General features: G+C 38.7%; 2 protein-coding genes across 2 annotated transcripts; one reads left to right on the top strand and one right to left on the bottom strand.

Moving 5' to 3' along the window:
- Window positions 1-12,343: 12,343 nt before the first annotated feature.
- On the bottom strand, window positions 12,344-80,269 carry LOC124120205 (F-box/WD repeat-containing protein 7-like). Its single transcript, XM_046482972.2, has 12 exons — window positions 80,166-80,269; window positions 79,621-79,796; window positions 78,728-78,852; window positions 77,703-77,855; window positions 75,976-76,094; window positions 74,923-75,074; window positions 73,940-74,012; window positions 72,214-72,325; window positions 56,689-56,813; window positions 48,908-48,983; window positions 13,953-14,068; window positions 12,344-13,328 (listed from the first exon to the last, which is right to left on the bottom strand). The coding sequence occupies exons 1-12, from the start codon at window positions 80,178-80,180 to the stop codon at window positions 13,200-13,202; spliced, it is 1,371 nt and encodes a 456-aa protein (XP_046338928.2). The 5' UTR covers window positions 80,181-80,269; the 3' UTR covers window positions 12,344-13,199.
- Window positions 80,270-80,528: 259 nt separating this feature from the next.
- Window positions 80,529-115,400, top strand: LOC124120386 (UDP-GalNAc:beta-1,3-N-acetylgalactosaminyltransferase 2-like). Its single transcript, XM_046483199.2, has 7 exons — window positions 80,529-80,706; window positions 81,556-81,676; window positions 82,042-82,142; window positions 83,072-83,160; window positions 84,293-84,382; window positions 114,532-114,627; window positions 115,302-115,400. Exons 1-7 carry the CDS (start codon window positions 80,601-80,603, stop codon window positions 115,398-115,400), a joined length of 702 nt encoding a protein of 233 aa, XP_046339155.1. The 5' UTR covers window positions 80,529-80,600.
- Window positions 115,401-126,068: the final 10,668 nt, after the last annotated feature.

The following is a 126,068-nucleotide window of genomic DNA, read 5'->3' as shown; positions in this document are numbered from 1 at the left end:
TAATTTGAAAGCTATCTCTTGCGTGTGGCATTTACTCATGCACACAAGACTTAAGAACATTCGTCGAACAGTTCTGAAGGGCGGGTTGAGTGGAGAGCTGTTTTGGGGGAATAGGGACAGCAATGTTTATCGGTCATTGCTTCAAAATATGCATTTATTTTCTCATTTCCTCTTAGGAGGAACTGCATGTTATATTAATCATACAAAATATTTTCAGGACATCCAACATGTCCAGCGAAAATACATTTTATCTGTTTCCAAATTATCTTTGTTCAGATTCTTAGGAGCAACTCTTTAAGTGAGTGAGTTGTATTTAACGCCGAAATCGACAATATTTCAATTACACCATAGCGTGCCTGTTGGATGCGGGAGATAAGTCTGAAGTGATGCATTTCCTGGACGTTCATCCCACGAGCACGTGTGTAAGGTGTTGACAGATGAAGGATCACCGTAGAAGTGAACGCGGACATGTAACGCACGTGCATGTAGGTACGACGGAATTGGACAAAGCTTTCAAAACTATTTCAGGGCCCCACATGCAAGCACCTGACAGCTGTAGACACAATCTATTTATGGGAACCTCATGGACTCGTCGTGTTGCCCGGATGTGGAAACTGATTGGTGATATGGTATGGTATTTTGTTGAAAGGTAGTGGACATTTGACGTTTAACTGAATACGTGTTTGGAAATATGGTTGGTCTTGGGATTGTTTTACGTTACGCTGAAAGAAATGTTGCTTCTATATTTCAACAAATTGTGAGTGATTGTCGTCGTAAGCCACTGTGAGGACTGGTCCGCTTTATCGTTATCGGGCAAACCAGGGGCTGATGGCATGAACATCGCACTGAATTCCTGGTATTCAGTTATGTAGTTGAAAATACTGAGGATAGGTTCAAGATCAGTATTAATAGGTATTACCTGGCATTTGATTTTAAAGGAAAGATTGGAAATCTGGTGTAGTAAACTGTTTCTATAAAGAATTCAACAGTTAATTACGAGAGAAAAGACATGTTAAAGGGTGCGGAGATACATCAAAATACTAGTCAACATATTTCATTATAAGATTTTCCCATAAGTTCATGAAATACATGTTATATATCAATTTATGCAGCTATCGTTATAAAGATTGACAGTAAATAACTTTTTTTCAATGCGGATGCGACCCGTGAAGATCCGGGGTAGAATAGATCTTCAGCCAACCATGCTTGCTGTCAAAGGCGACTATGCTTGTCGTAAAAGGCGACTAACGGGATCGGATGGTCAGGCTCGCTGACTTGGTTGATGCATGTCATCGATCCCAATTGCGTGGATCAATGCTCATGATGTCAATATCACTGGATTGTCTGGTCCAGACTCGATTATTTACAGACCGCCGTCATAAAGCTGCGGCGTTAAACAACAAACCAACCAACCAACGAACCATTGACGGATGCATCATGGAAGTCTGCTATTAGACCTTCATTCTAACTACCACTCGAAAGAAGAATTTCTCTACCCAGCAGCACGATGGCAGCACAAGCTGTACAGTAAAACCCTCTGGTGCTGGACACGTTTCTTATATATTATCATATATACTTTTTATACTAGTATATACTACTACAAAAAAACTATTCGTTAATCCGGAACATTTACATAGTCAAATCCTGAATCAACTAGACCATCATGGGGATTCCGGATCTGTGAAATTCAATTTCTTGCAACAAATACATTGAATTGTTACTGAAGGATGAAGCCAATGATGACGTGCGGTCGCGTCTATCTGTCGTATCAAGTACTGCATAGTTTTATGCTTCGAACACCGCGACGAGAGAACGCACACAAACCTGTTACCCAGGTCTAAACGATGTCTGACACCGTGTTTACAAAATGTAGGCGATAGATGGCATTGTGAACTTTTGTTCTTACATTGTTTAACCTTTGATAATCAGGAAATAAATATGTAATTTCATGGGACTTGCAGATAGGTAAGAATGAATATCTGGTGGTTACGCAAATCGATGGCATACGCAGGCAGGCTCCTTTGGACGGCCATACGAGACTCTCGTTGTGGCACGAGAGTTGTACTTTCTCGTATTCAGTTTCCCTAACAAAATAAATCCCGTGATTCCGCTTTCACAACGAGTGCACAGTGCCCATCTGGGATTGTCAGGGAGGCGACGGGGGAATATCATTTGCACTGCCGGTGCTCATAATATGCCAGAATAAAATGCGGAATGACATAAGTTCTACTCAGTTTTTATGCACTAAGTCGTTATCGGGGTGATAGATAAGACATTTAGGGTGGTTTAAGACAACAATTATTCTTAGAAAATTACAGAGAAACAGCAATAAAATAAACTACACATTCCCGTGCACTCCCCCAAGGTCACGGAAAGGGCAAATGCCAGACAAGAAGACTAGCGTTGAAACAGACCGTTTGTTTTGGTGCACAAAAAACTTTCGCAGATTACAAAACAGTAAAATGTTAGTTGTGACACGTTCTGCAATTGCTAAATATCATGGAAATATCATCCGATGACCCTAACGCGCTTTCTTTTTAATACTCGGGTGTTCCGAGTCGAATTCCGGAAGGTTGACTCGACAATCCGGAATGCTGAAGCATATACGAACACTGCTACGTTGAGCTGGACGGATCAACACTGACTTCAGAATACACACATTTTGATAGTTCGTGTCAATCCTGTATTTTACAAGAACGGAAGCACATATTGAGAGAGTGAGATGCTTTCAGCAATATTCCAGCATCATCATCACGACCAGCGGAGACCAGAACTGGGCTTCAGACAACGTGTCCAAGAAGGGGGGAAGGACCATGTGTGACAAGGGAACGATTTAGCCACGAGGCTATACATGTACCTACCCCATGGTACCGTCCACCAAACGAATAAAAGTTTTTTGAAAAAATAATGGTAATGTCTTTGGAATAATATACAGGAGAGTTATAGTGCATGATTTTTCGTGACGTGACACGCATTATTCAGTCACATGACAGGCGTGATGTGTTTTTGGAAGCCAGTTCTCAGTTAAGGGTATCCTATATACTCCAGGTACTTTCTAACCTTCACACTCAAGGACCATCTGTGTCGTTTTATTGCCAGGACAAGACAGCTCCCTTGATCAATCCTGGCCGGGATCCCGAGAGAAACATGCTATTTTCCAAAACTATTTAAAACGATATAATTTCAATCCAAAATTTAAAATAGCAAATCTCACAACACTGATTTGTTCAGCTCGTTGATTATTTATATTAACTCCGAATAGAAAATTGTTTTTATCCCATTACGTAAATGTGGAATCGTGCCTCTGGTCTCAGAACGGACCTGCATATCCAATATGAAATCTTAACCTCCCTGTTTCAGCGTATCGAATCGCTACCGTCCATTAACTCTGAGATCCTCTATCGATACTCACCATGCCACAGGAACCGCATTAAACACCAATCCTTAAACCCCATATTGAAAACCAGAGAAGATATTTCATCATTCTTTGATCCTGGGTATTCGGCCGAATATTGCCTTCTGAATATCGCTTTGAATCCGCTCCACAAATGTAATATTCCGATAGATTTTGCAAGAAAAACAAATCCCAGACTTTGCTTTAGATATTGAGTTCATTAAATCAATGTTGATTCAAATCATAGCTGAAATTGTAAGATCCATCAATCTGAGCTCGGAATCTCAATGACAGGGAAAAGTGGAAATGCATTTCTTGAAGACACGGTGCTCATTTAACTGGACGTCCTATCGAATTAGGGGATCTTTGTTTCTCTAGTTTGTCGTCGAACGAAATAAACCGATGCAGACCGAAAATGGAACCGGGATTTAATTTCACGACATGTATAACATTTATTATTTAGGCTTCTTTGACAAAAATGTCGATTATTGTCAAATGTTTTCTAATAAAACATTATAACACTTTGTAACCGTGAATACCCCCAAGGGCTGTAAGTAGAAAATCAATAAACCCAAACACAAAATTATAATTTTATGAAATAATATACAATTCAGTTTGGATAGAGTTTTGCCAATTTCGAGCATGCATGGGTAATGACAAAATAACATAAAGTCTGTCAACATTTTAGAACAACCTTGTGTATTGATGAGAATAAACAATGGGCGCACGTGTACATTTACATAATTGGTAACAAGTGTGTGAATAATGTTTGCGAGCTGGCATTTGAGTTCCCCTTGTCTTGTTACTGGCAGATGCGTGTCTGATATACATATTTTTCCTATACGTCATCGCCATGCTTGTTAATTGCATCAAGTCATATATAGAGCATGTTATAAGTAGATACACATAAACATGACGATATTGATCTGTAAACAATTCACAAGATTGAATACAGGTGTGTAATTTCATCCAAACGTCATCATAGTTTTTAATAATATTGTCTGCTTCTTCTTACGTTTTTCCTTTCCATAATCAAAATATATAACGCCTCAATAAAACTACTTGTGATACTTCTGGTGATGACTATTATGTTAATGGCAGTGAAAATAACAATATGGATGAAATGTTGAACATGAAAACGATAACGACGATGATGCAGATAATGACGATGATGTTGATTCAGATGCTGATGCTGATGAGGCAGGTGATGATGATGATGATGATGATAGTAATGACATTAGTAATGATGGTAATGATGATAAAGATGGTGGTGATGATGCAGATGATGATGATGATGATGGCATTAGTTATGATGATAATAATGATGATAATGATGACGATGATGATGCAGATGATGATGATGATGATGATGATGATAGTAATGACATTAGTAATGATGGTAATGATGATGCTACTTCAGCATACAGAAAATTCAACAGACACAATACAATTACAATGACTGGACGCCAGGTGCCGCCACCTTCCATAATGACGTCACATCAGCGTTCCACTCAATCTATGTTTTCCCACAACCCTGAATAACAGTTTAGGATGTGTTCAGAAATGAAAATATTCCTTTTCCAGCTTCCCCTCCGTAGAAATATACAATTCACACAAGCATGCCCTCCTCCGCCCATCCCCGTCACTTTGTATTGCCGATTCCCAGTCACAGCCAGAACAGCTTATTTACACTGGTACCGTGGCATTGAATGGAACCAGCCGTTGTGTTTCTGTTGGCATTCTGGGCTAACCTCATCCTATGACTTTCCCAAATTATTCATTCCATATTTGAATCGCCTATTAGCGTGCCGGTTTCTCAAATAAGCTCCAAGATCTGGAACAATAAACCCATGCCGCTGTTTTCTTACGATGTTTGGAACATGGTGTTGCGTCCACCTCGGGTTGTTGGCTTGATATGATGGCTCCATGCTTGTGATGCTCGTTTCACGCATGATGCGTGAGAAAATTTTATATGCTTGATGATACACGACGACGACGACGACGAAGACAATGTTATTGGATTGACGAAACGCGTTGTTACGTAATTGATTGTCACAAAGGCACTGGGTTCTTTTCGACGAAGGGAATAAATTATTTCACGTCCCTTCTCTATCATGGCTGTCAGTGTCGCGTCTTGACCAGGCACCAGGTAAGCAACATCAATGCCGTAGAGGTACCACCACGCCAAAACAACAAGGCCTACCGTTCCTCGTTTTAGTCGGTTCTCACAAGCTTGCGGTCATTCGATATAGACTCCATGACGATAAATAGATATTTGTTTGTGTTACAGAGTACGATTATGTCAATCGTAAGACGTTTCAATTTAGAATACATCTCATTTGCCATTTTAAATACAAACCAATACCTAGTCTGTCTTACAGACCCTGATACATTTATATCAACTACAGCCCATGCAAGTCTATAATGTTTGGCAAGTCTAGATTACTGCAGTATCTGAAAATGAAGAGAATCACTGGGCTCCTTTTTTATTAGATTTTTATTAAGATAACTGAACAACTGTTTTTTTCTGTATGATATGTTCATTTCAGAGACTATATGTTAGTCTAACCAATACCTAATGAACGTTGTATTCCGAGAATATGTTTTACCTCAAGCAATATAGGTTTCGTAACTTGATAATATTTACGTTCTATGTGCTCGGAAGTGTCCCTCTCCCAGTCCAAATCTCCACATGGGTACGGGGGCACGGGTGGCCCTGTTGTCTAAGGCGCCGCGGTTCGCTGTGCAGAGTTGCGTCCCTTGGGCACGCCAGAAACCTATGGTTCGAATCCTGGTTCGCCCCGATTATGTTTCTAGGTTTGTCAGCATCATACCCGTGCTCGTGGATTTCACCGAAGTGGTAAACGTCTAAGACCTGCATCACATCGGGCTTTCCTCCCACATTAAGCTGACGCGCCATGATATAACTGGAATACTGTTAAAAGCAGGTTAAACCCAACTCACTCACTCTACATGGGTACAATATGTGAAGTCAGTTATCGACGTCCCCACCATAGTAGTGCAGGAATAGTCTAAAAGCGGCGTAAAACCATATTCAGTCACATGTCTTCAGACAGATTTAGCTACCCTATCTCTTGGGAAGTCAACTTCCGGGTCACGTGTTACCCAGGTGTCTCTGGTCAACTGCACGTGCAGTTCCTGTCTTCACAAATCATGCCCCGAGGCCTTCTTATTCAAACCATTCCGATAAACATATGAAACAGCGGTAACATGCGAATACGTGCCATATCACGAAACTGTTGGAATATTACAGGTTGAGATTACCCACATTCCATATTTCGCTGATCTTTAAATCTGACATTACTCAAACGAGCTCACCTATTCTTTCTCTGATGTTTTTCAACCCACAAATACCAACGTTTACATTCACGAGCCTGTAAATAACTTCAGTGCTGTGGTAAACAATTTATTCCTGTGTTAAGAACGCCAGAAATATACCCTATGAATGTTACTTCTTTATATTTATAACTTGAAAACTGCAGTGAAGCCCTCGTTAATCCAAACGATAACGTTCCAAGTGAAATTGTCACGATCAATAATTTTACGCATTAACGAACCATCGGTTCGAGGTAGATCGCCCTGAATGCGATATGTCCCCACAAACGAGGTTTCACTTTATTATTCTGTTCAGAACGTCACAAATGTATTATTATTTATCGGATTATTTTTTGTCTGTTGTTGTCTGTGGACATGACAATTCATCATAAAAATAAAATTAAAGGCTGGTACTAGTAGTAGCAGCAGCAGTAGTAGTAGTAGTAGTAGTAGTAGTAGTAGTAGTAGTAGTAGTAGTAGTAGATAGATAGATGGTGTTTGCATGTTCTGCTTATTGTCCCAGTCTGCATTCAAATGAGTAAGTATGGTTTTACACAGCTTTAGCAATAGCAATATTCCAGCAATATCACGGCGGAGACTGCATTGAAAAATACTCTGCCCTTTATAGGCAAGAAGGGTAAGGCACAAAAATGAAAATAAAATTTTCTTCTTGTCTAATGTCATGTGACTGACCATGGTGTGCATCTATTTTTTAACTTGACTGTAATGGCGGGCTCGAAATCATGTGACGGTAACAAGATGGCGCCAGGTCGAATCGTCTGGCTCGGCGTAGACTAAAATCTAGTCTCTGAAATGAACATATCGTACATAAAAAAAACAGTTGTTCAGTTATCTTAATAAAAATATAATAAAAAGGAGCCCAGTGACTCTCTTCATCTAGACTTGCCAAACATTATAGACTTGCATGGGCTGTATTTGATATATATTTGTATCAGGGTCTGTAAGACAGACTAGGCTCGGCGAGGCATTAGCGCTATAAAATTAACAAGACATGGTCATTTGACCATCCAAGTGTTAACAGAACTAAATGTTCTCAAAGGTAAGACTTAAAAAATTTTAGTATAAAGGGATTGTTATGAGACACGTAATAAGATATACGTCTTATGGGCTTCAAAACCCGTAACACAAGCATACACATATTACGGCAATCAGACATAGAAATGTGTTCTCATATCTGGGTATCTTCCATGTATCTTGTCGTGTGCCTCAGAGAATCAGATCAACACGTTAGTATTCTACAGCTTACAGTGCATAACATATGTTTCTAAATGTTAATCGTGTTGTCTCAGTCAGTTTTATGTTAAACTATGAAAAATTGAAAATGTATTGCTATCCGATGTTATAAACTTCACAATTTAAATTAATTTGGAACATATATTTTACCCATTTAAAAACAAGTTAGTTAAGAAAACCAACAACATTTTTTAATACTTTAACACACGTCAGACAGAATTTACAGGAGACAGATATCTTCCTGCTTCACAAACGCTCCGTGTTTTGATTGAGTTTTCTGTGATTTAACTTGACTCATCTTTCCAACCTCTTTAATAAACTCCAAAGCCACGAAGCCTAAGTTAGACGAAGAAAAAGGTTGCAGTTTTTAAGCAGATAACGTGTGGGACTCTTGCGTCTCTTCGTGTCTGGCAAGAAGACAATATTGGGGGAATACATCAAAATTCATAAGGCACAAAATCAATTAGATTTCCCGTGTTGGAAATATATCAATCACTTTGGCCGCAGGACAGAATCCAGGCGTGTTTTATAAGAGTTTTGAGTATTTACTTGTCTCATGTATGCTCTTACGTTAAACGCACATAAGATCATTCTAAATTGGTATCAGGTTACATCCATTTTGGCATTCAATGATCAATTCAATGATCAACAGGTGGGATTGTTTTACAGTATCCGTCTGAAGAACGGTTTCAATTGGAATAAAGTCTGGGTTGATTGATGGTACTAATGTACGAATAGGCTCTGTAGTGTTGAATCTCCTTGTTTAACTTGACACGAGGCAGTGTGTTTCTGATGTAGCTAAAAGTACACTCATCAATCAAAAACATGTCAGCAACGTGCCACGGGTCTTTTTATGGTTTCTTTTACCTTTTACTTGAAAAGGTTTTATACTGCAACATCTTAAGATGATCTGAACAGCATAGAAATAGTCACATGTTTACGTTTTCTTGAACTCACTTCATGTTTGGTAATGTGTGTTGACTTGAGGCAGGAGTAACCAAATATATTTGGTTATGGCGGCCAGTCTGCTATGCAGAGTTGCATCCTTTAGACACCCAAGGATTCTATGATCGCGGATTCGAATTCCAGATAACGAGGGTTTAATCTTCAATACATCACATATTCGAAAATGTATGAAAACGTTTCTAATGATGGCGTCTTATAACAGTATATTCATACTGTTTTATTGTACAGCAGATGATACAAAGGTAAAGAATAATATGCAAAATAAAGAATCTTTTCTACAAAACAGACATATATTTCCATCCTCTCGGGAATTCAATTTTCCTACACATCGGTACATGAATAACTGGCTATATAGACGACCAAACACAGACATGCATCATGTTTAACATGGCACGATTGGCAACCACAGTGGTACATTAGGTACAGAGGTAGAGCAGAACCTATGTCAAATATCACACTACACAGCAAAATATGAAATGGCCGAGAAATAGGCGATAATGACATTTTTTATTATTGCTGCCATGGCATTCGTATCAGAATTTTGTGAGCACATTAGAGGCACCGTTGCTTGGATCGTATATTTCTGCTACAAAAATAGAGATTCCAGAAGATATAACAGAAACCCCGGTTCGTCCCAATTATGTTTCTAGATTCGTCAGCACTATGCTCGTGGGTTTCACAAAAGCGGTAAACGTTTGATAAAACAACAATTGTTAGTTGAAATAATAATTTCTAGATTATGTTAATAATAAGAACAAGTTGTCCCTAGAGACTGGCGTCCTTAGTACTGTCCACATATCTAGACTTGCTTATTGGGAGGATAGAATTACTTTACACCCATGGACTTCTCTTTCAGTTCAGCGTTGGAGCAAGGATTGTCGGAGACCTGCATCATTTCGGGATTTTCTCCCACACTAAGCTGACACGCCGTGATATAACTGGAATATACTGCTCAAAGCTAGTCTGTCATACAGACCCTTAACAAATGTATCCAATACAGTCCATGCAACTCTATAATATTAAGCAAGTCTAGATTACTGCAGTATCGAAGAGAGGCCTCAGGGTTCCTTTTCATTATATTTCATAACTATAATTTAACAACTGTTTTTATCCGTAAAATATGTTGATTTCAGCGACTAGATCTTAGTCAAGTCAAGTTCAAACCCAACAAAAGTTGAGCTTAACATATTAAATTGTGTCTTGTTAATAAATCTTGTTAAAAGAGTGTTGCAATCTTTACAAACGTAAACCTCAATGAAAACCACGCATATATGTCCATTTTTACCCACTTTGTCGACTACATGACATTAAACATAACTGTGGATATAGGAAACTATCTTACATGCGTGATATATTGCAAGGGTTCATCTGATTCCCTTCTCAGTTAAAGTTCACAAACGGAAGATTGATGTATTCCTAGCAGCGATCGTAACGTGCACGGCCCGACGTTCAATGGATCATACCGGCATATGGAAATAGGGATATAGCATTTATACACTTCACCTGTCAAGCCGACAGACGTGAGTCACGACACTGCAGTGTACCACGCTAAGCAGTGTATAGTTGCCCTGACGCCAGTGGTGCCAATCATATCCAATATTTGGCGAGTTTCGTGTGGGCAATGATCAGTACAGCGCATCCCTGTGCTTGTCGTTGTATATGCTGAATTGGAAATACAAGGTTGGTCTAGCCGCTGGGCATGCGTCTAACACACACGTGTGTTTATGTGTGTGTGGGCGTGTGTGTTTCTGTATCCGACTGGGTGGCGGATGTAGGGAGAATGTATATTGACGTGTCATGGGTATTATGTATATGTCTGACATCCATGGGGTATTTCAGTGGGGCGTCACGAACGTCAGACTGCAACTGTGAGAAATTGAAAGGTGATGTTTTTAAAATTCCCTTTACCTTTCCTTACTAAAATAGAATAAATCAATAAAGCCTCCCCTCCCTCTTCAGTTAAAAACAAAATGTAAGAGACAAATTAGTTTGTTTTTATGCAGCCGAAATGTTTTTCATACTTATTTGGCTGTGTTGCGTGTAATGTTAGATGTGAGACAAAGTGGCTTCAATGTAATAGTCTTTAACATTTAAAGCGTTGGTGAGTGAGTATGGTTTTACGCCACTTTTAGCAATATTCCAGCAATATCACGGCGGGGGGCACTAGAAATGGGCTTCACACATTATGCCAATGAGGGGAATCGAACCCGGGTCTTCAGCGTGAGGAGCGAACGTTTTAACCGTTAGGCTACCCAACCGCCTCTAATCTGTAACGAACAATTCTATGGTAACAAGTCTTTATGTAGAGGGGTCACACATTACGTATAGCAGTTTCTAGGATTTTTCGCTTCACTGTGGTCACGGTTGAGAGTGCATGTGACAATGATGCTTGAACAAAATAGAAACTTCAAGTTTAAATAATTATCAAATACAAAGTTTCACCTCGATCGAACATCCATTTTGTTGTTCAATTTGAAATTTGATGAACCCTTTGGTCCTGGTGAACTAATACAAAACTCCCGAGATCCCAAGATTGAACAGATGTTTTGTTAATTTATTCAATTCTGTCAAATACCCCCAGGGTCCTGATCAGGTTGGTCTTCCAGTGTTGAGTCAAATCAAACCACGGGCTCCGCTCCTCATAGTTCCCTTTCGCCAACTTTCAGATTTGCAACAATACTTCAGCTGGAACCCGAAATCAAGATTCTTCAGTGAAACATAACAACGAATTACACAGTCTCAATTTTAATGTTTATTGTCACTGTTTTCTTTCACAGAACTGGAATTTAGTAAGTAGTCTCCAATGTAGTCTGTCTTACAGACCCTGATACAAATATATATCAAAAATAGCCCATGCAAGTCTATAATGTTTGGCAAGTCTAGATCACTGCAGTATCTGAAAATGAAGAGAGTCACTGGGCTCCTTTTTATTATATTTTTATTAAGATAACTGAACAACTGTTTTTTTATGTACGATATGTTCATTTCAGAGACTAAATGTTAGTCTATCTCCAATGATTTATCAGTGATTCACATGCCTATAAGATATCATACTCAAAAATAAACTTTTGTTAAACCTCTTGAACTCGACATCGCTGGGACACTTTATATCAGATTATCCCTCGGGACAAGCGGAGTGTCGACAGAGAGGCAGTCCACAGAGCTGATACAGTTGCCACAAAGTTACATCCATCATTTATTACTCGAGATCGCCCGTTTAATAAACATACAGCTGTATTACACATTGTGTAAAGCCGAAGCAAAGGAGCTCGTCTCCCTGAACGGCGTTAACCAATAAACAAACTAAACGTTTAACGTGAACGGCGTTAACCAATAAACAAAATGAAGATTGGGTGGTCAGTGTCGATACCCCGGAGTGAATCATTGATTATGCTAACCGCCACTGGTTTGCCTAACCAAGGTTGGATTATCATATTACTCGCGGCATGAACAACATTCATCTCAACAACAGAAGACTCCAAATAACACAAGAATCTGAAGTTCTGATCTAAAGCTCTCTCTCTTTCTTTTCTCTCTCTCAGGTACTTAACCGCTTATCATCAAAACAGAATATAGGGTGATGTATTATCATGCCATCCAACTGCCTCACAACCTCACCTCAAACAAATTCGTCCCATAATACCCGTTCTCTTATTTCTTGACAGGATTATATACTCCATACTTTCACTAGTTACACAAAACAGGCCTTAATCTACAGTCGTGGCAGACACGTATATCTTTCGGAGGCCTGACTTTGTGAAAAAGTCCGCATGTTAATCTGCCGTATATCCAGTTGACCTTAAAGTGTATCACGACATTAGCCGATCATACTTTGGCGTGTGGGAATACTGACTCGTGTATAAATCTTTCTTTAAAGAATGAGAAATATCTTTGGCTTCCAGGAAGCATAATCATATCGCAGCTATGACTACACATACACAACACGAAATTATTGTCTTTTTTCCCGACGATGGGGTCACAATGACATGGTGGTTTTTGTCTGCCATCCATTTTTCGGCTCTTTAAGCACATATATCTCCTTGAAGTTAAGTGTGCTATTTTAATTGCTGGGTGAGATCGTCCTCGTTCACAGCAGCAAACATCACGGCTAATCTGACACTAATTGTACGCACATTTCAATGAGAGCCGTTTCGCATACAAAGGCGTAAGGTCGCTTCTTTGCGTACCACATTCGACATCAGTAGTTTTTCAAGGCAACTGATGACAAGCTGCACACATAATGATGACGTCACCAGTAACTGAGTACAGTTATGGTCCCTGGTTTCTCTGGAGAAGCTGTCACGAGACGGAGATCGCAGACTTTTATCAGATGAAGCAGCGTGGGATGGCGATGGATGCAGTTTAAGACCTGTCCACTCTGAAATGAAACATGAGATAAATACTCTCTCGTACAGCCAATAAGATTCTAACGGTCAGGTAAAATACCCCACTTGGAATAACAAATTACAATGAAGAAGTGTCTTTCTGTCGTTCTGGATTGCCCCTCAATGTAAAAGTCAACAAATCTATTCTCACACACACACACACACACACACACACACACACACACACACACACTAACACTAACACACTAACACTAACACACACACTAACACACACACACACACACACTAACACTAACACTAACACTAACACTAACACTACATAACGTATAACGCATCCAATATAATGTCTGTCTATGAAATGGGGGAACTCAAAACTGTATATTTGAAATTAGTCTCTGGGGAGCAAAGTCCAGAGAGACCATTGCTGAGATCTTCCATGCACAGGTTTAGCTTCATGCGCCTTGTGGTTGCAGAAGTGTTAAGTCCCAAGGGTGGAGGGACGGATGGCTTCAGTTCAAAGCCGGGAAATATTGCTGTTTCTTTATTGATTAATGGTTCTTCTAAACCATTAGCGTCCTCATTGGACCGAACACAGCGAGGATCGTTCCTCAAATAATACAAAATCATGTTTGTTGAAATACAAAATTGCGGCTTACTCTGTAGTCCCAAACAACAAGTTTCTTCTGATCTCCCCCTGTGACCAGCCTGTCGTCATTCAGGTGGATACATCTCACGATGCCCAGGTGCTGCCGCTGCTTGTGTAACAGTTCGCCTGGAACAGGCAAAGAGCGACGTTGGAGGTATATTGTATCCTACAAAGACTTTCAACTGGTGACCCGTGAAGATCTGGGTTAGAATAGGTTTTCAGCAAAACATGCATGCTGTAAAAGGCGAGTATACTTGTCGTAAGAGGCAACTAATGGAATCTAATAATGACCGTTCATGTACTGTGATTGGGAGATGTGGATTATATATTTATATTGGGTGGACATTTCTGGATCCGCTTCTAAATGTGCACGTGCGGAAACACCTGCGCCTGATGTATGACCTTTGTCATAACGATAGCGACGGACAATTAGAGCAAATATTAATAACACACCTGGTTGAATAATTAACGAATCGAGCGTGGTTTAAATAAAGAAACTCGGCATGGTTGAAGGCAATTTCAGTCGATGATAACTTCCGGTAGGCCTCCAAATGATGCTAATATGATTGATATTACTATATTACTTACAAAATGACATAGTTTATGGAAAAAAGCCTAAATCTTAATCCTAAAAGTCTATTCTTGGGTTATACCTTGTTCAATACAGCATCGGACAATAAGGATAATATGCATGCACCATAAGGTAGAAATATAGATTTTTTTATAAGGATTTGGCATTTGTAAAGAATATTCGCCTCAAGTTTCTTCCTCATGTAAACAATACGACGGGCAAAAACAAAATGTATTGACAATAAAAGTTCTAAAACGTGGCTCAGGAGATGTTCGTATTGCACAAACGACACTCTCTTGGAAGATAACTATCAGCTTCCTTAAAAACACGATTTGTAAAGAGCCGTGTACAGCTGTGACAATGTAATATTTGATGACACATTCCTACACTAATCCTGATGAAACGGATCTTTCTACAACCCCTGTCCTCCCCATCACGGTTCACCAATTAGAAGACAGGGGAACAAAACAAAGTGACATTTGAAAAGAAGTGCCCGACCGTATCAAGCCTTGTCATTCCGCCAAAACAAGCTGCTCGAGTTGCCTCCCCGTTGCGCATGAGCGGATCTTTATTTCCGGTGCAGTAAAGCTGAACGTTAGGACGTATGAAAGACAGGCTACGACAAGGTCATAATAATATGTATGAGATCATGAAATGAAGCCATTATCAACGTCATTTAATAGCGACGTGCATGCATGCGTGCGTGCTTGTCCGGACTAATGCCGAATGTATAGTGTTAGCCCACTGAGATACCATGCCGCATCTTAACATGAATACCCCACTCAGACGCAGCAGACTGTCTCCGAGACGACCAGTGCTAGTTTAATCCCTTAATGTCGAGCTCGAGACAGGGTAACAACAAGTAGCATCTTATAACGTCAATTGGTATGACGAGGCCGGGGATCGATCCCCCGATTTTCCGCTCTCCAGGGAGACGCTCTACAGCTAGACCACGGAGGTGGTCTTACTCGCGGGTGAAAGCCGTTTCGGTAACCTTGTGGTTAAAGCGTTATCTCGTTACAATGAAGACCGGGGTTCGATTCCTCACATGAGTACAGTGTGTGAGCCCATTTTCGGCGCCCCATACTGCACTATGGCAGAAATATCTTAAAGCGGCGTAAAAAAAAACATCCTCTTGTTCACAAATCTAAGTTGAGTGATGCGATTCTTATCATAGTAATTTAAGTATTATAATGCAAGAATAGAATTGACTTCACACAGAATCGAACCCCGGACTTCTGCGGATTAACCGAAGGAAAAAACAAGAAGTTTACTCTTCCGCCACGTATCTACACTTATCTTGAAAACTAACTAATAATTAGATACTTGTCAGTTAGAAAATAATTGATAACCGTTTCTCAAAAGAACTAAGTGAAATGTGGACCGTCCAACATTTTAATGTTCATCAATAGTTGGACTACGGTAACAATTAATGTCCTTCAATCGAAGTATATATCTGAATTGATGCTATATTTATAATTAATAATACAGTGAGTATGTTATAAATTGGTCTGTTATATCACGGCGTGTCAGCCTAATGTTGGAGGAAAGCCCGAAGGTCTCAGACGTTTACCACTTTGGTGAAACCCCTTATGGCGTATGGGTGTGGTGCTGATAAACCTAGACCCATAACCGGGTCGAACCGGGATTCGAACACACGATCATAAGGTCCTGGCGTGCTCAAGGAACGCAACTCTGCATAGGGAAGTGCGACGCCTTGGACTTGTCCCAGTGCCTAGAGGGTAAAGCGATTACCCCCATGGGTGAACGCCGTTTCGGTTGACGGCGAAAAACCATACTCACTCACTGAAAGAACCCGTAATTGCGTTCACTAAACGCGGCATCCTAATCCAAACACAAAAAAAACATGCAAAATCCACACATAAGCACTCACAAACCTAACGTGAGACAACATGCAAAAACACTAACGCGAGACAGCCAATACATGTATCTCATTATTAATCTAAATTAATAACCGGATTGTCGGCGCATGTCCAGCACGCCACCAACTGAAGCCTTCCCGACAAGTAATGTTGGTTCTCCCCATCAGTATACCAAGTAATTTGTCCCGCGGCTACAGTAATATAATTGACGCAGTTGTGGCTATCGTCAAAATTAATCGACTATTGAGTGCTTCCATAGTGAAGATTATTATCTCGGATATGGGAACATTTAGCCATCATCGTAGCATCCCCTGAACCAAATAGCATTTGTAGATCCGGTCTTGTCGCATTCTTTTATTGCAGCTGTCTTTCTTTACTTGTTGTTAAGAGATACGCCTGAAGCAAACATGAACGTTTTTTTTACTTCTTCGGTGACACGCCTGGCGCAGGTGTAAGATGTGTAAATCATGCATACGTCTACTTATAGATACTGCCAAGCAGATGGAAATGGATGGATAAAAACAGCGATGAAGCAGTCATTGCAACGTGCTTTATTTCAATTGTGAAACAGTGAAGTCAGCAGTCATTGGGTTAGTCTGCCATACAGATCCTGAAACAAATATATCCAAAACAGCCCATGCAAGTCTACAATAGTGGGCAAGTCTAGATAACTGCAGTTTTTGAAAATGAAGGGAATGTCTGAGCTCCTTTTAATTGTTTTTCTTTACGATGATTTAACAACTGTTTTTTTTCTGAAAGATATGTCCATTTCAGGGACTAAATGTTAGTCTAACATTGGGCCTGCTCTATTGAAATGATCAAACAGCAATGAAGTCAGCAGTCATTCGGTCTAGTCCTATTGAAATGGTCAAACAGAAATGAAGTCAGCATTCATTTGGTCTAGCAGTATTGAAATGATCTGACAGCAATGAAGTCAGCAGTCATTCGGTCTAGTCCTATTGAAATGGTCAAACAGCAATGAAGTCAGCAGTCATTTGGTCTAGCAGTATTGAAATGATCTGACAGCAATGAAGTCAGCAGTCATTCGGTCTAGTCCTATTGAAATGGTCAAACAGCAATGAAGTCAGCAGTCATTTGGTCTAGCAGTATGGAAATGATCTGACAGCAATAAAGTCAGCAGTCATTCGGTCTAGTCCTATTGAAATGGTCAAACAGCAATGAAGTCAGCAGTCATTTGGTCTAGCAGTATGGACATGATTTGACAGCAATGAAGTCAGCAGTCATTTGGTCTAGCAGTATTGAAGTCTTGTCCTATTGAAGTCATAATGATGAAACCAGCAGTATTTGGGCAAGTTTGCACCATCTCTGATCACTGCAAATAGTTTAATTGAAATGATCAAGACAGTGACGAAGCAGTTCAACAAGATCTGGTAGAAGGATCAAGTTATGAAAATTGATTTAATACGGGTTCTGTAATTATCCTTGTAATGACATTTCTGTGTTAGGTTCTAATCAACAATACACGTGCACATTTAGACTTAACGAATTAATTAATCTTATATTTCTGTATTCTTAAACCAATCTTTTTAATTATGATTTTCCGGAAGGCGATTTTTTCATCATGAACTGGTATCTATATTTTATACCTAGGACATGAAGTACTGTTACCTTCACACTGGAGGGATACCCAACTATTGTTGTCTACCTGCTATCAAGTTGAAGATATACAGTCACTGATAATGATTGTCTAAGTCACAAAAGAATCGATAATTCGACGGAAGTCCATTGACACTTTGAAAATAGAAAGTTTTGGTTGGGAGTTTATAATGAGGCTCAAAACATATTTAGCTGAACAATTTACTCAGGGGGGATAAAAGCCTACCTACAAAGCAGCTAAACAACAAACTATAATAACCTTAAGTGCAAATTGGGTGTTTTGTTCCGCAGAGTAGGGACAACAAGTACAAGACGCTTTCAGGGGAAAATATTGACTTATTTCTATATTCTAATTGATTTAACAAAATTATAAAAAAGGTCACCATCTACTCACTTTCGTATAAAGAATGAGATGAACAAAACTATAGTCGTCGTGTCGAAGTTGAATGTACATAGTAAATATTTCGTGTTATACGAGGTTCGACACAACCGAAAATGATAAATAAAAAAGGAACATTTATCTTTTACTTCGAGACGACCATACGTTCGACACATCCAAGTTCGACACAACGGTGTTTGACTGTTAAAACTCGTACAAGTCTACAGCTGAAGAAGTGATGTGAGAGTATTTCTATTTTCAAACGCTGATTGTGAGACAGGAAACAGCAGATATTACCCATGCACCCAGCTACGTCCTCCCGCCCTGACAGAAATGAGGGTGCATGTTTGACACGACTTGTGCGCGCCCTACAACACAGAATGGGCCGAGCATGGGAACCTGTGCGATTTTGTTTATCAACAAATTGACAGTAATTGGGGAAGGCGCGGCGCTATCACTCGTGCTACGGTAATGGATTAGGGGTGACGCAGGGGGGAGGGAGGTGGTCGGGCCGAACTGACAACCCCGCAGCTGTTCAGGGAACAAGATTTTGGAGTCGACGTAAAATATGGAACACCGTATGGGGAATAATCTTGTGAAAATATGTTCGGAATGTCGAGCCGAGCAGAATTTTCAAGTCAGGTCTATTTTAAAAAGTGATTTCTCACCGTGACAATGTTGGGTTTGAAACCGTGTGTGGGGTTATGATAACTACACCATGACACCCAAGGATGGCGGTAGTTGATAGCAATACTAATGATAATGGTTATTATTGGAAGAATTGTAAGTACATTTTGTTAAAACTCTCTCGCGGTATTATTTCGATGGTATGCATTTAACCTCGCAAAAAATCATTCGCTTGGCTTCATACGAAAGGAATCAACGTCCAACACGTGTGGCAGAATGTTTGGGAAGTTGTTTCAGAGTCGAGCGAGGCAGTGAAGATCATGATCTGTAATATATGCATAGTTATGGATATTTTCTGATTGATATGCGCTGTTTTGAATTGCATTACGTCTCCCGAGACTATGGTGAGTCAATCGTTATACGGATGTAAGGTGTTGGTATTCTTACTTTTCGATGTATTGTAACAACACGAGACGAACACATAGTCTATGAAATCTTTTATTTCGCAATACATTTCTCTCTTCTTAATCTTTTTTTCCTGATGCTGATTTCATATGTGGAATAGAGCTGCTTAGACTTGCTTTTATATAAATCTAGATTGATTTTGTTTTCATAAAATACACATATTCCATACTCAATGTGCAAGACTATATTAGAAGACCAATGGTCTTTGCTTTCCCTGAAATATAACACGCCAACGCCAGGGTCTCAATTATCTGTCGACACAGATTCCATTCGACATACAAGGAAAAATTGTGATGAAAGAATTAAATGAATGGATTTACTGTAAATTAGTGATAAAAGAAATCACTGGTAGATATGAACTCCAAACAACCGAGATTCACCCAATATTTCGATATAATATACTTGTATTAGAAAGTGTCAAGGCTTAGGAGATTAGATTTCATCTGAGGTTTATCGTAGAGCGGAGATAAAACAACCATGAATACTTCAACGCACAGGTGCGGTGTATCCCCTGCACCATCAAGAAGATTACTAGACAGATGGTCAAGATGGGTGGCCGGCCTGCCGACCGGGAGGGAGGGAGGGTCAATGTACACCCCTACTCATGGGTAATCCAAAACAGAATTCACTGTTTATCGTCGAAAAAAACGTTCATCGAAACGTTTATGTGTGAAGCCCGTACGGTATTATACGAGCTCGTATATCCATACTAACATATATGTATCTCCACGCGGAATGGTTAGTGCTGTTCAGAGTGTTTTAGTTTTATCACGAACGTCGGCAATAATCGAGCTTTGCCATGGTGGTCTGTAAATAATCGAATTTACATGGCAAACCAATGGTCAATAGCATGATCAACGGTACGATGACACAATCAGTGAGGCGTAGACTAACACTTAGTCAATGAAAACATTTCTCTAAAATATATTTTTTCTTCTTCTAAAGAACCTTTCCTCTCTTGCTGTTTTCATAAGGAAACTAGACTTGGTTTAGTTTGATCTCGACTTGCCTAGGCTTTTAGTAAAAATAATAATATACATATAAATTGCACAGTCACGGCGCAGGACTAAGCGAGGCGTTATGTCAGATGTGGGTGAAGTGGAACGACTTGAGGAAGGGGTTTCACGGATTTATTTCAGTAGGAATGCGGGGTTAAGAAGCAATTTTATGTTTTGGCTTGTGGTCTGACATAACTATACCATAGTAAAATTAGCAGAACGTTGGTTTGCCACATCGAAGGTCCGGCCCCCGGGTTTCACTCTCAGCATGGATCCAACCATTTCAAATTGTCTATTCTGGCAATCATGCTAAGACACTCTGAACTGTAATATTCCAATATTTTCGCTTTACAACCAAGTATTCTAGGAACGCTTTGTAGAGTCCTTTGGTAAAGTTGAATTATGATAACTGTGTAATATTCTATATTAACGCCTTTCAAAGGCTTTGGTGTTTGGATGCGGCGCCAGTCAATAAATGGTCAATGGTCTAATTATTGAAAGTAGAACAATACATGAATCCAAATACCCTGCTAGGTTTTTAGTACTTTTTACCAATGAGTAACAATTTCCCATACACCAAATTCAACTCTACAATTAAGTATATAATACAGAATTAACCTTTCTTAAGTGTGTGCGTAATCTGTCAAGGCACCAACTTTTTAATTACACCATACAGTAGAGACATACATTTAAAGCTATCCGAGGCTATGCAGAAGCGGTTCTAGACAGTGTTGCATTGTATGACAGTTATACATATTAACATTCATCTTATAATGCCATCAGTGATCACTAACTGTTGTAATTACATTTCAGACGAAGGCCAGAGGCTGAACAGGCCGCTTTCTGTGTACATGCAGGCAATTTAAGACACTTCCCATTTATCTATTTTCTATAGGTGAGCAGTATGTGCAGTTCACCTGACCCATCCTGGCATATGAAGACTAAGAAGGTTATCAAACATGTAAACTGAAGTGCGCGTCTGTTCCGTCCAGACCTGGCGAACAGCGCCTGTGCTGTGAAGAAACAGCAAAGGGCGGACATCTTGTCGTGTTTATTTGTCACAAAAGGCGCGAGTGAAATATAAATATATTATTCACAAGACAGAGTTGAACCAGAGAGATGTAAACCAACCACCCCTATGCCGTTGAAAAGTGTTCGGGAGTGTCAATTATCCGGTGACATTTCGTATTAGGACAGAGAAAGTGTCAGGCGTCCCGTTCCCAAATGCTGCAGTGTGCGAAAAGGCCACAAGAGTAGTTCTCTCATTAATTTCCCCGACAAAAAGTGTCTCGTTTTGTTCATTTTGACATCCAGCTGGTGCGACAAAAAAGTAATGTAAATGTTGGCATTGTTATCTGAAACTTGGGCAGACGACCTTTACTTATCGTCTGCGCAAACAATTGTCGTCTGCGCTTTCCCGCGCAACTGCCGGCACGTGTTCGACAGGGTAAAGACAATCTGACAATTCTTCTGATTGTCTGCCATGTCCTTTTCAATGAATAAAGGAGAATAAAAACTCATGGGTCTGCATTTGTGTTTACACATTTCAAGATTATTCTCAAGCGGTTGGCATTTTAATTACTGTTGATCGCCAGTACGTGTGCTGAAAGAACGTCAAACTTACTTCTTGAACTGCGATATAACACTTAAAACTGAGTAATGTTTTCAGATATCATTGCGTGCATTGGATGTCATGAAAAACGAACTAAAATGGGAATTGTGTAAATTCCGAGGCGGATCCAGGCTTTTTATAGGAGAAGCTTCAAATTATATCAATTCTCGACTTCAGAGTATGAGAGTGTTAATTCTTACTTCAGTGGTGTGGGATGATTGTTTTTACATTTTGAATTCTATTGTCGACTGAAACAAAGATGTGAAGCTGAGCCAATCAGACGAAGTCGACTGAAATACGCACTGTGTGATAAGCCAATCACACGAAGGCACCTGATATAAGAACCCATGTTAAACATGGCAAACCAGACGACGTCTACTGCAAACACATAGCAAAGCAACTGCGAAACAGCAACAGAATTGGCATGTTACTAAATGCACTAATGTGTGCGTCACTTCACAAGGCGCATTACAGACAGAACAGAGCTACATTTGACTTGTACAATCTGGGTATGAACATAATCATTTTTTAAATTTGAGAAAGAGCATACTACGTTTTCATCTTATACTTATCAAATTAAGCAGATGTTTACCAAAATCTACTAAAGTTTTCCAACATTTACGTTGGAAAAGCTGCATTAGTACAAACCAATGATATTTCTTATGCACAATTTACGATAATTAACATACATTGGACATACAGGTAGAAAATGATATTCATCTCAGGCAATAATCACCATTTCTCTTGGTTTATTATTGTATCGTCCACTTTCAATTGTTTTCTTTATGTACAGACATTCTATATTTTGTAATTGCATTACATGAATACTTGTTATGTATTATATCTAAATATGATTCAAAATGGAACTCATCCTTTATATTTATAGACAGAAATAGTTTAACATTTTTTTGTACCTCAACATGCCATCTATAATTATCAACCTTTGTTTGAATAGTATACACAATGCCTTGCTGTCAATGCAATGAGGATTCTCCCAGACGCAGCCAAATCCATATTTGTACAAAATATTTGTAACTTTATTTGCCCCGGTTACATTATTTTCATTTGAATTTATTCTTGCTACGATATATATCCTGTGAAAAATAGTATCCTGTGAAAAAAACGGGCACTTAAAACTTTAAACCATTATTTTATGTCACGAACACATCTGCTTATATATAGGGGTATCTACCAAGTAAACGGCCGTAAACGGCCACTAAACAAGGGCACTTATAACGTTTCTGCAGAGTGTTAAACGGAGATCGCCTATTCCTGTGCCAAACCCCGTATTTCCGAACCGTAGGATACTGTTCGTGTTACAGATGAATCAACAACATCAAGTCTTAATGGTACTAACAGTAATACATGTGTTAACAGTTTTGAAAAACAACTGTTTTATGTGATATTTCTATAATTATTAACATAATTCCCATCACCATTTTAATAAATGGGTAGACAAAGATCATCCCGAAGAAATTTTGGGTTACATCAGCATAAGGTCTCAGCTTATTGATAAACAACAACTGAAGGATAAACATAAATAAGAGCATCACACATGTTACTGACATTAAATTTGCACTGGCGAATACATTGTCAACAATTAGTCATCCCAAAACTTCTTAGAAAACCTGGTACTAGCTGGTATGAATGAATTCCGGGCCCTGTTTGTTCTCAACATCGGCGGCGGATCATCACCGATTGTCGTAAGTCTAAGAGAGTTACGGTCTTAGTGCTAAGATTGTTTTATCGAACGGGGCTCAGACATCTTAATTATATTAATTAATATATATAGTATACATTCGGAGCGTAAGCTGAATACTCAAAGACGAAGCAAACTCTTGATGTTGTCTTTCACAAAACTGACAAATAAATACCACACAACGCACAGACTGGTGCATATGTCGTTTCTGGAAATTAAGTGCCTATCAAAGTCCAAAACATGTCATATCCATGGCCATATGCATGATAAAAGCTTCACGAAATCCCATTTCAACAAAAATCTGAAATACATCGGGGAAACAAGCAGAGCCAACGGCACAGGCTGGATGACCCTTATGAGCTAATATTAAACATACTGAAAGCAATAAGCGCCAACTTATGCCTCTGTGCCCATCTAGACATGGCTTCCAAACAATACTCCTTTCATAAAACATTATGGAATATGACACAAATAAATTCAACTCGTGCTCCACCTTGAGTGCCTCTATCCCTCCAAGGCACGTTGTATGCCGCTGCGCGGGTCTTGGAAATGGTAAAGGTGGACTTGGAGGGTAATCGTGCCTCCAGAAACATCTTGAGGAAATAGACGCTGGTTGGACAGAATACAGAAATTAGACCCGTGGCCAACTGGGGGAAGATGGCACCTGTGACCTTTCATACTTTTGTCGGTTGTGGCGTACGGATTGTTGAAGCAAAAGTAAACGGTAAACAATGAACACACACTACCACATAGATTTGATAGGTTACGTAGACGCCGCTTGGAAGAGTATATCAGTTTATTCAACTGTGGCATAGCGACTTGGAAGGAAAACCCAAATGTGACGCAGGTCATTGAGGCTTACCAACCAGTGATGTGTCAAGTGGCCTGACCAAATGGTGACTCAACAACTATCCCAGGGGCATGGGTTGTCCATTGGTCTGACTGCAATTATTTGTGAAGAATTGTGTCCCGGCAGCCGCGGATCGTTGGTTCGGATCCAGGTTTCTCCACGATTCTGATCATTTGTTTTGTTTTATCACTTTATGGTAAACGTCGACGACATGCCTGATTATTCTCCTTCCTGACACAATACGTTACATGAGATGCTGTGAGTCAGTGAAACAGCGTTCAGAAACGATAAACGCAGCTACTTACAATCTTAATGAAGGAAAGTTTCAAGGACTGTTTGATGCCCTAAATCCTTTTTCCACTACCAGCCACTGACACAAGCCAGGTGTGGCATAATTATGTGATCACAAGTCTGTCGAGGTTTACACGATACTTGTTCAATCACTGGGTTGTCTGGTCCAGTCTCAATTGTTTACAGACCGCCGTCGTATAGCTGGAATAATGCTGAGTGCGGCGTTTAACAACAAACAAACAAACCCAACAAAACTACTGCCCTTCACATTTAGTCTTGTTCTGAGTAGTCTTTGTGCTGCAACACCTTCAGCATCCTCCGACACTAAGCTGACACGTCGTCATATATGCTGTTGAAAGTGGCCTAAAACTCATTTCATCGACTCAAGAACGATCCTTATTTGGTACCTATTTCCCCTGACCCTCGCCTCCCACGGAAACACGGAGTTCCATGAAGGGCCTTCACCGAAATCCCATACTCCTTTATTGTCATCAGACTGGTGGAGAGGTGCAGTGTTGAGCTGAGTAGTCTTAGCATTAAAAGAAGTTAGTTGGTGGGGTATGATCTTTTCATAGCTAACTCCCTGAACTACAAGCTGTTAGCGATTGGAATGGTCTTAATCACCTCACACCAGCAGTTTGGGACCTACGTCAGATCACAACAAATGGATTTTTTGCTGAAAGTGTTTGCCACAAAGATCACGTGCACATACAACTTGTACGGTGACTCGGCTGTGTCTTTTAGCGGTACCAATGATAGATATCGATCACATTCCTGAAACCTACAAGCAAATAAAACCTGAATCTGATTAGGATTCGGTTCCACAACGCTGACTTGAATCAGTTGTTTGTTTGTTTGTTTGTTCTTTAACGCCTCATTCAGCAATATTCGAGCTATATGATGGCGGTCTGTAAATAATTGAGTCTGGACCAGACAATCCAGTGACTGACATCATGAGCATCGATCAACGCAATTGGGATACGATGACATGCACCAACCAAGTCACCGAGCCTGACCACCCGATCCCATTAGTCGCCTCTTACGACAAGCATAGTTGCCTTTTGTGGCAAGCATGGGTTGCTGAAGACCTATTCTACCCCGGATCTTCACGGGTGACTTGAGTGAGTTGGGTTAAAAGCTTTTAACAGTATTTCAGTTCTATCGTGAAAGCTTAATGCAGGAACGCCCAAAGCGATGCAGGTCTTAGACGTTAATGTCTTTTTTGAACTCCCAACACAGTGAGGCAAGAACAAACGAAGGTTCATAATCAGGGCGAACCATGGACATGATCATGTCCTGGCATGCCTACGGGACGCAACTTTGTGTATTGACGTGCGGTCTCTTGTGACATCCTGAATGTTACATAACACATGTGAAAGATCATAGATCATATTTGGAGGTGAGGTGAAATAGGGTTTAACGTCACGTCCAAGATTATTGCACTTATATAGCGACGTGCATGCACGTGTATGTGCATGTGTGGCTGCTTGTACTAGACCGGACTGATGTCGATTTATAGTGCTAGTTCACTGAGATACCATGCCGCTGTTTAACATGAATAACCCACTCAGACACAGTATACTGACTCCGAGCCGACCAGTCCTTGTTTTAGCCCCTAAATGCCGAGCGCCAGACAGGGTAACAACAAGTACCATCTTTTAACGTCTTTTGGTATGACGCGATCGAGGATCGAACCCCGGACATTTCGCTCTCCGGGCGGACGCTCTACCATTAGACCACGGAGGCGGTCTAGAGCATATTTGGAATGAAAAAGCCTTAAATATGTTCATGGCATCCAACTGACGGTTGTCGGGGTGTTTCTGGTTTCTGTAATTGTGTACGTCTATACCGCTGTAACACATTGCTCTCTTGTAACAAAAGTAGCAGACCCGGCTTAATGAATACCTTGTAATAATCCACATACTGTCAAAGACGTCTGGTAGTTTCTAAATGTTCATTGATTCGTTCATTCTGTTATACCTTCTGGATAATTCGGATCTTCTAATATCATTCATTTCCACCAAGTCTTACCGTACTAATAATAGGACCTATTTTCAGTTACTTTGATGTTGGACTGTAAATCCATTGATCTCCGACATCATTAAATTTAGTCTCATCTATAAGTTTCTGGCCGGGAATAGCTGCAAGATTGCTGATGGGGCGTAAAGTAATATTCACCAACTCACGCTCCAAAAACCCAACTCATCTGGCTGGAATGTTGCAAAAAGTGTGAAAGTCCATCCTTCGCTGTCACAGTCTAGGAAGGATAAATATTGTCAAATAGATGACGGCACCATGAAACGCCACAGAGCGGCTGGGTATGACCAAACCGCGACTCTTCATGAGGGTAACGAGGGCGGCGAATGTTTGTTTGATAAAGGAATCGTCTGACATGTGATTTCACAACTCTGCAATTAGCCTCCTGATAGTGGGAGACAGGTAACCGGAGAGGAGAGACACACAGATGGGGAATAGATGAGGACACTTCATCTTAACGGCGACATTTTGTAGACGAAACGAAGGCTAACAATTAAAGCGTCAAGTCTGGCTACACGTGAGATGTATAAGATCTAAGGTCAAGCTGTGTGGTAGTTGCAGACAATGGAATCAAACTATAGAGGGTGAAGACAGGGGGTGAAAAGAATGTGGGAGGATTTGACTGGGTTCCGTCTTTACTCAACGCACAGCTAGCCGCACGTATCAACAGTGGAACCAGTTTAAGCCTGGCTAGAGGTGAAAAGTGTCAATGAATTTGATCCGGATTACGGATGAAAACTTAACGATATTGGCGTCACTATACACATTTAAAAGGAAAATGTAGATATCAAGATCCATTAATACATTTATATATTAATACGTTGTCAAATACTGCATCGCCTTAGACGCAGATATGAAATTCATAAATAGTTTGATGACGAATCTTTGGTAATTGTATTCCCCAATATCTCAAAACCATTTTAAAGAAGAGATGAATTTCGATAGGTATATCCGATAAATGCCGAATGGATAAAAATAACGGGTGTTCGTCTAACTAGAGACTGTCCGAACAGGTTTTTAACAACTATTTTCAATTCCTTTTTATCTTATTTCAGATGCGAGTCCTGTTTTATGGAAAAATAAACTTTATTCATCAAAATTCAATTAGACGCCTGGGGTTTGTTCAGACAAGCTACGATGATAGACATCTCCGATGAAAGAATTTCTAAAACAGTTACATGAAACTAAATTAGTTATCTTGAAACATGCAAGTCAAACTCAGATTTCCCATATTCTTAAAAGTATACTGAATTATGTATAGGCGTATCGTTACCTTTGGGACACATCCCTGCTTTTAACCTCGCATAAACCACAGAAATGTCGTAAATTATATAATATATACGTTATTTATTGACTTGAATGCTAACCCATGGGGCCATGGTTGGGTAGTAAACTGGCACAGCCCTTAACACTGCCCTCAACCCCCACCCTCTTACCCCGAAAAAAAAAAAATTTTTTTTTTTAAATCCTCAGGAAGTAAAAAAGAATTATCCAACAACGAAGTTAATTGCATCTAAAAGCGCACAGTAAGTTGCGCATTACAGAAATGGAACTAGTTAACAAAAAAGCATTGGTGCCATTTCATTCGTGACCAATCGTCTCATTCCGGAAAGTGACGAATGATGATAAAAGCTTCATTTTCGACTTAACCTATACTGGCACCATCGGTCATGAGTGATCGAAACTTTTTGGATTATTGTCGATATAATACGACACGTCAGCATATCGGGATAACACGGTGAAGTCCATGTGAATGTAATTTTACAGAGGTCGAGATGGAGGCCAGTGAGACCAACACTTGTCAGGCTAGTTGACAAATGGAGGATGACTATGTCCGCACAGGGAACGAATGACATCGCAAGGTCACTCTACGAGTCAAACATGATTGATTACAAGGACAGAGTGATTTTTGAACACACATGAGTTATGGAATCTACAGAAAAGGACACTGCTGTGTCATCGGTTTAGACTGTTATGGAGAGAGAGAGAGAGAGAGAGAGAGAGAGAGAGAGAGAGAGAGAGAGAGAGAGAGAGAGAGAGAGTTTAGATTAGAACGTCTTCAGATATTGTGTTTATCTGTCACAGAGGAGACAAGAAATCAAGAATCGAGCAAGTGAATGTTGTTTTATGCCACGAGTAATAATCCAAAGGTGGTCAGGCAAACCAGTGATGGTGACCAGTGACCATGTGTATATATAGAGCGTTCTATTGAGAAGATTTTACTTAAGAAATATTAAAAATAAATAGATAAATAAGTAAATAAATAAATAAATAAATAAATAGATAGGAAGATGTAGCTGACGTACAGTTAACTATCTAAGCACGTGGACAGAAATCATTGACACTGACATTTTACACGAATCCTTTAGCAAAAACTGTTTAATATGCAAATACAGCATTGAGTTTAATTGAGTATTCAAACTGTTAACAAGAATCTTGTCCTTCCTTTAAACGGCCTGCTAATGGCACCGTCTGTCCGCAATGCGACGAGCTTTGTTTCAGGAACTCTGTCTCCAAATCACGACGCGCCACTAACACTGTGTTCTGACTAATTTCATTAACTAAGTTCCAACAATATGCCTTCAACAACATTCTGTTCAAGACAATCACTCAAGGCTAAAAGCAACTTCGCCCCTTTCCGGACATTTCCGGGTTAACGTGAGCCACGACCCCCCATCTCGACACTCGGCGCGTGTGTGTTAATATAAATCACCATGCACCAATGGATGACGACACTTTACATTGAAATTCTACAAACATTGCAAATGGCCGGCGACCTAACCCTCGACCTCATAGCCAGGCCATTACGATGGCACCAAGACAGCCCCAGGCCACCAGCCTCAAGGGACTGCCATTACCCACACAGCGGGAACATTAGGTGATTCAATTTGCGGATGTTGTCGAGAGGTTGAAGCAAGATCTAATGACCACTTTTAGCCCTCTTTCTAAATAGACAGTGGGGTGAATGCAGAGAGTTGTTAAAACGACACCCCAGGACACAGAATTTACAGACATGTTTTACTCATGCAGAAGAAGGTTGTTTTTGAAACATGACCAGTCACCGGCTGTTTCTAAGTGACCATGTTTCAAATTTGTAATATTATCTTTAGGATTATCAGATCTAGTACGTTCAGTGATTGCATGATGGTGTAAAATTAGATGTCCTCAGCATGATGCATATATTGAAAATTCGTCTATTCCCATTTCGCCGTCTAACTCGAAATTTCCCCAATCGAGCCCACACTATATTTCCATAACTTTACATTGAAACTTTCCGCAATCGTGTCTACTATTGTTTACTCCTGTAACCTTTCTGATATCGAATATTTTCTTCGATTTCAACAAGACGAGATCCATGTCTTAAAGATTTGAAAACACACCATTCATAACTGAGTGAGTGAGTATGGTTTTACGCCGCTTTTAGCAATATTCCAGCAATATGGCGGGGGACACCAGAAATGGGCTTCACACATGTCGGGAAACGAACCCGGGTCTTCGGCGTGACGAGCGAACGTGTTAACGACTAGGCTACCCGACCACCCAACACCTTTCATAAAAGTGTGTACCTTTAAACACAGATAGGTAAATTAATGTCCAATGTCGTCATACAAAACTGGTCACAACCAACGTTCACGGGGACTTTCTGTTTCACTGGTAACGAACGAACCAGTGTCCAGACAAACGCGATCATCCGATCGCGTTTGTGGGTATGGTTTTACGTCGAGTTCAGAAATACACGTCTTCCGTATAAACAACTGGTTTCATGTCGATCCTATTGGATTCAACATGATGGCATGCTGTTTCTTCACCGTGATTAATAATAAAGTTCTAATCGAGGTACTGACGTTTCTGTATAGAACCATGCAGTGACGCCCGGTGTCATAGTTTCCCTGTTTAGGGATAAATGGCTCTATTTCATGTCATACAGCGTGTCAAATATTAAGCGTATCGGGTATTGGGGGTAGCCTCGTGGTCAAAGTGTTTGCCATGTTCGCGGAAGAGCGAGATCGATTTTCACAAGGGTGCAATTTGTAAAGACCATTTCTTGTGTCCCCCGTCATGATATCGCTGGATTATTAGTACATGTGGCGTACATTTCTTATTTAAATTGCCCTTTGCTTCGATATATTACCCAACAAATCACTCATCAAGTCCACTGCTTCCAATTTACCAAAACAAAAATTGCCTATAACAAAATGTTCTCCCAGAGTGTCTATCACCTCCTGAACGAAAGGATGTTTTCTCCGTTAAACACATTGCCTCAAGAATTTGTCCTGTTTAAAAAAAATCCAAACCGAATTCGATACAGGAGTACCCTCTCTTTAGGCTCCAATATAATTGGTCCAGTGTCCTGTTCCCTCCAGGACGTGGTCCTCCATGGATCAAGCATTAGCTGCCATGCACTCCATCAATTAAAACAAAAGCAATTTCATTACCATATAAATTTAATTTGCGCTGACGCAGCAGATTGCTTTCAGTACCTCACGCCATGGAACAGTCATAATTCTTTCCTAACAATCTAATTTAAAATATAAATGTCGTGAATTATCTAAAACACGATGTTGGGCTCGTCTGCCATCTGTTGAAATTCTGAGCCAAAAAAGAAAAGTCGTGATTAGCAATAAATCTACACTTCGAGATCGATAGGTGAATCATTTGACACAAAATAAAATGTCCCCTGAGTGGCTGGGTCACTTGGATTGAAATGAAATAGAATTATGGGCATTTTATTGACCCTGCGGACAGTGCCAGATGACCACTCGCCCCAGAGGTTGGAAGTGTTTGGGGGTAATTCCTAGATTTTCGAATTAGTCAGCAAGGGGGAAGAAAGTAATTGCTGACGGCTGGATAAATCTCTTCCTTGAATAATAAAATTAAATATGAATCCTCAGCCACATTATATCTGCTATTTGGATGGTATCTTTTCATGAAAGATATGCCCATACCCTTCAACCATTATCACCCACAAGGAGACATGGCTGGGGCCAATTGTCAGACAAAGCAAGTCAATCCAAATCCAAATTGTGTGTCTGCAAACTCAAACTCCCATGTGTATAATATAATCAAGCAGTTGATGGATAACCTAAACACACAGTTCATGCAGATACAGTCTCAGTTTGCCACAAGACTATAAGTACAATATATTGACATTGACCGAAACTGGACACCAGACCCGGAACCTAATCTCCCTTTAAGGTGCCTACTTTAAATATGGATTCCTGGAATGAGTGTTAATAAACAGTCCACGACAGCACTTAACTGGAAATAGTCAGTTTGTTAGGTTTACTCCGTTGATCTTAACAATCTATACACCAGAATGTGGGTCACGTATTGTACTCATAGAGAGTCGAACCCGGGTCATCGGCGTGACGGGCCGGACTGGTGTTGATGTGTATTATCTCTATGTGCATCTTTATGCGCAGTATTGCCTTGTTATACAATGACTATGAGAGTTTTTAACGCTGCTTTGAGCAGCATTTCTGATACTTCCCCATGTGTCTGCTGAAAGGAATGCAAAAATGACGCATATATTTACTCTTAAAAAAAAAAGAAACAATATTTAAATAAAAAAACCCAAAACATTTCGTGGTTGGAAGGTATTCAATGTTGCACTTCTACAAGAAAGTAAAGTCTGAGTGTTATTTTTTACTGATAAAGTGTCGCAAAACGATCTTATTGTCTTTGGAGGCTGAGTTTTTCATTTACACGAAATTATGACTGTCCACCCCTAAGGACTAAGGGATACAAGTGCATTCCTTCACAGACCCAGTATCACGTAACCCATACTTAATATTTAAAGACGTCATTATGTCTCGTCCACACAGAAAGCATTCCCCCAGGATATATTTAACAGACTGGGGCCTGTCCATCGATATCCGAGCTGTCGTGCATTCCAACGCGGGAATCCCAAACAGACAGTGTGTCTGGATTTGTACCAACTTCATCTAATTCACGGAAACTACTGCAAGAATCAAATTGTCTGAAGTAGGATTCACCCCAAGTGATACAAGTTTTATTCAATTTCGGTGGAGAACGCTGGCCCCGATTTCTCCTTTTGGCTGATGACACGCGACTTGAGACGAGTTGACATGCTATAATCTTAGTGAATACAAGATGGCCACTAATAAATGGGTGTCATCGATTACCGTCACTTGGCCATTGGTTAATATTTGGCTTGTTTGTTTGGGCGAACTCCGGTCATGGTCAGGTCAAAAGAACACGCAAAGAAAGCCAAGTAAGAATAGGTTAAATAAGTGTAATTCATGCACTGAAAAGGATCATATAAAATGTTTGATGAAACTTTTATTTGACTGGATTTTATCTGCTGACATCATTTGACTGTATCATGTATGCAACTGCACCAACAATTGAGGACTATCGTAGCTTATGGGGCCGATTTCACTAAGTGATGTTAGTGCCACACTTGACGAAAGTCTTTGTTAAACGAGACAAGCTAGTGATTCACAATGATTAGAACAGTGCTCAAGTCACCTTTGTCTTCCTGAGGGGGTATGGGTGGCCCAGTCGTCTAAGGCGACGCGCTGTGCAGAGTTGCGTCCCTTGTGCACGCCAGAAACCTATGATAGTGGGTTCGAATCCCGGTTCGCCCCGATTTTTCAGCACCATACCCGTTCCCGTGGGTTTCACCGTCTGAGATCTGCATCACTTGGGGCTTTCCTCCCACATTAAGCTGACACGCCGTGATATAACTGTAATACTGTTAAAAGCAGCGTTAAACCCAACTCACTCACTTGTCTTTCTGACAGTTGTCTCCACAGTACGTAGACACGTACACATTGGCTCGTAAATACTGCTGAGATTGTTGGAATCCGATCACTTCAACACGGTCATACACTAGGCTTAAGCCATGAACGTCTCGTGCAGAGGGGACATGAATCAGTCATCAGAGGTAACTTTGCACGCCAACTGATACCTGCATCTACGCCTGGCTTCTTATATGGCTGGGCTCCGTCTCTTCATATCACACGTTTACAACGCACAGGGATAGCCAGAAACCTTCTACAACTCGTCTCTCCTTGAGAAATCCACGAGCGCATCAATGGTCCGGAAAGACCAAGGGACATATTTGGATATTAGTATCCAAACCCGGTGTTCGATACAGGTGTAAATAGGATTGACTGAATGAGCTTTTACCTCACGTCTTTGAAGTATTGCAGAAGTGTCTGACAAAGCAGAACGAGAGAAGTCGTCATGTGTTGAACCCATTTTGTGAAGAAAAGTCTTCAGCACGACGGGCGCATGTGTAATATAGGTTGACTAATGATGATTATTATCCTATTGTGATGTATCGAAATCCATACAGAGACTGAAAGAATAATGTTGAACGTCTTTCATGGACTGAATTGATGTGGACGTGTACCAATACCCTTACACAACACTGGAAGGCGACTCGCTGACTCAGTTGACGCATCTCCTCGTATCCCAATTGCGTAGATCGATGCTCATGATGTCAGTCACTGGATTGTCTGGTCCGGATTATTTAGACTGGACTGGAATATTGCTGAGTGTGGCGTTAAAGAACAACAAACAAACACAACATTGGACAACATTGACGATATTGTTAATACAGGCATTTGCTAGCGAACAAAACTGGTAAATTACCCAGAAATATTTCAAGGACATTGGACAGGAATTGTAACTTAGCAGTCACTTTCGGTAATAAAATTGATTTCGGAAATGAATGTTTGTAACAGTTAACCCTAGGTTCCGTTGATCGAAGTAAACGGTTGATATTTTGAAGGGTCGGTTCGATAAATCGTTACACCCCAAAAGTGTAAGCACATATTGGGTTCCAGCAGAAACATGGACGACCATCTCTTCCTTCAGCCGACATGCTGTGATATAAATGAAGTAATGTTCAAAGCAGCGTTTATCCCCACCCACTTTGCATGTATTTCCTTTATCGCAGAAGATGACATATAGCATCTATTGGAAGCAAATCTCATCTTTAGGAGGTACATCTCTTCATCATGACATTCATTTTAGTGTTGACGTTTTATGTTACAAATTGTTGGACTTGTATGTGTTCCGACACGATCTCGTTCTCATTTGGCTGTTTGGTGTTCGCCGTCGTTATATGCACGATTTGTGAGAATGATATATTTATTTGATAAACATCCGAAGCTAATTCTACTCAATCAAATCTCAAAATTATCTCAAAATGTCTATCATTCAAATATTTATCACGATAACATTGATACGTTTCAATCGTAGCTGCGCAATGTCATGTATGCTATACATATACATGACATGTTCATTACCAGTTTGATTGACAGGCAATAGAACAAGACCGTTTCTGATGTATACGTGTGGCATGTTCATTTCGCTGCTTGAGCGACAGGCGGTGGACTTCTTCTTCTGTAGTTTCAAAGACGTGCACGGCCTTAAATCAAATCTGCCGACTACATGAATTTCTAGGTTCACGCAATCTGCTGCCTATAATTTAATTCGTGCCCGCAAGCAGAGAAAAGATGAAGAATATAATTGAAAAGCCTAACCCCATAACCGCCTTTCAAGATAGATCGAGCCTGCCTTATTGTGCGTTGAACACTTTATGAGTCAAGTTACATAATGAAGAACCAAATTTTCCTATGTACTCCAGTGTGAAATATCGCACGGTTCTAACCCCCGACCTTATACATCACGAACAAAGGTGCTTTTGATTGACGTTTCATAATTTGCTCGTGGCGTGCATTACACGCACGGTTGTGAAATCAACATGATTTGAACGCTTTTAACTTTGATCACTGAAATGAACATCTTATGATAGGAAGAAATCGTCCGATTGTGCTTGAGGTTGGTGGAGGGGCACGTGCGCCTCAAGGGAAAGCTTCAGATTACGCTTTAGGCTCGAAATAACGCGCTTCAATCTTCGGATGACAAATTTAATTTTCTGACAAATGTAACTTTGCGGTTGAAGGTGTAACAACCCCTTCTGTTCTGTAATTCTGAGCATAGACACAGACGGTCGATTACCATGGTAGGCGCTGTCGATCCAATCTGATGGTATTAAGAGAAGAAAAAATACTTTCTCTCAGTTTGTTGGAATAAATATTAGATGTTACTTCGTTTTCTTGCTTCCGTGAAAGCTCTCAGCTAGGTTTAGATATCTAAACTGATTGATCCATCTGGGGACTTAAACCTTCCTTGGATAACCTGAACAAAAACATAGATGAGTTTAAATACTTCGCGAACACCTAGTGTCATCACTGATTTTCAGTGATCAATTCATATAATTTTCACCACTATTTTGTTTTTTTCGCCCAGTCGAATCTGTTTCGGTGTATAGTGGAGACAATAGTCAATAGTCATTCTAATCTGGGCGAACCGGGATTCGAACCCACACAGGTTTCTGGTGTGCCCTAGGGACGCAACAATGCACAGCGAATCGCGGCGCCTAAGACGACAGGGCTACCATTGCCCCCTCATATTTTCAAAAGAGCCCACGAAAATGATGATCGGAGGTGACAGTGTTGGGCTGCTCATTTGTTGTGAGTGTATTCCAACCTCACAATATTCCTGCAATACCTGGATGGCTTGCAAATAATTCGGCTCAATCAAACCTGTGTTAATAGCATGGTAATGAATCACACAATCAGCCAGGTCATACATTGTGCCCATCTGACCTTTACCTTGAAAAAAATGTTGTATATGTTCATGGTCTGTGCTGGAGGATAGCTTTGTAAAAGGTGACTCAACTTGTGGTAAGAGGTGACTAACAGGATGGGTGGTCAGGCTTGCTGACTTGGTTGATGCATGTCATTGTATCCCAATTGCATGGATCAATGCTCATGACATCAATAACTGGATTGTCTGGTCCAGACATGATTATTTACTGACTGCCATCATATTGCTGGAATATTGCTGAGCACAGGTTAGACAACAAACACACAAAACAAATGAATCATACCCATGGCGCCACAGGAACTATGTATCATGTATCATGTATAAGCAGAGTGTCATAACAGTGAGTGAGTGAGTGAGTTGGGTTTAACGCCGCTTTTAACAGTATTCCAGTTATATCACTGTGTGTCAGCTTAATGTGGGAGGAAAGCCTGAAGAGAATCATAGGTTTCTGGCGTGCCCAAGGGACACAATTCTGCACAGCGAGTCGCGGCGCCTTAGACGACTGGGCCACCCGTGCCCCCGAGTGTCATAACAAGCAGAATAGGTCCCCAGCAACTCACACCAGACTAAATGAGGATTAGGCTCATCAGGCTATCAACCACTGATATGACAGGCCTAGACTTGGATTTTCACAGGTCACCCTAATTAGGCTGAAAAAGTGCCCCACATAAAACATCCATGTTAATGCATGTCTCCTTCTATCTATATTCCCTTATTCTTTTCTCTCAGCATAGGGGTGTTAGGTAGCTTAGTGGTTAAAGCTTTCGCTCCTCACGCCAATTCCTCACATGGGTACAATGGGTGAAGCTAATTTCTGGTGTACCCCCATCATGATATTGCTGAAAACATTGCTAAAAGCAGCCTAAAATTATACTCACTCACTCTCTCATATGTCCTTTTTTGTAGAAAAAATGTAGTGACACTAAGACATACATCCTATTAAATGCACAATTTAAACAGTTTTCGGAACATTTTCTATCATAAGACAAACATGTTAATTGATCACTTTCTAAAATATAAAGGAGCCATTTTATGGCCATTTTGGTCTTATGTCTGTGGGAATTATATTATGATTACCTCAACTCCCTACCCTACCATCAGCTGACGCCAGAGACACATTGGAACATTCGTCAAGGTCCTTGCACAAGCATGTTGCAAGCAGAAAAGAGACTTAAATTATCATAAAAATACATCATTAAATGAAAATCAGCATGGCATCTGTTTCCACGTTCCTGTAAATGACATTAAAAAACAAATTTATGGTTTTGAAAGTAAGTCTGCAATTGGAAAAAGCAACATGGCTGGTTCTAAAATATGACTAAAATATGTTTTTGCTTTGGAAAGAATAAATATTTAAATGTGAACTGTATGGATATATGCATGTGCACAAACATGTCGCTGGAAGTTGTAAAGTTGAATTAATATTATTAGTGGGAGACATTTGTTTTAGCTAAGCTTGAATGAAAATGACATTAACCGCGAATTTTATTTTTATTGTATTTTGTTTTCCTTTTCAGACCAGCATAAACACCGAAATCATTTAAAAGAAAATGTTTGCATCCAGGGGTGAAATTTTAGCAAAGTGCTTTGTCTGCTGAAATGTTATCTGAATCCCATTAGTACAACGAAACAGCAAAATCTCATTAGTCTAGACTTGATTAGCACTACTTTCAAAACAGTTTGGAACAAATCATTTACACAATCTCTCTCCTTTGCTCATCATTCCTATATTGATATCTGTACTCCCCAGAGAGCTGAGACTGAAGCATTATTTTAATAGAGGGGTGTAAAAGGGGTTTCAAGTCGCGTACAAGATTATTGCACTTACTTAGCAAGGTGCATGCACGTGTGCGTGTGCGTGCATGTGTGTGCGTGCGTGGGTGTGTGTGATTGTCCAAACTAATGCCTATTTTATAGTGCTAGCTCACTGAGATACCATGCAGCAGTATAACATGAATACCCCACTCAGACACAATATACTGACTCTGATCTGACCAGTCCTTGTTTTAGGCCCTTAATACTGGGCACAGTGCAGGGTAACAACAAGTACCATCTTTTAACATCTTTTGGTATGAAGTGGCCAGGGATCAAACCCTGGACCTTCCGCTCCCTGGGCAGATGCTCTATCACTAGAACATGGACGTGGTCTATTTTAATAGAACCTTGTTGCTCTATACAAAATGAACTAAAGTGAACACTTGACTTGCCTTTGTATGTGTTTGTGATTGGCGCTACAGGTGGGGCAGGATACACTCACCTTTTCGAGGAACAACTTTCGTCATCACTATTTGATAGTTTTTCATAAACATGATATAGCTGGAACCTTAGAATGGACTCTGCTTTTCCTTGTTGTAAAGGTTTTGTCACTTATTTACATCACAAGATTATTCTGCATTCATCCCTGTGGGAGGTAGAATAGGTCCCCAATACCCAATACTTGTTGAAAGAGCTGACTAATTGTGGTTTCGAATTCTAATTAACACATTTATGTTTCTATGTTTGTCAGCACCATACCTGTGCTTGTGGGTTTCACCAAAGTGGTAAAGTGTCTGAGACCTGCATCCCTTTCAGGCTTACACACCACATTAAGCTGACACAGCATGATATAACTGGAATACTGTTAAAAGTTGCGTAAAACCCAACTCACTCACTCAATCACCATTAATAAAAATGCAGTAATCACTTTTGCTTTGTATGAATTTAAAAATGCGATCACTTTAGGCCACAGTAAATTTATATTAATATTTTTCATCTCAATTTATAAAAAATGTGAAGCAGGAGACATTATATTTTTCAAATGTTTGTGTTAGATAAACTGATCAAGGCATTAGTGAACATTTACTGTCAAAGGATGTGATTCTTGTGAAAACAATAATGTCTGAAGTGTGTTTCATTAAGTAAAGAAAGAAGACAACACAGGTATTTGGGAACATTAGCATGTTTCATAGTTTGGCATTCGGGGATGTCATGTTGGAATAACAGATAGCCTTACCTCATTGCTTTGATTTTGTTTTAGTCAAGTTTATATATTATTTAGATCGTATACAAGTAATGTACTGAAGCAACAGAAAACAGATATATAAGAAAAAAAAGACTTGGTCTCACTTTTGAACATTACATGAAGAAACATCAACATGATCAGAATTATTTTTAGTCGGATCTCAGCCTCTAAGCTCAGATATCCCAAACTATTAAAAAGGTATCCCAGAATTTCTGAAAACATGAATGAAAACTCAAAATCCTTTAAGATCCAAGTGGTGGATGATCTGGTTCAGCACATCCTCACAACTCAAGTTTTTATCACTGAATAAAGGTGAACTTCTGTACCTATGGTTTTCTGGCTCTCTGGTTTTCAATTGAATGTCTTCTTATTTTGTGGTCAGATTTAAGGGAAATAATTAAATCCTTAGTGTTCTGAACAAATCTGAGTGCTTTTACATTGCTTGAAAAATTCCTCCAAATTTAGTTTCATCCCTTTCGCTGTTTCTGAGATGAAGTTAATGAACAGATGATGGACTGACGGACAGATGAAGGATGGCATACCATTGGACCTTCTGACCTGGTGAGATGGTAAAATTTGGCCCCAAATCAGATTAAACTATGCTCTATGAAGATTGGCCCCTGTTTAACATTACAACATTTATCATCATTAAACCATCTTTGATGTCTTGAAACTTAACATACATCATATTAAAAAAAGCATAACACTTTAGAAGCTCAATTTTCATATAAAGCTGCTTCCCTTATTTTGTAATTTAATTATTTTCCATAAGCATCACAGTTTCAAGTTGAACTTAGCATAAGAAACTGAGAAGGTGTATGTTCACATGAAGTCAGTCCCTTTTGCTGAATCATCAATTTTGCTCTATACAGTTGTTCACATTCCCATTAAAATTCTGCTACTGTTGGTATTCAGTCTGTGTTTTTACAGACCATATTTCCTCAAACAGATGCCACTCAAGTGTTTTGTTGAGACATAATGTCCTAGCATTTCTTTGAGACATGGACTCTATTTCTTCATTACCCTTGAAGACCCGGGTAGAATAGGTCTTCAGCAACCCATGCTTGCCGTAAAAGGTAACTATGCTTGTCGTAAGAGGTGACTAATGGGATCTGGTGGTCAGGCTCGCTGACTTCGTTTGATGCATGTCATCGTATCCCAATTGCATAGATCGGTGTTCATGATGTCAATCACTGGATTGTCTGTTCCAAACTTGATTATTGACAGACCACCGTCCTACGGCTGGAATATTGCTGAGTGCAGCGTTAAACATAAATCAAACTATTTCTTCATAGCTTACTGAATAAATCAGCCCCCAGTCTACCCACACATTTTAACAATAATTGTACCTGTTCGAGATGCACACACTGCTAAATATAACAGCTTGCAGTCACCTGACTGTTGAACCTCTCCTGCATTGTGTGATCAAAACTCAATGATAATGTTTATCACAAAGAAAATGGATATTTCTTGAAACGTGCACTTTGCAATTTTTGTCATTACTGTAAGCAACATTTCTTATCGCCATAATGGCTTGTTTTCACTTTACAAGCGATCTGCAGCTATCTTTTTTAATTAATAATTACTATATTTTATGATTCCACTTAAAGTGGCGAGGACTATGTCTGTCATAAGTACTAAACTGACCAGGTTCAGCAGACGATGCAAAGTTGCATCCCTGTGTTTTAGTAAGCATTAAGTGTATCAAACACCTGATCACTATTCTTCCAATATAGTTTTGACCTGGCATCTATAAGAGACCCTGTGTCTATTTGGGGAAATACAGTAAAAAATGGGCCTTTCCTGCTTCATTCATATATACCATTTAAACGTTCCTTGTACATTTACTGTTGTCTGCTACTGAGGAAAAAAACTGTTGCTGACACGTAGTTGTATACAATTGTATAAAAATAATATGCATAAAAATAACTTCCTGTATATAGGCCCAATCCCTTAGATACAATTAACTATCTTGACCTTGACCTGTCCTGCTTTCTGTGAATTAAGGCAGCCAATTATTGAATTCAAAAGTTGAAGAAAATAGGTATTGTTCCTTGAAAAAAATTCCACAAGTGTGGTTATCTTTGCATGATTTAAAAAAAATAACAAAAACAAATCCAGACTCAATTAATTCTTAATATCATCATTGACATGATATCCTAAATGTCAATATGTTGTAAATGTATTTAATTAAAATGTCAGACCATTTTGAACCCATTTTCTGTAACAAAAAAATGCAATGGTCATAACTTGAAGTGACAAATTCCGAATGATTTTGTCTGTTTGTGTCTTGATTAAAGACACACTCAGCAATATTCCAGCTATACGATGGGGGTCTGTAAATAATCAAATTTTCCTCAAATCTAATCCAGTGATTAACATCATGAGCATCGATCTACGCAATTGGGATATGATGACAAGCATCAACCAAATCATTGAGCCTGAACACCCGATCCTGTAAGTTGCCTCTTACATCAAGCATGTCTCTTTTACGGCAAGTATGGGTTGCTGAAGACCTATTCTAACCCGGATGTTCATGGGTAGGTTCCAAATAAACATGTTACAGGTTCAATTATAGCAAATACATCCAAACTATACAATACTATACCCAAGCACAGACCATGCACATTCACGGACATTTTTCTAGCAGACAAGCCCCTTTAAATTCCTGTAAATCCATTTCCATATACCAAATCTTGTCATGTAGGAATAACAGAGTTCCTGGCATAGAATTACACCATTGCCTCTGCACCATGTCTATTTGCAATAAACACCCATTCCGACCTCCATGCTCATTTCTCTTCCATGTGTTCTTGATACTGACATGCGTACATTACTTCGGTGGGATTCGTTCATGCGGAGGAGTAACACCGAAGATGCATTTGGTGCAGTTTTGACACAAATGTCAAAACAAACCTGACATCATCAATTAGGGCTAATAAAACAGCTCTTTCTTCCTTGCACATTTCAAAGTCTGGTACACTGAACCCAAACAAAAACTGCTAATTCAAAAAAAATGCGTAGACTTTGTTTAAGTCATTAAGTACAGGGATTTATTAAGCATTTTGGGTTTGATTTGATAAATCGTGTGTTCATCTTTATCACAAATGTTGCAGACTTCATGAAGAGAGGTGTACTGAATACACTTTCAAAAACTAGAGAGAAAATATTTAAAAGGCAAGGCATTGGTTGGAAGGTCAAAAGACCAAATAATACCGCGGTAATAAACAAATCCCATTTTGTACTTAAATATTATCATTGTATAAATCAGTGATAAGCGACAGCACTTTTCAAAATATCTTTTTTAACAATATCTTTTCCTTTGAACTGAACAGCCATAAAAAAATTAATCTAATGATCAAAAAGATGAAATGTTGCCACTTAATAACAAATTCAACATTCATATACCATCTAAAAATATTTATTTTTTCAATAATTTAATAGACATATGTTTCTTTCTAACAGCAGGCGTTGACGTGCACATAATATGCTTCCAGTTTCAAGAGGCACTTGATGACAGAGTTGCTTTGAATTCAAACAGTGAGTAAACAAGGTTAAGTCAGCAATATCTGAGCCATATCATTACACCGCTGGGTACGATGGCACACCAGACCACCCATAGCATATGCTGAAAGTCAAGCCTGCTTAAAGTTAATGATTTTATGTGAAGACTTTTTTCTTGGTTTATGGTTTTGAAAAAAAAAAAATCTGAAAAAATGTCTTTCTTTCTGCTAGGAGAAATTGTGCATACAATAGGTTAAACAACCATACAACAATAGGTTACATCAGAAGACAAAAGGTTACAGTAGGTTACATAAAAAAACAAGCTTAACCAACACTGCGCAAATAGTTACATACTTAGCATACACACACTTTTATTCCTTTCACATCAACCGAGGTATGTTTAAATTTTTTAAGAACAACATATTTTATTTGAACCAATATGCATAGGAAGAATGAAATAGATAAAAGGTATATATTTAAGCACAAATGTGTAACAACGTTTGTGTTGAGAGTTTCTTGGCCTTAGATCCTGCCCCACACTGAAACATGTTACATGTGGTGTCTTTCTTAAGCAAGATACTTGCAATATGCCTATGTTCACCCAGGAGTGAATGGGTACCCGGTAGGATGAGATGGTCATGTGATTGTTAACTTTATAGAACCTCCTTAGGCAGCTTGGGTTTATACTCCCCAGTGAGGAAATCCAGTGATCCATTGCCTGGCCATGTGTAATGCTTTGAACATACTTCATTTGGCACATTAGAAATATACACATTAAATATGTGGTTTGCAGAATAAAAAATGCAATATTCTTCCGGTGACCTTTTTGACCTTGCAATGGCCTATCATGAAACAAGCTGTTTTGTTGTATTAAAATTCTTATCTAATGTTGTATGTATTCAAGAAAAGTTTAGGGGAACTACAGAACCTTGTGCCTCTATATTTTGGCTTACCATTAATTCTCATAATAAATAAATATTTGAAGATAAAACATTTTTTTCTTTTTGGAATGTTTTACATTTCAAATGACATGACATGGGGTCAGACAGTTTAGCAGGAAGGTAAACAGATTTCTCTAATGTTTACCCCAAAAAACTCCACACAAAGCAGACTAAACTAAAGTATCATACCTCCATGTGCCAATGTTGAGATCTGATTGGTTCACGTGATTGGATCATGTATGTGTCCTGTCTGGTAGGGAAATACATTTCTGAGCGGGAGAATAAATCTCTGATACCCCACCATAAAGAAGACAGGCTGCACATGGATTTCTGAGGGGTAGAATAAATCCCATATTCCCCGCTTCAAAGCTAAAAATGTCGTGATTTTACAGAGTGAATGAAAGTGACGTGACATAGCACAAGTTAACCTCAGCTCAATCGAGCAGCTGTTTTCTATCAATTTTGAATTTGTTTTGATTCTTTTACAATGTCACATTAAAACATGTCGGTAAGATCAATCCATTGTGGCAATATCACGATGGTTTAGGTTTTTTACCACAAATGTAAATGCATGCTTGGGTGTGTGTGCATGCACATATGTCCATGCAGACATTTAAATAAATACTCCAAATCTCTTACATAACATAGACACATTTGACAAACAATTGTCATGTTAGACCTAATTTTAGTCCATTTTTGTTTAATATTCAGAATTGTATTAAATGTATGAAACAGAATCTGATAATTGCCTGTGTTGTGGCCAGGTGCCACAATGAGGGATTGCCTGGTACTGCTGAATGAATCATAACTTGTACACGTCACACAAAGATGGTTCTATTTGTTCATGTTACTGTGTGCAGTGAAACCTCACCTGTTCAGGCATTTCTTACACATCTTGCAAAATGGTGAAATGATTTCTAATGAAAATATTTTAAAACTATTTAGACCTACAACAAATTAGGAATTGCTGATGTTGCCAAGGAATGTAACATATGTGCTTTTATCACATGTGACAGTGGCAGCTGTAAGATTTTAAAACTGGGACCATTTGGTTGGTTTAGCACCATCTTGAACATTATTTCAGTGATCTCCCAGCTTGTCAGCTTTGTGTGGGAGATAAGATTGAAGTGATGTTTTCCACTTCAGTAAAACAGTATGACGCTGAAAGACCATGGATCGTTATGAATGCAAATCTGGCCTAAGAAATGGATCCTGGCATGACCAAGGGACATAACCCCGTACAGCCAACTGACACTTGGTCAGCAAGTGCCATTTGATAAAAATTATATGCTGCAATATTAGAACAGAAAGAAAAATCTTTATTTGAATTGATCTAAACATTAAGTGAGTGAGCATTTGTTTTCGTACTGCTTTGAACAATATTTCAGTTTTTCATGTTGTGTCACCTTAATGTTGGAGGGAAGCGACTAGACTAACATCTAGTCTCTGAAATGAACATATCGTACAGAAAAAAAACAGTTGTTCAGTTATCTTAATAAAAATATAATAAAAGGGAGCCCAGTGACTCTCTTCATTTTCATATGATACTGCAGTAACCTAGACTTGCCAAACATTATAGACTTGCATGGGCTGTATTGGCGACGTGCAGAGCAGTTTGAAGTATCTTAGACAACTGGGCCACCCATGCCCCCAAAATGTGAAGAGAAACATTAAATTAAAGGGGTTCCAATACCAAGCATAATTCTATCCTTGCCAGTGGGATTCTTTGTTGCCTGTATCACTGATAATTATTTGTGTGTAAAAAGTTTCTATATCACTAATATTTATTATGTAAAGATATTGTCTGTATTACTGATAATTATTTATGTGTAAATATTGTCTGTATCAATGATAATTAATTATGTGTAGATATTGACTTTATAAATATTGTCTGTGTCAATGATAATTATTTTTGGCTACATATTATCTGTATCAATGATAAGTATTTATGTACAGATATTGTTTGCCCAATTTGTACATGAAATGATAGGTTTGTAATTTAAAAAAAACTGTTTTTGAAGCAGTGAATCTGCTACCCATGTAAATAACAAACACAAGCTACAGCAAGTCTACATAAAGCCAAATATTTGAGCAAGGGCAGGGCATTTACCTTGTCATTGTAGATTATGTCAAATTTGTAAAAATCCCCCCAAGCACTTAAATAAAGGGGCTTATAGTCACACATGCCTCCCGTCCCTCACTCAGGGCTGGAGAAGTACACAAGTGAAACACACATCTGATACTGTCACTGACAGCAACACATCGCACTGAAATATATCATCACAATGCTGCACTGGTGACTGCTTGGAAATAACTGAAATTGAACACATTTGGCTCTGAGTCAACAAGAGAAAAGTCTACATATTTAAAGGTGCATGACCAGATCTAGAGTCGCAAGTTTCACTTACATGACTTAAGAGTTGACTTTTTTGGGTGCGTTCACACAGGTTTAAATGTGAAAAATGGTGTGCACACTGTGTTAATTTGTGTGACTCATTAGTCAGGCCAAGTTTATAACATGCACTTCCATAAACACCAAAAATATATTGAAGTTAGCAATAATAACCTCACAAATTTAAAATCATACACAAGATGTTGATAGGAAATCAGTGACATCATTCACCACAATAATGCAAAACAGGTCACATTTTTTAAGTTCAGAGAAAAAATTGTAAACCAATAGTTATTGTGTTCTCCAATCTGATTGGTCAGCCTCCCTCATCGGTTATCATTTGATTCCCACAAATCCACATAAGCCCCTTACAGGCTTAGGAATCAATAAACAGTACTATTTCTCAAGACAAGTCTTAATGTCTCAAGAAAATTTTTCCCAGCCACAGTTTTATTTGGGAACCCTTGAGGATGTTTTCGGTTTTAACATGGATGATGCCATACTGGAAGAATTCCGGAATGATGATGGCAAGTATTTCATGACAATTGACGCCTCTATCAAGTCTATGTTTACATTAGGAAAATAATGCTCATTTTACAAACAATATCTTGATGATGTAACAACGTTAATCTGTAAACAAACTGTAAAAGAAATACATCTGCATATATATAAAAAAAATTTATTGCATTTTCTAAGATTACAGCCAATCAAATGCCATGGAATCACATGCAATTTATTTATCTCATTTTGTATCTGAGTTTTTCTTTATATGGGAGCATGACTTATTTGAAATTACATTTGTAGTAGAAATGTAATGCGTGATAACTGATATCAGAGAACATGGACTGGAGTGTTCACTGTCAAATCAAACAAAAACGTAAAAAAATGTCTGAAATAAACAAGTATTAACAGATCAGAGATCCTATTGTAATTCTGATCTTGCATGTTTTAGGCTGATAAGCACATACATAGAAACAGTTCACAAAAATTAAGGACTGATTTACAAGTATCTGTTTTATTGACGTGTTATATGATACAGCTAGAATATTACTGACTGTAATGTTGAACAACGTTCACTCACTCACTCTGAGATTCAGTTGTGACCGATTGTTACTGAACATTCAGGGATGGAATCCTCCCTTTACCTGCAGCCTAAGGGGTCACCAGTCAACTGGATTGATCCAGGCTTTTATTTTCACTTGTCACTAGACGGATAGACTAACATTTAGTCTCTGAAATCTTATATTACACAATATCCTTCTTGACTCTAAAAATAAAATAAAAATCCCTATGCTGTGGAATAGAGCTAGCTTGAGCTGGCTAGACTTGCTTTTGTATGCATTTCTAGATTATTTTTTTTCATAAAATAAATATATTCCACGGTTATGGTGCAGGACTACTAGACGGACAATATGGATCAACAATGTTGTGTTTAGATTCATGTCTGTACGTCTGGTGTATCTTGTATTTTTTTCTTCATCTAACTTGAATTAAAACATTTACACGCATAATCTTTAAATTACCATCATAGGGAGTCCCCAGCAACGACTGGTAAACCAGGATAAGTTAAACCATCTCACAAAATGTGTTTGAGACAAGTAGGCGGTGCAAAGAATTTGGGCAACCATATTTGGTTTGTAACAGGTGGAGAGGGTGTATGCATGATGTGCATGTGCAGGTCATGGTGATGAAATTGACAATTGATCCCGTAGACACACATGTTGCTCATAAGACTGTTAAGAGGTTGGTTTGACAAGTCAAGACCAGAATTCTCTGAAAGCCGTTTGATAGAAGTTACTTACAAACAAATAAACAAGTCAAAGATTGTCAAGCATGGCTGGATCATACATTCCCAGGCTCAAAAATTGGCCAAAATGTCATAAATTCCATGGAGAAAGAATATACAAATAAATCTCGAGCATTGTCAAAGGCTTGCATTGCCACTGGTCTGTCTGTACCTGTGCTAAAGGGCATCAGTTCGAAGGTAACACTTGTGACAAAGGTGAGAGTAGTTTTATTTGCCCAAGTAAGTCGTGAAATCGTCCAGTGATCAAATTCCAACTTGACAATTTTGACCAGTGTGCTGTTCTGCCAATTGGTACACAGTTCATATGTTGTGCGAAAACAACTGCCAACTCTAGACAGTAACATACAATGTCAACCATTGTTTGATGACGTCATTCAAATCGAGCGTGATGCCATTTCTTTCTCACATCTGCTTGAGCACACATACAAAGAAAACGCTAAGGAATATTACGATAATATTTGCATTTGGGAGATTTCCGATGTGTGAGTGTAAATGAGTATTCAACACCTGGAACTGGTAAACAACACCTAAAAACAATGTTTGCCGATGGGTACACATATATGGAGGTGTTATTGAATATTTGATACCTGGAACTTTTTTGAGTACTGTGAGTGTTCATGTTTATACATCTGCAATGACGTACCTGCCAGATTCCAGATGATGACAGCACTGTCGGAACACCCTGACGCTATCACTTCCTTGTTGTAGGCGAGGCAGTACTGCAATAAACATGATATGGTGAGGGAATATTGAGTGAGTTGGGTTCAACACCGCATTGTACAGTACGTCTTCATGCCACAGTGTGTCTGCTCCATCGGGAGGGAAGCTCAATGTGATGCACGTCTTTACCACTTTCATCAAACCAATGACAGAGTCACAAAGTTCTGACAAAGGATTAAATAAGGGCAAAATGGTAATAAAGCCCATGATTATAGGATCCTGGCATTCCTAAGGAATGCAACTCTACACAGCAAATTGCAGTGCTGAAGACAACTGTTCTGTCTGTGCCTACACAGAGTAGTATTAGGATGGCTTCATATCTCTACTGTACAGTTCCAACCTGGTCCTTACCTCTGCCATGGGCCAGGCAGATGTGAGAGGTCGTCACACTCAGATTGTCTAATCAAGCAAAATATATCATTTTCTTACATATTTATATATGTCAGGAAAGATTGAATACTTCACAGCGGAATATTCCAGCTATATGACGGCGGTCTGTAAATAATGGAATCTTTTTCGAATAAAATCCAGTGATTGACATCATTGCAATTGGGATACAATGACATGCATCAACCAAGTCAACGAGCCTGTTCACCCAATCCTATAATTTCAAAACTTAATTAAAACAAAAACAAAAGGTGACATGTCAAAATATGAACTCATCTGACAATTTCTCAACTATCCCCAAAAATATAAATTTTACAATTGCAAAAAATTAGCGAAAACCCCCAAATAATGATGATTTATTTGAAGTTGTACGGTAGTACAGGTGTCATGAGTGACAACACTAACAGCATTGAAGTAGCCTTGTTACCAGACACACAGACGGTCAATAGTCATTAGGCATAGAGCTTCATATATACTCCGCACCCTGGGGTTCATTAGAGCCATGGCTGTCAGTGTTGTCTGGACAAACTGCAAGTTTTGGACATTTTGCAATAATTTATCACATTATCTAGCTCCTGTAATTCTGTATGCTTTTATGCAGGATCCGTTGTGAGCTGATTCCGAGTGATGTTGACTGACAGAAACATATAACGGAAGTAAACATGAATATGGAATCAATTCACCAGGAACCACGTATTTTGGAGCAAGGTGTATTCAACTTGTAAATGTTGGAATTAAAAAAAGTTAGTGTGTCTTATCTCGATTTGAAATAAAGTAGCATAACTGAATCCTGAATAGGTTGTTTTGGTACTCAAAGTTTGTTTGTTTGTTGTTTAATGCTGCACTTAGCAATATTTCAGTTATCTGATGTACACCTGTACATAAGTGAATCAAGAACAGAATATCTATGCCGTCAGGTCAGGGTATGACGCACTCACAACCAAGTCACCGAACCTAATCACCCAATCAAATAAATGCCTCTTACAACCAGCATGCATTGCTGGGTACCATTTCTTACTGTTTAATTCTTCAATCAGGTACTGGCGCTATGGTCTAGTGGATAGAGTGTCTGCGGAAGGTCCATGGTTCAATTCCCTGGTCGCATCATACCAAAAGATTGTTGTTTCCCTTGCTGGTGCAAGGGTTAAAACAAGACTGGTCAGCTTGGAGTCATAACACTGTGTCTGACAGCAGCATGGTATTCAAGTGGGTTAGCACTTTGAAACCAGCAGTAGTCTGGACTAGTACAAGAAAACATGCACACATGTGAAACTCCATTTCACCTCACCTCTTCAGTCAGGTGAGCTAATATCAAGTAGAACTAGTAAAGTACAAACCACCTCTCAAGAGTAAACAATGCACCAGCCAAGGAACCCACAAACATCTATATCTGTTAATGTGATCACTCCTGTGCTTGGAACATCATAACTCTGTCTAATGAGGAACCTGCTTCCCTTCATTAAAAATGCCATGTTTTTGAAAACGCTCTTTATTGTCTGCATGACATTGTATCGGATGCTGACTAGACAAGTGGAAGACAATTAATTGTATGTTCAGGGACAGTTTAAAAAACAGTAATATTTCATTTTCTGTTTATTTTTAACAGTAATAAAAGTGAAAACTAATTATGTTCAAGATAATAACTGATGTTGATCTGGGAGTTTAGATTTACTTTCTTTAGCATTAAATGAAACAATATTTACAATTTTGAAAAAATGTAAATAATTGAATGAGTATGCAGCATATATTTTTAAAGGATATACAAAACATAAACTAATGGGTGTAGAAAGTGATCGTATCTTGCACCTTGCAAGTTTCATGCTGAATGAATAGATAAGGCTTGAGACAGGTGGAAGAGATTGATTCAGGATAGGTTTTAGAAGTTTGCCATCCATCACCCCTCCAGTGTGGGAGGCAGGAAACAGATACAGCAATATTATATGTGAAACCATCCTCAGCACCCAGGGGTGTATTCACCCCCTGGTTCCAATAACACCCTTGGGCATCTGCAGCAATATCACAGAGGGGCATAAGGTTGTCTGGAGAGGAGCTAGTTTATAGTTGGCTTCACATATTGTACCCATGTGGGATATGAAACCCAGATAACAAGGAAATCACTACCACTTTGGTAAAACAAATTTGGTGATGGTACATTAAGTTCATAGCTGGAATATTGCTGAGTGCGGCATTAAACAACAAACCAACCAACCAACTGAGTTCATCATCAGGGTAAATCTGGGATTCAAACCCCATCAGGTCATCATTGGGGGAAATTGGCATGTGAATTTTCACCTTCATTGGCCTAGTGGTTTCTGAGGAGATTCTTATAACGCAAAAAAGGTATTTTAAGAATATTTAGGACAAAAGGTGCAAAGATCAAATAAAGGTTAAAACTCAAAATATTGCAAAACGGAATGTATATATTTACTATTATTTACACATGTACCAAATATCATTACATTTAAACTTAAACAGTTGATAATAATGGCCACAAGGCATTTTCGGTCAGGTGAGCTTAAAATGTACAATGGAAAATCTATAAAAAAAACCTCTCACGTTCTTCTCAGCCAGAATAATCAATGCAGATAATAAAGATAATGTACTGCCATTCCATGATGAACCTAACTACCTGGTTGTAAACTTGCACACAATGTCCTCCTTGTGCGTACATATCTGTTCTGATTATCAGTTTAATCATGTCTCCGGGATCACACGGCTGCTTGATATACACCCCAGTCTGAGACAACAGCTGTCAATTAGAAATAGACGCTACCCTAATGAGGATGAAATATGAGGTCTATTTCAGAGATAGGTTGGGTAGGTTTTTCTCACAATGGCCAATTAGTAGGGGAAAATTGTAATTTGAGAAGGGTTCAAAAATTACAAATTTACAAAAAAGCTTTGACGTTTAGAAAATTTCATAGTTTTGTTTACTAAAACGAAATCTTCTTGAATCAATGTCTTCACAGATAATAATAAGTCATTTTATTTTTTGCCCATTTTAACACATGTTGTTAATATAAGATCCTAAAAAGGAGCATATAAGATCCCAAACTGGAAGATTTTGCATTTTTTCGAAAAGAAGTCAAAATAACATAATCTGATATTCGTATTCTGTAATTGAGATGACAAGATGATTAGTGTGTTGAACCACATGGTACATGTACATAGTAAAATATTCTTCATTTTTAAATACAGTAACATAAAAATGCAAAGGTTAAATAGCTACATTTTGTTGAAAATGCTAATTTTCTGTTTAGAACTCCATCAAACAAGAAGATCAATTGTTTATTTTATAACAATTGGTATACTAATCATGTTTATCATTATAATCATTATGAAAGGGTATTGTGACTTCATAAAACCAAACTCACACTAATGTTGTTTGTTTGTTTCTTTGTTTGTTGTTTAATGCCACACAGCTATATGATGGCAGTCTGTAAATAATCAAGTCTGGCCCAGACAATCCAGTGATTGACATCATGAGCATCGATCTATGCATTTGGGATACGATGACATTCATCAACCAAGTCAGCAACTCTGACCGATCCCGTTAGTCGCCTCTTATGACTATCATAGTTGCCTCTTATGACAAGCATAGTCAACTTTTACAGCAAGCATGGGTTGCCAAAGACCTATTCTATCCCCAGATCTTCACTGGTCTGAAACTTATGTACAGGTTTTGCAAACAGAATAACTTGTGGTGGTTCAAATACAGATACAATACAAATACATTTGAGTAGCTGAATATTCCTAATTTCATTTAACATGACATTGAATAGTGCGATGGTTCAGCAGGAAAAATAAAAAAGGTTAAAATGTAGGATATTTCAAAATTACAACCTAAAAGATTAATGACAATGATTCCATATTGACTTCCTGCACTGTACAGTTTTCTGTCTCAATCCATCCACAATAAGTGGCAGTTACAAATAAATTGGAATTTTATACGCTTATTTCTGGGTTTGAGTTTTTTGTTTCGTCAGTCGATCTATAAAACGAAAACTAATGAGGTGTATGTTTTACTATGGATTTCAGAAAATTAGAAGACACTTCAAAAGTATTCCAACTGCAGGGTTCCCATTCAGAATGTCAAGAAGTCAATGAAGGGGGGCTTGTCATACATTAATGTTGATAATCAAAGATTTAGGGGTTAACCCCTTTGTATCTAACAATAAATAATACTGTACCCAACATATTTTAAGACCAATTGCACTTTACATTTAAGAGTTAATCCTTTATGCATTCCGTTGATGAACATCTTGGAAAGAGGTTAACCTTTTGGACTCAATCTTAGTCAAAGTCAAATATCATTTCTCCTCATCACACTTTGCCATGGTCATGGTGTTATGAGACATTCCTGTCATCTGTTGAATGATCATAAACATCTCGCTGACAAAGTTCATTATTCTTCATGAGAATGACTTCAGGATAGCATAGGTGTCAAAACTGTTTTCAATCTAACAAATCTTATATATTATTGGATAGTTTTCTGCAGCAAATTCATCACATAGCAAACTGACATTATCAGCTACTTCACACAGTGAGATATCTCTGGGAATAGCTCGCCCCTGCTTTCATATACATTCAGTCGATCAAGCTGGTCCTGAGACAACTGGGAAAAAATATTAAACATGAGAAAATATGGCGTCTGTGTTATCTAGCAATGACACCTGGATGTCTTGAAGCAGCTGAGGTAGATAGCCTCCAGTATCACACAATCACTTCTGACATGGGCATTAATCTGGGGGAATTATGTGATGGCGGTGAGTAGGGGGAGAGGCAGGGTGGAGGGAGTAGGATGAGGGTGGACAGAATAGGAAGACAGGAGGGGAGAAGTAGTTGAAGCAGGGGGAAAAGAGCATGGATGAGGGTGAACAGAATGGGAAGACAGGAGGGGAGAAGTAGTTGAAGCAGGGGGAAAAGAGCATGGATGAGGGTGGAAATAATAGGAAGACAGGAGGGGAGAAGTAGTTGAAGCAGGGGGAAAAGAGCATGGACGAGGGTGGAAATAATAGGAAGACAGGAGGGAAGAAGTAGTTGAAGCAGGGGGAAAAGAGCATGGACGAGGGTGGAAATAATAGGAAGACAGGAGGGGAGAAGTAGTTGAAGCAGGGGAAAAGAGCATGGACGAGGGGGGACAGAATAGGAAGACAGGAGGGGAGAAGTAGTTGAAGCAGGGGGAAAAGAGCATGGACGAGGGTGGAAATAATAGGAAGACAGGAGGGAAGAAGTAGTTGAAGCAGGGGGAAAAGAGCATGGACGAGGGTGGAAATAATAGGAAGACAGGAGGGGAGAAGTAGTTGAAGCAGGGGAAAAGAGCATGGATGAGGGTGGAAATAATAGGAAGACAGGAGGGGAGAAGTAGTTGAAGCAGGGGGAAAAGAGCATGGACGAGGGTGGAAATAATTGGAAGACAGGAGGGGAGAAGTAGTTGAAGCAGGGGGAAAAGAGCATGGACAAGGGTAGACTGAATAGGAAGACAGGAGGGGAGAAGTAGTTGAAGCAGGGGGAAAAGAGCATGGACGAGGGTGGACAGAATGGGAAGACAGGAGGGGAGAAGTAGTTGAAGCAGGGGAAAAGAGCATGGACAAGGGTGGACAGAATGGGAAGACAGGAGGGGAGAAGTAGTTGAAGCAGGGGAAAAGAGCATGGACGAGGGTGGAAATAATAGGAAGACAGGAGGGGAGAAGTAGTTGAAGCAGGGGGAAAAGAGCATGGACAAGGGTGGACAGAATGGGAAGACAGGAGGGGAGAAGTAGTTGAAGCAGGGGAAAAGAGCATGGACGAGGGTGGAAATAATAGGAAGACAGGAGGGAAGAAGTAGTTGAAGCAGGGGGAAAAGAGCATGGACGAGGGTGGAAATAATAGGAAGACAGGAGGGGAGAAGTAGTTGAAGCAGGGGAAAAGAGCATGGATGAGGGTGGAAATAATAGGAAGACAGGAGGGGAGAAGTAGTTGAAGCAGGGGGAAAAGAGCATGGACAAGGGTGAACAGAATGGGAAGACAGGAGGGGAGAAGTAGTTGAAGCAGGGGAAAAGAGCATGGACAAGGGTGGAAATAATAGGAAGACAGGAGGGGAGAAGTAGTTGAAGCAGGGGGAAAAGAGCATGGACGAGGGTGGAAATAATAGGAAGACAGGAGGGGAGAAGTAGTTGAAGCAGGGGGAAAAGAGCATGGATGAGGGTGGAAATAATAGGAAGACAGGAGGGGAGAAGTAGTTGAAGCAGGGGAAAAGAGCATGGACGAGGGTGGAAATAATAGGAAGACAGGAGGGAGAAGTAGTTGAAGCAGGGGGAAAAGAGCATGGACGAGGGTGGAAATAATAGGAAGACAGGAGGGGAGAAGTAGTTGAAGCAGGGGGAAAAGAGCATGGACGAGGGTGGAAATAATAGGAAGACAGGAGGGAAGAAGTAGTTGAAGCAGGGGGAAAAGAGCATGGACGAGGGTGGAAATAATAGGAAGACAGGAGGGAAGAAGTAGTTGAAGCAGGGGGAAAAGAGCATGGACGAGGGTGGACAGAATGGGAAGACAGGAGGGGAGAAGTAGTTGAAGCAGGGGGAAAAGAGCATGGACGAGGGTGGACAGAATGGGAAGACAGGAGGGGAGAAGTAGTTGAAGCAGGGGGAAAAGAGCATGGACGAGGGTGGACAGAATGGGAAGACAGGAGGGAAGAAGTAGTTGAAGCAGGGGGAAAAGAGCATGGACGAGGGTGGACAGAATGGGAAGACAGGAGGGAAGAAGTAGTTGAAGCAGGGGGAAAAGAGCATGGACGAGGGTGGACAGAATGGGAAGACAGGAGGGAAGAAGTAGTTGAAGCAGGGGGAAAAGAACATGGACGAAGGTGGACAAAATGGGAAGACAGGAGGGGAGAAGTAGTTGAAGCAGGGGGAAAAGAGCATGGACAAGGGTGGAGAGAATTGGAAGACAGGAGGGAAGAAGTAGTTGAAGCAAGGTGCAGGGAGTAAGGATGGGGGTTGAGAGAATGGGAGGACAGGAAGGGAGAGGAAGTGGAAACAGGGGGAAAGGAGCATGGATGAGGGTGGAGAGAATGGGAAGACAGGAGGGGAGAAGTAGTTGAAGCAAGGTGGAGGGAGTAAGGATGGGGATGGAGAGAATGAAGATAGGTAGGGAGAGGAAGTGGAAGCAGGATGGAGGGAGTAAGGATGGGGGTGGAGAGAATGTGAGGACAGGAAGGGAGAGGAGGTGGAAGCAGGGTGGAACAAAAAGGAAGGGTCCTGTTCACTCACTCACAATAACCCAGATCACTCACTCAGTCCACTACTGACTAGCTTGTGAGACATCAGCATTACTTACAACTTCTCCATCATGTCCGGACAGGATGTGTGTACATTTCCCACTGGACATGCTCCAGATCCGGAGATCCTTGTCTGCACTCCCACTCACAATCTTCTCACTGTCAAACTGACAGCAACTGATCACTGAAACATAACACATGCCATGAAACATTGCAATCAATTGCTCGTCTCCACTGCCTTCAGTCAAGGCACCTGACTGGAAACCGACGCTACCAATCTACTGATGAACTCCAGTTTCAATTACGTTATCTGTACTTACATGCAATTGTCTATATAAAATCCATCCATCACAATCACTGTTTTGATTTATTCCTATCCAGGACTTATTCTTAATGTGTAATCTGCAACTCATTATCAATGAGTGAGTGAATTAGGATTTATTGCCCCTTTGAACAGCATTTTAATAATAATTCTGTGTCAGCTCAATGTGGGAAGAATACCAAAATTCAAAGATATGATCACATATTTGAATCTATTTCATCTTACTCTGAAGGATGAGGTGTGATAATACACTGGAAATGTCAAACGGGAAATTTGAAATATTGGTGTGAAAATTATTGGAATCAAAGGCAATTGAAAACTTATTTTTAACACTTGTTAGTTCAGGACTTCAGGCATGATCAAGTTCAAAGGTATGACAGAAATGAGTCATAATGGCCAATTTTTTAGACTTCCAACTATGCACAAGACTGTGATGCAAGACAAATTGATTTGCAATTGTTTGTTTTAAAGGCTTGCTCATGTTTACACACTTTAACCTTAACCTTAGACTAACATCTAGTCTCTGAAATGAACATATTGTACAGAAAAAACAGCTGTTCAATTATCTTAATAAAAGTATAAGAAAAGGAGCCCAGAGACTCTATTCATTTTCACTGCAGTAATCTAGACTTGCCAAACAGTACAGACTTGCATGGGCTGTATTTGATATATTTGTATCAGGGTCTGTAAGACAGACTACCTTAACCTATGCATTTAGTATTATTTAGTATTATCACAAGTGCAAAGTATGCAAGTGTTTAATTAACAAAGTCTAGTTCTCATTTGAGAACTTTCACAACGACTTTTAAAAGTTTTGCTCATATCTTAATGTATGCAGTTTGAGTGGGTCAAAGAAGGCTTTTCATATCTTGTAATCATGCATTATTCCCATGGTGCTCCAGTAATTCCTCAAAAACATATTTACATATTGCAAAAAGCAATTCAAATGTCATTTGTTTTCATTAAGTTCAAAATAAGTATTTGAAATGTTAGATGTACTCAAATGACAAAAATGAAAGATTGTTTGGCAATAGTGACAATTTCACTAGTCTTCTCTCATTTCAATACAAACATGACAGGTATTTTCACAGTTCAATAATTTCAGTCAATGATAAAATACCCTTAAGGGGCCCTTGTCATAACTGATAAATATTGTGTCAGGTGAGGTGAGGTGAGGTGAGGTGAGGTGAGGTGAGGTGAGGTGAGGTGAAATAGTGTTTAAGGTGACAAGAGTATTGCACTTATATTGTGATGTGCCTGCACGTGTGTGTGTGCCTCTGTGTACGTGTACTTATACTAGTCTGGACTATTGCTCACCCACTGAGATACCATGCCAAAGTTTAACATGAATATCCCACTCAGACACATTATACTGACCAGTCATTGTATTAGCCCTCAAAGCCTAGGGTGCATGTGGCAAGTTTGTAAAATAGCTACCTATTTATATATATTCATGGTACAATTTTTTTCTATTTCTTTGTGATGTTTTCTACAACATAAGATCTGATACTGAAAATCATGAAAGACATTTTACTGTAGCTACCCTGGTTCATAAATGTGTTTATCATTACTCTTCATAAAAGCTGATTTGCCATCACCATGTTGTACAAACCAATACAATCAGCTGAAGATCAGTGAGTGTGAGTGTGTTTGGTTTTACACCGCTTTTAACAGTATTCCAGTTATATCACGGTGTGTCAGCTTAATGTGGGAGGAAAGCCCAAAGTGATGCAGGTCTCAGATATTTACCACTTCGGTGAAACCCACGAGCACGGGTATGGTGCTGACAAACCTAGAAACATAATCGGGGCGAACCGGGATTCGAACCCACAATCATAGGTTGTCCAAGGGATGTAACTCTGCACAGCAAATCGCGTGCCTTAGACGACTGGGCCACCCGTGCCCCCAGCTGGAGATCAGATGGGCATCATGATATCATAGCAATATCATACCATCCTGCTTATCACAAGATGGTGATAACAGTCACAAGATACATCTAATCCCAGCACAGCCCTCGAATATCAAATGGTCGGTACCTAACTGTCAGACCCAAATATTTTAACCTGAGGAAATCTTTGTAATTTGTGAATGTGTAATAAGTGATCAAAACATAGAGAAAAGGTTGAAAACACATAACTCATAGTATTACCCTGATGTTCAACACCATGTAACAAAAGTCCCAATGAAGCATGTGCAGTGTAATATCTAGCCCGGCGTACTGTATAGTTTTCAGTCAATTAGTTTACAAATCTGGGAGAGGTGAGCTACACTCCCTCCTAAGTTTTTGTCAACCACTATCATGTCCGTTCAAGTGTATAACATGAACACATACAAATGTCCATTTTTTGTTAATAATTGTTGAAATGCTGACATTTAAAAAAATATTTGAGTCCCTGAGTTATAATAACTGTCTAAAAGGGCTGTAAAGTAGCACAGCTTGTCATGTTTTTGTTGCATCTGGTTGTGGAAAAAGTTAATGTTATCTGTGGGAGTCTTGAAAAACAACCACTTCATAACAAGGCTGGAATGTGCAGAAAACGTTGTAGTGAGCAAAGGCGAATGTCATTATATTTCCTCAGTATCTTAGAGGGCACAGTAGCCTCAGATACCAGGATTTTTGAAGAATTGTTGTACCTCAGCCATGCCAATGCCACTCTTGCTGATTATGATTTTTGGTCTGTAGAAATCACATCCATGTTTATGTTTCACCAAAGTGATAGATGTCTATGACTTGAGTCACAATGGAGTCATTAAGTGAGTAAGGTTTCGGCGATATTCTTATCCGTATCATAGCATGGAACATAAGGAAAGGGCTTCATTCATTGTGATCATATGGTGAACCAAGGAAACAATAAAATGACTATTGGCAAAAACAAGTCATAAACAGAAACAACTTAACAGCAATAGAAACATTTTCAGTCCTAAGTCCTTATAATGATAACAAATAGCAAAACCCTAAAAATGGCATATTTCTACTAGTCCTTATGATACCTTAACTGTTGGGCAGTTTGGCAAGGACTACTGGACTAGTGCCAATTTCTAACCTTGAACTTCACAAACCACTAACACAGACCACTAACACAGGCCACTAACACAGGCCACTAACATAGACCACTCAGACAGACGACTATTACACAGGCCACTAACATGCTACTAACATGCCACTAACATGCCATAAAAAAGAGAGACCACAATTACACAGGCCACTAACATAGACCACTAACACAGACCACTAACAAAGGCCACTAACACTGACCACTAACACATACCACTCACACATACCATGAACAGATACCACTAACAGGCCATGACCACAGACGACTAACACAGGCCACTAACACAGACCACTAACACAGATTACTATTACACAGGCCACTAACGGGCCACTAACGGGCCACTAACACAGACCATTATTACACAGGCAACTAACAGGCCACTAACACAGACCATTATTACACAGGCCACTAACGTAGACCACTAACACAGACCACTTTTACACAGGCCACTAACACAGACCACGGTTACACAGGCCACTAATGTAGACCACTAACACAGACCACTATTACACAGGCTACTAACATAGACAACTAACAGGCCACTATCATAGACCACTATTACACAGGCTACTAACATGCCACTAACACAGACCATGATTACACAGGCTACTAACATAGACCACTAACACAGACCACTAACACATACCATGAACACATACTATGAACAAATACCACTAACAGGCCGTGACCACAGACCACTAACACAGATTACTATTACACAGGCCACTAACACAGATTACTATTACACAGGCCACTAACGGGCCACTAAAACAGACCATTATTACACAGGCAACTAACAGACCACTTACACAGACCATGATTACACAGGCCACTAACATAGACCACTAACATAGACCACTAACACAGACCACTAACACAGACCACTAACACATACCATGAACACATACCATGAACACATACTATGAACACATACCACTAACAGGCCGTGACCACAGACCACTAACACAGATTACTATTACACAGGCCACTAACGGAGCCCACTAACACAGAACACTAACGCAGAACAATAACACAGATTACTAATACACAGGCCACTAACACAAGCCACTAACACATGCTACTAACACAAGACATGAACAAGGACCACTAACAAAGACCACTAACGCAGAACACTAAGACACAGTCCACTAACAAAGACCACAAACACAAGCCACGAACACAGACCACTAACACAGAACACAAGTCATCAACAGAAACAACTAAAACAAACTCCCATTCACAGAAGTCATCAAACACAGGTCAATAACACAAGCCACTAACACAGGCCACTAACACAAAAAAGAGCCATAAACAGAAACAACTAACACAAGCTCCAACTCACAGACATCACCAAACACAGGCCATTAAAACAATCCACAAACACAGACCACAAACACAGGTCCTTTACGCAGGCCTCTATCACATACCACTAACATAGACCACTAAAACAGTCTACTAACACAGACCACTAACACATACCACTAACATAGACCACTAACACAGTCTACTAACTCAGTCCACTAACACACACCACTAACGCAGACCACTAACACATACCACTAACACAGTCTACTAACACAGATCACTAACACAGACCACTAACACAGACCACTAACGCAGACCACTAACACAGGCCACTAACGCAGACCACTACAGGCAACTAACACAAGCCATGAACAGAAACAACTAACATAAGCAAGCTCCCACTCACACAAGTCACCAACACAGGTCACTTGCAACCGTACACAATAAAAGGGTTCTCTTGCACATTAACAAAGAAGAGCGCATCTATCTATACACATCTTGGGGAAGCTCCTGCTGTGTGGAAGAAAGGTATATGACTTAACAGATGTGGATTATTGCTTGAAAAAACTCCCTTGTTGAGGCAAAAGCTTTTAAAGCCAGAGACAGATCTAAACGATGTTTTAAAACACTTCGTTTTTCTTGAAATGGAGATACCAGTAGGTTGGAATCAATTAAGTGAGGTGTTAAAAAATCAACAAGATTTTTTCATTGCCGACAGCTATATTTACCATAAATCAGGCTGAATGCTTCACATATTGAGTCAATTGCTGCCAATCAGCCAACGCGCTTCTGACAAAATCACCTGGCTTTATTTAAATTGAGAACATCCTCACTTTTTAGCTGCTCTTACATCTGCCATTAATTTTAAAAAAATCTGACATGATTCTCCTGCAGAGGAAACCGATTCCTTTTTTAAATCGACATCCAAAAGATTTAAGGAAAAGAGTCTGGTATATTTCTTTCAGAAGTGATTGCTGAAATCTATTTACTCAACTGCGATACTTGCTTTAAGGCACATATGATGTTTTGGGAATTTAGAGAAATGAACATTACTGCATATAAGAATGTTGTCAATAACATGACTGACAGCTATGTACAACAGTGACATACCAGGTTGAAATCAACATTAGTGTCAAGTCTTACGGAATGCTGCATTTTCAATGTATCACATTTTACTAACAACTGAATCGTTAACAAACTAGCTGTTCAAACCAAAATTTCCAACTGATAAGCATCAGAAATATTTTGCCAGATGTAAAAAATTAGCTTCAGCTTGTCAATAAATGATTGCTGTTAAACGTTTACATTTTCTGCTGATTGCTTTCACTTGTGAATACATCTGATGGATAACAGATGAATATTCTGTGTAGTTTGCTTCTGACAGTATGCAAGCATTTATCAGAGTCTGAAAGTTTCAATTTGAAAACAAAATAGAGATACAGTAAGAGATTTGTGTTTTTCTTTGACCTTCCGGTAAGTGTTTTCTGCATATTCTGACAGAGAAACCTCAACTGTCCTATGACCAGTTAGACCCGTTTTGTTCTGTGTTTTTTCTGAAATATTTTGAAATTACAGTTACTGTACATACGGACTGGGTTTTTTTAAACAGAGCAAATGTGTTCATTTAAGACATAAATGTTATGCCATGAAGATTGGGAACCAAAATTGTGGTAGTAGAGTAATGGCAGTTGTGGTGAATACAGTTAACTGCTAATTTACATTCGACATCTTCCTGAGGCAATGGCATTAACTGACTATAAAAATTCAGTTTTGACCCTTGCCAAACTAGGCTGGAATTTCCAGGCTTGATCGTAGTGACCAACAGTAACAATTTGAGTTATGCCCCTTCTATGTCTCTCCTGTTGACCAATCAGATTCCATCTCTCATATCATTTGCATTTGCTTCAAACAAAATGGAGGTGCCCAGTCAAGATGATCTGATAGATAATAAAGGTCGATATTGTAATAAAACAAGTCTTATCCCGGTAAGTGCATCAGATCATTTGAAATATTGAAGATTTGAAAAATATCTGTCGACGGACGTTTGGCTGTACACATGATTTGCAAATCCTGCAGTCGACCGAAAAAGGCACTTTGAAATCCATATTGTTTATGAACTGGATGTCTAGTTTGTAACGTGACTTTGATTGGACGATGTGTAGACTTGTTAGTCCAGCCAAAATGTAAGACTGCAATTCCAGCCTAGTTCGGCAAGGGTGGAAAATGGACTTTCATAGATAACACTGTTGCCTCAGGTAGATGAAGTTCAAAGGATTGTGCTAACTCATATAACGACACTTGGAACCTGTACGATCTTCCTTGGTAACCTGATCTATCTCATTTGAATGTGTGTTATTTTGAATTTCCTACATTTCATTTCAAGGAAGGTGCATCACATGTCAAGCAGTTAAAGTTAAGTTTCACCCCATACTATATCATGGAATTCGAAGTCTATAGTTTTAACATTACCGTAAAGGTGTTATTGTTTGCTAGTTTTTAATAGATCAAAGGTTGGGCTACTCGCATAAATTTCAGGACACATTTGACTTTTTGTTTTGTTTGTTGTTTGAAGCAGCACTCAGCAATAGTTCAGCTATATGATGGCGGTCTGTAAATAACCAAGTCTGGACCAGAGAATCAAGTGATTGACATCATGAGCATGATCAACGCAATTGGGATACAATGACGTGCATCAACCAAGTCAGTCACCAAGACCTTTTCTTTCCTGGATCTACATGGGTCTGATGCATTTGAAGCCAGGGGTCAACAATCGCATTATTGTGGTGTCGCGTTAACTTCATGATCTACAGTATTCAAATTTCCTAACAAGAGTCAAGTTTGCTCATCATTTAGGGGCTAATTATTTCTCCCTTCTAATGAAAATGAGCAAAAGTAAAATAAGTTGCTTTCATGTAACAGGGTGTTGATGATGATTGGTTCTCAGCAATAACTGGTTGCGAGAGAGTGCACATTCAAATTTTGAAAAAAATTGTTACATCTGCATGTGTTAAAATTAACGCAAAACACGCAGACCCACATCTATCAAAGAGATGCCAGGCTTAGCAGTCACTGAAAAGACACACTTTATTCAAATTGTATGATGTTTATGATAGCTGTTGCAATCACCCGAATTACATACAGACAGTATCCCAGTTTCACACATGGCACATCATAGAGCCCGAGACAGGGCATCAGATTGTGCAGCACAGCTTTAGCCCTCTTCACATCACTGTGTCGTGAGTTCATAGAATACCCTTAGCTCCACACAGGGATATTGAAGTCATCACTGTGTAACAAATGTGTCACATGCTGCCGTCCTTGTCAATATAGAAGGGTTCTTGCCTGTAGTTGCATTGCATCACATTTATGATGTGTGGTGAGGTGAAATGAGGTTTAACGTCGCGTCCAAGATTATTGCACTTATATAGCGACGTGCATGTACGTGTATGTGTTTGTGTGGCTGCTTGTACTAGTCCGGACTGATGCCAATTTATAGTGCTAGCTCACTGAGATACCATGCCGCAGTTTAGCATGAATACCCCACTCAGACACAGTATACTGACTCCGAGCCGACCAGTCCTTGTTTTAGCCCCTTAATGCCGAGCGCCAGACAGGGTAACAACAAGTACCATCTTTTTACGTCTTTTGGTATGACGCGGTTGGGGATCGAACCCCGGACCTTCCGCTCTCCGGGCGGACGCTCTACCACTAGACCACGGAGGCGGTTTTATGATGTGTAAAGACTAGGGCATGGATGGGTCTGGATTTGTGGACTCCAGTACCTGTGAAGATCAGGGGTAGAATAGGTCCTCAGCAACCCATGTTTGCCATAAAAAGCAATTATGCTTGTTGTAAGAGGCCACTAACGGTATCGTGTGGTCAGGCTCGTTGACTTGGTTGATGCATGTCATACATATATTCCTATTGCGTGGATCGATGCTTATGATGTCAATGACTGGATTATCTGATCTAGACTCGATTATTTACAGACCTCTGTCAAATAGCTGGAATATTGCTGAGGGCTGCGTTAAACAACAAACAAACAAACCTGCTAATCGATATGATGGCTATAAGAAAAAGACAAATTGTGCTTTTATTTTTCAACCCATTACGGGTCACATCAGAACAACCTTTCATCTGAGAAAACAGAGCATCGCTTACCAGATATGGAAAGTGACAATCGGAATGTGTTTTCTAATCATGCAACTTTCAAAAGGTTAACGTGGGGTATTCCAAATGATAGTTACTGGCTGTACGACTGCATGATACCGCCAAAATCTCTAGCTTCATTAGGATAAACATTGAAATGAAGGGAAGTACTACAAATCTCGGGCATCTATTAGACATTCCCGAGTGTTCTTTAGTTCAGGAATCAAATTTTGAAACAAGAATTTGTCAAAAACGTTTTCAAAATGTAGTCTAGAATGAAAGTCACTAGTTCGAAATTATGGCTGTTTTACTCGAGAAAGCTGCTCTCTGATTTGCTAATGTTGACTGTTGACTTCTTGTTAGTCATTTCATTGGTTGGTCAAAGGTCTTGAAAGGTCTTTCTGATGTCACCTGTAATGGGATGTGTTCCGATCTTTGTTTAGCGGTAGCTACAACTGAGATCTGATATTAATGTGATTGTTCAAGTTTTCAACAATAAAAATCACACAAGACTGAAATTGTTTAACGACATTTCATAAACATTATTTAAAGATGGTGTGTTGGACTGATCCATTAACTGTTGTAGCAGACAGTGTGCTGTAAATCCAAGCTGTTGTTTGATTGGTTAACTTACTCAACAGCCATCCAATAAAATTGCAAACATGTTTGGAACTGACAGCAATCTCAGGAATGTTGTAATTGTCAACAATAAAGTCAAACATTTTTTCTATAGATGTCAATGTCTAGTTTGATTATCGGCACAATTAACCTTTATATAATTAATTACCACATTACACTTACTGAAGTAAAGAGAAACAAGTTATTTCTTGCTGCGATAGTGTCCAACATAGTCAGGAATACTGTAAGTTTAAACAATCATAAAATGTTATATCATTAGGAAACATTTAACTGTAATCTCCAAAATAAACAAACACAACCTTTATTGATTTCAGTAAATTTAATGCAAACAATGTTATTTCTATTATCCTATTATACAGATTTCAGACTGAAAGAAAAGATAAAACTTTGGAATCAGATCTGAAACCTTTCAAGAAACCGAATTAAATGTAATTTCTGAAAGGATTCTTTGAATGTACATCAATACTGTGATTTATCTAGTCTCAGTGGACAATATATGTTTACAAAGGAATTCCTTTTGTGAGAGGAGATACCAATTCCAGAATAACATTTGAAACAGTGCTTGTTTTGAAAAAACAGAACTGAAGGGTCATCATTTTTTTTATTTAATGCTTTCCAATGTACATAGAACATGCTCTCCAATGTGCATAGAACATGCTCTCCAATGTGAATAGAACATGCTTTCAATTGTTCATAAAACATGCTCTCCAATGTGAATAGAACATGCTCTCCAATGTGCATAGAACATGCTCTCCAATGTGAATAGAACATACTCTCCAATGTACATAGAACATGCTCTCCAATGTGCATAGAACATGCTCTTCAATGTGCATAGAACATGCTCTCCAATGTGAATAGAAAATGCTTTCCAATGTGCATAAAACATGTTCTCCAATGTGAATAGAACATGTTCTCCATTGTGCTTTGAACATGCTCTCCAATGTACATAGAGCATGCTCTCAAATGTGCATAGAACATTCTCTCCAATGTGCATAGAATATGCTCTCCAATGTGCATAGAACATTCTCTCCAATGTGCAAAGAATATGCTCTCCAATGTGCATAGAACATTCTCTCCAATGTGCATAGAACATGCTCTCCAATGTGCATAGAACATTCTCTCCAATGTGCAAAGAATATGCTCTCCAATGTGCATAGAACATTCCCTCCAATGTGCATAGAACATTCTCTCAAATGTGCATAGAACATTCTCTCCAATGTGCATAGAACGTTCTCTCCAATGTGCATAGAACATTCCCTCCAATGTGCATAGAACATGCTCTCCGATGTGCATAGAACATGCTCTCCAAGACTGACATTTAGAATAGATTATTTGCCAACCTCCTTTCTACCCCATTTGATTTTGGTGAAAACAAAGTGCCTTTATCTTATATTATACGGTTAATGAACTCAAATCCAAATAAATCAGTGTCATCACTATTATCATTAAAGAATCACAAACACTCAATTCAAAAATTTCTTTCTAAAAGACTGATTGTAACCCGACAATAGTTCAAAGAAGATTTTGTCAGTTGAAATCAACAATATTTGAAATATGTACACAATGAAAAACTGAAGGCCTCAGTGAGATAGAGTTGCCGATATTGATAATGACAAGCAACCTGTTTTATCCAAGCAGAAATCAAAAACATCATCCCATGTGAATTAATTCATCTGTCAAACCAAATTTATCAGAAAATGAATGAAATTTACAAGTCATAATGAAGGGGACAACTGATATTGACAATGTGTCATAGTTGTGGTACTTCCCATCTCGAAATAATAGGAATTCTTTGTGTGTACTCTAAACCGCTAACAAAATTTGTCAATTTTTCTCATGCAAGTCCAAATTTTATAATCTTTACAGCACACTTCATTACCCCTCAAACAATAGGGATATAGCTTCTAATGAGCTGAGATAAAACCAACGATTAATCTTCACAAATAATTCTATTATTCCTGCATATTATCAACTCCTAAATGTGATTTAATTATTAGTCTGCAAAGATTCATTAATTTTCCAAATTGAACAGATGTTGATGAAATATGATCTAGTCTATGACAGACATGAAATGGATTACCCAGTGAAATCCCCACCAGGAGGAATGTGTCATTTACCTCGGGGCACAGTTTGAATCAAACTGGGGAAGACATTTTAATTTGTTAAAAAAAGTGTCAAATATTTACAATGACTTAAGAGGAATGTATAGGATTTGTCTGTGACTTCATTTCAACACAACTAAGAAATAAATCAAAATAATTTTAAATAAACTGACTGAAAATATTCTTTAAATAATTTTCTAAAAATAGAAAATTCACATTCCAATGATTATGTATGTTACATTGTTTATATTTTTTTACTGGTGCAAATACTACATCTCGACACATAGATTTCAGAATGAATGCCAACAACATCCATGGTGAATCCTTTTTACCATATTTCCTCTACTAAGGGCCAGTTTCTATTAAGGGCTGGGTCGAGGGGTACATTTTGAAATACCAGTAAGAATCGGGATGCTAAGCCGGGTCTGGACCACTTTCAGCTACAGTCACAGTTTAACAATACGTTCAAGATTCTTCCACTTTTATAGCAACATCAATGCAGAAACTATGGTATCTTTGAGGTACCATCTTTTAATGTCATTTGGTTTGATGTAGCCAGTGAATTGAAGCACTGAAATTCAGCTCTCTCCTTGTAGACTAGACTAACACTTAGTCAATGAAAACATGTCTTTAAATTATTTTTTCTTTGAAAGAACCTTTCCTCTTCTGCTGTTTTCAAGATAACTAGACTTGGTTAGTTTGATCTAGACTTTCCTAGGTTTTAGCCAAAAAAAAAATCATGGTGCAGGACAACTTGTACGGTAGACCTCTTATATTAGCCTTGCTCCAAGGCTGTACTGAATCATAAGTCCATGAGAGTATAGTAATTCTATCCTCCAGATAGGCAAGTCTAGATAACTGGACAGTACTAAGGATGCCAGTCTCTTGGAGGGACAACTTGTTCTTATTATTTATATAATCTAGAAATTATGATTTAAACTAATATTTGCCTTTGAGACTTGTGCAAGTCTACTCCTCTATCAGCCAGGTACTGTGTGAGGTGACTAAATAGATTGGATGGTCAGGTTCAGGAAGAGGTGCCCGTAACTTATTGAGCATCTTATTCACAGATAGACCGACATAAATCTTTGATACACACAATAGAAATATATCTCATTCTGAAAGGTCAGGATGGTTCATCAATTGTTCATTTCAACATCGAGACTACTGTATGTTGGAATATATAGGGTACTCGGGTCGGGTGGGTACTGAGAAGGACCCGGGTACCCACAGGCTTACTCCGACCTGTGGTTTGTCATGTGATATATTGTTAATTGACAAAAATGATGTAGAACAATATGGTTACACTACAAGTCACTAATGTTCACATTTCTTTCTGACTATGTTCCCATTCCTTCAGACTATTATAGTATGTTTGGAAAAAGATAAAATTTCAGTCAACTTCAGTGTATGCATGACCAGATCATTTCATATGTGTACCTAAAGGGCTGTGATCAAACTATTCCTAATCGGACATTTTGTACCTATCTCTTGAGGCCTGCAGTAGGTACCCGGGTCGGGTTGGGTTGGGTTGGGTTGGGTCGGGTAATAGGTGGGTGGGTACCCCGGGTAGTAAATTTGGACTTGTCAAAGCACTATGTTGGATGAATGTTTTCTGCATTTTTCTACAAATTTCCAACTTTAGCTTTCTTCATGGCCCATAAAAGATGACACTTACAAGTCCCCAAACCAAAGCTTAATCACATTGAATTCTTAGTTGTTGCAATGCTCACCATAGCCACTAGTTAGAGACAAGTAGTTTACTCCAATTATGTTAAATACATTATGTTAACATTAACAACGAAAGTCAACAAAGTATTTTCAGTATTATACAAGGCAGATATATTTTTCAAGAATTTAATTGCCCGTAATTAAGGATGCATATAACACATGAGTGCTTATTATACACGAATAAGTAAGTCTTCTGTACATTGATCAATCAGAAGGGTGCTAATTGGGATTGTTCACTAGCCAATATATTTATAGTAAATATCGCAGTGGGTGCTTATTAGAGTGGAGCGCTTATTTCGTCAAATACGTTAATTACATTATTAACCTAGCACCATAATATGGTCTTCAACAAGAAGCGTATTAACTATTCAAAGTACTCTTCAAGATCTTCTTTCATAATTTTCATAGATCATGTCTTCGTAAGGCCTGACAAATTCAAGCACTTGTTTTACAAATCCACCTGTCTTTCACCATTTTCCATAACAGGAAATAATTATGTATTGTAATTTTTTCGGTAAACATTGTAGAATGTTGTACTGACGTATTAACTTCAATAATGACGCAAGAATTGTTCCCTAAATGCATCACATGGGTGCCTGCTTTCAAATACAAAAACACTTCCTATAAACACCATATTATGACCATGAAAACTTGAAGTTAAAATAGAAACATCTGTCAACATGCTCCACATGCAGGCATTGTTGTACCGGAAATGCATGAGCAGTGTGTATACAAAGCAAGCTCCATCCCACTGCATGCCACCTCCATTACCAACATAGATTAGAACCCAGAGAAAAAGCTAACCCTGTGAAGAGCATTACTGCAAAGCGTCACAGAAAATGTGATGATTACATTACCTGGCATGTGAAACAGGCTGGTTGATTGGCTCTTATCGTTTAGGATCAAACTTACAATTGGCTGACATTAATATGAGTAAAGCTCACTACCAGGATGTTTAAGATAATGCAGGTGCCAAATGTTTTATGTCAGTTTTTTTGAGTGTTTTGTAAAACAAGCAATGGAAAAAGACCATTCAGGCATAATTTTGTTACATGCCACAGTATTCGTGTTATTCTCGGACAAGCCGAATAGCGACTCATGCCCTTCCCATGGCCATTTTTGCGACCGGGTTCCGTCTAAGTGCAAAGGGGCATAGCTAAAAGAATTGTCAACTAGTTGCATAATTATTCACGTATATTTCCCCCATATATTATATATATTTCAGATGCAATGTAAAGCCCATGGGGAGATGCGCTACTATACAGTATGATTGAACACATTTTACTGTATCTTGGGTATATTTTTAGATGCGAGACATATGTAAAATAAAAAATTATTCCTGAGGGATTCTTTGACCAATATGCACATTTTGATTGGTTTGGAAAGGTGACGAATGATGCCACAGTTGAATCATGGACTTTGATTCAGATTCTGTTGATCATTGAGGCAAACACAAAGTGGAAAAGCGAGCCAATGACAGTTCTGCTGCCACTATTGGCCTTGCATCATCTAGGACTGACAGTTTGTTCAAAGAAAGGAAGTAACAGTTGTTTGACCCCTTTTTGAAAATGACCCCATCTTTTAGTTACTGGTGGGTGAGACCTGGGGGTCCATTCATTGTCCACAGAATCACCTCTTATAAAAAATCACACCATGTATACGGTATTCTTTCCCAGAATCCCCATACGTATGTATGTTTACGTAAAAGCAGGTTTCCAGATTAACAAGGGTGCAGACTTATTGTTTTCCCTGAACCAACTCTGTCCTCATCCACATTGATATTTTCCAAATTACTGTCATTCAAATCCTCTCCTGCATGAACAAGTCCAACTAAGGCTGAAAGAGTTATCTCCCATTCATAGAAGAAGTGTTGTCTCTGACTTGTCAGACATATATTACAGACATAGTTTATTTGACATCATTTTCAATTTAAACATCCTGTAGCATGACTGGATCAATAAAGAGCTATTATGTTACTAGAATTTTATCTATACTGCATGTAAAATTCATCAATATCCATTGCACACACATTATTTGGGCAACCTGATAATATTTAGAAGTTATCAGATGACACTGTCTGTTCCAAGGCAACAAAGCATTTTAATTCAACATAAAGATACAAGTTACCTTTCTGAAGCCCATCTGCATATTGTTCCACACAAAATCAATGACACAAATTGCCAAATAACTTGAAACCCATGCCAGTTTCACACACTCACATACACAGGTGCCTGGACAGCCAGGTTTTCATGAAGTCATATAAGCCATATGTGAGATTACCTTCTGTGTGACCAGAGAGCTGGAAGAGTAGTCTCCCCTTTTCCACATCCCACAGCATGAGTGTGTTGTCCCAGGAACCGGTCAAGGCATAGCTGCCGACATTTGATAAGCACTGTAATCAATGAAGAAATATAATCATTTAGGGAAAGAGAGGAAAAAAGAGAGCATTTGTTCTATTGTCCAAAAATGAAAAATACATTCATGTGGGAGGAAAGTGATGCAGGTCTCAGATGCAGTGACTTGAGTGAATTAATCCCCTGCGCAAAGGTATGGTGCTCACAAACCTTGAAACTTGAGGTGTAACAATGCGGTGTGGGTGCGATATGATTCGTATCTCGATACAGTACTTATATTTCACAAGTTGATATTCTTTCTTTTTGCAGGTGAATCACAACCCTAAATCATTTGTTTTTAAATTTCAGAGATCAAAGATGGGATATTGTAGACAGAAACATATTGGTAGAGGGCACTGTGATTGTTATGCTATTTATGTCCAACCATGAAATATTTAAGAATCTGCATGAGCTGGTGGTTGAACAGTTTCTGTTATTCTTCATGTTTTTACAGCAATATAACTTGCAATGAAATGCATTGTATGTATCACAATACAGAGGTCGTAAATCAGTGTGAGCCTCGTATCGTGACATAATTCTATACTGCCGTATTGTTACACCACTGCTTGAAACATAATCAGGTGAAACTGGGATTATTCCTCATAAGGCTTCTGAACCGCAATTATATGTTTAGTAACAACCCTGTAGAACAATATATATAACTACTGATCCTTTGAAGGATTGTACATATTATATATAACTCTGAAGTGTACTATGCACAGTAAAAGTGTATTTGTCTTGACACCATTTGAATTATTAGGCCCCCAGGGTACCAAAAGATTGGCACTACTTAGGGACCGTTCATTTATTACAGGGGTAATGAGGTTTAGGATTCACTAATGTACTAAAAATAATGACTCTCCCCTACTGCTTGTCATATTTTTGGTTGACCGTCCCAATATTCTGTACATTGTTTTCATGACCCTCCTCATGGAGACAAAATTCAAAAGCACTTCATAAATATTACAAAAACTACAGAAGGGAAGGAAATCTCTGCATCTTAACAAATTTTCAAAACATACCAGGGTGCCAAATACATCAAATATGGTATTTCTTCTTGTTCCTTTATCATGAATGAGAGACACTGGAATTCTCTGTGTTGATTTCATGTTTACTTGTACTCAGTGTTACAGTTTGGAACATGTTCTGTTTATTTCTGGGTTAACAAATTATAATCTAAAAAAAACCCCGATATTATTTAAGGAGTGTTAAGCTGCAGTACATGACAGTCAGTATCAAACAATCCAGCTATATCACAAAGACCTGTAAATAATTGTTTCTGAACCAGAATAACTGTGGCTGACAATTTTATACAACTCTCTTCACCATCGGGGTAAAATGACAGACAGTCAGTGAAGTCAAACATTATGACTGCACAATTTTCGTCTGAGTCGTTTCTTAGAACAATGACGGGGTACTGAGGACCAGTACAGACCTGGGTGCTGTTGTACAAAGCGATCTTAGCGCTTAGGTGAGTGTAACACCCATACCTTAACACAGACTTATGACAGTTGTAGCGCTAAGGTTGTTTTGTACAACGGCACCCTGAAATACACATGGACAGGTTTCTTAGCTGAAAGAACAAAGGGAGCAAACAGCACAGATCAAATTACCTCAATTTCATCTGTATGTCCACGTAAAATACACAATAATTTCCTGTCCTTGATTGACCAGATTCGTACTGTCCTGAGAAAACAGAATGAGTGAAGAGAAATTATGGTTTGTGTAAGTAAGGACATGAATTTGAAGTCCACATTCAGTATTGAGTGATGGACCCACAGTTATGACAAATGCAGTATTGAGAGATGGACCCACAGTTATCACAAATGCAATATTGAGAGATGGACCCACAAGTTATCACAAATGCAATATTGAGAGATGGACCCACAGTTATCACAAATGCAGTATTGAGAGATGGACCCACAGTTATCACAAATGCAATATTGAGAGATGGACCCACAAGTTATCACAAATGCAATATTGAGAGATGGACTCACAGTTATCACAAATACAGTATTGAGTGGTGGACACAAAGTTATCACAAATGCAATATTGAGAGATGGACCCACAGTTATCACAAATGCAGTATTGAGAGATGGACCAAGAGTTATCACAAATGCAGTATTGAGAGATGGACCAAGAGTTATCACAAATGCAATATTGAGAGATGGACCCACAGTTATCACAAATGCAGTATTGAGAGATCGACCAACAGTTATCACAAATGCAGTATTGAGAGATCGACCAAGAGTTATCACAAATGCAATATTGAGAGATGGACCCACAGTTATCACAAATGCAGCATTGAGAGATGGACCCACAGTTATCACAAATGCAACATTGAGAGGTGGACCCACAGTTATCACAAATGCAGTATTGAGAGATGGACCCACAGTTATCACAAATGCAGTATTGAGTGATGGACCCACAGTTATCGCACACATAGTATTCAGTGATGGACCAAAAGTTATCAAACAGGCACAAATACAGAACTTCTAAAACCCATATTAACAGTTTCAAGTTAAGAAAATGAAAGTTAATTGATACTTAAATAAGCTTCATATATTCGAATATATAATAACATCAAATTCCATACTTGTCAGTTCCAGCGCTGATGATTTTGTCTCCAGAGAGTTGAATGTGATCTACGCTACCACTGTGTCCTTGGAGAGAGAAACACAGCTTTCCTGATGAAGAATTTAAAACTCGGATACTACTGTCTGCACAACCAGTCACTATCATGTTATTCTGAAAAATAGTATCAAGCATCATAATTAGATCAATGTTAATGTATTCAGACAATTGTTCCAGTCTCTACTGACATTACTAAATTACATGATACTGTCACACAACACATATATAGTGCATCTATCATATTTGAGTCCAAATTTACTACCCCTGTACCAGACTCCCAATCTCATTAAAATCAGATCTTAGTTCGCACTATCGCTAAACAAAGATCTGAGGACATCCTATTACGGGTCCCGTCAGAACAACCTTTCATTCAACCAATCAGAGCATCGCTTACCAGATCATGAAAGTGGCAGACAGTATGTGTTTTCTAATCATGCAACCTCAAAAATTGTTAACAGAGGGTATTCCGAACGACAGTTGCGGGTTTTATGATTATATCCATACAAACTTGGCCATCTATAAGCCATTCCAGAATGTTCTTTTTATCAGTTTTAAAATTTTTAATCGAGAATACGTCAAAATATGTTTTGAAGTAAAGTCGCCAGTTTGAAACTTGTGTCGTAAAGCTCGAGAAAGCTGCCTTCTGATTGGCTAATGTCGATTTCTATCAGTCATTTAATTAGTCAGTCAAAGTTTGCGAAAGGTCGTTCTGACGTCACCCGTTATGGGATGACCTCAGATCTTTGTTTAGATGTAGCGAAAACTAAGATCTGATTTTAATGAGATTGCCAGACTCCCGATTACACAATAACAACCAGAATCGTCGTTGAATTGTCCTTCACTAAATATCGATGAAACTGCCAATTTACCACTGTCCAAGGCCACCATTTTGAAAAAGAAACATTTGTTGAAATAATCCCAACCAAAAAGATGTTAAAAAAACACGGCATCTTTTTTTTATATTTCAAAAATACTTTTGGCCCAGCTTAAAAACTGTCAGAAATTATAGGCCTACCTTTAACTTGACAGCAGTGACGGTGTCGGAGTGACAGTTGATGGTGTGGATGCATGTTGTGGAGTGTATGTCCCACACACGGAGTGCCTTGTCCTCACTGCCACTCACGATACAGTGGTCTGGAAATAATCACATCACTAATGACACCAGTTTACTTATACAACATACTGATGATAACGCTGCTAAATATGATTATTAGCATTGTCTAGGGGTAGAATCAATCTGTTTCATATTTACCCTCCCGTGCAGGGTGTTTTGGTTATCAGTGGTTATAAACCCAAAATATCTATTCATGGGGTATGCACTGATGAATAAAGTCTAGGTCAACACAATACTGATATCTACAGGGGGAAAACTTGATGTTATGGCTTACAGGAATATTTCAGACAGGTTATGGCATGAAAACTTCAGGTGAACTAGAGAGCGTTTTGGCTCTACTTTTGTTTTCATGATTTGTCAGTTCTCAAAAAAAAGGCCAGGTCCATGTTCTGTATACAATGGGACCCCGTTCATCAGATGGTAGCTTTCCCCTAAACTAACATCCAGACATATGGGTAAGTTATTCCAGCAGTAATGTCTGGAAGGTGGTGTTTTCAGATGAACAACTTTCAGGGGAAAGCAATAAAATTCTAAGTCCTGTGATGGGATTCGAACCATGGGCCTTCTGATGTGAGGTTAGATGCCTGTGTTCACATGATCAAAGAGGTTAACCCCCATCAGCAAAATGACAATGTAGAGATACCATCTGTGAGATGACTCCACGCCCTGCTACATATATGCTTACTGTGCATACATCTATATTTCATATACCGTATTCGACGAAATAAGCGCCCAGGGGGCTCTCAAAATTAGAACTAGGGGGCTCTTATTAGAATATTATTTTGGTGAAAAAAAACAGAGTTGAAAGATACATTTCATGGTTTATGCTGACAGCTTGAAATGTTTATGTACGACAGATATAGTTTTTCAAATTTAATTGGCAATAATAAAGGGTGCATATATCACACGAGTGCGTATTATACGCGAAAAGGGGAAGGAAGGGGTGCGTATTATAAGCGAAAAGGGGTCGGAAGGGGTGCTAATTGGGATTGTTCAATAGCCAATATGTTAGCAAATCTCGATGTGGGTGCTTATTACAGTGGGGTGCTTATTACGTCGAATACAGTGACCCTCTACAGGGCCTCAAACCTAATCGCGCTCCTATTCAGATGTGTTTCCTTGCGCATGCATCTAGGCAGTTGGATGCTGATGCGTAGGCTGTTTTGTTTGTTTGTTTCCTGTTTACCCCACACTCAGCAATATTCCAGCTATATGATGGTAGTCTGTAAATAATTGTGTCTGGACCAGACAACCCAGTGATTGACATCATGAGCATCGATCTACGCCATTGGGATACATCAATCAAGTCAGCCAGCCTGACCACCCGATCCCGTTAGTCTATTCTTACGACAAACATTGTCACCATTTACGGCAAACATGGGTTCCTAAAGACTTATTCCAACCCAGGTCTTCACGGCTTACTCAGTTGGATGCTGGGGGGCCATGCAGTTGCTACCTTCATGTTGGACGTTAACGTCTCAGGAATAAATCAGTACAATACGGAAATCTCTAGTCACTTGATATTATGGTATTACTACACATACATGGAACTTAATTGTTTGAAAAGAAATTGTACTGAATACACATGTGTAAAATAAATCTTTAAGAAAAAGATTAGAATGACTTACTATCACAATCCATAGCTGTGACCTTCTCTTTGTGACCTCTGAAGATGGGGGACACTGTGTACCGACCTCGAGCCCAGTTGGTGTGAAGGTGACACACACAGACATAAATGTGCTTCCATTTACAGATAGGACTCAACTTGCTGCCCTCTGGTACTGAAATACAAATACTGTTTATACTGTTTACAGTCTGGTGCTGAATTAAAGATGGTATAATAAATTACCTGACACCATTAAAAACAACTGCAGTTAACTTATTGTAAGCTATCATTCATCATTAGTCGGCTTATGATATGACAAGTCTGAGTACTGGGGACATTCTGCCATGGAACTTGGAAATCACAAACAGTAAATCATTGATTTTAGTAAAATCTAAATATTTTTTACAGTTGTATACTTATCCCGCATTACTCCTTAGACGTAGTAATGCAGAATAAGTAAATCAATTAGTACAATCTAAATATTTTTTACATTGGTATACTTATCCTGATTTACTACATCTAAGGAGTAAAGTTGTATAAGAAACAAATCTACTAATTACTTATCACTAACCAAGCAGTTAAACTGTCCAAATATAGCCATTGAATATAGTGGAATACTGTTAGTCTTGACCCATCTCGTAAAAAGAAACAGCCCATCGTCCAGGTGTTCATATTTGGAAACGTCAACGTATTAAAATGGGAACATATATATGCCCTTAAGGTTCATTAATCAAGAAGTTTGTTCATCAACCGAATCAAACTTAGATCAGTACTATCTGCAGGGGTAGATTTAACAACAATTTGAATGTAGCCAACAGGGCTTGCTCCTTTAAAAGTTACTGGCCCTTCTCTAAACTAACTGGCCTACAACTAAATGGTGGAGGCCGCGAAGTGGCCAAACCTGAGCCCTTTGTAATTTTAAAAATTAAATCAACCCCTTATGTGGATTAACAGTGATTTCACTGTATATCTGTCCATTTCTATGTGTAAAAGGATCATGTGGATTTTGAGATTTCTCTTCAGTAATCACTGTGACTATCAACTCACTCTGCAGACTGAAAGTAGGCGACGTCCCAGACACATTGCTGGCCTTGGGGTAGAGAGTTTCTTCATGGAGAATGTCGGTGTGCAAACCAAACTTGAGCCAGTGTCTGACCATGCAGTGATGCAGCCTACACATGCAGTACAGAGAGTACAGCAGACATGCAGTGACAAGCACAGACAAATGAAATAAAAGAACACAAAAAAATTCAACTTGCAATCTTACATGATGCATGTGCAACCCCCCCCCCCCCAAAAAAAAAAAGAAAAAAGGAAGAAATTAGAAGTATTTTCTAACACAGGAAGAATTATGGCACTAAAGCAGTTAAAGATGCAAGTGAAATTAACTCAAAAGCCACAGTAATGACAATAAAAGTGCCAAGAAATCATGAAATTGGGGTCATTTGTCAAATTGTGTTACATGTGAATTGTGTTACATGTGAAGCTGTGAACTGTAAAGTACACGGAGACCCATGTCTCTTCTTGTCATACGGATTACTATACATTCTTGATCAGTAAGCCAAGAGGCATGATATTATCAAAAAGTTATCAGTGTTGATGTTTGATTTTATTTCACAAAACAAAATGTTAAAAAAGAATCTGTTCACACAAAATCAGTTGTTATTTCACTTTTGCCAAATTTAGTGAACACATGTCCAGAAAATATATTGGTCTTGCTGTCCTTAACGTACACAGGCTGTGGCAACAATGTTTGAATCTACCACCCTAAACTTGTCCTTAGGCCTCATTTTCAATAGATTTTTTTGGCATGCATGAGCTTAATAGTCCAAACAAAATTTTACTAGACTCAGGCTTTGGACTAGTGGCATAGTTCGATCAAGACTGCAAAACACATCAACTCATAATGTTGAGGACAAAGTGTGACAAATGTCATTTACCATAAGGGGTTTATATTTGCCATCTCCCTCCACCTCACACAACACTGGGAGAAACTGGCCAGGTCTGTAGGACCTAGATATGTCAACACCTTCTTACAAAGCTCCTGGGGGAGGTGCTCAGTGAAGTCAGACGTCGACAATGTCATTTTCGATGTTTTTGTAAGTGTCTTTTTGACCTGAAATAATAAAATTTAAATAGTTCGAGAAAATGCTACAATATATTTCTTTTTTGCATTTCTATTTCTTCACATAAAAAGTTATAAATTTAAACATTTTATATTATTATAGGGACTGGTTATTAATTATAGGGAGGGGAGGAGCATTCAAAAATATTACATAAATTTTGGGGCGGCAGCAAAATGTGATACAGTCCGAAGACCAATCTCAAACAAAATTACCAGTTCCTGAGTCACCAGCATTAATTTTGTTTGGAAATGCGACACGATCTAAAATTTAAATGCATTTTTGCTTGCATTCTTTAATTTTTTTAAAACATATACAAAATCGTATGATTAAGAAGATGCGATGGTTTCAAATATATCTACCGTTTGGTTGCCCATGCATAAAAACACGAGCGTAAAGTTAGTTAACCAAAGAACGATGCCAGTAACTAAGTGCTACTAACGACGCTTTCTGGAGTCGCCATTGTTAATTAAAATGCGAGCAGTACATGAATAATTATTTAACATACCTCACATTTCTCCAGCTGACTTCATTAGAAATCCATTTATATACTGTAATATGTATGATATATCCATATCAGTATATCTGCTTGTAGTATATCATATACCGAGTAAAAACGAGAAATAAACTAAATAATGATAAATAGGTGCGTTTCGGTTAAGCTCTGATCCGGGAATAGAAAAAAAAATAGACGATGTTTATAGAGGGCGCTTTGAGCTGAACTTCCGGGCACTTGTCACACGTGTGTCAGACCAGCGGGAATCAGCTGATTTAAATACCTGTTTGGCTTTATTGACATGCCAATGTGTTCGTGTACATTTGTACTTGTTTTTCTAAGCGGGGTTTTAATTTCCCTCCTTCTCAACTGTGCACTGGACACGCTGAAAAATGACGGAAAATATGGTAAATCATTTCGTCCGTAAAAGAGTGTTGATGTCGCGTCAAAATGGTGTCTATACTGAATTTGTGGTGTATTATTTATTACTCAACTTACTTGACTGTATGATATTTGCTTACGACCCCAGGAAACTAGTGGTTGACATTATGAGCAACGCTCAATACGGCCGTGCAAGATAAGGTCCCAGAACAGCCGTCGTATCCCATATATCCTCACAAGTCACTTTGCTGCGCTTTAAGCATGGGGTACCAAGGACTTTACTTACTTGGAATACCAAATTGTTATGGGTTGTTGAAATTGTAGAGCTTCCATGTTCAGGATAAACACATCAATCGAATTGTTCTTACGATGATCCTATGCATACACTGATTTCATAGTTAACAGTGGAGTTTGTCATTACAGCATGAATAGAATTATTATTAACTGTATCTTGGCAGGTGTCACTCTTTAATTTCTGAGTTTCCAGGTTTTATCACCAGCTCAATTCATAAACATTGTCACAATGTATTTTTGCTAAAAAATGTGATTTCTCAAGAACTGATTTTAACCATGCCTTTCTGAATTTAACGGATACATTGGCACTCTTATACAAGACATGTCTATACCCCTGACATCACGATGATCATGTGTGACCTGTATGACATCATTCAGGGAATTACATCCTCCAGGGGTATGACATCATATGACAATGTTATTGCCCACTTTTCAAGTAATTCTAACATGAATGAGACAATCTGTCACAGAATAGAAACCCGATTTAGATCTGAGCCCTACATGTAGTCTTAGTTTAAAGACAACTACATGACGAGGAGTATTCAGACGGTTCTTGGATTAACATTTCCGATCATTGACAGGCAGTGACAAGGAGGAACTAGACCTGGCTGTGTGCATCATGTCAGCAAGAAACAACTTCGAACAAAGGCAAGCAATACGAGAGACATGGCTGAGAGGTCTCACAATGATTACAAGTAAAAAGTAAGTGGTCATTAGTAACCAGTAGTGACAATTCCTGGGTTGAACATTTGTTTTTTCTTCATATGCTGCAGGAGTTAAACATATTAATGAGGGACTAGTTTGGTTACAAGTCGGACCACTGTCTGCTGTCATGATGATTACCCTATATTACATTGACACGAATGTATACACCAAGAATTAGATTGGAAATGGGCACCAGACCATATATTTACTTTCAAGGGTCTTACAGGATAAAGTAATAAAATGATGTAGTGCATGGTACTGTAAGATATGTTAATTATTTTAATTACAGGACCCTTGTTTCTTGTCAAGACTTTGCTACAATATGTTAATTTACAATTCAATCCCTTTTGTCACCACTCAAGAGTGAAGGCTTTCTTCGTTGTGGGACACGAAGCCTGTGATATTCCTCCGCCTGACAGACTTGACCCACACACCTGTGAAGAGTGGACACCGGAAGTGCCAGGTAAGAGCAAGACTGACCTCTTGGATGACCAGGCGTGTTCCAATTAATCAGTTTCATCAACTATTGGTTGATGTCTGTTTCAACCAAGAAATATTAAAGTCAGTAACAATACACGATTTCAATCCCCGTTTTTGTTGAAATGTTGATGTGATTATGTTGCAGAGTACAGTTAAATATTTTGGAGTTTTGATGAATAACTTATCATTGCTTACAAGAAGGAATGGAGTAATAATTGATCATAGATTGATGTTTCAAATCAAATGTAATTTTTCTTACACGGTTCCCAACAACGGTGGTTAGGCAGAGATTGTCATCAATATGAGGTCGGTAGTCTGCAAGGGTTGCTTGCCTGTTCTTTTCTTGATATTTTTAACTTGCCAGTGAAGAGATCACCAGTTTAATAAACATACAGCTGTATTACAAATTGTTTAATAACAAAGTGTGTGCTTATGTACTGCGGGAACAAGTTTCACCTACAAATATTGAAAGCTCCAAACATCCCTCGGCTAATTCAACGACATTGCGTGTAGAGATGATAGAACAAATTCTCTTCCCTACTTTACAGTGTCATACAATAACATGTCGGTAATGATAAATTTGTTGTAGCAGAATCACTCGGGGTACATGGGGTTTTATGCGTCCCTCTTGTATAAAACCTAAGGAGGAACACATAAAGCTCCATGTACCCTGATTGATCCTGCTACAACTTATAATATTTCTGAATACCCTTGCAAGTGGTAATTGTTTGTGTCCTGCATCACTTGGAGCTTTCCTCACATGTCAAGCTGACATGCTGTGATATGACTGAAACGTAACACCCATGCATGTGGGTTACACCAATCTAGTCTGTGTCTTTGGTCTTTTGCTGGTTCTGTGATGTAACCGAACTACTGTTCAAACCCAACTCACTCACCCAGTGTTTGTTGCAGACAATTCAGACATGGCAGCCTTCTCTCTGCAGAAGATGCAGACACAGGAAGTGTCTAGCCACACTGTCATCAGAAGATTAGCTGTTTCGGTAGGACCACTTTGTTATGTACATGATGTATGCCTAAATGTTGTATTGAAAGTTATGTTTTATGATTTATTATTTGATTGAAAGTATTTTTTTATATAAACCAAGTATTTGATTGAAAATATTTTTTAAACACTAACAATACCATGGCCAGGCGAGGCATTGCAGAAATAATAGTTATACAATGTTTTTCTTGTTGTTCCGGCCAATACACATTAACTGCTATGCAACTTAGTTCATGTTTATGCATTCCCCTCTAAAAAACTTGGTTTATTGGCTAATACATCTTTTAAAAAAAGTATTAATGACTTATACCCTACTATGAGTGATAAATATTTGTTTACCTTCTCAATTTATCAAATGTGATGTTTTTGTGTCACAACTGACTGAAAGAGACTGAAACACACATAAAATATTCACAATTTTTTTTTTAACATATCAAACAAGAAATAGTTTCCAAATGCTTCAGTCCAAGTAGCTGAGCGACAATCAGAATGTTCTGTGTTAGTATTTCTCCTTTTGTTCTCATGTGTGATGTACTTGCAATAGTTGTTCAAAGATGTGTTACGTGTGACTCAGTACTTACTCATGCTCATTTATACAAAAATAATTTTACTTCAAATCACATAAAAGTGTACTTCTCACATATTAAATATGCAGGTGGTAATTGATAATCTCAGGCAGTTGTTCAGACATCATGAAATTTTTCAATGCCATTTATGTTTAGAGAAAAACCCAGAAATGATAAGAAATTATGGTATCCCAGTGGGCTAGCACTATAAAACCGACATTAGTCTGAACTAGTACAAGCATCCACACACTCACACTCGCTGTATAAGTGCAATAAATTTATGATCTAAAGTTTGATGATGGCTCAAAATTCTTCTTCCAGTTTGCAGTTTGATTCTTTTGGGTACACACATCTTTATGAGTATCCTGTGGCAGATTTTTTAATAATGCATTGCTTTCTCTGGAATTACTGAAAATAATTTCCCCGACACACTGGGGTTCAGCTGTATTTTATTGCAATACCAGTCATACCAGTGGTGTTAAGGAGTGTTCCATATGTCATCAATAATATGCTCAATTTATAATGTTTTTTGATCTGACATAGTTGATTATTCCCTGGTTTCAGGTCTTGCACCCTGTTCGGTTTAAAAGACTAGGCATCCGAAGTACCTTCTCTGGGCCGGTGTCTGTCACTCTGTGGGATGGTGTAACAGATGTAAGTTGTCTTAGATTATCTCCCCCTAGGGGACTCTGGGTTAGAACAGGACCCACTACCTCATGAATATCACAGGATCCGACACAAATGGGACTCTGTGACTGTCACTAGTTGCCTGGCTGTTGTGATAGAGCTGGAATATTGCTGACTGCAGCTTTAAACAACATTCACTCTGTCAGAATATCAAAAAATATCAATTTCAACACTAAAAAATCAAAATCATCTCATTCTTAGACTTTTAAAATTGCAATGTTATTTTCCCGGATGTTTGAACATTTTAACACACTTTTCCTAATATAGACTGGAGCAAGGATTTGTATCAGTTTTGTAGCTCAAGTATTATAGGCTGGCAGGACTCTTCACGGACTGACTTAAACCATTCTTTCATTCTCTGTGTGTATGTTGTGTGTGTGCATCCACCTGTATCTGAGCACTACAAGACAAGGAAACCCATGTCTTATCCCAATCTCATTAAAATCAGATCTTAGTTCTAACTGACGCTAAGCCAAGATCTGAGGACATCCCATAACAGGTCAAGTCAGAAAGGGGCTGGTCGGGTAGCCTAGTGGTTAAAGCGTTCGCTCGTCACGCCGAAGACCCGGGTTCGATTCCCAACATGGGTACAATGTGTGAAGCCAATTCTGGTGTCCCCGCCGTGATATTGCTGGAACATGTGGAATATTGCTAAAAGTGGCATAAAACCATACTCCTCGCTCACTAATGAAATGACAAACATGTCCACATTAGCCAGTGAGAAAGCAGCTTTATGGAGCTATACGACTTTCATTACAGGGGGCACGTGTGGCCCAGTCTTCTAAGGCACAGCGATTCGCTGTGCGTAGTTGTGTCCCTTGGGCACGCCAGAAACCTATGATTGTGGGTTCGAATCCTGGTTCGCCCCGATTATGTTTCTAGGTTTGTCAGCACCATACCTGTGCTCGTGGGTTTCACCGAAGTGGTAAACGTCTGAGACCTGCATCATTTCGGGCTTTCCTCCCACATTAAGCTGACACGCCTCGATATAACTGGAATACTGTTAAAAGCGGCATAAAACCAAACTCACTCACTCACTCACTCCATTACAGATTACCCTTTGAAAAATATTTTGACAAAATTCTTGATTTATAATTTGAAAACTGAACAAAAGAAAATTCTGGAATGTCTAATAGATGGCCGAGATTGTATGGCAGTACTTCCCATGGGCTTTGTAAAGACTTTTCCCGTTCAAATCTTAATCCCATTGAAGTGAGAGAGAGATAATGATTTTGGCAGATTCAGTGCTGCAGCTGTCATTCAGAATACCCTGTGTTATCCATTTCATTTTTGCATGATAGAAAACACATTCTGACTGTCACTTCCTTATCTGGTATTGATTGTGTCTGATACATTTCTTTTCCTTTTAGAGCTTTTTTCCTGTCTTTTTTTTCTTAATTTTGTTTTGTCCTTTAATACTGTTTAATAATGTTTCAAGAGGTCCTTGTCTCTGGCCGGGTGACTGTTGACGTCCGGACGAGATTGAGTCAAATTATTCAAACACCACATTGTTTACTGTCTCAACTATTTATGGTCATTGAATCTAACCCATATCACACACACAATATCTTAAGTTTAAACACGGCACTAATTACAGAGTTTACACTGTCTAGACCATACATTGGCACTAGTTCTCAGACCCTGTGTTGTTCTGCACATCTGTAATAGTTGTTTCTTGTCATTCAGCATCATCAACATATCAGCATGATCTACCCAAAACTGACATTTTGAAAAATGCAAATAAATGTAGATTTTTAAATTTTGAATGTATATGCAGAATTTGTGTATGCTTTTGATTTTGTTTTCTCTTTCAGAATGCAATGAATATTATTTGTTAATTTCTTTAAAGGGAGTTAAGCCGTAAGACTTCTAACCATCAGCAGAAATCAGGGTCCTCTCCCCTTGACCGTGTTTGGAAAATAGGAGTTTCATGCTGGTAAAAATTGCATGAGGCAACAATGGGACAAAAATATCGAGGAAGCATTCTTCTTGCTCTATGTTATTTAGTGACTGTGCTCATTGTGTCTTAATTGCTATATTTAACAGGGCCCTAGTACAAGAAAACCTCATGATCGAAACAGCGTTGTCCCAAGTAAAATTGTTTCAAGTAACAAATGAATAAATTCCAGCACCTAATGTCCTTTTATTCAGATAAAGATATTCTCAAAAGTTAATTCACTGGTCCAGAGGGCAGGGAGTCCAGATAAACAGGGTTTGCTTCAGCAGGGAGGATTCACTATCAACTTTCTGTGTGTGTAAGGGCTAGATGATGTGCTGGGCACAATGAGCAGGCTTACAGCTATAATACTGTCAGAACATGACTTTTCACAATATTTCCAGTATTTAAGGATTGACTGTGTATTTTTTTCGGTTCATTGGGGGATGAATCGAAAAACTGATGTGCAAACTGTATGTATTATTTATTGATATCAGCAAAATTACATCTTGGAATACACTGGGAAATGTAAAGTCTATGTAAGTGGAGTGTACATTATGTTTAGAAGAACACAATAAAAAATTAAAACATTGCTGTGATATTAAGACATCAGGATCTCGAGTATGTAATTTATTCCACCAAACACAATAACAAATGATGAATTAACTTGGATACATATTTGACGCATTGTATTGCCTTTGTTATTGAAATAATAATCACAATCATAATCATAATAATAATACATTTGTATTGCGCCAAATTCCATTTTCAAGTGGATGCTCCTAGCGCTACAGATATGATATAATGAACACAATTCATGTGAGGCCGTAGTATTTATGGCACAAGTGTGTTTTCAATCCACCCTTGAAAGATGGAAGGGTAGGTGACAGTCTCAGTTCTTATGGCAGTTGGTTCAGAGTGTAGTGTAAGTGTTGTAAGTTCTCTGACCAAATAGTTTCAGTCTAATTGCAGGGATTTAAAGCAGCAGTTTGTTATCAGATCCTGTGTGTTCCAATATAGTTTGTTAATTATTCATTGATCTTGTGTGTTTATTAACTGATTTCACAATTTAGTTGTGTACGTGACAATTTCTTGATTAACTTTTGCGTTTTAACTTGGGAATCAACACGTAACAAAATGAATTGTTGAATAATCGACATATTCTGTTGGTTTTGACACCAAATTCAGACGTCAGATTCTCCAAATGTAATATAATGCATGCCGCTAGCATCCTGTCCAACATCAACATTGATTGGCTTTTGTTTTGCTAGCAATGATGCTTGTCAGTGTTAATTACACTCATATCATAACAGTGGAGGTGATTTATTTGTTATAGATCATTCTCAAGTGTTTAGTTATTGTAGGATCAAACAGAATTCACAGGTCTGTGTTTTGTTTCAAGTGAATACATTTTTTAGAGGACTATTTGCTCATTGGCTTTGTGAACAAACTTGAAAATGTATGTTGTGCATAAGAAATATGGCTGGATACTTTCAATGGCTAAAGAGTCATTTCTCACAGTTGTCAAAAGCTGATATGATTTGTAAGCGATGACCAAAACTGAATGAATTTGGGTAATGATAATACGAAACCACTTAACACTCAGTGTTATGGATTATTATGTCCCTCGTGAAATGAACTTTTAATGTCCCTGGCCAAGGCTGGATTGTACACATTATTATTACTTGACATATAATATGTAATTCCCTGTAGATTATGTGTTGTTCATACACACATGATCCCGTGCACAGCACACAGGTCACAAATCAGGTGAAGTTAAACAACGTCGGTAGCGGAGAGTCCTTTGATGGGTGACCGCATTTTGGCAGTATGGCTCCTGAGAGTTTCTAGGGGTTCGGTCCTGCCACACATTGAAGCATATGTAACACATGCTGTCTCTTGGGCAAGTGACTTTGTTCAAAATGTGCCGCTGGTCACCGAGCAGTGAATGGGTACCCGGTAGGATGAGATGGCATTGTGGTTGTTAACTTTCCAGCTCCTAACAGGCACCTTGGGTTGTATACTCCCCAGGGAGCTGAGAATAATTCTTGAGTGCACAATGATCTAGTGACCAGGGTAATAATAGCGCTTTGAGCATGCCTCTGTGTGTTGTGGAGAGATGCACAATATAAATAGCCTGCTCTGTTATTCCCAAATTTACTCACTAACTAGTTATGTACTGGATGATTTCAGAAATGTTGATGAAACTATAGAAAGATACAATAATATCCATCATACTGACATTTGCTGCCGAGGAAGCAGTCCATATTTTGATTTTGCAAGACATGAATTATTTATGTCACCAATTTCATCTTTAAAAGTCATGAGTTAAATACAACTCCATTATAACTAAAATAGAATTTAATATATATCTTAAAATCAATTTTGTGACACTAATTGATATCTTAAATTTGAGTTCTTAAACTAGTTCTGCTTACCCGGTATTCATATTCTTGATATCAATGCTGGTAAATGAATTATTGGTTTCATGTAAAGAAAGAATGATACAGTCCTTCATTTCTGCCTGTGCACATGATATAATCTAACTAGCCATTTATAAGTATGATTGAAATTGCCATATTGAATTTAAAATAGAAAAGGATTTGGATGGGTCAGGGAAATTCAAGGTCGGAGAAATATCCTGAAATACACAGCTAATTTAAAATTTACAATCTCTTAATATTTATTAAATTTTCATAACTTGTAATAACCTGTTGTTATTAACATATAGAAAGTAATTTGTATTGATTTAAATAAATATTAGGATTTTAATTTTAAGCAAACCTAACTGAAGGTCAAGTGTCTGTCATGTGGTTGTCCATCCAGTTGTCTGTTGTTAACTTTTGAGTTTTTGACATTTCCTCTGAAACTCCAAGACCTGTGTAGCTGAGACATTGTATGAATGATCCAAGCTATGGTGTCTCTAAAATGCATTCACAGAAATCCAATTCATCTTTAAACCAGATAAAATTAATAAAAGTGTAATTTTTTCTCATTACTTAGCCATGTCTGCATCTTTCATTAATGTTCTTATTTAGTGTGTATGTGGCATGCAAAGTTGGAGATAAACATCCATGTTTTCAATGTAGATTTAACCGTGCTAAATTGAATTTGGAATCTGCCGTTCACTGTATGGTATCCACAAGGTCTAGACGGCTGGTAGGCTGTCTTCAAGTTGTGGAAGCTTTAAGAGTAACATGCTAACAGATTTACTGGCTTTTAAGAAGCACACAGAATCAGCAACAGCCACCAGGCGGGATACAGTTCGCAAAGATGACATCCCAACCGGGTCTCGTGAAGAACAAGCATGTCATTCTGGCTCCGTTAGCTATAGCAGGAGATCACAGACTTTGATCATTCCAGAATCCTTGTCACTGTTGGACGAGGACACACTGGGAGACCACCCCATGATGACTACGGATACAAAGCATCATTCTACTTCACTCCTGGGTGTTAATTTTGACTGTACGGATTCCAAAGCTAACGATCATCAAACTCTCCTGTGGCCAAGGTACACTCTTTAAGTTATCAACCAGGTGTCCGACAATTTACTGAATCTGAGACATGACGATCATCTCCCCTTACTGTCTTTGAGGAAGCAATTATACCAGACTCTCGATTGTCCTCTCGCAGACTCTCAGGTTTTGAATGAGGATTTCCTCTGTCTGGTCTGTATGATTTCACATTCCCATTAGCACGACAGATGGATTGTTTTCAAGCCAGCTGCAGAAGAGATAGAGCTCAGCAGTCAAACCTCCTGAAAATAGCAGAAGTTCTCAACCTAGAGGTCAGAGTGATTGCAGATTCTGCCTGCACTACCAACCATCCAATCATTTGTGATCCTATCGAGATGTTTTTCTCTACGGACTCCGATTTATGCCTACAGATCTTCGACATATCACCAACTCGGGATCCAGTGGCAGGGTGTCTTTTGTCATAAGCCGAAAATTGGAACACGTCATTTTAAGGGGATACATGCTACACTTCTGCAAACTCTCCTTGTAACAGTCCAAATAACAGGCGTCGGAAGAGTATTGGAGAAAACACTATTCAGAGAGTTCAAGCCACAGATGACAGCCCAGTGTTCTGAAGTTACAAAGAAGAACTCACCGGACATGAGGATGACTATATATTTCAAGCTCTAAAGAAATCCTTCCTAGTCCTTCCGCCCAAGTTCCAGTACAGAAGATTGGCTGATCAGTCTAGATCTGCAAGACGGCTATCTCCATGTCTCCATGTCTCCATTCATCAAGCATTGCAGAATTATCTTTACTTTGCAGTCAATGCACGAAGAGACAAATTCCAAGTTCTTCCGTTTGGGATCTCCATAGCACCCTGGCTATTCACCAGAATCACAAATACCGTTTGCCCGTTTTGCCCACCTACAGCTAGTTCGTCTAAACAGATATCTAGATGACTTCTTGATGGCAGATCAAAACAAATGATCAAAATGAACAAAATCTTCTTGATCCAGCTGTTTCCTCATGCATCCAACCAAAAGAGATCATCCCAACACAAGACATAGTGTACACTGGGGCCAATTTCCAATTACAAGTTGGATGTCTCTGTCACCCTGGAAGATTGACATTGACGATGCTTAGCATGGTAACATCTTGTCCCACATGATCTCTCCAATAGTGGATGTCTCCTCTAGAGAATCTAACATCTCCAGGACAAGACATACAGAGGAAGTTTGATATTATGCCCTCTCGAGGATTCGATCAATTCGTTGAGATCTCAGCCCATAGATTCTCTCTTCTAAATACAAGACAACTAGAGTCAGGAACTCAACTGGCGGACTCACAGAGATCATGCTATGAGCAGCATTCCCATAGTATTTCCGACACCCGAACAGATGCATCCGACACAGGTTGGGGAGCCAATATGGATGACCCCAAGATCCAGGGTTTATGGAATGAGTCCGAGAAAGATCTCCACATCAACTGCCTGGAGATGAAGGCAATCTTTTATGCTCTCAAGGAATGGAAAGTGTATCTAACTCACTCCACAGTCCTTGTAGCCATGTACAATACCACAGTGGTTGCTTACATACAGAAGCAAGGGGGAACCAAGTCCAGCTTCCTGATGACAGAGACAATATAAGATTGTGTGCCTTGGCAGACTCCATTGGCTGCTGGATAGAAGCAAGACATATTCCCGGGAAACTGAACATCTCAGCAGACCGTAGAGAATAGTGGAAACAGAGTGGTCACTTCATCCAGAAGTTTTCAACTGGATGACATCAGTATGGTACATATGTGGATCCCTTTGCTACTTGCCTGAACAACTAGGACAGGCCAATTCGCTCCCCCTTTCCACCATGGTCTCTTCTCAACAACGTGAAGAACTGACAGACTGTATCATCATTCTAATAGCTCCAATATGGCCAGACAGAGCACGGTTTCCCAGACTGTTTCTGCTGCTAATGGAAGATCCTCTTCACCTACCGCTTCAGCGAGCTCTTCTACGTCAACACAGGTTGGACATATTCCACAACAATCTCTCCATCCTCCATCTAACTGTCTGGAAGCTATCTCGCAGAAGATCAAGATGCTGGCTTTTCTGAATCTCTACAGCCGTAGCTAAGTCCTGGTGACCTTCTTTCTCCCTTCTTTACGACAACCGATGCAACAAGTTTGTCCAGTGGAGACAACAACATCGTCGGGGGGATAGAACTGGAACTATTCCCATGGTGGCAGATTTTTTATTACATCTTTCTCAGGAAAACAAGCTCTGCCATGATACAATAGTATACAGGACGGCTCTCCATCTGTATTACATCTTGATGGATTATCTATCGGGGATCATCCTCATGCAGTCTTTTCTTATGGAAGATGTGAAATCACCTTTTACCTTCCAATCAGTAGTTCCAGCAGCCCTTCTAACTGTTTGAAGCTCTGGTCCAAGCTAAATTAATTCAGAAGGTAAGGACGACTGCATTCCTCTTTGAGATGGCCAGAGTGACTTGAGTCTCAGAACTCCACCCTCTGGACTATTCAACTCTTGCTCATGCCAAGGAATGGAGCTCCATTACCGTAAGATGGCTCCTGGACTTAGATGAGTGAGTGAGTGTGTGTGTGTGTGTGTGTGTGTGGGTGTGGGTGTGTGGGTGTGGGTGTGGGTGTGGGTGTGGGTGGGTGGGTGGCTGTATGGGTGGCTGTGTGGGTGAGGGTGAGGAGCAGACATCAGCAGTTTGAAAGGTACACCTTCTTGATTACCCTAATTACTGAGTGCATATACCTGCTACATCACGGGCAATTGACCGGAAGTGACATCATGGTCTGAAAGTGATGTCCTAACCTGAAGTGACATCACAATTAGAAGTGACGATTTGACTGGAAGTGACATCAGAAAGAGCAAACCAGATGACGGCGTGAGAGATGGTTTTAGAACAAGGTCCTCTTGAGGTGATTTGATAGTTATACCTGATTTGGATACAACTATTTATGGATGGAATCACAAGAAATTGGAAATCTAGTGTCAACAATACTGGGAGTCTACTTGAGGCCGGGCCTGTCTATCTCTCTGGTGCTTTCTGTCAATGATGTAATAAGGGTAGAGGATTTGTAAGAATTATAGGAACAACAGTAATTATTGTTAATAATTCTAAGAATACCCCCTCTATGACATCAGAAGTACCCGCTCCCATCTCCCCATTCATCTGGCTCAAGTTGATAGACGTTTGGGAAAGTGGTGAGGATTTTCCTGCCTTTGCAAGCTGAAGAGCTATAAGCTGATTGGTGCTAATGTGGCGACCTCTAGTTTTGTGTAGATGATAGTGAAGAGGACTTCAGTTGAAAATGTGAAGATTTAGTTATAGTGTGATTGCAGCCAAAATACAGGAATTTGGCAATGATGTAATAGAGGTAGTATTTTTAGAAGTGTTACCAATGATAACTATTGTTCCTATGAATATGGGTTTCATCAAAGTAGTAAATGTCTGAGACCTGCATCACTCCAGGCCTTCCTCCCACACCAAGCTGACATGGTGTGATATAACTGGTATACTGATCAAAGCCTGTGTTTAAACCCAACTCACTCATTCAGTTTAAGATGGTCAGCATTTGTTCAATTTTACTTAAAGCCATTCTTACATCAGCCTTATCTGAGGTTAAAAAATCTTCAATTAAGTCATCAGCAGTACATGACTCTAGATTTGTATGGAAATTAATACTGCTTGTATCATTCTGTTTGTCACGTATGATGGATTCACTGGTACATAAGGCTTAACCTTCAGGCATTATCTGACTGGTAAGGTGTAAAGGTGAAATGGTCAGAGTCTGCTCTAGAAAGTTAAGTTTGGTTACAGGTTGAACAGGTTGGATAAATTATTAAATGATTAACCAAACTGGTTCCTTGATTGTGTAAGAACCTTGTCTGTCATCTCTCTTTCTACTGATAACTGCATGCATCCATCCATCCCCCTACCATCCCCTCCACTTTACAACATTCCAACAGGCAAAGGCCAAATCTGTTCACAGTCTTCCTCCCTGTGAAGATCAGGGACAGAATAGGTCTTCCCCAACCCATGCTTACCGTAAGAGGCAACTTTGCTTGTCATAAGAGGCCACTAACAGGATCGGGTGGTCACGCTCGCTGACCTGGTTGATGCATGTCATTGTTTCCCAATTGCATGGACTGATGCTTATGACATCAATCACTGGATTGCCTGGTCCAGACTCAATTATTTACTAAAAGCCATCATATAGCTGGGATATTGCTGAGTACGGTGTTAAACAACAAACAGAATCTTCCAGATGTTTTGGGTCATTGAAATATTTGGGGGTGTAAGACGAATATAAGTACTGTCATTTTCCTCTTCCATTACAAAAACCTCACACTGCAGATCCATGCATTAAAATCCCATGATAATAAAATATCAATATTTATGCCCAAACTGGCACTTAATACCTGATATCATTATGTCTGACACATCAATATCATCATCCTTTGGGTCTTCTAAGAGCGATGACCGCTCGGAGAGAATATAGACACAACCAAATATGAAATCACACCCATGTACGTCAGGGTCTGGTTCAACATTAAGGACAATCGTCCTCCTCTGGGAGGAACTTGATGAGTACATACACTCTGTCTCCACTTGTAAACACAGCGACTAGACCAGAGTATCGGCAGAATTGCTTCAAGCTCTACCATGTCTACATGCAAGATATTCTAAATCAGGGAATACATTCAAGAAAGTCTCGTGACATTTTGCAATGTCTGAATTAACACAAACATGGAATTCAGGGATAGAAGTTTTGTTTTTTTCAAGTGTGTCATTGGGCACTCATTAAGATATTTTGGTGTGCCCTGTGGACTTAAAATGTGCTTAGAAGAATAGGATGGATCCATTATCAAATACGGCGGGGAACGATTTCGTTCTGTTTTACTGTCTGCACCAGGTGCAACCAAGTGAATTTATCAGGCTCCAGAATATTGGCTGCACCATTTTATCATAAACTGAAACACTGTATTTTCAGTTATTATGAATATTAAATAAATTCAAAGAGATAATAAACTTTACAGTATTTTATTTAGGGAAATCTGTATATGGCTTTTTAAATCTTTCAAAGTGTCTGTTTGTTGTGTTTGTAACCTCATGAGTGACTGTTCTGGTGAAGAATTAGTTCTGCAAGTTCACTGCATTCAGACCACCTGTGTATTTCACTATTTTCATGAACTTTGTTTCTTGGATTTGCAGCCAGTTTCAAAAGAATTCAGTTTTCCACTTTAATCGAATTCATGTATAACTGCAGCCCAGCACTTGTGGTAGGAAATGTTACCTGCATTGGGGGGATCCTGGCAATAACGGTTACCTGCAGATGGAATATAGCAAAATCGATCTCTGTTAAGTGAAAGTCATTTCAAAAAAGGCCAGCCAAGTTTGAAAGTTTGACCCCTTTTTTTCATTGAGATTGATTATCATTTCTCTTTTCAATTTCCGAATTGCCTGATTTATTATGTGAATTATACTGTGAATTAAGCATGTTTCAATGGGGGAATTATACAAGCATTAAATTAATTTGCATTGATAAGCATTTATTAGTTTCAATGGTCATAGTTTTCCATGTGTTGGTCTTGTTTACTTGTGTGAAAGAACACTTATCACAGGCTTAAGTTCATTAATATTGTCACAAGCTATTGTTGTTAAACTATATCATTTCTCGAGAGCTTGTTTTCTTGGATTGATTAGGCCCATTGTCATTTTGGAATACCCAGATTTACTTTGTGAATCATACTGTGCATAAAGCATGTTTGTCCTGTTAGTTTGAGGTTTCAAATAATCAACATTGTCATAAGGTGTTGCTGAAATAATTTGATTTCTGAGTTTGCCTTACGGCACCAGGAACTTACAAGGAAATACAAATAGTTTTGAACTCTGGAATTTATCGTATTATTGCTTAAAATTGCTCTAATGTAGGTGTGATTGTACATTAAGTTTATATACGAGTAGTAATCCGTAAGTCTTCCTGGGTCTGCTCAGGTTAATTTTTCTAAGGTCAAGGTTAGTATAATCTCTTCATAATAACGTAAAGTAATGTAAAAAGACTAGTTTGTACAAAGATGGAATGTTGTGATGGTACATATTGACCTTTCCAAAATTATTTATGTACACCTTTTTATTTATGATATCAAGTGTAAGATATAATTCAAGAGGACTTAGAAGTGCATTTATTGTGATGACATGATTTTCAACAGGGTTGGGTCCTGAGTAGGACCTGGGTACCCACAGTACTACCTGCACCCGTGGTTAGTCACGTGATATATTGTTTAATTACAAAAACTCACTATAGCTCAGTGGTTACACTAAAAGTCGCTCGCTAATGTTCGATTTCTTTCTGACGATGCGCACATTCCTTTTGAATTGTATATGTGTGAGTAGAGATACGGCTTAGGTCAACTTCAGTGTGCGCATGATCTGATCGTTTGATACGTGTATCTAAATAGTTTTTACCAGGGCTGCGGTTAAACGATTCCCAATCAGACATTTTGTTCCCAACTCTTGAGACCTGCAGTGGATACCCGGGTAGGGTCATGTAATGAGATGTCTGATACCCGGGTAGTAAATTTGGACTTGTCCCAGCCCTATTTTCCAAATTGAAACGTAGAGGTTAACCCAGAAATTGGTTTGCTCAGAACTAATTTGTGAAATCAGTAAATGATCACACAAGAGCGTTTACCAAAATTGTTCACCAGCCGTTCCATTGTTTGCTGTCACTGATAATTACTAAAAATATATTCACAACAGTTTCTTACCCCACTGATATTACTTACATATAATATCAGCGTCTCATGCAGTTGTGTTGTTGTATGGGTGTTTTTTTCACAACATTAATATTGTTACTGCCCTGGGTACAACTTACAGGGATTCAGAAGATGGTGGAGATGGGGCTGGTTTGACAGAGTATATTAGCAGCTTTCTTGTTTTGATTATGGACACATACAACTGCAGAATGATTTACTATCATCTATATGAAACTCTGAGATTCCATCTGACATTAAGCCTATGTAAGTGTTCTGAAGATGATCATCTTGATCATCATCGTCCGGCTGGAACCAAGGCTTGAGGGGGATTCGGTAAGAGGAATAATTGGAATCGTAAGAGAGTGTTTCTGGAATGTTGGATCTTTCTGGTTCATCTGCATGATTTAAAGACTCCATTCCCTATGAATATTGAGTGTGCTTAAAACTTGACACTTATCCCCAAGTGTTGCAGATGTATAACTGTTGAAGCAATCACCATATTTACTTCATCATATAAATATTCAGCATGGGCTTTAACTCTCTTAAAAATTATTTGTTTTATTCATGAAAGATCAGGGTTTTATTCCAACCATCTTTAAAGATTTCATAACATCTGCTTTGTATACAATGCTGAAATGAATATGAGATTTGTCAGGAAAGTCAGCAATGGGAAATGATCAGTGTAGGTGTATGAAACAAAAGTTAGTGCTATATATGTATCATGTTTGTAGATGTGGAATTAGCTCACAGACATTGGGGATCAGAGATTCCTATAGTGTAAATGGTCGTGTGTACATTTGGTGAAGCTACAAGTTGGTTTGTTGTTACACGCTGTATGCTGGTAGCCTGTATGAGTTTGGATCAGATGGACAAGTGATTATTTGAGTCTGGGTGAGTGAGTTTTGTTTTACACCGCTTTAAGCAACATTCCAGCAGTATCATGGAAGGGGACACCAGAAATGGGCCTATTAGAGTCTGGACCAGAGAAGCCAATGATTGATATTATGAGCAATGACCCATTCAGTTGGGGTGTGATGGTACACAAGCAACCAAGTTACAAAGCATGGTGTCCTATTCACGAAGCTATCTAAGTGTTAAGATTGTCGTTAAGGTGTTAAGTGAAATAAATCTTAGCTAAGTCTATTCTCAAAGCCATCTTAGTGTAACCGGGGGTGTTCATAAATAACACGGGTTGTATTTTAGGAGGATTTATTCATGATGGTCAGAGCAAACACCTTGAAATATATTCTTTAAAAATAAATATACATGTAAATATATATATGTATGTAAATAAACACAGACATAAGTATGTAAGGGCACATCACATTCACATGCGGGCATAGTTATATTCATTCACATCGTCACAACGACGACATCATAGAAATAGATTAAACTCATGTTAAAACAAATACATTGAAGGATGTGTTATAAGTCACCATAACTATATATACATTTGTATCCCTATGCAAGTGTAATGATATGATAAGTATGATATTTGATTACATTAATACACCAGAAAATACAAGCATACCCTGTAGGTGAAACTGGGGCGCGAACTGAGTTCAAAAACACAAACTGAGAGGACTATGATGCCTGCACCTAAATACAAGTACAAAAACAAAGATACTCACTTAGGGAAAACTGGTAATCTTAGCTAACACGAATTATGTGTTACAAATAACATACCTACAAACTCTTGACATTATACATAAATAATATGGTTATAAGCAAACACATACATGATAAATACATACACACTTGCTCACTCATTCTCAAATAAAACATATGGGATAGGTGAAGATATACAGTGCTGGATCTCTCTTAAGAATTTTCTGACCTAGTTAAAACATTTAAATGGCTGCAATTATATGACTGTATGTAATGACGTATCTAAATAAGTATTAAGACTTAGTAACACTACAACTGATTACACAAATAGATACAAGTACATTATTACAATACTTATAAAACATTACTCACCTGTTAGGACAATCTCAGGTGAAAATATTACACAAAGCATATGTCGTTTGTTGTCAGCATGGTCAAGGTGTAGTGGCTGGTGTGCTGGTTAAATGCTAGGTGTTTGTATTTTAGACAAAGCCAATCAGGCGTAAGCTGAATTAAACAAAGGACTTACCCCAGCTACCTACCCTTCCCTGCCCCACAGCCAGAAGTTGAATGAAACAAAACTCCACACAGAGATTTAGTCATTATTCTGCTGAAAGCAGCGCTGTAGAATACAGCAGCTACACAGGTGTATTCAGTTTATTGCAACACAATAAAAGGTCAAAACATCATTTCATTACAAATAATTATATGTATACAAAGATATAAAATACAGAAAATACACATATATACAATGCTGCCGCATTAGCACAAGTCATCTTAGGTTTAAACAACAATTATGACAGTCAGACCTGTCTTGGAAGCTTAGAACAGGTAATATGGTGGACAACAGACGACATGTTTAAGAAAATGACTCTGCAGTACCTGTATTATTTCTGACTACAAAACCAAGCGGTTTGCACTTGCAGTTTCAAGAAATTAACAGCAGATTCTAGAAAACAGGTCACCAATAAAAAGAAAAATTGTAGCAACGACTAAGATGTTTTCTTGTCAAGAGCAGGTATTTTATGGAGAGAGTGAGGGTGGTTTCCCTTTGATGACCTGTACCATATATGAAGTATACTCAACAACAAAAGTTCCTGTGACACCAATATTTTAGTGTATTTTTAAATAAGTAAAGTTTGGTTTTCAATATTGTAGTACATGTATGGAATCAAGTCACAAAAATCGAACTGCTACAAAAAAGCATGCATTCCATGCAAAAGTTGACTTTTATGCAACCCCCATGTATTTCACTACCCAAGAATGGCTATAAAAACATGTCCTTTAATGGGATTCCATATGCATTGTTTAGCATTGTGCTGACAACAACCACTCAGAAAAACAACAAAATCACGCAATTATCCAGCATTACGAAATGCCACGCCTGTCCGAAAATGAGCGTCTGCGAGCCATTGGTATGCTTGAAGCAGGATCGAGTTAACGTGATGTTGTTTATGGCAATGTTGGCAACAGACGAATGCATTCAGAGACCATCCTCGGAGGGGCAGGCAACGCGTAACCAATAATCAACAAGACAACTGGATTCGAACAACACACTACGAAATCGATTAGCCCGCAACAGTGACTGCAAGAAGCATCCCTGGCCTTAGACGAATATCTTCACAAACCATACGTCGTCGCCTCCTCAGATGTGCAGGGATTGTTACCAGAAGACCCGCCAGACGTCCCATTTTGACAGGAAACCACAGTCAAGCACGTCTACAGTGGTGCAGACAGCGTCTACGCTGGACGGCCATGCAGTGGGGACAAGTTCTATTTCGCTGACGAGTCTCATTTTCACCTCAGCCAGAGCGATGGGCAGATTTAAGTACACCGACGTCGAGGTGAACGTTATGTCAATCATTGTGTCATGGAAGAAGATCGGTTTGAAGGCGGCAGCGTTATGGTTTGGGGTGGGATTACAGCAAGACAGAGGACCCTTTTGATAGTGGTAGAGGGAAATCTCAATGGACAGCGCTACCGCGATGAGATCATCAACCCTGTTGTTCTACGGTTTTTGCGTCGTCATGGCCCAGGCATTACCTTTCAACATGACAACAACCGGCCTCATATTGCTCAACTTGTTCAGGATTCTCTTCAATAAAGCAGCGTGAATGTCATCCCCTGGCAGGCTCGCTCCCCTGATCTCTCACCAATCGAGCACATGTGGGATGAGATGGATCGGCACCTTCGACGTCAACCACGTGTTCCACAGACACTCCAGGAACTTCGAAACATGCTCCAGCAGATATGGACAGATATCCCACAGAACTTTGTGTGATGCCTAGTCCATTCCATGAGACGAAGATGTGTTGCTTGCATCGCAACCAGAGGTGGTCACACACGCTGATGATTTGTAAATTGACATTTTGGCATGTTCATGTTTTTTTATGAAATCACACATTTTTCTGAAGGCAGTATGGCAAATTAAACCATTTGAACACTTACAGGAGTCTTTTATCTGTTGCAAACCGAAATTGTTTCAGATTTACTAAAAAACATAACTTTGCGAAAAATCTTATTCAATGTCACAGGAACTTTTGTTGTTCAGTATATATTGCTGAGTGTAGTTGGCACCTTGCTGTTTGTATATGGATGGCATGGTGTTTGAAAACATTTCAACCATGAATGAATATTTCATTAGGAATAATAAAAGAAAACAATTCAAATTTTTTATACCCGACATAAAAGAATGGGGTATGTCGTTATACCAAGGAATTCATTCCATCTGTCTGTCTATCCTTCCATCCATTTTTTGGTGTGACCTACAGCTTGGAACTACTGAATAGATTTTTTTCAAACTTCAAACACTTTTTATACAGTGCAAAGTTTGATTTCAAATATTTGGATTGTCTGCTAAAATACAGTTTTTTTCATTCTTTTACTGAAACATTTGTGTGACCTCTAACTTCAAAACTACTGCATGGATTCTTTTCAGATGAAGGGAACAGTTTCCATACTAATAGAAGAGGTGTAGTGCAAAGTTTGATTTATATATATGTATTTTCTGAAAAAAATATGTTCTCATTTTGTGAATTTATTATAAAACATTTACTTCAACATTTGTGCGACCTATAACTTGAAAACTGCTTATTGATTCATTTCCAGTTGGGGTAGTTTCTATGCCAATAGGAGAGGTGCAGTGCAAAGTTTGTTTTTGAATTACAGATTTTCTGAGAAATATTGCTTTTTTCATTTTTTAAACTTTGAAATATGTTGGCGTCGAAGTTGGGGGTATTAGAGAGCCCTGCTCACTTTTTGTCTTGTTCTCACAGGGTTGTGTAAAAAATATGTAACGTCATTTGCAGACAGAAACCATACAGTAGTGTTTTTGTAGATTGCAAACCTACCTTTTGTATCTTTTTTTCAGATTGAAGTCAAATGTTTGCAATTCATGCTTACAAACCTGGCTGGAGTTATTTCCTTTGGTAGTGTACAGAGAATCTTTTCTTTTAGATTCAATATCAGTGTCAGTTTTTGAAAACAATTGTTTTAATAGTTGCACAGTGAACATTATTTCTGCTGTAAAGAGGATTTAGACCCTGTCTTAACTGCCCTACTCATTAGTGGAATAAGAATTAGAAAACAACTAAATGGGTTTGGGTTTTTTGCTCCAAGGTCATATTTTACTTTACAAAGTATTCATTTTCCTTGTCCTTGAAGACCTATGAAGATTCCGGGGTAGAATTGGTCTTCAGCAACCCATGCTTGCTGTAAAAGGTGACTATGCTTGTCGTAAAAGGCGACTAACGGGATCGGATTTCAATTGCGTGTATCGATGCTCATGATATTAATCACTGGATTGTCTGGTCCAGACTCGATTATTTACAGACCGCCGTCATATAGCTGTAATATTGCTGAGTGCGGAGTTAAACAACAAACAAACCAACCAACCAACCAACCTTGTCCTTGTTTCACACATGATTTCATTTTTCAGTTATTTGTTAAGATTTGTAGTATGAGACCCGAATATAGATATTTACATATATTTCTTTTCTAAATTTTGACAAGTATTATTGATAAACTATTATTGGTGGTTATATTCACTGCTGTTTTTTTTTACAAATATTATTACAGATCTACTACCTGGTGAAAATAGTTCTGTTTTCAATCATCTAATTTGCTTTAAATAATATTCCATGGATTTATAAAGCTCTAGTTAAATGATAATTTGTCTGTAATCCACCATAACCAGAGCTGGAACTCTGGACACACTTTTTCAGAATGTTTTTTTGAGTATCCAGTCGGTATAAAGGTAACAAATCAACAAGACTTATCAATGAGAGGGGGCACGGGTGGCCAAGTCGTCTAATGTGCCTTGATTCGCTGTGCAGTGTTGCCTCCCTTGGGCACGCCAGATTGTAGGTTCGAATCCTGGTTCGCCCAAATTATGTTTCTAGGTTTGTCAGCACCATACCCATGCTCGTGGGTTTCACCGAAGTGGTAAACGTCTGACACTTGCATCACTTCGGGCTTTCCTCCCACATTAGGCTGACACGCTGCGATATAACTTGAATACTGTTAAAAGCAGCATTTAACCCAACTCACTCACTTGCTCGATATTCTTGGTAATTGGTTCAAACATATTCTTTATTCACTTGACTGCAAACCCATTGACACTGGGGCAACCTTCATCATACAGAATTGGCGCAGATGTTGGACAATGTTGCAGAATATCCAACTTTGTGTAGGCATAACAGTAATGCACCAACTATGTTTTGGTTTTCTTTATTATAATTTCAATTCGAAGAGTCACCCATTGACAATTTTCTAAGCACCCAGGCTGCTTATTACAGTAAATGTAATGTAATGCAAAAACCTTTTGCTCTTTATTCTCTCATTAAGGTGATATGTCATGAAATACTGTTCAAACAACGTTAAACCGTGATATGTCATGAAATACTGTTCAAACAATGTTAAACCGTGATATGTAATGAAATACTGTTCAAACAACGTTAAACCGTGATATGTCATGAAATACTGTTCAAACAATGTTAAACCGTGCTATGTCATGAAATACTATTCAAACAACGTTAAACCGTGATATGCCACAAAATACTGTTCAAACAACGTTAAACCGTGATATGTCATGAAATACTGTTCAAACAATGTTAATTCAAGAATATCACAAAATACTGTTCAAACAACATTAAACCATGATATGTCATAAAATACTGTTCAAACAATGTTAATCCAAGAATATCACAAAATACTGTTCAAACAATGTTAAACCATGATATGTCATGAAATACTGTTCAAACAATGTTAGTCCAAGAATATCACGAAATACTGTTCAAACAACGTTAAACCGTGATATGTCATGAAATACTGTTCAAACAATGTTAATCCCAGAATATCACAAAATACTGTTCAAACAACATTAAACCATGATATGTCATGAAATACTGTTCCAACAATGTTAATCCAAGAATATAACGAAATACTGTTTAAACAACGTTAAACCGTGATATGTCATTAAGTACTGTTCAATCAATGTTAATTCAAGAATACAGTATCATGAAAAACTGTTCAAACAACATTAAACTGTGATATGTCATTAAATACTGTTCAAACAATGTTAATTCAAAAATATCACGAAAAACTGTTCAAACGACAGTTGAACCGTGATATGCCACGAAATACTGTTCAAACAATGGTAAACCTTGACATGACATATTCTCTCAAATTATATGAATTATGAATGGAAGCACTGTTAACATTTGAAATTCTTCAATGTTTGCTTCCAGAGAGCAAATATAACTAGGCAGCCTTTTTAAAAAGAGGTGAACGCAATAAAACTGGTTCCTTGTTTTGAAGTTTACTGATCAATCTTGTGACATGATGCATTCTGTTTTCGATAATGACTTTCCAAGATTTCTGATTGACATTCAGTAAAAAACATTTATTTTGTCTTTTCAGATTGATTTCCTTAAGCTTTGTTTACAAAGCTAATATTTAATCTACACAAACCCTTTGTTCGTGTTTCTCAATGCAAATATGAGGTCATGTTTTAATAATCTTCTGCTTTTTGACGTTGGCTTATTCTCTTTGAAGTCAAACTACAGTTTCATGTTTAAGGCAGTAATGTAATTTATATGTGTAAGCTTATCTGTCAGTGGTTTGTAATGTCACTGAAATCAATCAAAAGCGATATCATACCGTGTTACATTTCCTGTTATTTCCATCCTGTTCATTGTAATTTAAAATGTTTATGCAAACCTGAAGCTGTGGAGAAATTGAACTGAATAATTTTGAGGCTTTTTCTTTTTTAGATGACAGTCCATGTTTCTCTCTGTCCTGTAATTTCAGTAACTCTGGGCAAGCAAAATTGCTGCTAGACAAATTGACATTGCAAGGGGCATAGCTCTTTGACTTATGATTCAAACTGTAATCCTTTTTTGAGTATCTAGCCTGTATGAAGGTAGCAAATCAACAAGACTTATCAATGAGAGGGAGCACGGGTGGCCCAGTTGTCTAAGGCGCCGCGATTCACTGTGCAGAGTTGCGTCCTTTGGGCATGCCAGAAACCTTTGATTGTGGGTTTGAATCCCGGTTTGCCCCAATTATGTTTCTAGGTTTGTCACCACCGTACCCGTGCCGAAGTGGTAAACGTCTGAGACCTGCATCACTTCGGGCTTTCCTCCAACATTAAGCTGACACGCCGCGATATAACTGGAATACTGTTAAAAGCAGCGTTAAAACCCAACTCACTCACTTTCTCACTTAACTTCAATGGTGCAATGACTGATGATAATGATGAAGAAACCTGATGTTAATATGTCCTCATTAGTCTATGATGGCCGCTGGTGACTTATAGGATGGTGGGCAGGCTTGGTGACTTGGTCCGACAGCATGGTTCATCATTCATCGTTTGGGATTTGTCATGTGTGCTGTAATACTTTACTTAGCTGGTGTTTCTTGTCACCTGAGATGGACCAACTGTATGACCTGATGCCAGCTTCGTTTCTGTGCCCCGTCATTCCTTATGTGCTGCCACTTCTCGGCCTAGAATGTACAGAGAAGGTCGGCCAACTCAGAAACCAGAATAGTATTTCCATCTACGGATATTTTCTCGTCTCCGATGACCAATCGGTAAAACAGGTAGGCAAATTTGTTTTTTGTTTTTTTAATTAAAGTTTCTTTCCTTACCTTTTAATATTTTATGGTTTCTCAAAATCTTATTATTATTTTTCCCGATACGATAGTGAATCTGGTTTTAGTTTGGTATTGATCAGGAGTAGTCGCTTTGATCAATGTCAGAGGCCAAATCTGGTGCTAGATTCCTGTCATTTCTGAAAACAAGGCATCAAAGTCAATATCGCTCAATAAATCAAGTTTGTTCACCTCAGTAATTTTACAGAATTCATTTTCTTCACTTGCATTATTAGTTTTGAAAGATAGCCATTCCATATGCAAATCAACGTAAGGACAATCCATTTTGTTTCATCTAGCAGCTTGACGACATTAAACACCAGAACCAAAGCATTTATTTATTTTTAAGTCAGATGAAATGTTAGAAGACAAGGCACAAATACTAAACTAATTATATTTCTGATAAATGCAGGGATTAAAAAGAAAATAGAAAAACAAGTTGATTGTAAACACTGATTGAGAATTCAGGGAAACCCCGGAAACTAGTTCCCGCAAATGTTCACACGATCAATTTCACAAAAAAAAATTCACATCGTGTGAATTTTTCTGTCCGTTCACAAGAGTGTGAACTTCAAATATCAGATCACGTGACTACCCATTCAGCCAATCAGCATGAAAGAAACAGTGTAAACTTTAAAGTATGAAATTTTATATGTATATATGTACATATATAGTACATATATCACTGAATATGCCACAGCTGATAATTTATACACATTATGTGCAATTATTTAGAAGTATATTTCAAGAAAAAGGGTAAATTATATATTGCCTTGGTGGATTTAAAAAAAGCAGCATTCGATTCAGTAGATAGGTACAAACTCTTATGTTTTCTTGAGGTTATTAGGGGTGGTCGGGTAGCCTAGTGGTTAAAGCGTTTGCTCGTCACGCCGAAGACCCGGGTTCGATTCCCGACATGGGTACAATGTGTGAAGCCCTTTTCTGGTGTTCCCTGCCGTGATATTGCTGGAATATTGCTAAAAGCTGCATAAAACCATACTCACTCACTTACTCTTGAGGTTATTGGAATGTAAGGGAGTATAAAGAGTATGTATTCAGTATTTCAATCATGTGTTAAGACAAATGAACATTTTACACATTTATTGATTGGTCTGTTGGATTAAGACAAAGTCATGTCCTAAATCCAATTGTTTTCTATATTTATTACTGAAGTATAGCTACGGAAGTTCTTAAGTCATGTGAAATAGGTGCTCAGTTATCATCTGATTTATTGGAGTTGTTTCTGTTACTCTTTGCTGCTGATGTAGTTCTAGTTTCAGAAAGTCACTGTATATGGAGTACAGAGACAGTTAAATGTTTTACACAGTTAATGCACATCCATCATTGTCGGTTAAGAAAGCATTATTTGAAGTATAATTTACAGTGCCAGTATTATGATCTTTACGTAGAATGTTTACTTTAGAATTTTGATTCTCAAATAACGCAAGTTGAGAAATATGGGTTTACCAAAGGCAGGAGTGCACAGAGAGAGTACAATATGTTGCTTATAAACGTTTATTCAATATAAGTGAAAATACTGCAAATGCTCTGCTTACCGGTAATTATTCAGTATTTGCAAGTACACTGTAGCTTCACATACAGAAATGTGAAACTGAATGCAATTGATGGAGTATTTCTAAGTGCAGCATTAAAGTGCAAGTTTCATGTGTATATATAACTTTGCAGAATTGGATAGATCGTAACATTGTTAATGCAAGTATTGTATTCAAAACATCATCAAAAGCTGTTGTTAAATAAGATTAAGTCCTATCTGTCAATTTCAAAGGCTGAAACAAAACTACAGTGGCGGTGGATATAGAGGTTCCTTATATGGTCATGTTGGAGGTAATTTCCTCCAAAATTACATGCTTGATCGAACAACATGATCTCCTGCCCCTCCGCTCACACCTTGGCAAGCAAGCCACCATTCACGGCTGCACACGTCCTTGGCAAAGCAAACATTTTCTTCACCCTTTCCACATATTAAACAATGACCATTTGTACACTGTACTTACCTTTTTTATGAGTGAGATTAAAGGATTGAAATATGCTCCTCTTTCTTTCAACAACAGAAATCAGACAAGGACCATTTATGTCACAAATTCACGATTAGGTAAGAAAACAATGTGTGAAACAATTGCTTTTATTGTTTGCGTTTCGTTACTTTTATTTGTTTTGTTGTGAGACTTTTCTGTGTAATATATATATTTGCTGATCTCTGTATATATATATATATAATGATGAAGCATCGATCGTGCTTACTTCATTCCTGATTTTGTTGTATACTGATCACAACTTACCAATATGTCCGACTCTAACAGTGTCGATAGTTTTCAAGTTATCTGTGTTATCTGATATATGTGAATGTTTCATGGAAGATGATTTGGTGATTTCGGAACAAGTACAAGTGAACCTGTGACCAACAATAGTGACGAAAAAAATTCAGGATGATCCCCAGCTTGGATGCATCGATTACAAGTGATTGCAAAACACAGATTGGTTTGTTTGTTTAGTATATTTGCTCCAAATCACAATATCCTGTTGCAGTCCCTGAAGTTGCGCTGCAAAGATGAAGCGACATGTCCTAGACTCTGTGAATCCATGTCACTTGCTAACATGTTGCATCACACTCTACAGTTGGCTGAGTGGTTTACGAAACTTGGACTGACTGCTGGCATTCAATTTGCAATAATCTACTGCAGTTGCATGTTTGTGACTGCAGGTGTGACAAATATCATTCTGGTTAATTAGCACTAATTGCATGACTACAAAGATCAATTGATGTCAATCTTTATAACGACACAGATTGAGAGGTGGAACACGCTCCTCTAAAACTGAAAAAGAAAATATCTTACAATGTTGAAATGGTATAATTCATGTTTTATCAAGGTTTCTTGACACACACACCCACAAGCCATACTCTTGACGTACATGGAATCTATTTAGTATTATTATATACTATTATATACATAACTCCTTCATTAGTGCTTTTCAGATTCGTTTGGGTTGTTACAAATACTGACCTCAACATACAAACAAATGTTTATGTATTTTGAGGCGCAACAGTGCTGTTAACATTTTCACACCTTTTTTCCTGGCCATCATATTGTACATCACACTGGCTACATAAAAGCAAATTCAAACAAACATAATTATGTAAGAAAAGTCTATTACTATTTTCATTGATACTTGCACTTTAAACCAAAAACAACGAACGAAAAGAATTGTTTCATAAACATTTTGTCAATATAAGTATACATATGATTGTACATTCAATTGAAAGTACAGAATTACAGAGGTTTGATTAAATTGTTTTAAGACCACCAGCCATCTCTGCTTCTCCGTGAAGCTTTAACTGCTCCATGTCTACACCATCTTTCTTTACAAAGAAGTGTTATAATTTATTCTGAAAGTCAAACGAGTGTGCTTATACAGGATCATTAGCAGCATCCATGGCATTTGCATCTGTATACAATCTCCTCAGAAACTGCTGGACCATTGAAGCTGAACCTTCACATGCTAGTTCATACTGATGATGTCACCTGAATATGTTCAAGATGTTCAAATAATATTTCCAATATGCTGGTTTTGACAGTTATATTAAAAAAACTCATCATTGATTAAACACTTTACATTAATTGTTTTAAAAATTAATGAGATTTTGTATACCGGTATGAATGGTTATAGGGCCCCGGGCTCACCAATTTTGACATTTTTGCGGTATTTGCGATTTTGACCTTGATTTGACCTTTGCACCTTGACCTTGCTCATGAATTCTTTAAAAATGTATTCTAGTATCTGAAAGCATCATCATCATCCCAGAAATCACTGGACCAATGAAGCTGAAGCTTTACATGCTTATTCACACAATGATGTCACCTGAAATTGTTCAAGTGGTTTAAATCCAATTTTCACTGTAACTACTACCATGGCATATCATTTTTTTCAACAACCTCTTTTCAAAAGAATTATATCCATCATGCAGGTATTAAGGGAAGTAGACTGTTATTTTCCTCATTTGCAAAGATATTAACATATGTGTGTAATTTTGAAAGATATCTTCCTTACAGAAATAACAATTTGAATGCAGTGGACATTAAAACATTCCGCATCACATTTAATAAATCCAATTTAACATTTATTATATTTTTGTTTATTTTAGTTTTTGTCTCTATTAGCATTATAAAAATGAAATAAGAGCCAGATATATAAATATCTAAACTAAGACTATAAAAGAAACATAAACCTTTTGTAGAACAATCTCCATCCAAAGAAAACATTGTTTGTTCAATGTGTTGAAAACATTACAAATCAGGCAGAACATGTTATGGTGAGATCTGTGTAATTAATTTTGTTTCAGTTTCTTTCCTTTACTATATTTTATAAAGTCAAGATGAAAAACATGTAGTTTGCTTGGAGAAGTGGATAGTTTTCAGAAACTAATGTTTACTGGTCTTTCATGTTGGTGTTTTGCTAATCAAGTTGAAATAGAATGTGAAATGTTTTTACTTTGGAAAAGCACATGAAGTCCTTTTTGCAACAATTTTTAAACATCAAAACACATTTTATGAAACATTGAGTCTTTGGGTTATGATTGAAATAGGCAAGAAATAGGTTCTTCTCTTATTTTCTTCAACTGTTTTTCAAAAAGCATGGATGATCTAATTCAATTTCTCTGAAACTGTACATTTATGAAGTGTAATGCCAACAATCTGATCTTTCCTCAAGTTATAAGTTGTGACATGTTTGAAAACTAATAATGAACAGCTTTGGTATGATTGTTGATCTTAGTACTCCATCTCTCCAACCAATCAAGCTTAAGTTTAGACTTGGATGTCTTCAGTGCCTTCGTCTCACCTAGACTTCACCCAAATGGTAATAGAGCTGCAACAAAAACTCAAACCAACTCTCTGAGATGAACATAAGATGTTATTGTGATTTGCTTTCCTTTGGTCGAGCTAATGTATTTTGCAAGAAAGAGCGCATTACAAAATATCACAATATCTAACTTGATAATTAAGTTGCTTCTTTAAGCATGTAAATCTGGAACAGCAAATAGATATATGTTTTGTGTCTTCATTTTGTGTCAGTTTTTTTAAAAAGTTTTATTTTGTAACTAAAACCTACAAGAAGAGTTTTCATACTGATCTATAATACGTACTGCATTTAGGAGTGATGAAAAAATAACAGCACATAAAGAGTTAAACACATAAAAACATTACAGGGAGCTAATATTAAGCACATTCACAAGTCAATAATGATTATTGCCACAATGAGTACTTTATGATATCTATTTAAATTATGGGGCGGTTGGGTAGCCTTGTGGCTAAAGCGTTTGCTCGCCACACCGAAGACCCGGGTTCGATTCCCGACATGGGTACAATGTGTGATGCCCATTTCTGGTGTCCCCTGCCGTGATATTGCTGGAATATTGCTAAAAGCGGCGTAAACCATACTCACTCACACTCACTTTTTCAATTATGTGTAGCTTTTACCATGTGTCGTTTCTCCTGCCATTATAAACAACGGCAATATACTCTAGGTGTAATTTTCAGTCTCACCAGGGTTGTTTTCCACCTAGTGCACACTGAGGTATGTTTGTTTGTTTGTTTGTTTTGTTGTTCAACACTACACTTAGCAATATTTCACTCTGAACTAGACAATCCAGGGATTATCATCATGAGTATCGATCTATACAATTGGGATATGATGACATGCATCAACCAAGTCAGCAAGCTTGACCACCTGATCCCGTTAGTCTTCTATTTGGACAAGCATAGTTGAAAACAAATTTTACTTTTATTGTCGATTAAATGTTGGTTATTTTGCACAACTGTGTGTGTGTTCCTTGCCACCAAAGTCAATGTCCAAACGGGGAGAAGCAGTGTCAGAAATAACTGCCTGCCGGCTTGCCTGCAAGCCCGTGGCTGGTAACATTTCTGTTGGGCTGCTTGAAATTTTCCTCCACCTGCCCAACTATCTGGCAGATAATTTTATACGTAGTTAAGTCTTCAGTTTTATTATAACTCCTTGTTGATTCTCTAGTAATTGTTTGCATTATTTCATCTGAATCAAGATGCAATTTTTCTCTTATTTTTTGTGATTTTTCAATATTTATAATGTAGGAATGTGGGTAGTTAACTTTGAAGATGGACAGGCAACATTTATGGGTCACCTGCCTAACTGTTTTTTGTGTTGTAGAATTATTTCAAACACTGGGTGGAAGTAGGGTTGGGTTGGATGGGGTGTGTGTATTCCAATACATATGTACATGAAGTTCTTCAAAAATACATCTATGAGCCAGTTCTAGTGTGTGTGCTGTTGTATGTTTATGTCAATCGTATCATGTAATTTGTCCTTTGATCTATACTGAATAAACAATGTGTCTATTGAGTGACTGAATGTTATTTGATAATGCTGTCGATTAGCAATATTCCTGCCATATGACATGGGCCTGTAAATGATCAAGTCTAGACCAGACAAACCAGTGTCTGAAAGTATGCGCCATGATCCTAATTATTGGATGAAAATACACCCGATCAGTGAGTTACCGAGCCTGATGACCTGATACCCATTAATGGGGTGGCTGAGCGGTTCAGGTGTTTGCATGTTATTGTTATTACTGCTTCCATGGTCTAGTGGAAGAGCGTCCGCCCAGAGAGCAGAAGGTCTGGGTTCGAACCCTGGCCAAGTCATAAAAAAAAGACGTTTAAAGATGGTACTTGTTACCCTGCCTGGCGCTCGGCATTAAGGGGCTAAAACAAGGACTGGTCGGCTTGGAGTCAGTATACTGTGTCTGAGTGGGGTATTCATGTTAATCTGCAGCATAGTATCTCAGTGGGCTATCACTGAAAAATCAACATTAGTCTGGAAAAGTACAATTGCTTGCACGCACGCACGTACACACGCACGCATGCTGATCAGTTGTCAGACTCGGTGACTTGGTTGATATGGCATGGATCATTGGACACAATATCAATCATTGGATTGTCTGGTTCAGACTCGATTACTTACAGCTTGCCATCATATAGCAGGAATATTGCAGAGGGCGCCTTCAAGCAACAAAGAAACAAACAAATCTTGTGACAAGCACGTGGTACAGGGGTCCTGTTTTACCCAGAAACCCAACTTGGTGTCATTTAGGTATTGAAGCAGTGACTGTTGTAGAGTTAAGAAGGGTTTGTGAAAGTTGGAGGCAAAGGTCAGCATTGTCTGCTTGGATTGTTGAGGAACATGCTAGCTGTTGCAGAGTTGCTTCCACTAGTCATAACAGGGGCTCAGATTTGCCCCAGTTATCATCCTTGGTTTGTCAGCACCATGCTATTAGTTTCACCAAAGTGGACAACATCTACACCTGTTATCTTGGGCTTCCCCTCGCATTTGGCAGACGTGAAATGATTCAAGAAATAAACGACTCGTGGTCCTTGTTTATTGTACAATAAATATTTGCAGGGATAATAAACCAAGGGGGGTTGTGCCCCTCATGGTTTATTCTCCCTGTAGTGTTTTATTGTACAATAAACAACAACCACAAGTCGTTTATTTAGATATCAACATTATGGACAGCCTCTTTAAGAATGTTAGTAAAATGTAAAAGCTTTAAAAGTACACTACCCAAATTTTGATAATGATGACTCCCTAAATAAAATCCGACCTCCGAAATGTCGGACAAGTCCATTTTACGAACAGGTGGTTTCGTTTGGTATTTCCTGCATATTCTCACAATCCTCACATCAATTATCTGTACCTCTTCTCATAATACCGATTGTCATATCTCCTATTTTTGGATGCGATTGTTCGGCCACTGTGTTTATCTGCGTAGCTCAGCTACATCTAAGGGGAACAACTTACCAGACACTTACCTCTAGAAAAATAACATCGTCCAAAATATGATGTCATCAAGTTGCATTATTTTATTCATGATCTGTTCAACTGTATAGGCCAAGGGGCATTTTTCAGTGTTTATCTAAAATGTCAAAAGTAATTTATTTTGGGATGTTACGACTGCCATTGTCTTGAGTCCAATCTCAGACATGTCCTTACATGAGCTGTGAAAGAGTATGGCAATGTGAGACGTAGCTGACACTGTGTATCTGAATGATTGATGGCTTATGATTGTGCTGGGGTCGATGGGTAAAGGGCAGTTTTGTCAGACTGGTGATTATGGCTAGCATGGTTTGGTCATCCACATGTATATAACCTGTGAAATCCTTTGAAGGTTGTTATTGAGCACTTTCAAATGATATCCAGACCTACCATTATCATGTGACTTGAATAACCTGATAATAGTTTCCCATAATTTCCCATTTTGTATGCAATAGCACAGGGGACAAAAGGACAAGCAGACACACGCACCTGCATGCACCTTGCCATATAAGTACAATAATCTTGGATGCCATGTTGAACCCCATTTCACCTCACCTAAAGATTGCCTTGAATTTGTAACTTTGAATGTCTTGAAAGAGGCATGTGCCCCGTTCTTGAATCCTTAATAGTGTCAGAAACAGTTAGGAATTTGGTGAATTTAGACAGGAATCCTAACCGCACTTGGCAAATAGATAAGACTCAAGTCTCAAATTGACCTTGTATCACTCTCATGTAGTTTATCCAGCGTTCTAGAAACTGTCTCATCTCAAAACTTCTTGAATGATCAAGCTGTCCAGGGTTTGTCAACAATTAAGGGAGATAACTCTAACTCACACTTCCTGTTATAATCTGGCCACTCAGCAATAGATACTTTAGTCATTTGCTGACACTGACAATAACAAGATACATATCAATACCAGTTTCTACTGCCACATAACATGCTCTCCCTCCCCCTCTCCCTCAGCCCTCACTCTAATGAATACCCTTTTATTAATCAACATTAAATTACCACCTCCCCAGTGGGGATTCCAGGGTAGAATGGCCCCCAGCAACTGTCATAAGAGATGACCAAATTGACCACATGGTCAGGGTCGTTGACATGGTTGATTGTGTGTCATCATCACTACCCAGCAAGGCATTTTCAACATTGTATCAATCACTAGTTTGACTGGTCCATTCAGGTCTCTATCATATCAGTGGAATGTTGCTGAATGCAGCATTAAGCAATATACAAACACTGCCAATTTTCACACTTTATTTGCCTGAACTTTATTGTCCTAGACATAATAACTGGCTTGATTTTCAGGAAGAACTTGTGAGTGTTGTCTTCAACACTAAGGATCCTGGTATAGAATACCAAGGCTACCGGTACCAGTCCATACAACCTATTCTTCTCCCTAAGGTAGGACATGTTTCATATTTTCTGCATCACCTTCACACTTCTGCCGTTTCTGTGTGTTGAACATCGACAGGGACACTTGACTGTTGACAGTAAACATGGGAGAGACACAGTAAACATATTACACTGTAAACATCTACACTTTACTCAGTTGTCACAGCAACTGCCTCAATGGTCCAGTGGATACAGCATCTGCCCAGACAGCAGAAGTGTGGTGGTTTGATCCCCAGCTGGACCATACCAAAAGATGTTAAAAGATGATAATTGTTGTTACCTTGCCAGGTACTTGGCATTAAGGGGATAAAACATGGACTGGTCAATTTGCAGTATGCTGTGTCTGAATGGGGTATCATGTTCAACTGTTCATGGTATCTCGGTGGGCTAGCGCTATATAATCTGCATTAGACCAGACTAGAACAAGCAGCCACACACACACATGCATGCATGTAACTATATCAGTCTGTGCCAAACACTTTTGAGACTTCTAGCCCATAAACATGGCTCTCAGCATCTTTTCAGTAGATTTTAGTGTTCTCATATGGGCTATTATAAGCTAATGTCCTAGACCGAACAGAACTTAACTAGAGTCAGGCTTCGGACTAGTGGTGTAAGTCACAGACTGTTATAAAAGTGCAATAAATTTGAATGCGACATTAAACCCCATTTCACCTCTCCAGAAGACACAGTGCATACATGTAGAGGTCACAGTGAACACAGGAGACAGTGAACAGTGTCAGTATATTGTGATAGAAGGGTACTACAAGCTCAGTCTGTGAGTGAATCAGTGCTCTGTCACAAACATATCAGTGTATATCAGAGCTCAATCAAACGCATATTAGTATAATGTGTTGGAAAGGTTTCCCACACACCTAATAGTTCACCGTTTGTCATGATGCAAGGAGACAAATTGCATTACAGTACAAACACTTACATCATTTATACTTGAAGTGCCTTAATGGCACTGTCAGACAATGGTGAGAGATGCCTGTCACGGACGTCATGCTCCGAGCACGCAAAGCAAGCTGTTTTGTTTTGAAGACAAAACCCAAGTGACAGATTAACAATGATCAGTCATCTTGTTACCACAAGAACATCTTTGCTAATGTATATACCATCTGTGTCAAGAACTTTGTAAATATCAGAATACTACTGTTTTAATGGATTTGAAACATGCTTGGACTGATAAAGAAGTTGAAGAAGATGCTCCAGGAGAAGACACTTCATCTTGAAGGTAAGTTGTTTTGGTTACATGTAAAACTGTGAGTAGATATGTTGATATCCTTGTATACTGTGTTTTCCAGCCCCATGGAAGTATTTCTCATTATGTGTCTAATAACAATCCCAAACACTCAAATTAAGTCTTGCCTTGGATAATATTTATTTCTGTTAACACTTGGATGGTCAAATGACCATTTCTTGTTAATTTTATAGTGATAATGCATCACTGATCGAGACAAATCGATCATGTGCCATTTTGTTTCCATCACATGATTTCAAGCGCCTCCATAACAGTCAAGTTAAAAATAGATGCACAACATGATCAGTCACATGACATTACAGACAGGAAGTTTACAAACAGCACCAATACATCATCGGTACATACGATTGTTCTGATGCAAAATTATCACCAGATCAAGTTTTATTAAAATGTGCATTAGTGAAATAGAAAGGTTTGAGATATGGTTTCATTACTTATTGAATATCTCACCTTATGTAGTTTAATTCGCAACATAACTTCTGAGGCAATTCGGGAACACTTTGATGTCTTCGGTGAGCATCTATCTTGATTACGTCATTGAGTGGATGGTCATGTATTGTTTAGTGGCTCAAAAAGAGGTGCGGATAAAGAACATGTCACATGGGGATTCTATATTCAGTAAACACAAAATATTATATGGATTATAACTTTAAATTCTATTACGCTGTGACGTTTCGGTATAGATCCTTATACCGTTGTCAAGCAAGAGTGAAGAAAGACAGTACAGTACACATGGTACAAACTTATATACATCTAATAAGGATTACTGTTATATACCAATTTCTAAAAAATGTCAAACAAACAGTTTATCCTATATTCAACCTTTAAAGCACCCAGGGCCTTGTGATATTTCCAGTGATAATGATTATGACAGACTTCTTATGCCAATTCAGTTTAACTTCATAATTACTTGAAGCTAATAAAAGCTACAGATGGTAAGAAAATCGATTTGACATCTTTCTGAAGATGAAGAACATTTTTTTGTTCTTATGACATTGGAGTGTTTAATGCACTGAATATGGCATACCGAGAATATGAAGGTATTGAATCAAATTCTTGAAAACTGAAATGTTCGCCACTTTCAGATGTCACAAATATGAGATATTTATTATAAGAAACGGGTATTAGTATAAAACAACAGATGGTGTGAGTAGAAGATGTGAATCAACATATTTGGACATTACACATGACTGCAACCTATGTTGGTGGGTTATATTTTTATATGTATAAGATAACTACACCACAAAGACAATGAAGAACGAAGCGTTGTTATGTTTCACGATAAAACATTGTTCGAACATGTGCTTACAACTTTATGGCATTGTATCTTGGACAAGGTTATTTTTGAGTGTTGAGTGACTAGTGAGTTGTTCCCCATAGATGTAGCTGGTCAATGCAGATAAACACGATGGCTGAATGATCGCATCCAAAAGTGGGAAAGATATGACAATCGGTATTGGGAGGAAAGTTACAGGTAATCGACGTGAGGGTAGTGAGAATACGAGGGGTGTTCATTAAAGATTTCCCCTAAACCACTTAGGGTTATCATATTTGGTTGAAATTTCACATGTGTAATGATACATGTATCTATGGGTTATGTCTGAATTTGCAGCACCGAACTATTAATCTTACCACTTTTACAGGTGTTATGATCGAGTAGGGTGTGACAATGGAGCCAGTAGAATACCAAGCAGTGATTAGGTTTTTATATTTGAAAGGTCGCACACCAAAAGAAACTTTCGATGAAATGAAAGCAACTTATGGGGAAGATGCCCCATCATATGACGTTGTTAAACACTGGCATCGCCAGTTCAAGTGTGGTCGGACATCTGTGGAAACAGCTGCCATTCCTGGTCGCCCCCATTCAGCCATTGATGAGGACACTATCCATCAAGTGGAGACCACCATTTTGGCAGACCGATGTATAACTGTTCGCCAGTTAGCACAAGATGTCAAGATCAGTGTAGGGTCTGTGGAAAAAATCAACCATGACAATTTGAACATGCATAAAGTGTCTGCACGATGGATTCCCAGGTTGCTCACACCTTTCCAAAAGCAGGAACGAGTCAATTGCTCAAAGGATCTTTTGGACATGTGCCAAAAAAACCAGGCAAACTTTTTTGACAGACTTATCACACAGGATGAAACATGGGTCCATCACTATGATCCTGAGACTAAAGTTCAGTCGATGCAATGGAAGCATGTGGAGTCACCACCCCCAAAGAAGTCACGTGTCCAACCCTCTGCAGGCAAGGTCATGCTCACGGTGTTTTTGGACCAGCACGGAGTAGTGATGATGGATTTCTTGGCAAAGGGTACCACAATTACAGGAGCTTATTATGCTTCACTGCTGTGGAAATTGCGGGACGCTATCAAGCTTAAGAGGCGTTGCATCCTGACCAAGGGTGTCTGTCTCCTGCAAGACAATGCTCCAGTACCCAACTCTCATGTTGCCCAGACAGAAGTGCGGTCCTGTGGCTGTGAAATCCTTCCACATCCTCCCTACTCTCCTGACCTTGCACCATCTGACTTCCACCTCTTTCCAACCATGAAGTCATTTTTGAAGGGAAAACGTTTCACAGATGAGGAAACACTGATTTCTGAAGTCAAGTCCTGGTTTGAGACACAAAATGCGGGCTTTTACAAGCAAGGTCCCCATAGTTGCATAAAACGATGGGAGAAGTGTGTAACTCTTGGTGGTTCCTATGTGGAGAAAGACTAATACCTATGCCAAGTTTCATTCCACTAGGTCCATCGGAAGTGGGTCAGGGGAAATCTTTAATGAACACCCCTCGTATGTGGGAAATACCAACCTGTGCATAAGATGGACTTGTCCGACATTGCTTAGGTCGGATTCTATAGAGGGAGTCATCATTATTAAAAAGCCGGTAATTATTTGTAAAGCTTGTACATTTTATCATCATCCATATATAGGCTGTATATAATATTGATATCTCATATGAAAATTAAATATCTGGTGGTGGTTGTTTATTGTACAATAAAACACTGCTGGGAGAATAAACCATGAGGGGCGTAATCTTCTTATATAATCCTGTTTGTCAGTTTTATGCGATCAGTGCATAGAGCAACAATCAGGTTACATGAGCACCCCCACAAGATTGAGAAACAAGGCATGTCAACAGACTGAATGAAAACATGTCCTTAATAAGATTTTTGGATGTGCAGGGAGTATGGAATAGCTGGAGGCAGTTGTCAGGAAACGTAAGGCTTCTTGTGCCCCAAGAAGCCTGTGCAAGCTATACCCACGTCAACAGTGTTGGAAATATTTGCGAATCAAAGGTATTTTTTCTACTCCTCTTGGGAAAATAAGCTCCATTGTTTTTTACTTGTTTATGAAAACATTATGTTTGTTTGGTTACTTGGTTTCTGACCAATAACTGCTCTCGATCACTTTGTGCAAGTGACCCTGGAAGATAAAGCAATATCTATTGAAAAAACTTTCACAAAGAGCCTAATTCTAAATAATGTGAAATACAGGCTTCAAGAAAGATTTATTCTAGCGATGTAACATTTCTTACTTAAAAACATAACAGCATGCTATTTTGTGTAATATACCCTTAGTTATGAAATCCAAAAGTGTAGAAATCGGGATCAGTGATGTATAACTGTAGGTTCTGCCATGATGTACAGCGAGCTACATGGGTGCCAAGGGGGACATTTGCTGGCCATGGAGACAGTGGTATAATGTTCGCAGTTTTAATTCATCCTCAGTAACTCTCAGCAGTGTTAAGGATGAATAGATATACTATTAAAATATCAGACACATGGTGTTTATTCTAAAAGAACAAGAAATAAGATGCTGAAGTTTCTTCAACAGGATCAAAATAAACGGATATATAAAACCCAGTTGTACAGGTGTGACTTTTGGCACACTGGTGATTTTTGCTAGGTAACTGAGTAGTTCTATGGATTTCCATTAACAGGATATATATCGCCTGGCTGTACATGTTTGACTTCTGACCCACACTGGTGATGGTTGCTAGGTAACCTTGGTTGTTACATGGATCTCCATTAACAGGATATATATAGCCTGGCTGTACATGTGTGACCTCTGACCCACACTGGTGATGGTTGCTAGGTAACCTTGGTTGTTACATGGATCTCCATTAACAGGATATATATTGCCCGGCTGTACAGGTGTGACTTCTGACCCACTGGTGATGGTTGCCAGGTAACCTGCAATATTATGGGACTTTCCAGCAACAGGATATATGGCGCCAGGATGTAGACGTGACTTCTGACCCACATAGGTGATGAAAGAAAAAATATCTCTCTTTCAGTTACATAATGTACCCATATTTCACACCATTCTAATACAGGCATCAACTGCGATATTTGAGTCGATATGCGAAACATACAGATTAATTGTTTCTGTAAGAAATTGTTTCCTTGTTAACTTGGAAGGTTCTGATGATGACTCGGGTCACTCAGATGCCAATGGGTTTCATCCAAGCACCTAGTTTGGTAAATAGAATTCAAAGGTTAATATGTTGGACTTCTGTGAAAATTATTGCTTTCCAATATGGCTGTTATGGCGCATTCTACCATGGTCAGAACATTTCTAGAACAGAGGTGCCATAACTTGTGGATAATTGACAGGATTATTTGCAAAAGTAATTTGGTGTTTGTCTAGAATATGAAATACCAATCATCTATAGGAGACACTTATCTTGTTATTATCTTTGATAAAATTATGTCAAATGGTTTCTGAAGTGTCATTATTTGGAGCTTACATTTGTATCTATTATTATTCATCCTGGGATAGGATTCACAACAAATTTTGGTCAATATTGTTTTAGTTCAACTAATATTCTTGATATGTTGGAAGGTCAAAATGAAAGGTCATATTATATATTCTAAATATTATTTTTCAGAAAGTGTCATTGGTTCAGTGTTATCTTCAAACTTTATTTGTACTTTTGGATTTATCAATAATTTGAAAACATGAAACTTTGGCTTGGAAAAGTGTTGAAGCAATTTATAAATTTGTGATGTAACTTCTTCTTTGTCTTAACAAATAGGATTTTGCACAGACATCAAAATGGGTAATTAACAGCTTGACTGACAAAATTGTTTATTTCAGTCATGAGACATTGAACAATATGGGTTGTATGTCCATGTCGTAGTGCACTGTAAGGTCAGTGCTCCTGAACTATTGTCATTATCTGCCACTTGCAAACTTAAATAATACTTTTGAAGCTAATGAACATTTGATCAATATATATTTTTCATAACATTGATATCACAAACAGATATTGTGATTGAAAAATCTTACTTATGACATACCTTTTTCACTATTTTCAAAGCTGACAGGTTTCCATGGCAACTTGATTCTGCAAGGAACAGGTCTGACTACAGAGAAATGTGTGTTGAAAAGACCAGGAAAGGTCATCAGTGTTTTGACAATCAAACTTGTCAATTCACTATAAATCTAAATATTGAACTTGTGTGACACATCCAAAAACTGAATTATGTAATGCAAAAGATAAATATTGCAACATGCCCAAGTAGGTTATTATTATCAGAGATTAACATTTATAAAAAGTGATTCAACGTCACCTTTACTGATCTCTTCAATCTTTTTAATCGAATCAGATTCCCAGATTAAATTCAACTCTTCACCCCCCCTTCTCCAAAAATAAAATACGTAAAAAAGTATGATCTTTTTCATTTGTTATTAACAGGGAATTGGAGGTCTGTTAATTTTCAATTCGTTATCTGTCAACAATGAGATATCTTGATGGAATGTTTTAAAATACAGTATGGTCAAACATGTTCTATGGAATTGTGTCATCAGTGTTGGCAGTTATCTGATGGCAGTTTACAATCTTTATTGAAAATACAAGGCCAATTGTCGATTTATTATCCTCATCAAAGCAGTCCCTTGAAACAACAAGTCAATTCCGAGAATGCTTTGTCAATACGATTACACGTTATAAATATGTTATGCTACCCTTTTTCATTACTGAGATTGAGCAGGTGATAGCATGATTACTATTGATTAGGATTGTCAGCTGCATTGATGTCTCCAAAGGATGAAACGGACGTCCAACAACTACAAAAAACAATCATGTTAAAATCATGTGGCATGGTTTTGTCATAGCTTGGGTGGTATGTCCCATTAGATTTACAACGGATTTCAAGATAAACCATCCTGAGAGTGATGCCTGATGATATACATAGTTGTGACATGAAAGAAAAAAGTTCCTGCAGTGAGAAGCATTGTGATGGTATTGTCACATGTGTCCATTTCATGAAGCCTTTGACTTGCATCAAACAAGAGTTTTAATCTGTAGTAGACTTTCCAGAAATGTCTTCCTGTCTTACGATATCATGTGAATGTGTTTGGCCGAATTTTCAAGAACATGACAGGATACATGGGAATGCTTTCATTGCATAAATGATTAAGCAAGGTGGAATGATTTGTTGACTTCCATTTTACAACACAGGAAGTTAGCATACATCCCCTGCTGTGAAATGTTGGGCAATAGAGAATTTACTGCCCCATTGACGGAAATGTTCCTTACCACCCACATTGAATTGATATTCTTGCCATTATTACCATTAAATATTAGTGCCTGCTTCTCCCGTCCACAAGAAACAACATAAATGCAGTTGAAAGCCAAATTCACTCACAAGAACTATTTGGGTTTGGGGGCAATAGGACCCTTGTATCGGCAATAGGACCTTTGTATCAGGGCAGACAGACCTTTGTATCAGGGCAGTCAGACCTTTGTATCAGGGCAATAAGACCTACGTATCAGGGCAATAAGACCTACGTATCAGGGCAATAGGACCCTTGTATCAGGGGAATAAGACCCTTGTATCGGGGCAATAATACCCTTGTATCAGGGCGATAAGACCCTTTTATCGTGACAATAGGAGCCTTATATCAGGGCAATAGGACCTTTGTATCAGGGCAATAGGAGCCTTGTATCAGGGCAATAGGACCCTTGTAAAAAGGCGATAAGACCCTTGTATCAGGGGAATAAGATCTTTGTATCAGGGTAATAGGACCCTTGTATCAGGGCAATAAGACCCTTGTATCAGGGCAATAGGAGCCTTGTATCAGGGCAATAAGACCCTTGTATCAGTGCAATAGGACCCTTGTATCGGGGCAATAGGACCCTTGTAAAAAGGCAATAGGACCCTTGTAAAAAGGCAATAAGACCCTTGTATCAGGGCAATAAGATCCTTCTATCAGGGTAATAGGACCCTTGTATTAGGGCAATAAGACCCTTGTATCAGGGCAATAGGACCTTCTTATCAGGGCAATAAGACCTTTGTATCAGGGCAATAAGACCCTTGTATCAGGGCAATAGGACCCTTGTATAAAGGCATTTACAGCTGTGGGTCTATACTGGCCCTTGTATCAGCCAGTAGGACAACTGTGACCTTCAGCATTCTCTTCCTCACTCAATTCTGACCAACAGCTGCTACCCCACCAAGTCCTTACCCACAGCTGTAACCTTCAACACATCTTCCCCACCCAGTACTGACCCACAGCTGTAACCTTCAACACCTCTTCCCTACCCAGTCCTGACCAACAGCTGTAACCTTTAACACCTCTTCCCAAACCAGTATAGACCCACAGCTGTAACCTTCAACACCTCTTCCCAACCCAGTACTGACCCACAGCTGTAACCTTCAACACCTCTTCCCCACCCAATACTGACCCACAGCTGTAGCCTTCAACACATCTTCCCCACCCAGTACTGACCCACAGCTGTAACCTTCAACACCTCTTCCCCACCCAGTACTGACTCACAGCTGTAACCTTCAACACCTCTTCCCCACCCAGTACTGATCCACAGCTGTAACCTTCAACATCTCTTCCACAACCAGTCCTGACTCACAGCTGTAACCTTCAACACTTCTTCCCTAACCAGTATAGACCCACAGCTGTAACCTTCAACACCTTTTCCCCACCCAGTACTGACCAACAGCTGTAACCTTCAACATCTCTTCCCCAACCAGTACTGATCCACAGCTGTAACCTTCTTATACTTAAAATCTTTCCCCACCTGCCCTGTTTCCAGGCATATTACATCCTTGAACACATTTAGTTGTCATCAGGCTTCTATATCAATATCATTCTCAGAATATACCAGTCTGAACTTTAATCATGAACAATACATATACTTGATTGGTATGTTGATATTCTAGGACTGCTCTCTTTGAACTTGTACCCTTCATCTTGTTTGCTTCAACAGCAGAAAGAAATGATTTCTCTCAGAATACAAACTGATCAAATGAGCCAGACATCCTATGTGTTCCAAGATTGAACTTCGATCATCAGAATATTATCATCACTATTATCACCAAAAAAACCTACCAGCTGTATTAGTCTGATGTACGATAGTCGATAGATAATTTCTTTACTTTAAACAGTACCATTGTTAGCGTAGCAGCTACACAATGGAGATGTCTTATGGAGTGTAGCCTAAAGTATCTTATAAAGAAGCAATATCAGAATGAAGTCTTTGGTAGGCATTTAGAAGTTGGAAGAACATGAATACATGACACTTTTTATGGATAGCAACTTCTTTTTTTCTTTGTCACAATGTTTCAGAGATTCTTCCTGCTTCTTCATCAGGTGAATACTGAGTAAGAGTATAGAGTTATGTTTAAACAACACAAGGTGTGGTGAATGTAAAAAGATAACAATATAATGACGAAGCCATTGGGATTAACAGGAGAGGTGTCAATGAAGTACACTGGAGGTGTAGTGTTTTTAATAAAAAATGAAATAGACAATATATTTTCCAATTTTCGTATCCTCCTCTGGTATAAATAGGACAAATCGTGTGAAGAAAATGTTTGAATTTGTAAAATTGTAATTGTAGAATCAAATACTGTACACATTTTTTCATGATGTTTGTTATTGGTTTATGGGTTTATGGGTTTATGGGTACCAATTGCAATAAGCACCTTCAGCTGCTGCTGATATTTCTGAAACATCTGTCAGAACACCGTTAGGATGAAACTGTACTGGGAGGCATAGCACCCATCGTCTCAGGAAATGATGTCACTTGAAATGAGTGTGTGCAACACCTGAAATGGGATAATTATATCCTAGTGTTGACTTCCCGTCCTTGAAATCATGGTTCACAACTGAAAAAGATGTCACTTTGTTTTTTCAAATCCATCTGTTCTGTATCAAAGTTAATGAAACTGTTTTCAAAGGAAATCAAAACTAATTAGGTCTAATTTAGCAGCAAGTCCAGCTTGCAACACCTGAGTTCCGTCACCAGTTGTAAGGAAAATGTTATTTTCTATCTTGATGCAAATTATAAGCGATTGTTTTCTGGCTAAATGACTGATAAATTACATTAGGATTTTCTTTTGATCCTACTTTGCAGTGTAGCTATTAAGGGACTTTATTACAGATATTAGCACCAACAGAGTGGGGTCTTGATAACATTGTTACATATAATCTTTCTTAATAGGACAAAACCTGACCATTAAAAAAAATCAGGAAAAACAAATTAAATTTTGGTTTGATGTATTAGATAATGATCTTCTTGAAGTGCCCGTCAAAAGCTTAAAATAACACAAAATGAATGATATTAAAAAGAATGAATGTCCCCTTTGTATCAGTGATAGAAAATTGAGGCAGGTGCAGTATTTCATAAATGCCACCAGACCTTATGATTTTGGCTTGAGGCTTATACTGACATTACGTGAGTGGTGCAGAGAGCTTTGCCATTTGGAACAGACAGACGCAGGTTCAGATCCCATTTTGTCCTGAATGCTTAATCGCTTGGTTTCAGATGATGAATGGGTGTATTTTCATTAGGTGATATTTGCACTGATGTACCTCGTATGTGTTGTTATTTTGCATTGCTGATGCTGTGTAGGGCACTTAGCATGCATCTTCCCGTAGCAGGGGAGTTAACTGACTTTACGAGTCTAGTTCCCACCCTTGTCAAACTAGGCTGGATATTTGTGCCTCGATCATAGTGCCACCAGTGACTCTTATGTCCCTTCCTATTGACCAATCAGATTCCACCTGTCATATTACTTGCATTTGCTTCAAACAAAATGGTGGCACCCAGTCAAGACAATCTGATCAATAATCAAGATCCATTTTGTTATAACACTGGTCTTACCTTGCAAGGTGCATCAGATTACTTGAGCACCTTGATTTAAACATGAAAAGATT

Source organism: Haliotis rufescens, unplaced genomic scaffold (genome assembly GCF_023055435.1).
Source record: "Haliotis rufescens isolate VD_foot unplaced genomic scaffold, xgHalRufe1.0.p SCAF_3, whole genome shotgun sequence".
In the NCBI taxonomy this organism is placed as follows: domain Eukaryota; kingdom Metazoa; phylum Mollusca; class Gastropoda; order Lepetellida; family Haliotidae; genus Haliotis; species Haliotis rufescens.
Note: the sequence above shows the minus strand (reverse complement) of the source record. Positions and strands in the feature narration are given on the sequence as shown.

Excerpts from the sequence above, each read along its gene's own strand:
- LOC124120386 (XM_046483199.2), top strand. The coding sequence starts at position 80,601 with ATGCCAATGTGTTCGTGTACATTTGTACTTGTTTTTCTAAGCGGGGTT. Across the intron at positions 81,677-82,041 it reads ACAATGATTACAAGTAAAAA|AGTGAAGGCTTTCTTCGTTG; the intron begins GTAAGTGGTCAT and ends TCACCACTCAAG. Across the intron at positions 114,628-115,301 it reads AACCTATTCTTCTCCCTAAG|AAGACACAGTGCATACATGT; the intron begins GTAGGACATGTT and ends TCACCTCTCCAG.
- LOC124120205 (XM_046482972.2), bottom strand. Across the intron at positions 75,075-75,975 it reads TCACTGCTGTCAAGTTAAAG|AATAACATGATAGTGACTGG; the intron begins GTAGGCCTATAA and ends ACTATTTTTCAG. Across the intron at positions 56,814-72,213 it reads GCTCTCTGGTCACACAGAAG|TGATCAGTTGCTGTCAGTTT; the intron begins GTAATCTCACAT and ends GTTATGTTTCAG.